Genomic DNA, 118,627 nt, shown 5'->3' on the forward strand with positions numbered 1-118,627 from the left:
TGATTTATTTTCACTCTAGTGTATTGGTATCTTGAATTACTGGTAAAAAGATATCTTGAAATCTTTGAGAATTTCTTGTTATCACAGAAATTATATCCCTGAAATATTTTTCTTTGAAAAAAGATAATTAAATAAGCCCCCAAAGGAATTCCATGACAAGAAAACACAGGGAGATCCATTACCCATTAGACAGAGTGATGTAAACACCAAGTTCTTGTAAGCATTCAGATCAGAGAACAAATAGGAAGGAAATATATAGTTTAATGGAAGATCTCTCTCTCTCTCTACGCTATTTTCTGTACATCAAAATATTACATGAGCATGCATGCCTCCGTTGAGATCCCAGGGAAAACGAAGAGCAGAGCAGAACAAGATCACACTTTGCTCTCGGAGCTCCTCTTCCTGGTGACCCGGATGTACGCGAAGACGGGCGCGAAGATGGCGGCGGCGAGCCCTCCAAGGATCACCCCGGCCCCCGCCACCGACTTGTCCGACGACCGGTGGCGATGCATCGAGTGGCGCGACGTGCTCTCGGGTGCCCCGGCCACGCCATAGCAAGGTGCGTCGGCCGGGCCACTGCTAGTGCTGCCACGAGATCAAGAAAGACCAGAGTGAGGGGGAGAAGGAAGCGTGTCATCGATAGAACAGTACGCATCGATCGTTCGGGGCTTTAAAGGAGGAAGCTTGGAGATACGAGGGTGGAGGTGTGTGTCGAGGCGGATCGTATCTTATATTAGATGCTCGGTAATGACTCAACCATTATTGTTTTGACTCTTTCGAGGCAGGTTGGCTCCATTGTTTACTGTGGAGAAGGTGAGGAAGACGCAGCTGCCTGCGTTAGCGACAGAGGAAGTACGACTGCGGTAAGTGTACTAATAGGTATGAAAGATTAAGCGAAATGACTTCTATGCCATCTAGTTATGTTTGTTATTTTAGTAAATATTATAAAATAATTAAAAAAAAAAAGAAGAACCAAATGGTTTTCAAGCTGAAACTTAAATTATGATTTTTTTGTGGATTAAATAGGTTATTTTTTAGTAAATTATTATATTCAAAAGAGAAAATTATAATGAAACATATCCCAAAAAAGGGGGCCAAGATCGTCATTTTACCACGGAGCGATTACTTGAGGATTATTTTTATTATTTTATTTTTTAAAAAAATTAAGATTTTGTAAAAAAATAAAATTGTTTTTTTTGAAAATTATCCTTTAAATAACTATATTTAAAAAAAAAATTGGCTCAAAAGGAAATAAATTCTTATGATTTACCAACGTGATATATTTCACAAAATAAATAAGATCAAAATGCTAATTATATATTATCTCTTATAATTAGTTATATTTAATATCTTATTTTTTATATTTTAAAAATTACATTAAAATATCTATGATTACGAAAGTAAAATATTGAGATTTGCATATAAAGTTAAAAAAAATATTTTAATAAAATTAAAAATTAAAATAGAGGATAGCTTCGTTGAAGCCACTATTTCACTTTCATAAATATAAAAAAATTAATATAATTTTTAAAAATATAACGATCTAAATATTAAAAATAAATAATTATAAAAATAATATGTATTTAGTCTAATATCACCTTAAGCGAGAAAGAAATACTAAGATGACGTCGTTGCGTCAACACGAAGCAATATCGTGGCTTCTTTATTCGATTCCTCGAATCCAGTCTGAGATCGCATCCTACCCGCTCGACTTACCCTCTTTTCGCTTTCTTCTCCCAACGCAAGCCTTTCTAGGTAGGCCCCACACATCCCGGTGGTGACACGAACAGAAGGAGCCATCGGCGGGTAGTCTGTCGGTAACGCCAAACATTACTCTCCGTTTTTTCCCGACAACTTTATAGGATCCCTCTTCGCTTTCGTGTCCCGTCGCGAATCGGATCGCAACCATTTCACCTTCTCGATGAGCGCCACGCCACTTGTCGTCCGCTAGGTCGTATGGTAAGTCGTTGCCTGATGCGCTCCTCTGCTCGGCTTTAACCTCTGGGGATCACGCGGGTGAGAGACGCAGAGCGGCTGAGTGAACGAGATGAGTGGAGGAGCCATGAAAACCGCCGCGAAAGCCGCGACCCTCTGCGGCTACCGATTGGTCAGCCCGCTCGCCGGCCGTGCGTCGGCAATCGCGCGGTGGCCTTTCAAACCGGTCAACGTGACCGTCTCCGCAGCGGCACCGGCCGCCGAGGGAGGGCCGTCGATCTCCGTCTCCACGTCCGATAACGGTCTCCAAGATGCGGTTCCTGTCTCGGCGGTCCAGAGGCCGCCGTTGGAGACCCATGACCGGGAGACCAAAGACGAGAACTTCGATGGGTGGGCAGAGTACGAGCAGGGGATCACCTTAGATCCGGTGCAACCCGCCTCAAGGCTCGTGTTCGGGTCCATTCCGACACTGGAGGAGGCCAAGGAGGCCACTTCCGATCTGATAGATGCCTTTGACAAGTAAGCTTCGTCTTTGAACTCTCCTTTTCTTAAACGTTTGATGGAGTTTCTCTCTTTATCTAATAATCGGGAATACTTCCCCCAAATTCCGTGTTCTATGAGCGGAAATTTTGTGAAGGGCACAAGTTTAGTAGGATTGACATTAGTGGCTCAAGCTATTCATTTCCGTCGTCTTTAGTTATATTGTACGCGATATAAGAAAGTTACTTTTGCCTGTGCATCCAAATGAGGATTTTCTGGGGAAAAAGGTAAACATATTTGAGTTCTTGATTTCATTTTGAAGATTTTATTGGTCAATTTTAGTGATCGGAATCTTTTAGGTAAGATCACTACAGTTAAATCTCCAATTTGTGATATCTTATGATTAATAAAAATACCAAGCAAGTTTGATCTCAGTATTGAAATCATTCACATACTGGACATGAACTTACTGTAAATGATTACAAGCTTTAATGTGTTGGCTAATGCAAGATTGGCTAGGATATTGGGGATAATGGTGTAACATACTGGCTTTGCAGTGTTGGTGTTCGAGAGGAATATAGACAACTTGTTTAGAGTTTCTCCAGTAACAAATTTAAGGGCCAAAGATAATTTTTTTATTTATAAAGAAATTGAATTATGGTTTTTCTCCTCATATCGATTATTTAAAAAAATGACAAGAGCAGAAGCCAAACATAGAGAGGGCCAATGGACATCATTAAGTCTGATGGTAACATCAAATCAAATATTTTTTTTCGAATAACACATGATACATCATAAATTTGGACTGAGAATTTCACATAATGTAGAGAAATCATAATAACCCCTTAAACTACTTAGGGTTTGCATAAGATAAGTTACCAACCATATTAGGTTACTTAATTATGAAAATATTTTCTAAATTTATCTATATCATGGTTATTTGGAGCTTAAACCTTGATCCTCGATCAGATTTCTATCTTTGATTGGGATATCTCTTTGAACTATTTTTCACTCCTTTAATTCAGATTTTGACCTCATTTTGAAGAATATCTTCTTGTGTGTCTTGATCACATTATTTATCATGTGAATTGAATATATTTATCTTTTTATTCCTGTAAACTAATGAAATGTTGAAAATACTTAATACCACAAGCAATTCTTTAGTACCATTTATCTTAAGAGGTAAGTAAACAAACATGGGTATACCCATGGGAGTAATCTTAATCGATGGATGGAGTACGACAAATACATTGATTCAAATAAATACTCCCTCTTAAAATAAGGAGTCCTCTATAGGGATAGCATCAACTGAGTGGACTGAGTGGAATATATCAAGATACATGTCTGGTCGATACCTGTTGTAATCAGATCTTGAGTTCATTTTGGACTCTTTAACTGAGGAGAGAAGGATGTTATGATAAACATAAATAACTATAACCAGCTAGATTTCTATAAGCAATGCCAATAAATAAATCCCTTGACAAACTCATTTAAGCTATAAATAGCAAATGTGATCAAAGCTGAAACATAATGTCCTTATCTCGGCTTCTAACCCAATTATGATGCCAAAATACATAAACAAAACAATAGAAGTCTAACAAATGTTTCTATTGAAATAATAGGAAAATAAAGTTTGACTAATTCTAGTACAACCAAGACAGTAAGCTAAATTAGTTTCAACTTTGCTCCAACATAGCATTAATTAACAAATATTGACAGGATTTAGTGCACAAGAAAATTTGATTTTGTTTTTAGATGTCATGAGGTGAAGGAAAAAAAACGAAAAGGACCTGGTTAGAAACAGTATGCAGGCATTTGATTACCCTTACCTATGTGTTTAAATTATGGGACATGGCCATGTACCTTGCCCTAATAGACTGTTAATAGGAGCTATGTTGCAGTGAATGTTTTTTATTTTTTTTATTTTTTTATTATAGGTTAATGTTCTATCAAGGTAGAATGACAAATAATGATTCTAGACAAGTGTTAGGTGTGAATAAGAGGTAGGATTCTTTGAAAGGAATCTAAGGAATTTAAAATCCAGCAAAGTCCTATGTTTTTTACCTTGGTGCATAAAACATCTCTTAGGATTCACATGTTCTCTTTCACTCTTTGAAATAATGTTGATGTCATAATCGGGAACATAGTTATACACAGAAGAGTAGGTTGAGCTGCATTCTAAATTTGTGTACATGTAATTACATGATGGATGAGATTCAAGGGCGCTGAACTGTTTCCTCCACCATTTGAGATTTATATAAGATATTGTATTGTACTTTCATCAAAGTTTTCTGATTCTTATGCAACAAAAAAAAGGAAAGAAAAAACACAAAGTTGACTTCATGGTACAAACTCATGCTTCATCTACGAAACAATTTCAACTTTTCTTTGTCGTCTGTGATGGTGGTCTGGGAGGGAGAGGCATAGTTTCTAATAGCACAACATGGTATTGAGTCTATTGACTAAAAGCAATTGTTAAGAGAAGCATACAAGTGGGTTGCCACTGCACATGTTGAAACTTAACACAGTGCACTAATTAGTGCCTTTGTTGCAGGGTGTATCCTCCAAGCCACAATGTTCCTGCCATAGAAGTTGCTCATAGGTCTGCCCACCATGAAGCTTCATCAATCATTCCATCAATGCCTAGGCATGTGGTTGAAACATTTTCACTGCTGCAACGAAGCCCTGAAGTTCAGGTTCAAAATAATACAGAAGTCTTGGGATCTCAAGATACACTTCTGCATGAATTTGGGCATGGATTTTGTTGTTCTTGAGCATACTTATGATTGCTAAAATTTTCTATTGCACATGATATTAGCGTTTCACACTAGCATAACCCTATGTCTCATATTCATGGTTAAGCATTTTTGTAGTGGTTTGTAATATTTTATACAAGATCTTGGTTGTGATGGACAATATACTGACTAGAAGGATTCAGGTGATGATTGCTAATCGTTCATTTTTTTTATTTTATGTACATATAGTTGCAGTTTTCCTTACAATTTTTATATTATTTTCTTCTTTCCTCTAATTACCAAATTATGTAGTTCACCTCCTCTTGTACATGATTGTCTTCCTGTCCAAACTTGCTATCGTATTTAAGGATCATTCAGAGTAATGCTTGTGTCTTGCCAGCAACTTATGTTTGTTAAGTTACTTTCGGCATTAACGGTCATCCACTTAAAATACTGCAGATTACATGGAAAGTCAAATGGTGGTACTGTTTGATGAGATCATGCTCTTCAGCATGAAATAACGGCACAAAGGACTCAATTATTGTCAGTAGCTATATGACTTGTCTAGTATCCACTTAGAATGTAATAATGACCCAAAGGACTCAACCACTGTCATTAGCAGAATTGTAACTTGTCTAGTATTTGCTTGTAGATCTGTAATATTGTTATACTGTTGAAAGTTCGTCATTGGTGAAATTTGGTGACTCATTTACATAAATATGACAGCAGCCAGAATTTCCGTCATCTGCTCAGATGATATTTCTTTAGTAGAGAATCACTAGGATTTGAACACATTGTGGTACTTGGCTGATTCTTGTTCTTTTGTTTTTTATATCTTGGTTTAAACATAAAACATCTATGTAGATTCCCTGGGAATTGCAGTCTATTTCTGTGATTCTATGTGCAGACTGTGGTTGCTTCAATCGCTTCGGATGAGAATGTCTGGAACTCTGTGATGAAGAACGAAAAAGTGATGGAATTCTACAAAACTCACCTGTCAGGTAAGCATCTATTCACCTCTACAAACATCTGAGTTGTTACGAATGAGACTGATCTCAGTTTCTTCTGCAGTTGTTCATCCTGAACCAAATGTCACCACAGAGGTGCCTGTTGCTGAAAACGATCATGGATCTTCTTGTGCCAAAGCAAATAAAAGCCCAGCATTCTCAGACTTTCTGCATAATGTGAAGAATAAAGTGGTAGAAATCGCATGCAACATATCCAGCCTCCTTCAAGAACATTTCGGGAATTCATCAGGGACTTCCAGCCCAAAGACTACTGATGGACCATTTGCCCAGTTTCCTATGGGAGCATCCTTAATGACTCTGGCAATTACCGTAATCATGGTTGTATTGTTCAAAAGAGTATAGATTGAGATGCTGTCAGGACTAAATGCTTGTACTTTTGTGTGTTGGGATGCACTGAAAACTCTTCTGTTATCCATGTATCCATGTATCCATGTATGACTATTAATCTTCTTTCTTCTGTTTGTGTAGTTATTTGCCAGTAATATGTACATGTAGAGATGTTTACTGTCATTATTTGGGCGTTCATGTCTTTTGGAGTCTGACCACTCTGCTCGGGCTGGTTTGATCAGCATGGAAAAGTATCTGGCTGATTTCATCCGGGGAAGTTTACGGGGTGATGTGGTCCACCTGCGTGGCATTTTCCTTTCGCAGGAGTTTGAACGGGGTTGGTTTTGTAAATTGCTCTCGCTATATGGAGGGAGGGGATTGCGACTCCTCCAACCACGAGCGATGGCGGCGGTGCGAATGGGAATCCGGCGCATCTTCTCCATCTCCGCCTCCTGCTGCGGCCCCTCCATCGGCGGAGCCCTCCACCAATCTCTTCGTCTCAGGCGAGCCCCTGGTTCTTCCTTTCCTCTCCGCTTTCTCCTCTTTTCTGTCTTCTCTTCTCCTCTCTTTCTTGTTGTGTGTGTCTAGGGCGTCGTCCGCGGTTGCTGATCATATTAACTGGAGAAAGGCACTACCTTTGATACCTATCGGTACTCAAGTTTCTTACAGTATTCAATGTCTTTCTTGTTGTGTGCTTGCTTGGTTATTCATTTGCTTTTCTTGAAAAAACCAGTCAAAGATTCTTCTTCACTTGTTTGCCGATTTTTCTGTGTGACGTTGATCTATGAAATATGCTTATCCCGAAGAGTCTGCTGATTCCAGGTGGAATTTATAACATGAAGGGTAGATTGTGGTTTCTTGATGTTATCCTTGTTGAGTCCGTTTGAAAGAACGAAATATTGTAGGACTGTTATGAAACCCTAAGTTTGCTTTAAGAAAATTGATAAAGTATGAGATTGTATAAGCCTAATCTTGCTTTTGAGAAAATAACAGTTAGCATTGATCCACATTCTTATGGTAATTCATCACGTATAGAAGATAATTATTGACTACATGAATGGTTGATGAGTTGCATAATGTCAATGTTATGCCCTGACATGACTTAACTCTAAATCGAAAAAAATGATATTGTGTAAACGTCACCTTAAAATTCCATAACTACAGAGTTAATTTTTTGTTTTCATGTTTCATTGTATTTTCTCAATCACTTATATACTCATGGGCGATTTTTCGGTAAAAGCTTTTAAGTTTTGGGTTTTTCTCGGATAGCATCCCCATTTCTATATTTCCCAATGAGATCTCATTCCCTTTCTAAAAACTAAAAAGATCAAAATACCCTTAAAATAATATTTTCCTATCAAAATCTAGTTTGAGCTAAACAGTAGTATTACAGTGTCGTTGAGAGCTGTCATGTTCTTGGTTGCTTTTGGTCTACAATATTTCTGAATAGAGTTATAATATTTTTATTTATAATGATTTTGATTTGAGTTATAGTTTTTTTTATTAATAACTCCACTGAAAAATAATATCTTATTGATTTTTATTATCATTTATTTATAATATATTATTATAAATACTATAAGGTTTTTTAAAATGTTTAGACTTAAATTTGAGACAAAGTGGAAAAGAATTAGAGCTTTTGGCATGACTTATTTTCAAATATGCCAAGACTTTCATAATTTTCACCCAAAATTATTTAAATTATTGTAATTATAATTCTAAAAATAAAAAGATCAAAATACCCTTAAAATAATATTTTCTTATCAAAATCTAGTTTGAGCTAAACAGATCTAGTATTACAGTGTCATGTAGAATTGTAATGTTTCTGGTTGCTTTTTGTCTACAATATTTCTGAATAGCGTTATTATATTTTTATTTATAATGATTTTGAATTGAGTTATAGTGTTTTTGATTAATAACTCCACTGAAAAATAATATCTCATTAATTTTTATTATCATTTCTTTATAATAAATTATTATAAATACTATAAGGTTTTTTAAAATGTTTAGACTTAAATTTAAGACAAAGTGGAAAAGAATTAGAGCTTTTGGCATGACTTATTTTCAAATATGCCAAGACTTTCATGATTTTCACCCAAAATTATTTAAATAATTATAATTATAATTTTATGATACCTCCAAACCTATTGTAAAGTTGATATTTAATGTTAGTGAAAATTTTAATTAATTGAAGCCAAGTTATAATGTTCTTTATTAGAGTTATAATGTCTTGATTCAGTGACAAAACCACTGTTTGTCTATTCAAAATACTCTAACTAAGATTTTTTTTTATTAACGTCTTTTTGATAAATAAAATGTTAAAATATTTTTTAAAAATTCATGTTATGTAACAAAAATAAAGATTTGCTATCTTTTATTTTGAAATATGTCAAAATATTCTTAATTTTTATTCAAACTTATTTAAGAATTCTCAAATAAAATATAAAATGAAATCATAATACGTATAATAAGGTTAATAATTAATGCTTATGGCAATTTGAATTAATTAAGACTTAGTTACAATATTTTTAAATAAGATTACAATGTTTTTAAGTCAATAACCAAAAAAACTGTGACCCAATACAAAAATACTATAACTAGATTGGCTAAACCAAAAAAACTGTAATCCTATTCAAAAACATTGTAATGGGTTTGGTTCAGCGTTGAACTAGTTTATTTGGCTCGTTTAACATCAAACTAAGTCTAACTAGTTTGGTTTAACATCGAACCTTTTTAACTGGTTCAGTTTAACATCGAACTAGTTTAACTGGTTAGGTCTACTTGGGTTTTAGCGAAAACAAAAATTAAAGTTGTAAGCTGAGGTCATCTTTGTCATTTTAAACAGTAGAAGCTCCTTAGGCATTTTTGAAATGAGGGGTGTTATACGAGAAAATCCCAAAACTTGTGGCTTTTCTGAGAAATTACCCTATACTCATTACAAAATAAATTAATTCATTCATTTATGAGTAAAACAAAAATTCCTTGAAACATATTAACTATTAGTGCAAGATCATCATTCCCAACTTGATAACCTGGTTTCCTTTGTCTGAAAAAAATAATAAAATATGTAGCATTCATGTTGAATAGGGGTGTGATCCTCTTTATTATTTTCCTAATTTGAAAAGTTAAATGTGACATACATCTCATCCTTCATTTATTTATTTCTTAATATTTTATACCTTGATATATATCTCATCAATTATTATTTATTTTTATTTCACCTTATTATAACCTATATTTTTGGCCAATTAGAACTCGACATAGAGCTCGTCACGTTAGCATGAGTCAGAGGGGAAATATTCTTCAAAATATTATTGTTTCTAGGAATACTTTCTTTAACACTCTATAAATGTCTCTCACGTATTGTTCGGATTTAGAACTCCTTGCTTGACTCTTAGCTGAGACTTCTCATTGACCTAAGCATTGGAGTGATCGGAATCCCCCTTGGCTCTTCCTACATGAGCAACTCACCTTGAGGAATTCTATCTTGCATAATTGATTGAACCCGTGGATATTTGGTTCTTGTGACACTAACCTTCTGGAATTGGGCCAAGTCAATTTAGTTTCATAACGTGGATCGGTGACTAATTTTGACATTAACTGTTTGGCACAATCACATAAAATCTAGAATTAAGAAACCCTTTAAGAACTCGCAGGTGAGGAAACTCCTCATCCGGCCTTATGGACGATGATTAACCCTGGATCGGGCTCAATTCCTCGGGCCATGGGGACACTAGGACTGACTCTTGCTCCACCTTATTATCACCAAATCTTTAGTGATCCCTCAGTACCCTCGGCCTTAAGAAATCCAACTCAAGTCATCGTACCTGCTAAGCCCTTCTTCGAATTCACCTTGTAAGTCTAGGCCCTTACGAGAGAGATGTGGATAGTCATTCCATTCCTTCTGTAGTTAGCACAATTGGTGATTACACAAAACCTTATGCCTCATCAACCACAATCTAGGATTCCTTTGTGGCTCACATGCCCACCAAGACACTAAGGCTCAATCAACCAATATGGGTTATGTTGTCCAGGCTTAATTGTAAGAAATACTTCGCTCAAAGACTTGAGGTGCGAAATCCTATATGGAGAGGAAGTGGCATCAATTGACTATTATGGTATCCAATTTTTCGATGCTATACTTGGAGATATTCGACAAAAGCACCTACAACAACATTTAAGGTGGCCATGACCGTATATGCGCCTTGCACTAATATGTGGGTGGGTTGTTGCCCATCACCCTATAGGAAATACGAGAAAATAGTAATCATTGTAAAAAAGAAAAAGCATGATGGTCGTCCTCGTGATCCTCTGAGGGAAGGATGAGTTGTTGCCAAACTATATCTCAAGATTCAAAAGACAAATTAAGTAGTTGATGCTCACCCCTCAGTGCTTATCTATGCCCTTATATACATCCTATAATAATCTTTGGTCCACTTGTCGATGACCAAGAAATCCCCGAAAACATTCACTTAATTACTTCAAAAGGTGAATCAACACAGTTGTTGAATCTCTAGGGGAGAAGGATGACATCAGGAAATGGCCTAGAAGTGGATGACCTTCTTGACCTCAATGTCCATTATCCAATAAGCGAGAAGCCAAATCTGTCTTGCGGAGGTCATTGAATTATAAGCGAGTTGTGGCTCAACTCTAAGGTCCCAAAGTTTAAAGATTGGAGTTCTGGTTTTGTGGAAGGCTCAACTCTAAGGCTTCACTCGAGCTATGGCCAAGTTGTACCCATACTTGTATGAACTAACATTCATATGTTGAATCCTAATGACTCCTTGTAATGTGCAATCTCCTCGGCGAATCATGTCGGGTGAAGAACCATCTCGGCTTGAAGCTACTCGATCTGTCGTCAATGATCTTGCTCATCTCACCAACTTCACCCTGGAGGTCCTTAGCGTGACTCTTTAAGTCAACATTTTCACCGTGAAGCCTTTGATTCTCCACTCGAGTTTCATAGAGTTGTATGTGCAATTGATGTTTGGATTCCTTATGAGCTCTCTCCGTCTCGGGAATGGTTGCTTTGGCCTCTGTCAAATACTTCTCCATTTTTGCTAATTGGCCTTGAAGGTGAGTCAACTCTTTGGGCTCGATAGTGTGTCCTCTCCATATAACTTGTTTTTAAGATCGTCAATCTCCTTATTCATGTTAGTTATGAGGATCCCAGAGAACATGATCTATCAATGACATGACCGAATGGATGTGCTCTGTAATAGAGCAACAAGTTAAGATACATATTATCAACATTGAGACATTAATTAAGGATTACCTTCACCATGTCCTTTACAACATATGTGACCATTGCCTCAATGGGAGCGAAGTAAAGTTCCTTTGCCAACTCAGGATCAAGCTACCTCAAAGGTAATTAATCCCTTGATGGGCGTCCCTACAAGGTTGTGCATCTTTGGGTAGTACCCACCTAGCTTCAAGCTGATCGGAGGACTCAAGAGAGTTCATGATCCAATTCATTGCAAACCCAGTGCCATTATAATCGTAGGGTTCACTTAGGCGAGGCCCTTTTGATTGCCAAGGATGCTAGTTCTCGATCGCTTTGCCATTGGAGCCATGGTCTGTGGCTTGTGAGGAAGCCGAACACAAGAGAGGGGTGCCCTTGGAGCCCAATGCACCCCCAGTCATATGGGTCTTCTCAGTTTCAGCCCCTCGAGAGCGATCATTGTGGAAATGACTCAACACTTGAGTTGGATTAATTAAATCCTTCCTGGACTCAAACTCTCGTTCCTTGGCTCAATCGACAAGACTTCCCCAATGTGTCATGGAGATTGTTGAAATTCATGTTTGTGAAGAGGAAAATGTTATTAGAGACAATAGAAATTTAGAAACACAAAATCCTACAAGGTGATACTTGCCATGAGGAGCAAGACTAAGCATGATTTTGATAAGTCGGTTCACTTGTTTTCTCTCATCCATCCTGATGATGGCTAAAGACATGGGAAAGACACTCGCAAGTCGATTCACTTGCTTACTTTCGAATTATGCGAGATAATGCTGGGTTACCAATGCAATGTGCGGACCACTTGATGCTAGTGCATCCTTAACATTAAAACCCTCAATAGGTTGTGAGGGTAATGGTCAACATATCTCCTCGTAATCAACACGCTCGATATCTCCTCTATGGGGAAAGCCTCTCTCGCTCTCAACATGCATTGATCGGGCAAAGCATGCAATGGGACAAAGCATGTGAGATGCTCGATGTGGCTTTCCATCATCAATGTTCAACGCATGTGCCTTAAGCAAAAGTTCTAAAGGTACCTATAACTGATGTTTAATGCAGGATATTGGCATGTTCCTGAGGCATACATTGCACTTCGGCATGAGTAAGCATTCTAAAAGCTCAATGGGGGCAAATGATATGACCAATATTTCAGATTAACTAAAACTCGACATGTAAAGCCCAACTAGACAAACTCACCATGTATGGTCTGTGATCTGAAATAGGAGTCTCTTGGTGCTGAAAGGAATATTCCCTTCAACACTATAAATAGGAGTCTCTTGGGTATGGTTCGATATCTGAAATTGTCTCTTAACTCTCTCCTCAAACTTCTCATTGACTTGAACATGAGAGTGACCATGTCTAGAATACCCTTGGTGCTTGTTTGACATTTACGATGTGAAGGACTCACCTTAAAGGATTTGTCCCGAAGAATTGACTTAACCTCTTGGAAATAAATTCTCATGACATAATGACTTTCAGTAACTAGGTCAAGTCAACTTGGCTCTATGACAATCAATTCGATGATAACAATCCTAATAATAAATATTTTATTTAATTCTTATTTAAAGATAAAACTAATATGAAATAAATTTTCTCACAATAATGATACTCCCTCTTATCTCCTATATAAACTCGGGTAGACACCACTACTCTCCTATAAATCTATCTGAAGTCATGAATTTTCATGAATTGTTAATGAACTACAAGAAATAAAATTGAACAATAATTTTAATACTTGAAATAAAGATATGAAGAAATCTACTATCTCCTATGATGACCTTCGCCTACTCCCTCGTAGTCTAATCCTCCCAAACGAATGACAAGATGAAAATGGAGAGGGTGCTTGCTTGGGTTTATATAGAAAATGAGGGAGAATCTTAACTATTATATGAATTGAATAAATTTATTCTTTATTAATATATTTAAGTATAGGAAATAAATAATAATTGATGAGATGTGTTTCATATAACGGTATAAAAAATTTAAAAATAGATAATGATAGGTGAGATGTTTACCGTATCTGCCTTTTCCAATTAGGAAAATATAAAGAGGATTATAGTCAAGGTTGGCACTGATGACACCATGGCAACTTAAAATACTTACTGAATATACAATTGAGGGTGGGCATTGGTACAATGATAAGGTTGTTTCTTTGCAACCCGGGAGACCAGGGTTTGAGTCATAAAAATAGTCTCTTTAAATATTTAAAGGTAAGACTGCTTACATTGACCTCCTTAGATCCCATATTGGTAGGAACCTCGTGCATTGGATATGCCTTTTTTTATGTTTAAGTACCTTAAAAATGATGAACTGTAATACAAAAATAAGAAATGCTTCTTCGATTTAGACAAACAATAGAGTATAATTTTAACATTTTTGGGCGTGAATTTGCTACATAACATAACATTGTCGTTGGACACCTTTGATCAAAGAATTTGATAGTTACGAATACACACCATTTAGTTTGACATACAAAGATGTCATACAAACTATAATGCATGCATATAAACTAAATCTTGTTGCAAAATCAGATTTCACTTCAAAAAATTAGGATGCAATTGCTTGTGTTTGTTTTTAAATAAAGTGTGAGAGATCCTTTTTAAAATGAAAAAGGAAGACTTCGAGAAAATTTTTTAGCCTATATATTGAAACATATAGATAATGATAACATAATAATTTCAATGTATTTATTCACTTGCAAGTTCATACTCACCATTGCCAACGAGCTTTCCCACTCAATGTTCAATTTCAAGAGCAGGAAATCCCTCAGTGTTCAATGAGCTTGCCCATTCTTGCTTGACCATTCATGATCTCTCTTGTATCATTAATGGTAACACTTCTAGACCTTTCCACAGTTTTAGAGGAATTAGGGAAGGAGATCCTATCTCCCCTATATATTTGTCGTTGTCCAATAAACTTTCTCATGCTTGTTGATCTCCTATGTTTCTAGCTAGAAAATTACTCCCTTCGCACTAAAATCTCACATCTAATGTTTGAAGATGATGTCCTCATTGCCATCAGGGGTAAGGAAAAACTTAGATTCTTTCGGGAAACTTACCTGCAACAAGAAGAAAAAACTGCTCAACTGGGATACCATTACTTCTCCTAAGGATCGGGGTGGTTTAGGCATAAGAGACCTCTCCACTGTGTGGAAAAGAATTGGGCCTATATAATTCTTACATATGCATACCAAAACTCTTACTGCTAAATATGGCAACCCCCCAACCCTTGGCAACCTACAAACAGAAAAGGTCTCTAGACATGGGAATCAGTTGTGCAAAATGCTGCATGATTTCAGTTGTGCAACATGATCTTCCATGGTTGGTCTTCTATGGGGAATCAGATAGGAGTGCGGCTCCATCGTTTGCGTATGAGTCTGTAGGATGTTGATGTGGATGTCTAAGTTACAAGTTGTATAAAACTTAATAGTCATTAAGATAAGTAATATGATGATTTAGCAATGTGCAAAGTAGAAATCCAGATACATTCATGACAACCCAATGCAGATGCAATTGGAAAGAACTTCATGTAATGAGCTTGATACAGTGCATGAATTTTATAGAATGTTCATGGTTGACATAAATACGTACCAAGGGAAATATTATTGGGGTTAGTGCATATTTTTGCTAGTCTCCTTGGTGGTCAGGAAACCCAAATGTGGAAATACTTTATGTGAGGAAAGAAACATCATGTATGTATGAGGAAACCCAGAGAAGAATAATTAATGTATAGCGTCTACATGGTGCCTTGGTAGTCAAAGGAAACAGATGTAGCAATGCTAGAGAGCATGACATGTAAAGGTTTTAGATTGAATGTTCTGCATGGGGGTCAATAAGGAGTAGTGTTTTGCACGGAGTAGTTGTGATGGTGGTCATTGACTTCTTGTGGAAAATTGAGTTGAAGCCAGGACTCAGAGAGGGGTGAAATGTGGCTCTGCTGAAGAGAGCTATTTTCCCTCAAAAATATAACATATTTTTTTATTCCGTTTCATGTTATGATCCCTTGTGTAATCATCGAGAATTTTAAATATTTTTTCTTTTGAAATATAAAATTATATGATTAGAGTTCTACTTGGATATGTTATTTTGTTTTTTTTTTCAAGTTGAAATCTAATTCCTAATTCATATGGGTAAATTGGTAATAAAATAACATAAAATAAAATTAATTATTAAATCTAAAAATCAATTATTGCTTTCCTTAGTGGGAAACTCTCCCTCTTCTCCTATTTAATAACGGGTAGATAATGCAATTGTTGACGGTCAACAAGGGGGATCGTGAGGGAGGAAGATTTAAGGGGTAGCTTCTTCAACTATCATTTGTCAATTATTTACATTTTCAGGATTTTAATAAATAATGTTGCTTGTTATGATTTTAAAGATTAAAAGTATGATATTGATTAAAAATTCCAATATTAAAATCCAATGATCTTTGCGATTAATTTTTTGTTATTTATGCATATTTTTAATATTTCATCTAGGTTGTTCATGTTATTTTTTAGATATTCATTCTTTAAATTTCAGAATTATGATATTATAAAATTTGAATTTTATTCTATGTTTAAATAAATTAGTAGATAAGAATCTAATTATTGATAACATGATTTTTATATTAAAACTTGTATTATCTACTAAATTTTTAAATCAATTGGTTTTAATTTTTCTATTCAAAGAAAGATAGAATTGATATTGGCATTCGGGTCTAACCATGATCGAATTTGACCTAAGCCTAGACCCATCGATCGGATCAAATCAGCCCATCTAGTCGATCGAACCAATCGTTGATGGAATGGGCCACACCCTACGGCCCGGCGACCCTTGCATAGTGAAATTAACAGGGCTCACCTAGGCGGTCAAGCAAGGCAAGTTTCAAGCACCTCATGACAATCCAAGTGAGGAGCTGTGCTTGGGCGCTTAAGTGTGTGCTTAGGTTTAGACGTTGGGCGCTCTAGGCACTCGCTTGGTCAGCCCAAGCACATTAAATCAAATCCCCTTAGTTTGATCTAATTTAATTGAGTCATCTGGTTTGGCTTAGTCAATTGTTTAGAGATTAAAACCCCCTCACCCTCTCAATTTCATCTAATCTGACTGAGCCATATGGTTTGGCTCAATCAATTGATAAAATATTAAAATCTCTCCAACCTGCGGCCCTCCTCCATTGATCCCTGTCACACTCACCTGACAGCCTTTTCTTTGACACCCAACATTTGTGATAGCACCCTTCCCCAATGTTGTGATAGCATCTTCCTTTGCTCCTCTCTACCTTTGGACTACACTGCCTTTGGAGTCAATCGGATTCTATTACTCTTCTCTGCCACTGCACCTCTCCTCTTGTCTCCTTTGCACTTTGCCGGTATACCTCGCTCTTGATTTTGATCTTGCCATTAATTCTTGTAAATAATAGTTGGGTCTTATTGATAATATTTAACTCCTGTTAATAACATATTATGAATTGTTAATAAGACCTCACATTTTATTTTAATAATTGCTTTTAACCCTAATGATTGTTTTGGAACCTTGGCACCTTTTAGCATCTAGGTTCTTTGACAACGCTTATAGTGGCGGCAATTGGCATGGCTCGACGGGTTGTCTCAATGTGGTCTATGGCTCAGCACAGCATCACCCAGCACCTATGTGATTTGCATCCTGGTTTGAGCCTAGTAGAAAGCCTCTTTGCAGAGAGGCTTGATCCATGGCCCCTTGTGGCTCGGTCGTTGGCATTGCACATTGGTTGAATCGGATCGGTTTGTCGGTTCAAGCTGGTCCAGGTTGATTCTGTCTGAGTCGATTCTGATTGGTTCAAGCTTGTTTAGCCTAAACTGAACCAATTCGTATTCAATTATTGCGGTTTAGGGTGATCCAAGTCAGCTTTATGTGAATTTAAAGTTGATTCAAGTGGGTTCTAGCGAAAACTATTCAAGTCAATTGGACCAATTCATCTAGACTTCAAGTCAATTAAGGGTTTTACTGGGATTGACACTTCATGATTTCGATGTTTAATGAATTCAAAAGATATATATGATGCATTTGTTGTGGATTTCAATTGAATTACTAGAATTTGAATTTGAAATTAGACTAATGCACGCCATGAGATGATACATGAGGACTATGTTTCCCTAATAAATTACTAATAGGATGATTCCCTTCGGAGTTTAGTGGGATGCTGGAAGTGGCAGCTAGATGATTGTTTCATCCACTGTTGACAAGAATGTGCCTCCACTTTAGTGGGTGAGAGGCATTGCTCCATCCATTATTAGGAGTGCATTATGGGTTCTCTCAATCCACTCTGTATAAAGTAAGAACTCTTTATTCTCTATTGAGAGAGTGCACTATCAAGTGTCCAACCTATGCCACCATATGAGACGTGACTGGTGATGATCATGATATTGATATGCAACATGATTTGATTGACATTTGCTTTATGATTCAATTTATTTTGATATTTCTCATATGTCTAGAGAGGATGTTTATGAGGTTCCTTTCCAACGTGTTTGTTGATATATTGTGTTTTTATTTTTCAGTTTAACCTTGTAACAACATTATCTCTGATTCCTGCATAGAGAAGTCCTTCATTTACAGCTAGGTAACATTGCAATGAGTCTTAGCATTTTATGACTTTTAGCACAAGCTAATAGAGCTTGTTTTGCTACTTTTCAGAGAGCTGTTTATTTTGAAAAATAAAATTGAAATTTCTGTTTGAATAGATTAGTTTACTTTTATACTGCTTTGGAATGATGTATGTGGAAAGTTGATCAAGTTTTGCATTGTGAAAACCAAAAAGGGCATGATGTGACACCTTGTCTGATTATTCTTGTCATGCTTTTGTGCTTGCAATCTCAGTTTTATAGGCCAATTTTGTTTCAGTTTGATTTACACATAATTTGTGTTCTTCATGCAAGGGGGGAAAGGTTTGTTGTTTGGGTATGAATTGAAATTACACCATCCTTGCTCTTTCGTCAAAAGTGCAAACCTTTCTTCTTCTTTTTTATCTATGTCAATGTTGACTGGAGATAAAAAAAAGCAGGAGTTTTTCCCCCTCTATTGCATATAGAATGCTGATAGAAATAACTGACTTGAGATGACGCCAACTGTGGTTATTTTTCTGATCATCCACTTGACCTTAATAACTGGTGCTTCTTGTCTTAAATTACGTGATGTTGACCATGGAGCACTTGTGATTCGATCTAGATATCTCTGTGGCCACATTGATGTGCAAACATGTGGTTTTTCCCCAAGAAGTGCTTGTCTTAATTACTAGTGCTTCTTGGCCATATTGTCTTAAAACATTGTTCATTCATTCTGGGCAGACAAAGAGGAATTAGCTTGTGTTTTGCTCTTCTAATTGAATGGATTAGGATTAAACCAAGACTTTTGTTTCAGGATATTGCCTCAAGTGGATTGTGTCCAGCTGCTAGAACTGAAGGTGTATTGGCGAGATGAAAGGTGTTCTATCAGCGGAGCTGATTCTAGAGCTGACAATGGGGGTAGTGATTTGCATGCTTCTAGTTACAGGTGCTAAGCTCTGGATCTTGTCCCATAAGAAGCGCACTCAGGTAAGCCTCTCAAGGAGGGCATCAACTATTCCCATAAGTGCCAATGGTGTTGATGCTTTTTCCGTAGTCTCAGACTCTACCATGGAACAGGAGTCCCCCAGGCATTCTGATTCTGAAGCAGGTGGCCCCTTATGGATGAAAGGAACTAAGAGGAAAAAACTTCCAAAATACTCTTTCAAGTATGGGTGAAAACAAAAATCTGCTCAATTTTTAACTTAGTTAATGTACAAATATGCATGTTATCATCTTCTATACTTCATTAAGTATTTTCAATGATGAGTATGATATGGCACAAGAAATTGCACCACCACATAGTGGTTTGTTACTAAAGCCTCTTAAATTAAATTCCAATTACAGTTGTGGTCTCTACCTAAAGATTTTACAAAAATGGAATTCACTCATAAGCCAGAAAGCAATCTTTTTTATGCTTCTGTTTTCTAATTTCCTTGTGTTATTTTTAATATGGGAGCGCCCAGTATAACTTGGATCCATGTTTCTCTTTTGCCTGATAATGTAGCTTGTTATTCTTATTTACAGGGATCTGAAAAGGGCAACTCGTAATTTTGAAACATTGATTGGTCAGGGGGCATTTGGTCCTGTTTATAAATCTCAGATGCCCACTGGTGAGATAGTTGCTGTTAAAGTTCTTGCTACTAATTCTAAGCAAGGCAAGAAGGATTTTCAAACAGAGGTAACATCCATCGTTTTGATGCTATCTCCACTCACCCTTCACTTTTCAGTGGTATTTTAACTTAATCTGGTAGAGATTTTTGCTCTTTTCCTTTCTTTTCAGGTGGTACTTCTTGGGAGATTACACCATAGGAATATTGTTAATTTGGTTGGATATTGTGCTGAAGAAGGCCAGCATATGTTAATATATGATTACATGACCAATGGCAGCCTTGCGTCTCAATTGTACAGTATGTTTGGTCATTGCTCAATGCTTGTTACTTGTTTATATTATTTTCTCAAGTATGATGATGAGCAATGAATTATTATGGTCGTGTTCATGTATCTAATGCTATGCTTTTTTTATCAAACTATGTCTTTCATTTTTAATTTGCTCATTCTTAGAACTCTTGAAGGTTGGAACCAAGGTTTGTAATTTCGTACCGTACCGACGTTTCAAGCTCAACTCAGTATGATACGGTACGAGCGTATCGAGTGATACGCTTTGGTGTACCGTTCGGTATATATATATATATATATATATATATATATATAATAATAATAATAATAATAATAATAAAGTAAAAAAAATTAAAAAAAAGGTCGACGTTGTCGAGGCAACGTCACCTCGTTTCTTCTCCCTGTGCGAATGAGGAGAAGTCCCCGACGACGCCAATGCCTTGTTGCCGACGATGCCGAGGCCTCGTCGCCGACAGCGCCGAGGAGGCGACATCTCATATGCGGCGTCCGGTGACGGATCGGGATCGTCAAGGGAGAGCGGTGTCGGATCTCCAAGTTCTCCCTTTTTTGCTCCCTCTTCTTCCTTCTTCCTCAGATAATACCGCTTGGTAGCAGGTGGCGACAATCGAAATCGATCGTTACGGACTGATTTCGAGCAGTAACGGGGAGAAAACATCCCCAATTGACAATGCTGCCCGATAGCGGGTGGTCTGCTGTACCGATCTGCTAGCGAACCAGTATCTACCACTCGGTACGGGCGGTATCATTCGAAATTAAAATTCTTGGTTGGAACTTGGAACTATTACTTTATTCATGTTCAAGCTTATTTAACTGTATCAAGGTATTCATACACTCAAAATTTTGGAATTTTATAATCGTATGATAAATTTTCATTTTGTTTTGTCTCCTTATGAAGTGATAATGAATATTTTGAACTAGCCGTATTGTCACGACCTTAGCTGGAATTGCCTAAGGCGTGAGGCACCCTTGCGGCCAAAGACTCGAACTTAGCTTGCGTTGCCTAAGTCGTGAGTCACCCGTGTGGCAAAGACGCGAACTTAGCTTGCGTTGCCTAAGTTGCGCTTCGCCCTTGCGATCTTGCTCCGCAAGGATCAGCCACTTTGTAACCTCTCGCAGGTCCCGAAGGACCTGTAAAAGAGAAAGAAAGTTAGATCGAAAGAACGAGCAACGGACAAGTCCCGAAGTCTCGCGAAAAGGGAAGCTTTACAAGCAAATCGTCGAACACCTTGTGTGCACAAGAGAAAAGAGGGAGAGGGAGAAAAACAAGGCTTTCAAGGATGAACGAACAGTTGCAAGCCCACAAACAGCTGCTCACCTGGTCCCGGGCGCAAAACCAAGTTCCCGTAAAGGTCACGTGCGAACTTGCGAAAGAGTGTTCAACGCCCGGTATATAACCGAAGCCCCATCCAGCCATGTGCCACCCGGGGGGTTCCTGGGTGCTGAGATGGCTGACATTTTGGTGAGCGGAGGCAGCACTCCGCTCACCTCCCGCGGCACGCAAAAACGGAGCCGTTTTGGGCTGTTTTGGGGCTGTTTTGCTCGGTTCGGTGAGCGATCGCTTTGCAACGCTGCAGCTTGTTCGAACTTACATATTTACAGCAAAATGACCCAAAACAATGAGAAAACATGCTGTCAAGCAGCTGTACATGCGAGTGTGAGCGACGAACGGTTCGTTGAACGGAGTTGTTGCGGGTGCGCGACGATCGTTCGTGACATTCTCCCCCACTTAAACTGTCGACGCCCTCGTCGACGCTTGTTGGTAGTTGTTGATGACTTCTTCTTCATGTCACAGGGCGTCTTCAGGCTCCCAACTGGCTTCAGTTCGGGGAAGCTTTCGCCACTTCACCAAGTACTCTGTCTGTTCCGCTCCGCTGGGTAGCTTTATCTTACGATCCGCCAGAATGGTTTCCACTCGCTTCTCGTAGGAGGCTGTGATGGGAGGAAGCCGAGTTGGAACACTTCGAGAAGCATCTTGCGGATCCGAATGGTAGGCCTTCAGGTTGCTGGCGTGAAGAACGTTGTGAATTTTGAACCACGCCGGCAGCTGCAACTTGTAAGAAACATTGCCTACTCTGCTGATAATTTGGAAGGACCCTTCATACTTACGCACCAATCCTTTGTGAACTCTGTTCCTGAAGAATTGGAGTGATGCTGGTTGGAGCTTTACCAACACCAAATCGCCAACTTTGAACTCTTGTGGTCGCCTTCCCAAGTCTGCCCACTTCTTCATCCGTTTTGCCGCCTTCTCCAAGTAAGCTCGCGCAATATCGGCATTTCGATGCCACTCCTTTGCGAAATGATAGGCTGATGGACTACTCCCAGTATACCCAATTGCCATAGTGTGCGGAGTCGACGATTGTTGTCCTGTGATAATTTCGAAGGGGCTCTTGTTGGATGCAGAGCTCCGCTGCAAGTTGTAGGAGAATTGGGCGATGTCCAACAGCTTCACCCAATCTCGTTGATTGGCACTCACGTAGTGCCGGAGATACTGCTCCAAGAGCGAATTTATTCTTTCAGTCTAGCCATCCGTCTGGGGGTGGAGGCTTGTAGAGAAGTATAACTTTGACCCCAACAATTTGAATAGCTCGGTCCAGAATCGTCCCAGGAACCGAGCATCACGATCACTAATGATATTGTGTGGGACTCCCCAATACTTCACTACACCCTTCATCATCAGTCTGGCCGCCTCTTCAGCTGAACAATGTAGGGGAGCAGCAATGAAAGTTGCATACTTTGAAAATCGATCGACCACCACGAGTATCGATCCAAGTCCCCCTACAGGTGGCAAGCTTGATATGAAGTCTAAGGAAATGCTCTCTCATGGCCTTTCTAGTACGGGCAACGGCTCCAAAAGTCCCACCGGCGTCCGCTGCTCCGCCTTGTCTTGTTGGCAAGTAAGGCATGTTCGAACATACTCCTCCACATCAATCCCCATCTTTGGCCAGTAGAAGGCCCTCTCCACGAGAGCCAATGTTCTGTGAATGCCGGGGTGTCCAGCCCAAAGGGAATCGTGACACTCTTTTAAGAGTTCACGCCTTAAATTGTCCACTCGGGGAACATAAACCCTATTCCCTTTTGTGTAAACAAGTCCCTCCTGGACCCAAAATCGTCGTGCCTTGCCTTCTTTGATGAGCTGCATCAGGATAACTGCTTGGGGATCACTATACAGTCCATCTCTGATTCGGGAAAGGAAGTTGGAGTGTAACTGACTTGCTTGGCCTCTGCCCTCCAGTTGTGCAGCATTCACGCATTCCACTTTCCGACTCAGCGCATCGGCCACGACATTCGCCTTCCCGGGCTTGTATTCCATTGCCATATCAAATTCAGCCAGGAAGTCCTGCCACCGTGCTTGCTTTGGGGAGAGCTTCTTCTGAGTTTGGAAATAACTCAGGACAATGTTGTCTGTCCTCAGCACAAATCGCGACCCGAGAAGGTAGTGTCGCCAAACTCGTAGACAGTGAATCACTGCTGTCATCTCCTTCTCATGCACTGGATACCGCCTCTCGGTCTCGTTGAGTTTGCGGCTCTCGTAGGCCACCGGATGACCTTCCTGCATGAGTACTCCTCCAATAGCGAAGTCCGAAGCATCTGTGTGGACTTCAAAGGGCTCTCCATAGTTTGGCAATTTGAGCACTGGTTCTTCTAGGACAGCAGCTTTCAGGTCTTGGAATGCTATCTCACATTTGTCCGACCACTTCCAAGGCTGCTCCTTCTTCAGCAACTCCGTCAGTGGGGTTGCCCGCTTCGAATACCCGGCAATGAAGCGTCGATAGTAGTTGACGAAACCAAGGAAGGATCTCAACTCTGGCACCTTCTTTGGAGTTCGCCATTCCGCAACTACTTGCACCTTCGACTTGTCCATCCGAATGGAGCCATCACCGATTCGATGCCCCAAGAATAGGATCTCAGTTTGAGCAAAGTAGCATTTCTCCCTTTTTACGAACAACGTGTTCTCCCTGAGAACCTTGAAAATCGTCCGAAGGTGCTTGACATGCTCCTCGAGCGTTTGGCTGTAGACGACGATATCGTCCAAGTAGACGACCACGAACTTATCCAAATACTCCTTGAATAGCTTGTTCATGAGAGTACAGAATGTGGCCGGAGCGTTAGTTAAGCCAAAAGGCATCACCAAGAACTCAAACGCTCTATATCTGGTCACACAAGTAGTCTTTGCTTCGTCGCCTTCAGCAATGCGCACCTGCCAATATCCCGACCGAAGGTCGAGTTTTGAGAAATACTTCGCCTTGCCCAATTGATCGAACAAGTCCGCAATGAGCGGGATGGGATACTTGTTCTTCACTGTTACTTTGTTGAGGGCTCGGTAGTCGACGCATAATCGGAGGCTCCCATCTTGTTTCTTCTGGAAGAGAACTGGAGCTCCGAAAGGTGCTTTTGAGCTGCGGATGAGACCACCGCTTAGTAGTTCACCTAACTGCTTTCTGAGTTCTGCCAACTCTGGCGGGGGCATGCGGTAGGGTGGTCTCGCTGGAGGCTTCACTCCTGGCTCCAGCTCGATACTGTGATCCACGCCTCTGCGTGGTGGAAGAGTCTTCGGCAACTCGGGTGGCATAACGTCTTTGAACTCCTTCAGGACGTTCGCCACCACAACAGGTTCTTGAATGGCCTCTTCGTTGAGTGGCTCTAGCTTCATAGCAACCACGAATGTCAGTTCGCCCTTTCGCACCCCTTCCTTCAATTGTAATGCCGAAATATGTTGGGGCTCCTTGGTTCCTCTCCGAGAGACGGGAACCACGCAGGGGTCATCGCCTCCCATCATACATAGGGAGTTCAAGAACAGCATCGGCACCAACTTCGCCGCGTGCATAAACTCCATTCCAAGAATCACTTGGAAGTCGTCCAGTGGCACGGCCATCATGTTGGTGTTTCCGCTCAAAGTCCCGATTTTGATAGGAACACCCTTCGCCAACCCGGAGATTCGCCTGGCCTCCGAGTTCACCGCTTTCATTCGGCTTGGGCTCTTCTCCAAGGTCAACCCAAGTCGCTGTGCTTCGCGATCGGCTATGAAGTTGTGGGTAGCGCCCGTATCCACCATTGCACGGGTCGTTTGGCCATTTAGCTTAATGTCCACATACATCAGCTCGCTACTTCCTGCTTTTTGTGCCTTCGTCTTCATGTTCTCCCCCACTTGACCCCGCATAGCGTTCAGCAAACGCATTGCTCCCATTCGGGGTCCTTGCGACTCCTCATCGTCGCTGCTGGATTCAGAACTGCTTGAGCTAAGGGCGACAGCTTTGCCCTTGTCCGATCGGGGAGGGTGGATGGAAGTCGTCAATGCATTGAGTGCTTGTTTTTGTGGGCACTCCCTTACCATGTGCGGTCCTCCGCACAAGAAGCATCCTCCAGGTTTTGAGGCCTTGCCTTTCGGGTTCGGCCCTTTGTGGGAGCTCTTCTTCTTCTGTTCGCCCCCGAGCTCCTTCCCTCGAGAATGTTTTGGAGGGCGATTGCCTGAAGATTGTTTCCTTCTCGCTGGGTCTTCAGAGGAAACAAAGTCGGTAAGCCTTTCTGCAGCTGCAATTGCCCCGACTACATCGGTAACATTCCTTCGATTCAACTCCTGTTGAGCCCATGGTTTCAAACCATCAAGGAAGCTGAACAACTTGTCCTTCTCGGACATGTCTTGTATGTCCAGCATTAGTGCAGAAAACTGCTTCACATAGTCTCGGATGGTGGTACTTTGGCGGAGTTGTCTCAACTTCCTTCTTGCGACGAACTCTGTGTTCTCCGGTAGGAACTGAGTTCTCAACTCCCGCTTCAAGTCTTCCCATGTGTCGACTCGACACCGACCTTGTTGGATTTCCTCCCAACGAGTTCGCCACCAAAGTTTCGCATCTCCATTCAGATACATTGTTGCTATAGAAACTTTAGTATCTTCAGAATCGGGCCTCGTAGCTCAGAAGTATTGCTCCATGTCAAACAAAAAGTTCTCGAGCTCCTTGGCATCTCTGGCCCCTCCATATCCATGGGGCTCAGATGCCCTCAAATTTTGTGGCGGTGCAGCGCGGGTGTTGCCTCCTCCCGCATTTAGCGTTCTTGTAAGCATGGCCACCTTTGCGGTGAGTTCCGCCACAACATCTTGTAAGTGCTGCACGGAGTCCTTGGTGTTATCAGACAGTCGGTCGACTAGGGCCTCGACCTTGTCGATCCTGGACTCCGCTTCCTCTTGCGAGCTCTCTACCCCAACAAGTCTTTGTTGGCCATGGTAGAGTTCCTCCATGCTCGCTTCCAGAACATCCAGGCGGGTTTCCGCCGTCGTGAGTCTCTCCTTATGACTCTTTTTCCCAGTTAGCGCACCATATTGCGCTTCCTCCGCTCGCGGAGAGTTGCCAACTTCTCGCTCATCCTGTTCGCTGCCGCGATCCTCGTGAGCGCCTCCAACAGCATGAGAGCGAGTGTGCACATGCAGCCCACCTGCGGCTGCTTGGGGCAAGGTTCCGGCTTGCCCCGTCTTGCTTGATTCGCCACGATGCTTTGCCATGGCGAAGTTGCGAAGTTCGTTCGCTGTTCGATCGAAGAGCTTGCCCGCTCTGAGACCACAATGTCACGACCTTAGCTGGAATTGCCTAAGGCGTGAGGCACCCTTGCGGCCAAAGACTCGAACTTAGCTTGCGTTGCCTAAGTCGCGAGTCACCCGTGTGGCAAAGACGCGAACTTAGCTTGTGTTGCCTAAGTCGCGCTTTGCCCTTGCGATCTTGCTCCGCAAGGATCAGCCACTTTGTAACCTCTCGCAGGTCCCGAAGGACCTGTAAAAGAGAAAGAAAGTTAGATCGAAAGAACGAGCAACGGACAAGTCCCGAAGTCTCGCGAAAAGGGAAGCTTTACAAGCAAATCGTCGAACACCTTGTGTGCACAAGAGAAAAGAGGGAGAGGGAGAAAAACAAGGCTTTCAAGGATGAACGAACAGCTGCAAGCCCACAAACAGTCTCTCACCTGGTCCCGGGCGCAAAACCAAGTTCCCGTAAAGGTCACGTGCGAACTTGCGAAAGAGTGTTCAACGCCCGGTATATAACCGAAGCCCCATCCAGCCATGTGCCACCCGGGGGGTTCCTGGGTGCTGAGATGACTAACATTTTGGTGAGCGGAGGCAGCACTCCGCTCACCTCCCGCGGCACGCGAAAACGGAGCCGTTTTGGGCTGTTTTGGGCTGTTTTGCTCAGTTCGGTGAGCGATCGCTTTGCAACGCTGCAGCTTGTTCGAACTTACATATTTACAGCAAAAAAACCATGAGAAAACATGCTGTCAAGCAGCTGTACATGCGGGTGTGAGCGACGAACGGTTCGTTGAACGGAGTTGTTGCGGGTGCGCGACGACCGTTCCTGATAGTATGGTCTGTGATATTTCTTTATCATGAAGGGATGCAGAGTTTCAAAACTTGAGCATTAAATGTTTGTTGATTTAAGTTGATGGTTATGTTATTCAACAATGAAATGCTACTCAGGCATACACAAAAATAGTTAGGTCTTACGGTTGGCTGAACCTGATAGTTAGGTCTACTGAATGTCCTTTTATTAATGTTTGCACCTTTACCTTAGGGCTTTCAAGCTTTTCTTGGTTTACTATAGAGTGCTTTACATCGTTCGTGGACTGATATAAGAAGGCATTAATCTTTTAATTAACATAGGAATTTTTAACTGACAGACGATCACTATTGATACGATTGTTCAAGAATTTCTTTTACAATGTAACCTTATTTTGTTAATCCGAGAAATTAGAAATGATAGACTACATAATGTTGTTTCTAATAACTGCATGAAGGTCTGGCTAGCACCAGTTCTAATTTGACTTACTTTTCAACAGAAAAGCGTTCTGTGATCTTGTACAGAGTTCTTCAAATATGCAAAACACATGAACTCCATTAACTATCTTTGCTTATATTCAACACTATAATTTTGCATATAGCTTTCTGTTTTTCGCTTGTAGGATATTTATCAATATTTTTTATTAACTGCAGGTGAAAAGCATAATGTATTGAGTTGGGATTTGAGGGTTAATATAGCTCTAGATGTTGCGAGGGGCTTAGAGTATCTTCATGATGGTGTAAGATCACATACATTATTTTTGGCTGAGATGATGAACAGGTTCATGTATCTTTTTCTCTGTAAATTTAACAAGCACCTTGTGTCTTTTAATCTTGCAGGTTTTCCCACCTGTAGTGCATCATGACATCAAATCTTCAAACATATTGTTAGACAACTTCATGCGAGCTAGGGTATGCCAGAATATCACATGGACTTGAATGTTTGATAGGGGAAGAAAACAAAGAGAAGGGGGCTGTGTGTGTGTATCTGACTGCCCAGTATCATTCAATAAAATAATAGAAAACCAAGAATGAATAGTTAAACTTGTTGTTGTGTTTTGTTTCTTTCATCCAATAACTTGTGTGTGTGCATCTGACTGCCCAGTATCATCCAATAACTTGTTAGATTTGATCTAAGCTCTATGGGTTTTTCTAATCTTTTGTTTAATATAGTAAACTTGTTGTGTTTTGTTTCTATCAAGATTCTAAAAATTTTGCATACATTAATACTCCTACATCCCTGCCTTTGGGGAATCCTCATTAATTAGATCACCTTTTCTTTTACCAGGATCCTGGAATTTATATGTGACATAGAGACATTATCATATCTTGAATATTTTAGTTGCTTGTTTCTTATACGCTTGTCGGCAGAGGGTTACACTTGGATTTTTTATTTGTCAGAAATGACAAATTTCTTAAAGAAAAGAAATGATAAACTTCCATGTCATTACGTAATCATCAACACTAAGTCATCTAAGTGGTGATCATATTCTATGATTGACTAGTTCCTTTTATTTGTTTTTTAATGTTCCTCCAGTCTGTTTAAGGTTCTTCCTATTTATTAAGTTGAGCAGTACTTTTTTCTAGATTTAGCATACACCAGTTTTGCTTGTGACACACAATAATTTTAATTAATTGGTTAGAGAACTTTGATGATTGATAAGACAGAGTTGTCGATGAGTTGAAATTATGACAAGATGAGAGATTGTTGCACATGAAGACCTTACATTTTTTCATCATAGCAATCCTTTGCCATTAGCCAATTTATCAGAGAATGAAGTTGGATATACTTTTCCAATCAGTAGAGGACTTCTGTGTTGGAAGTTTCCATCCTGTTGCTATTCTCTTTCTTTACTACATAATTTGTGGAATTCAAGCACAAAATAAATAAAATGCTTTGTTGATCAGGTCGCTGACTTTGGGCTAGCGAGAGTAAAAATGGTTGGGTGCTGGACATCCAGTGTCAGAGGAACTTTTGGTTATCTTGATCCTGAGTACATATCTTCGAGGTCACTCACAAGGAAAAGTGATGTTTATAGCTTTGGGGTTCTGCTTTTCGAGTTGATCACAGGGCGGAATCCACAGCAGGGTCTTATGGAATATGTTAATTTTGTGAGTTCTCTATTCTTATTTCTTAAATAAAGCCTTGTAGTACATGCACACTCGATCTGAGTAGCTAAATTTCCAAGTAATTCATTGAAGTATAGCCAAGCCTGTCATTTACCACAAGAAAGGAAGAGTTGTCATATGAGTAAACTGTCACTTGATTTTTCTAGTAAACTGTCATATGAGTAAACTGTCACTTGTGAAATCAAGTATTCCATAATGGTGAGCAATTTTAGATCATATAAAAAAGGTCTAGATATGCAATTTGAGAAGGAAAAAAATGGTATATCTAATGCTCAAGGCAAGGAAATTTACTAATAATTCTAGTTGGCACTCGTTTTATCTGTGTCATGCCCTTGTACTACAGGTAGTTCATGTGACCTTCTGAGTTATAAAACATATCTATTCTGCATATATAGATGCTCACTATGTTTTTTTTTTTTCAGGCTACTTCAAATGCCACTGGAAGGTTTGGATGGGAGGAAATTTCAGATCCCCGGCTTGATGGGGCGTTCGACATAACAGAACTTAATGATGTAGCAGCTGTCGCATATAAATGCATCAATCAACTTTCTAGAAATCGGCCACCGATAAGAGATGTTGTCCAGACACTATACCACATTTCACAAGCCAGTTTCAGAAAGCATCATTGCTCGAGATCATCGCCCTTCACGGCAGAGGTAGAATCCTTGGACATAGGACCATCAAAATATCACAGGTCAATATCTGAACATCACAGAGTGGCATCGATCGGCACAGTGTTGGATCTGCCTGATGTTTGAAATTCTGTATAAGTGTATTTCATTATCTTTCTTCATTCATTTACTAATCCATTCACAATGATAGCTTTGTATAGTATGCATGTTAGATTAACAAACACCGAAAAGATGTTATAATTTTGACTGTCATGGATTAGGGCTTGGAAGTGTCGCATAGTCTCTAATTCCTCTGTAACATGGACCTTTGTGCATCAGTATTTGGTTGTCAACATAGCAAATAAAAATCTATATTGGCTTTCTTGATGTCTTTTGGAATATCTTGTGTCCCCTTTGCTTCAGTTGGAGATGTGAAACTTCTGATATACTTTGTACCATTTCTATCCTTGACAATTAAATTTCTATACTTTGTACTATATATATATATATATATATATATATATATATATATATATATAGCCTTTTTCTAAAAACATTTTTTATCAGAATTAGAACCTAATTCCCATGAACACTGAACATGTTTTTAAAGAACATTAACATGGAAACCATGTTAAGTTCTGGAATTCTTCAGTAAAAAAAAGAAACATATTAAAAGAAGGCACCACTAAGCTGATAGCCAATTAGTTTTTTGTTTTTGTTTTTGTTGTGCATGGAATTTTTAACTACTCGTGAATTTTCTTTCATTCCTCACATCCTATTTTTCTTCAAAAAATTATAATAAAAAGAAAAATAATAGAAAAGGCTATAATAAGGCATTGTGAGCCATGAACTGCTGTTTTGCCAGCAATGCAAAGTCTTTTTGGTATATAAATAATAATAATAATACGAAGAAAGTCCAAATCCGGGTTTTCCGTTTTCTTAATTAAGTTAACTCCATTGGAGACAACCATTCTCTAACGCAAACTGAGTTGCAGAAGACAGTTACAATCACCACAAAAGAATCGACAGCTGTAGCGTCTGCTCCACGACTTGCAGGACGTCACAACAGCAAACGTATTGTAAAGGTGACGGTTTGCAATATGCTTGCAGCGAATCCTCTTGGATCAACCACCTGTCAGGAATCCCTTCCGCACGTCTGTTATTGTGTCGTCGGTTTCCGCTTTCCAACGCCGGCAGCGAAATTTGAACTACGACGGGAAAAATCCCCAATTTTTTGGCCTCCTCCGCCTTCCCCCTCGTTGCCTCTCGAAGAAAAAACCCTAGATCCCCACCCCGGCATCCCCCCCAAGGCGGAGGCGGACCAAAGCTACGATCTTTTCTTCGAATTGTCCGGACATTGTCTCTGCGACCGACTATGATCGTTCAGGTTTCTTGCATTTGATTTGGCGGTTGAAGATACGATACCTTGGCTTGCCTGCGCGTTGGTTGATGTTGCGTCGCTCTTGATGGTGTTTTCTGGAGGGGACATTGTTTGTGTCGTGCTGCGAGCTGATTTGATGCGGAGGTTGAGCTGCAGATGCGATGAAAAGGGTAGATTGTGGGTGGAAGGTTGATCCAAGACACGATGGATACGAAAAGGATCGTGCTTTTCCTCTTTTGTCTGATTTTTTTCCCTGTTCTGGTGATGAAAGAATCAGCGGGGAGGCTGGGAGGGGAGGGATTGTCATTGGCTTTGGGAGATGCTAGGTTGATGAGTCCCCCCATGATGCACGAGGACACGGTATGAGATCTTTTTGTTGATTAGTTATTTTGTTTCTTTCACTTCTAATCAGCCATTCATCCTTTTTTTTATGTGGTTTTGCAATTCTTGTTATGAACTTGCGGACAAATTAGATTGCTCAAAGTTTCACCTGTGCTGACAATTTAGGGTCATGATACTTGGAAATCTAATTGTGGTAATGCGCCATGGAGAAGGACCTAAATTGTTATAGGAACAGGATGGATACCAAATTGAAAAGGATAGTTTATCATCAGCTAATGCAATATGGATTCTTCCATGCATATGAGATAAATTCCCTGGCAAACAATCTAGGGTTTATCAAGTTATTATGGAGGGAGTAGGTTCTTGTTTGGTGATTACTAGTGTTCTTCTGATTTTATCCAATACAGCACATAAACTAGAAGAAACACCCATGAGGTTTTTTCAGTAGCCATCGTTGCTTGTTTTGTTCTCTTTGACATAGGAAAGTTAATATCCCTAGAATGATCTTAGCAATTACAACCATATAGAGAAGGCAATGGCGGCTTGGTTGTGCTTTCGGGTGAAAGGTTTGATCTTCCATTCTTGGCTAGTCAAGAAAGGCTATAAGAAGATGGTCTTTTAATCAACCATATTGCAAATGGGTTTCTTCGAGTCCGCAATAGCCTTCTCTTCACTCGCCTTGCCCATTGACACCATGCTACCTTCTTCATCACTAATCCCTGACTCAAGTTGCTCCATCCGGAAACTTTTAGGACCATCAGGAATATCTCTTGACGTAGAGCATAATCCAAACTTACTAGATGGAAGACCACTGAAATCTCTAATTGGACTTCGTGCAAAAGGCACAACATCCATACGACGACCAAATTCAAGAATAGCTTATGCAAATCAGAAATAGCACTAAATTCCTCACAGAAACCAACAGGTCTTGACGCAAGATCCCGAGTTTCATGTTTATGAAAAGCATTCATTTCTTCATTTATGGTATTCTCCCGCACCTTAACACCTTTGGCTTCATTAAAACAAGTAGGTTCTATTGGGAAACCTGAGGCAGTATCACATGCGCAGTGAAAGAACAAAAAACAAAATCCTAGAATATCCCGCAGAAAAAGTTTTTCGTCGTCGTGCAAAGATTGGTGTACAAAAACCCGCAAAACCAAAAACTGCGCGTATATGAAAGATATGTTACCCAGAGAGATCGTATATCCTTGAAAATTTATAGATTTGTGAGAGAGGATGAAGGAGGTCAACTGTCCTCCTCTCTAATGATGATCCACATGGCAGATGCGACGAAGACATTACTGTGTAGTGACAATTTAGTTGGCCTACCATTGGACCATCTCCTGTGTGCTTGACTGCTCTTTATCATCTAGGATTCCTGCATTTTCAATGCTTCATCAAGTCTTTCCAAGCTCATCCAGATGACACTACTATGCCAATGTGGCTGTTGACAATAACTTCTGTCCTGTTTTGGCTTACACCTTGTCCATTTTAATGGTCTTGCAAATATCATGACAGTAGATATCAGGAAGTAGTAGTTGTCTGTAGGCTAAAATGACAAGCAAAATAATGGCAGATTTTGTTTCCCTCAGCAGAGTCTGTTTTCTCCAAGGGAGCTAGGTCATCCAAAACCATCATGATGCAGAAGATTCACTCCCCAGCATTTTAGGGCAAAAGCTTATGCAGTTGCCGTTTCATTGTGCAACAAGTATGAACTGCTTCCAACTATTGGGTTAAAATCGACCTCTGTCTAGTATTTTACCTTTTTTGTGTGCTCATGGACCAGTTTCGTTGTGCGTCAAGTGTGAAATGCTTCCAACTGTTGGGATAAAATTAACCTCCATCTGGTATTATACCTTTTTCCTGTGCTTGCGGGCACAATGCTCTCTTTATCATCATCTGTCAAATCCTTTATGGGGAATATGATCCTTTGTGCTATTCCTCACCCGAAATCATCACTACCTGTGCTTTAGCTGGACTACTGTGATCCTTTACAATAACGTGGGAGGCGATTAACTTTATTTAAATGCTTAATGGGGTCCCATGAGGTTGTTGCACATAAGAGAGTGGAACTTAGTTGTGACCTTTAAAAGTAAGTTGGAACTCATAACCCAGAAGGAATGTCAAATTGCAAATAATGTTGTTTTTCGAAAAATTTTCCTGTGTTTAGTAAAGTCAGTAAGATTTGTGCTGTCAAACTCAATGACTCTTCTTCATGTGGTCACCTTTAGCTTCTAAACTTTATCTTGGATCAACTAATGAATCAAGATATGTTGCCAAATCCTGGTTTGAAATCCACTTATCTGACTTAGGACTGTCATCATTTAGATCATTACAGATGATGAGTTTCTTTTAAATGATTAAACTATTTTTGACAGTTATAGTTAGTAGTTACTTTGCAGTCTGAAGTTGATAGACATACAATAAAATGTTTTTGGTCTGTGCAGGGTGTGATGCGTGTTTCTAAAGTCATAAGATCTCTCTCACCAGACATAAAGCATGCAGTTTTCAAATGCCTAATTAGGAAAGGATTCCACTTTGATGTTTTTGAAGATGAGCATAAACTGAAAAATCTGTATATGGAATGCTTGGACTTCATACTTACTCTTCGTCCTGTTCCAAGAAGACATTTAGCAGATCAACCTCCAACTGCTGCACCTGCCTTGTCTCCAGCTGCAGGACCATCTCCTCCTCCAGCTCCATCACCCGACGCTAGAGCTGAACCACAAACACCTAGTCCTACTCCATCACAAGATTCTGATCTAGCATCTGCAAGCTCTTCATTCCCTAATGAGTCCTTCTCAGATTTGCCAAGTGACATCCCTCCACCAAAAGGTCCAAAACCATCCAAAAAGAAACGACATGCTGCTCCACATGCACCCAAGGAAGAGGAAAACAACCAAACAAAATTAGTTATCATCGCTGTAGTGATATCTTCAGCTGTGACATCTCTTCTTCTTGCATGTGTATTCTGTTGTTATCGGAAATGTTGTAGGGAAAGCAATGACTCATTTAGTGGAAGGGATGAGAGGCCCCTCTTGCATCTAAGCTTAAGTGATTTGTCTGGTATGAAATTGTTTCGTTTTCTTATTAACATAATTAATGGGACAATTGTTTAATTTGATTTTTTTTCTTCTCCAATCTCAGGTACGTCAAGTAAGTCATTTGGACCAATTGGTTCGAATCATAGTGATAATTTTGGAGGGTTGCCACTTAAAAATGGACCACTCCAAAATGGTCATGTATTTTCCTCAGATCTCAACTCAGACAATACCTTACTACCTGACAGACTATCAGGATATTCCCATACCTCAAGTATTCCATCGTTTGGACATAAAGACACTTCTGAAACAAAAGCATCACTTCCTCCTCCGCCTGGTAGGCCTACTCTTTCAACTGTTGTTCCACCTCCACCAGCTGCTATCCCTCCTCCACCTGCTGCTATCCCTCCTCCACCTGCTGCCATCCCTCCTTCACCTGCTGCCGTCCCTCCTCCACCTGCTGCTCCTCCTCCTCCTCCACCTGCTATGCCTCCTAGTAAGGCGGCTCCTCCACCTCCTGCTCCACGACCACCATTGTCTAACCAAAAGCCCGGTGCTGGGCTTCCACCACCACCACCGAAAGCTGCACTTCCTCCTCGTCAATCTCAAGGAAGTTCAAGAACCATACGACCACCAATTGCACCCAATCCAGGAAGCCTTGGTGCAGCTGGTAATGGCAATAGTTCTAAAACAAAGCTGAAGCCATTCTTTTGGGATAAAGTTCTTGCAAACCCAGATCAGTCCAATGTCTGGAATCAGATTAGATCAGGATCTTTCCAGTAAGTTATTTATTCAATTACTTTTAACTATTATTATCAGTGTATAACTTGGCTTTGATGATGATCTAGTGAAATTTTGCAGGTTCGATGAAGAGATGATAGAAACACTATTTGGCTACAATGCTGCTGGTAAAACCAGAGTTGAAATAAAGAAGCAATCAACCACTGGTGATCCTCCTATACAGTACATTCAGCTTCTTGACCCCAAGAAATCACAGAATTTGGCAATATCATTAAAGGCTCTGAGTGTCAAAAAACAAGAAGTCCATGAAGCACTCATGGAAGGTAAGTCTATCTTGTGTTTGGTAGACATGGAGATTAGGTGATGCGGTATTTTCTGTATTTGATTCAGTTGTCAGGATAGCAATAAAGTATATCATAGTTTTTCCCAGCCAGTCAGCCACAAGTTTACCGTTTCTTCTCCTTGTGTTTGATTTTTCATTTACCAATACTCGATAATCAGTGTAGCTGCTTTATCCATTCATGTAGATAATTCCAGATTTGATTTTCCATCCTGCGCAAGCATAAAACCTGATCTTTTTCCAGTTTATATTTGTAACACACCTTATGCTTAACTTTCATGCATCTCAAAAAAATTTTCAACAACAATTATGGACAAACAATTTTTATGTGCATGAATGAAAATTTTTCAATATGAATCATTTTTAATGTACTGCATCTATTTTGTTTATCTTCTTCAAAACAGGAAATGAGCTTCCTAGTGCTCTTCTGCAAACATTGTTGAGAATGCAACCAACCACCGACGAAGAGTTGAAACTTCGGCTGTATAATGGTGATTTGTCCCTACTGGGGCCAGCAGAACAATTCCTAAGGGACTTGGTTGATATTCCTTTTGCCTATAAAAGGATGGATGTCTTGCTATTTATGTCTTCTCTACATGAAGATGTCTCAAGCATAAAGGATTCATTTGTGACTCTTGAGGCAAGTCTTGAAATCTCAGACAACTCAAATGCTATCTTTGCTTTTTCTGTGTCCTATTCAATAATTAGATACCAGATTTTTGGTGAGTTTTCTCCATGTTGCCACTCGGTAGGTAGTTGATGTCAGCTTGAGAATAATTAGCCAAAATCCTTTTTTAAGTTATAATAGAACTCTGCTCATGTTTTTCTTGTTAGATGGAAATATGTATATCCATTTAGGCATATTAATAAATCTTTGAATTTGTATTCTTCTGTTTGCAAATTACTGCACTTATTCATATAGGCTCATGTTTTCACTTTTTCCATTTGTGTGCCTACTGTAGATCTTGCTTATTATCAGTATCTTGATGAGTCACAGAGGTTGGCTATTCACGATGGCATTCCACACCTCTGCCGAGTTTACAAATAGCACAAAAGCCATATCATAGATGTAAAATATAAATGTTTTTAAACCTTAAACCAAATTATCAGAAACTTTTGTTGCAATGCAAGACATATTTTTACTGTTCATTCTTTTAAGGGGATGGAATGTAAACCAGTGCATGGTTTAATCTAATTACTGACAGCACATTATGATATAGAGTCAAGTTGCATAATAATCAGGAAAAACCACCATAAAGTCCCTAGTTTGTCTCAAACTGACCAACAATCTCCATTGTATTTAAAAGTTTTCATATATGTGAATCCATTTAGCAAATATCTCCAATATACTAATCTTGAAGATTGGCACCACCATATTCCACGCTCCACTGAGCCTAGGCCTCTTGGATTTGTTATAATTATTCGATACTTGCATGGTATTAAACAATTCTTGCATTTTACATACCTCGGGGAACCTTGGTGTCCTGTTGATATTATGTTTTATGTGTACTCCAGAGGCCTAGATGTTTTACGTCAACCACACATTAATTTCCATCATCCAACACATCCAAATCTTCCAGAACAAATAATATACTCTGCAAATAAGTTTGGAACATAAAAATTATCATTTGTACTTTTGCATTTCAATCAACCCAATAAGAGATCCTGAAATCAATCACAAACCCAGTTACTAGCATATGCATGAGTATGACAAAAGTAACTACATTATTAGCATAAAAATTTGAACCCTTCTTTTTTCTGCACAAAGAACTGAAAAGTTAGGATCCTTTTCTTAATAATCATATTCTGGGTTTGTTCATTTATCAGACTGGTAAGCTGTTTGGACCAACCTCAAACCCTAGAATGGCAGTGTTTAATATGCATGATTAATTTAGAAAACAGGAGCACTGTTTTGTGCTCATGAGTAATGAATGTTAAATGGTTGCAACAAGAATGTTAACCATACTAACCAGCACTATCATCAACTGACAAATACCCCGCATGTGCAAAATATGGTCATTTCAGTAAAATAAAAATGTCGTCTCCATCAAGAGTGTAACAGTTTAAGATTCATGGGAAACATTAACTATGGAAAAGACACAATGAGGTATTGTTAATTATGATCATGCAATTTGGAAATAAGTAAGTTGTACTACATGAATCTAATAGCTAACCCACAATTTAAATAACTCAACAATCTAAATCTGTCTATACTCTTGTCTGAATCACCTCCACAGATGCATCTACAAACTTGGTCTTCAATATCAATTGTCCAAACCCAAACCTAATTCATTTAAAAATGCAGCTTCCGGTGAAGGGATGGATTAAGCCTGAACCAACATAAAATGCAATTCTCTCATTAGTACATTCATATAGATGTTGTAAATAATTTAGTAATACACAGAGAAAAAAGGAAGCAATTTTCAATCACAATGCAACACAAAGAACTCTTCCTCTCACAACATTCAAGAACATTTTTCCATAAAATAGTGAACACAAGAGTGATCTACAGTTGGCCAAGTCCTTCCCAATTTCTTAATCAAATTTTATCATATCACAGGCACAAATCAAAATTTCAATTTTCGACTCTTAGTGTACAACCTCTGTGTGCAGTTTCCTTTTCTACCTCATACCCATGATTTTGTTCAAATAGCAAAAGTTACTAATATTAGTCAATTTACACGAGATATGGTGCAGATTCAAATTGCATAGAGCCAAGATCTACCAGTGCCCACAATCTTTAGAGTCCCCTGCTCAATGCCTCTACAAATACTCCCATGTTGTCACCAGTCTAAGCCACCTTCAACTTTCTCGGGCTTTTCATGACCTTTCCATACATGATAAGAATTTCTGATAAGTAGGCTTCACCTGTTCTTACTAGTTTTTCAACTTATATGCAGTGCATCTACAAACACAACTTCCATGTGATATGATAGTCTCAAACTGTGTACCATCTGCATGTTATGTAGCAGCAAAATTCCATTTGGAACTGAAGGGCCCCATTGCATTCCCTCGAGCGAACCAACAAATGGATTCTCAAGAACTTCTGAATTTATCATGGATAAGAATGTTAAAACACACAAGGTTTATAAGCTAAATTAAAATGCACAAGGTTTACAAGCTAAACATTCTGGAGCTAATGTCTTTTGTCTGATAAAAACAACCTATGACCAAGTTCAGCCTTTAATGTAGTCCAATTATTGATGGTGAAATTCTTTATATTGAAGAGAAGTTTTCTAATTGCTTTCATGAGATTTCTCCCAAAGATTCTTAAGATTCATTCAGTATTTGTCTGGAATTATGAATTGATTGAATAAACAATACTTCAATTTCTATGTATTTGATGTTTCTTTCATGTATTTCTTATGATGGCCTTTGAATATTTTGACTGCTACTACATTCTTTGTCAAAACATAGTAATATCCGGATCATTTAATCAGAATCACTCAACTAAACATGCCAAGTTACATGTCTCCATGCCAATTAGACAGCAACCAGAATGTATCTCTAGCACATAATCCACAAAAAGCTAATCCCATATGTAAGTACAACTCTGCTTCAACCAGGGCAATCTCTGAAATATTTGTTCTTGTTTTGATTTTAGTTTCTCATATGAATAAGCAACTTGAATTATTTACTATGGTCAAATTGTTGCTACTTATTAATGTTAAATATGTCAGTCTCAGTATTCCAAACAGGAGTGGGATAGCTTGCCTCACTGATATTTGTTATATATGCTTTTGGTTGATACTCTCTGCTAGCTGAACATGTATCTTGTTATCTTTGTACTTGGATCATGTCATGGGTAGTGGAGACTAAAGCTATAAATAAATATTTTGTTTCTAACATTTAATATTCTGGTGAAAATAAGCTACGAGTAATATTTTGTAATAGGTAGCTTGCACAGAACTCAGAAGCAATCGTCTGTTCTTAAAGCTATTAGAAGCTGTTCTTAAAACTGGCAACCGCATGAATGATGGCACCTACCGTGGAGGTGCTCAGGCATTTAAGCTTGACACGCTCTTGAAGTTGTCAGATGTTAAGGGTGCTGATGGGAAGACCACTCTGTTGCATTTTGTTGTCAAAGAGATGATTCGCTATGAAGGTATACGTGCTGCACGTGTGGCAAGACAAAGTGGTAGCATGTCCAGCCTGACAAATTACAGCTTTTTCACTGATGATGTATCTGAAGATTCGCTTAAAGAATCTGGAGACGAATTGCGTAATCTTGGCCTTAAGGTTGTTTGTGGTCTTAGCGGTGAGCTTGAGAATGTCAAGAAGGCAGCTGGATTGGATGCTGATGCCATAACAGGTACAGTGGCAAGCTTTGGTCGCAGGTTGATAGAGATCAAGCAGTTTCTGAACACAGACATGAGAAATCTGGAAGAGGTTAGTGGGTTTCACGATACCCTCAAGTATTTCGTAGAGCATGCTGAGGCTGCCATAACTTTCTTGTTGGAAGAAGAAAGGAGAATAAGATCCTTGGTGCAGAGCACCACAGATTATTTTCATGGGAGTGCAGCAAAAGATGAAGGTTTACGGCTATTTGTTATCGTGCGAGATTTTCTTGGCATGATAGATAAGACATGCAAAGAAGTAAGGGAATCATCTAAGAAAGTTTCAAAGGCACCAAAAGCTAAGGACAGTGCAACTGCAAATCCTACTCCTGATCCCCGACAGCGACTATTTCCTGCAATTACGGATCGGCGGGTAGACAGTTCCAGTTCAGATGAAGAGGGGCCCTAAAATTTGGTCAGAAAAAGGTAACAACTGATCTCATATTGTTGGAAATAGCCTTCTATTCAGTACTGATGGGTAATCATGAACAGAAATTTAGTGTTCTTCTTTCTTCCATACGTAATGATCTGGCAGGGATCTTCTTCTGCTCCTATGAACAACCAGAGAAATTTTTTGTTGATAGTGTGATGGTCATGAAACACCCGCATGGTACTAGTTTCCAATTACATATTCTGATTAATATTATGGTCACGAGGAACACTAGGAACTTGCTGGTTGAACCAGTTAAGTCAAACAACAAGGCACGGCTTCATTTGCTGCAGTTAAGTCAATATCAGAAAAAGAGGTGTGCCATTTAAAATGCCAATAGACAAGTAATTGTCAGCGACCAAGCCTTCCCCCAATTCTTCTGATTTTAAATCCTACCTTATGTTGCATTCCTGTTAAGCTGGTGATTTCACAAATGTTTTTGATACGATGTAGATTGCTAGTACATCTTCTTTACTGCTCTGATCTTTCACTAGAGCTCAAAATTTGGATTTTTCATCATGTCACCATGGTGGTTCTGTGTCTCCCCTGTCCTCTAGCTGGTGTGGTCCTACAAGGTCCTCCCATTACTTATCATTTCTTTTCTATAATACATTACATGTTGCTGCTTGTTCACTGTTATATGTTAACCTCACACCCATCCCATCATTTAGTTACCCCACATTAATCTTAGTTTTTAGCCTCCAGACCTTGGACATGCTCTTCATCTGTATCTTTCCTACAGGATAAGCCACTAAATTACCTATGCTCTCAGTATAGCTTTGTTATTTATTGTGTAAGAACCGATAAGACAGTTGCATATGAGCTTTAAAATGTTGTTAATACATTGAGCTTAATCTGTTGCTATTCATCATTGAAATTTTGCTTCTTTGGATCCCTCTCTTAAGACCATAATTTGGTAAAACCAATGCTAACTTTAGTTCATTTTTATTCAGGTGGAATCTGAAGCTTATCATGTTATCAGCTACCTGGGATATTCTGGCCATAAGCTTCTGTCTGGATTATGCAAGACCAAACAAACTATGACTTGTTGAACCTGATCCCTCTGCCAGTTCCAGCACATAGATCACAGGAAGAATCAAGAAAGGTTCGAACAAGAACGATATGGTATTCGACCCGAGGGGGGTGGGGAGCGCTCAAAGCACCATGATATGAAGGATATGTAGAACCCTCAGCTGTTACCAAAATTTCTGGTCTAACCAGCTAATCCATGGGAGCACATGTATTCTATTTTTGTAAGTAATGATAGGAATATAAAGAAAACAATTAGGTTGTTTTTTAGCCCTGGTTTTGGACATAGCTTCAACTCATATAGAATCTTCATTAGGTGCTCTTTCTTTTCTTGTACAACAGTGCTAAAATTTCTGGGTGTAATATATGATTTTTTTTCCAAACAAAAAAGATAATATATTACTTCAAAATCAATACCTCCCTTCTCATCCAGGTAGATCAGCTTACAAGAAAAGAGGATGTCAGTCCTCCGTCCGAATCTGCTCAGATTTGGACCTTTTGGCAAATAATAAGAGGAGTCAAATGAGCACACCGATTGTTCTCTCTAAAGGTATGAATCATTTTTCACTCGACAAATAAGTTGAGTAGAGCAAAGAGAGTTAAGGAAGAACTAAGGAGGAGGGGGTTCCTCCTTGCTCAAAACATTTACGATCCATTCCGCATCAAATTCAATCAGCAATTTAGCAATTCTCAGTTGGATTGCAACAAGATTACCCTCCTTTGCAGTCAAAAATTTATTGGACCACGGGCTAATTCACCGTTGATGAATTTGCAACGCAGTGAGCATCACTGTTCCGTAAAAGAAAACCTATATCATTGTAATTTAACCAATAGAAGTCTCAGATCCTTAAAGAGAATGGACAATTAAAGAAAGTATATTATTGGTTATCAAGTCCAGCATTAGCATAAGAAGCAATCATGAGGATTACAAATATTGAATCTGGCCAATCTCTCTGTGTTTTGTAGTTTTTTTTTTTTTAGAACTTTTCAACATGAGAGTAGGGTTCGGGGTAAGACTAAGATTTTTCATTAAGCGCTCTAGAGGATAAGAAGATTAAAATTAAGACCGAAAAAGAATTAGATTAACCTATGCATCAACTTAGTTAATGATTGCCCTATAAATCAATTTAATATGTGATTGGTGACCGATCTCATTGATTCATTATGCGACATTGAGTCGAATCCGAAAGTGAAGGACGATCATATGAGAGTAGGTTACGATTATGGAGGGAGGGACTAGTAGCGCTCGCTCAAGGTCTTGCGAGCTGAGTCAGAGGGCGACTCGATGGCGGGTTTGTGAGAACTAACTCGATCATCGCCAAGGGCGATGCCTACTACATCATGAACATCAATATTATCGAAGAATTCGAGATCGCAAGGCCGATCATTAACTATATGATACTCCTCTACATCCTTCTGATTGTGTTCGTCGATAATCGAGACTTGCTTAAGCATATCATGAAGCTACACCGGAGTCATCGAAGGCACGAGCATGCACGTGCCATTATGAAAGCAAAGGATATATATGCGAGCAAAATGAGTTGGGGAAAATTGGTAATAACACACGAGCTACAAAAGTATTTTTTAACCCTGTTTTAAAATCATTTTTTGACGCAACAATACCTCTGATATTTTCATAATAAAATTAAAGATAAAAATTAAATATTTTACTTTAATAAGTATAAATAAGTATAAGAATCCAATATAGCTTTTGAAAATGTAAAAATCCTAAACATAACTCGAAGATGAAAATTAAATATTTTACTTTTGTATAGGAATCCAATATAGCTTTTGAAAATATAAAAAACCTAAACATAACTCACAGATAATCTATAATTAGCTCAAACTAATGATATCGATTAAAAAAAACCTAAACATAACTCACAGATAATCTATAATTAGCTCAAACTAATGATATCAAACACCCATGGACCAAAGCCTATTGCCCAACCATATAATCTTTCAACTTTGTTGCAACACACACACATGGAAATCAAAACTTTACATGTTGAACCATCAAACTGTTAAGATCAGATGTCCTTGTGGAATTATACCAGCTAACATTATAATCAGAATAACACAAAACCAAGGACAAGTGATTCAGCAACATATCTTACAACACAGATTGGCATCGATCCGACTTACCTTATTGCTTCAGCTTAGCAATTCCAAGTAAGACAAAAGCTGAAGCTAGAAATCATACCAGCATTCATACAAGTTATCATTGTAATTAGCATAACACAGCCAAGGGCAAGTGATTCAGCAACATATACAACAACACAGAGAATAATCCCACTCTCTCGTTACTTGAGCTTAGCAATTCCAAGTGACACAAAGCTGAAGCTAGAAATTATACCAGCATTCCTACAAGCTATCTCTGTAGCGAGCATAACAAAGCCAAGGACAAGGATATCAGCAACATATACTACAACACATTAGCATTAATCCCACTTTCTCATTACTTAGATCCCAAGTGAGACAAAGGTGAAGCTAGAAACTTAAAGAGAGAGGGGGAAAAAATCAACCGTGCACCTAAAAAGTTTACAGTCCATACTAATCTGCCAAGAGGGGAAGAGAAAATATCTCATCTTTCAGTCGTCATCTCCAGGGGCCGCCTTGGAGGAGCCAGATCCGGCTTTCTTGGGGAGAAGGAGGTTGTGGATGTTGGGCATCACTCCGCCGCTGGCAATGGTGACCTCTCCCAACAGCTTGGAGAGCTCCTCGTCGTTCCTCACTGCAAGCTGAATGTGCCTGGGGACAATCCTGGTCTTCTTGTTGTCCCTCGCTGCGTTCCCAGCAAGCTCCAAGACCTGTCCACAAAGAAAGCAACGGAGTGAGCCATTTGGAGATCCGAAGGAAGTATATCACAAGAAAGCCAATGGGGCAAATCCCAGCAATTTATGACGAATCGACGGAAATGCAATCAAAACCACAAACATATGGCAAGCCACAAGAACACAAGATCGATTATTGATACAACCAGGAGGCCAGAAACCACACAGATAGAACGGCTAAAACTCTAGATTTAGCAATAAAATATTGGAAAACAAAGGATTCGCTCACGAATCAAGAAAAAGACCCCAAATTGGCGGAGAGCCAGTACCATCAGGGTAAATAATAAAGCAGAGAGAGGGCAGAAACGCACCTCGGCGGCGAGGTACTCGAGGACAGCGGCGAGGTACACGGGGGCGCCAGCACCGACGCGCTCGGCGTACTTGCCGGCCTTGAGGAAACGGGCGATCCTGCCGACGGGGAACTGGAGACCGGCCTTGCTGCTCCTCGACATGGACTTTTTCGCTGCTGCGGAGCCGATCGCCTTCCCTCTTCCAGCCATGGCGGCGACAGACGACTTAGGGTTTGGGTATCGAAGGCGAAGAAGAAAGACACGGGGTTTTGGTCTTTGGGGTCGAAGGCTTTCTCGCGGCGATTTTGATGGAGATGCTTTCCTTCTAATTTATAGCATCGAAGAGACAAGGGAATCAACCAATGCGATGGGAGCACGCGGATTGATATTACTGACCGTCAGATGGACTTGTCGTGATTTCCCATCCGACGGCTAATTCTCGTTCGCATAATTGGTACATATCAGATATGTTGTCCTCCAAAACGTAACGGATCAATGTAACACTTGCCGTTATAAAAACCGTTATGTGTATAGATTTTAGCTTCTTAATTTTAACCATAATATAACATTAATGAAAAGGAATATTTATATGAGGTTAACTTAATGCCTTCACAAAATAAAAAAATTATTGCCTAATTTTTTTATCCTAATGAAAATAAATAAAATACCGATCAAATCGATATCTATTTTTTTAAGTTTGCCTATCATGCTTAAGAATTAGGTCATAAATAAAAATTAAATTATGGTGAACATTCAACCTAAAATAAATAAATAAGTCTATCGTAAAATATCACATCACCGATCAGTGAATCATCATATTAAAATGTTATAGTAGGACAATGAGTTTAATAAAAGTATATTATTTCTATACAAGGTGATAGGGATAAAAACAGATTTGATGTAACACACCGGATTTGATGTAATTCACCACGACGTCAGCAACCCCTGGACGGCACACTGCCTCAGTGGGCGAGCATTAACACCAGCATAATGTGCACCCTCACTCGTCGTACCCAGACGACCTCATCATCTAACCCCGCACGATCGGCCGAGGCAAGGGAAGGCGTTGACTAAGGCTCACCATACCCTGTGGCAGCTCGGCCTTCCACGCAACGCCCACGACGACGATAGGCGCCACCGGAGGTACGGCCCTGTCCCGACAGGATGGCACATCAGGTAACATCAAACTCACCTATAAATACTCCCGGACTCCAAACGAATGGGGCAAGCACACAGAAGCACGACTTCACCCAAAAACTCATCTCTCAATCACTGACTTGATCGTCGGAAGGGTCGGGCCGAACCGCCGACCCGACCTGTGTGCAGGTACTCGACCGAAGCCGACCCAACCCGACGTCGCAAAGCATTCCAGTCGGGCCCCCCGTAATCGACCGGCACAAGATCCCGAGAGGAGTCACGCCTGATCCCAACCGTTCGGACCCCTGAACCAACCGCGTCGACCTCAAGGTCACGACTAAAAAGTTACTTACCATAACACAAGGAGTCTTTGGTTCACATATTATGTATGCTAAAGTAAGCTTAAACTTTTGGATAAATGGTAACAAAACTAACAATATAGTCACCATAATAACATATCCTTCATCCTTGACAAGATAAGGAAAACAAACAGTAAGTCATAGATTGCAAGACTAGACAACATTGTTGCATTAGAATCATTATTATTTGCAGACAACGAAAAGTTTTTAGGGATTATCCGGCATCAGCGGCAACATCCCCCATCGCCTTCCTTGCAACTTCCGATGATGTGACGGGCGTAGAACACACCATGAATGAGGTGCAAGATTCCCCCGATGGATTGCAAATACTTCAACTTCCGACAATGTGGCAGTCACAGTGACAGTATGCAGCACAGAACACACCATGGTTGAAGCGCAAGATTCCCCCGAAAGACAACAAATCTTTCAGCTTCCAACAATGTGGACAGAGTATGCAGCACAGAACACACCATGAATGAAGCACAAGATACCCTGATGGACAACAAATCTTTCAGCAGCTTCCAACAACATGGCAATCACAGCAACAGAGCATGCAGCACAGAACACACCATGAATGAAGCACAAGATTCCTTCCATGAATATATGGTAGTGAGAAAAGCCCGCAAGAGGCATTTTGACTTGGAATTAGCCATCGCTCCGGTGATCAGCATTATGAATCCAGCAGCTAGAATTGCCCTAATCAATTCAACGAATCTTTCTAAATTAGTGAGAGATGTTAGTCATGCCAACAGATCTACATAGAAAGTTTAGAAACTACCATGTAGGTTTCTTCAAGAATTTTATCAAGTAAAAGGAGTTAGAAAGCTATACTAACCATTAAGCAAAGTGACCATCTGCATCAGCTACAAACAGTTGCACGAAACCATCAGGAAGCTCACAGATTTCCTGAAGAACTCTTAACAGCCAGTGCACTTAGTAAAATTGGGCATAAAATTGGATCATTAATGTCCTGAAAGATATGTACAACTTGATAGTCATCAAAGCATTTCAAATTCTCGAAAACAGAACCAGTGATGTTTACCTGTTCCAAACAATCCTACGTATCCACTTCAGAATTTGAGTAAGCACCAAAGAATTGGCCTTTAAGGAATAAGCTCCGTCCAATCACATGAATGTATACAGAAATATTGCAATTGAGGCAGAAGGTGAAGAATAAAAAGATTTAAGACTGACTTTTCACAACAAGTAACCTCACTATAAGGAGGGAAAAGACCAAACTGTACGTGCACATCAACTGGTTTGACATGCAAACTATAAAATATCAATACCGAAGGCCCATCCATGAGTAATGGTACTCTCATCAGAACCAGAAAAATAAACACGTTAATGCAGTCAAGGTTAATATAACTAAGATACACTGGAATTTATTAGATGGGAAATTTGAGATTCTTCGATTGGTCAATGTACAACATTATTTAGGCTGTGGTTCAAAAAATATGAATGGCAAATCATGTGAAGCACAAGGAGAACTACTGTCTTCAGCCCTAATCGGCAGAACATAAATAAGATGTCTACATCCCTCGCATCGTACCTGTTTTCTAAGACAGAATAAGTACAGTTACCAATAATCCCCACATGAACAACTCCCACATCTGAAATGGTGAAATCGGCTTGCATCTCTCACAATAATTTCCCTTTTTGTAATCAATGTCAGAAACTTAATGACGGTATGGCAATCACTGCAGATCCTATGGCCTTGGACGACTTGGAGGGGTGTAAAATCTGGTGTACTGATGATCCCAAAAGCAATCGCCAACTTCTCACTGTGGTATGTTAGCATCTTTTGTTCATGGTCTGCAACATCAGGAAGCAGAGATTTCCAATCAGGAACATAACCACGTTCTACAATCTCACTCATCAGGGAATCTAGTTTCTCATAAATTTTGAGGCTTTGTGGGTGAGATTTATCTCCAAAAAGGAACTTGTGTGGCTGTTTTTTAATCTCAATCCAACTGCAAGCTGGAAGAAGTCTAATGCCCCTTCTTTTTAAGGCTTCCACAACCTTGGCAGCTTCATCCACCCTCCCAGAACTATTGTAAATATTGAGAAGAACAATGTAATTACTTAATTTTTCAGGTCCCAAGCCAAAAAGTTGTTCTGCTGCAAATTTTCCAAGCTCCAAGTTCTTGTGGATCCTACAAGCCGTCAGCAAAGCCGCCCACATGTTCTTCGTGGGCCTGAAAGGAGCATTCTTTATCAAAGCATAAGCTTCATCCAATAGTCCTTCTCGACCAAACAATTCGATCATACAAGCATAGTGCATTGCTCGTGGTTTTGTGCTTGGATTTCGACTCATCATCTCAAAAATCTCCCTCCCCTTGTCTAACAAGCCAGAATAATTACATGCACCTAAGACGGCAAGAAAGGTTACATGGTCTGGGACCATCCCTTCCTCCCGCATCTTCTCATACATCTTGACAGCCTCAATTCCCATGCCATGGTTGCCATATCCACCTATCAGAGCATTCCAAGATAGAAGATTCCTGCGAGGCATCTTCTCAAAAACATTCCTGGCATCTTCCATTCTGCCCCATTTACAGTACAAGTCAACGAGAGCAGTGTTTGCTACTATATCCAACCCGAACCCATTGCGGACTAGACCTGCATGTGCTTGCTTTGCATGTTCCAGAGACCCTAATCTAGCACATATTCTGAAAAAAATGGAGTAAGTAAAATGGTCCATCTGAACATTAGCACTGCACATCTCATAGTACATATCCAAAGCTTTCTCACTGTACCCATGAAGAGCATACCCTGCTATGATAGTGTTCCATCCTACAACCGTCTTCTCAGGCATCTCATCAAAGACCCACTGAGCTTCTTCAATGCATCCACATTTACTATACATATCAATGAGAGCACAAGAAATGAAGATATTTTTATAAAATCCCATCTTAATAACACATGAATGGAACTGCCTACCAGCAAGAATGAAGCCTAAACCAGCAGTTGCCCGGATAATAGTTGCAAACATGCGTGGACTGGCATCCGATACCTCTTCCCACATAAAAAAAAACAGATTAAATGCCTCTTCATAGGAACCCACCTCTACCAGCCCTGATATCATAATACTCCATGACACGATGTTCCTTTCAGGCATATCGTCAAACAGGTGCCTTGCATCCACCATCATACCGCATTTCAAATGCATCCCGAGGACTCGATTCCTCATATACTGATCAAACTTAAACCCAGTCTCAATCATATGCTGAAATACCGTCTTCACCTCCCTTACCGAGCCGACACCGATGCACGCACTGACGAGAGAATCGTAGGTGCTAGCCCGGACGGCGACGAGGTTTCCCCCCGACCGCAAAATTTCAAACAATTCAAGAGCCTCCTCATACCTCTTGAAGAAGACCAACTTCTCTATGTGGTCGAAGAAGGCAGAAGAATCTGGGCTCGCAGAGTAGGTGTCGTCCAAATTCGAGCCACGGTCGACGTGCTCAACAATCGGCTTCGGTTTTGGCCGCGGTTTCGGCCTCAGACAATTCTCCTGAGAGGACGAACACCTGACGACGACACAAGATCGGACGTTTCTCGTGGCGAACAGATCAAGACAGCAAAAAGATTCGATCTTTATGCGTTTTCCGGTCTTGGCACCGATCGAGGAGCAGGAAAAACCTGGCCAATTGCTCTTCCGAATTCTGTGATTTGAGGTCAGGTTGCAGAAGAGAGCAACGTTGATTTCCATTGCCGATAGGGGATCTGGAGAGAAGACGTTGTTAACAATGGAAATGGCGTATGCTCCCTACTCATTTGAGGTTTTCTTCTTCCGAGTACCGAGAGATTCCGGAGTCTTCCGAGAACATAGAGATGTCCGTCGTTTGCTGTCGAGGATCTGAGGGTTACAACTGCGTTTTAAACGTTACATTCGAAGTAACTGCCGTTACAATCATTTATCGGAGTCCAATCCGATAAATCGAACCTAACTCGACCTGATTCCCAACTCGAGTCTCCACATCCGAGTCAACCCGACCGCAAATATTTGAACTCGGAATCAGAGTCTAAATGTGAGATAGATATAGTAACAACTTCGATTTTTTTCTGTTTTTGGATATTCGGATCTAATCAAACTACCTAAACTAGATTTGGGTACATTTTAACCAGGTTTTGAACAGGTAATCCAGTACGGAAATAGGTACTTGAGAATCTGATTCCTCCGAGTTGAAATATGTCGAATAGCTAAGTTCCACGTGGATGTGAAGGTGATTGTTTGGTAACTACAACACCTAGGAATATTACGTATAAAAATAATGATGTAAGGGATAGTTTTATTTTTTATTAAAAATTCATCAAAATAAGAAAAAAAAATCGACATAAAATTTAATATGACTCGATAACTTTATATTAAAAAAATTAAATTCTTCAATATATAATATTAATTATAAGACTCTTATCCCGCTAAGGTATAATCTCATTTGTACATATCTTATGTAAAAATAGAAAGTATAAATCATAAAGATTACTCTCAAGAGTGTCTTATCTTTCATTTTCACCAAAATTTTGAAATTTAAGATGTATTTATATGAATAAATCTTAATTAACTGATGAGTTTTAATTTAATGATGACTCAACCAACTAATTTAAATATAAATATTATCTTATAAAAATATTTATCAATCATAATAATCGTCATGTTGGTGAGTATTTTTTCATTGTATATCTCATATAAAAATTAAATTATTTATTTATAAAATTCACTATAATTAAACTAATTGAATTAGTTCATGGCTCAACACATAATTCTAATAAGCCCATCGATAAATCCTTTATAATTGAAACATTTTGTATAGTAGTTTAAACCAATCTTTCTAGTCATTGAAAATAACTTTTAGAACTCTATCTCTAATATAATTCTATAAATTTAAAAAACTCAAAGAAATTAGATTGTTTCGTATTTTTATAACATAAGTCACATCCTAAAAAAATATGGATTGCTCGATCAACTATTTTGATATTCATTTCACCAACACCCGAGTTTCATTTTTAAGTTATTTTTCAGACTCAACTTACTAGTCAACTTATTATTCAATGAATTAAAATAATTCTTTTAAGAATAAGTATGAATAATATAAGTAAAATCTAAAAGTTAACTATTTTTGGAATAATGCATCGTCACATTTGAAAATTGTGAAGATATCTTTATACACTTTATATTTATAGCACCAAACATTATCTAAGGGCTTGACTTTTATCTTGACCTATCATATTAGAAATCCCTCTTGTAAAAAAATTATCCCTGTCAACCTTTACCTTGACCTATCATATTCCTGGATTTATTATTTGTTTTGATAGCATAAGAGTTACTATAGCTTCTTTAACCTATCCCAAAGTTATTGTATTATTCCCACTTAATACATATCCATAAAGTTGACATAAGAGGTGACGAGCAATTTAAAAAGCGTCAATATTTTATTTTTTTATTAATCTTCTTTAATTGATATAATATTCCTTTAAATATATTCAAATGCTCTTTTCATCTTCCTCCAATATTAACATATAGATAGATAAAAACTTTTCTAATTTATCTCAAATAACTATAACAAAATCGTCGTAAAAACAATATTGATAGTATTATCAATAATATAAAAATGAATAATACTCGTGTATTTTACCTCAAGCTCTTTCTATTGGGTATCTTTTTAACTTTACTTGTTCATCTTTAATGTTCTTGTTATAACTTGTTGAATAAAAAAATTCTTCATCCTCCTCGAGGATAAACATGTTTCTTCTATAAAATTTTTTTACGATAAAATCAACATGAACACGTTATTAAATCTTATCATTGAATATCACTTATCGGGGAGGGAAAGAAAATTTAAAAATCAAAAGATCAACGATCAAAAGAATATACCAAAAATCCATATGTATCCATAGATAAAACTAAATTATTCAATATACGAGATCAATTACAAGATTGTTATCACTAGTATCACTTCTCTTGTACACCTCTCGTATAAACTTTGAATAATTTTTCTCCTAACCCTCTCTAGAAATACTAAAGACCATCATCAACAACAACCAAAGTTTCTTACTTCTTCCTCTCACTAAAATATTGAGATTTAATATGTATTTATTACATAAGAACAAACTGTAATTCACTAAAGAGTTTCATATGTCTCTAATTTGAATATAATTAATATTAATAAAAATATTTACCAACCATTAAAAAAAAGTCATTGATCTTAACATCATCATTAGCTAATATGATTTTATTATTAAAAAAAGAGAGAATGCTTTTATATGAACATTAATACAAAAAACTATATGGAATTACATAAGCATGAAAATAAAATATAAATTTAAACATCATAATACTACTACTAATAATAATACCAGACTGACTTCATGTTCTTAGAGTGTTACAAAGGAAGTTAAGAATCTAAAGTTTTATTACATCCCTAGGAAATAGCTCATAAGGTTGCTAGTTTGGAATAATAAAGCATATTTTCTGATAGGATTGTTAGTGTTGGGACAGCCCACCATTGAATTTTAGCTAATGTAAATTTGATTTATTTCAAAATATATAGATTAAAAAAAGAAGATAATTGGCATATGAACATTAAATACAAAAAATACACAATCATATAAAATAACAATAATAATAATAATAATAATAATAATAATAATAATAATAATAATAATAACATGACTGCAAGGGTATACTTTGGAAAAAGAAAAATGAAGATATATTTTTGCAATATGTCATTATGCTTTGTGGCATCTCATCTGCTTAACAACGAATAATATAAACTCTTTAGAAGGGCGTATGTGAAAAAAAGCAATTTGAGATCGAAGGGTAAAATTGAAATTGTGTCCACGAAAATTTTCGTGCTAAGCCCGCCCCCAAACCATTTCAAATTTCTCCAAACTCTCTCTCCCTCCCCCCATTTTGACATCGACCGAGTTGGAGAAGGAAGAAAGGGAGCAAACCCGACCCTTCCCCACTCTCCCGGCCGGCTTGGAACCCTCAACCCCTCTCTAATTCATGTCGTCCCGAGTCCCCTGCAAGCCCCCTCTCCCGCCTCGGAGCCCCACGCGTGCCAAGGTCGTCTCTGCTCCGGCTCCCGCCTGGATGTAGGGTTCCTGAATGATTCCCCTTCTTTGGTTCTTGCAGAGAAAGGAGAATGTGGATGAGGCGTCCCTCGACAAGCGGCGTCGGGTCGTGGCGGGCAAGACGGGGGCGTCCCCTAACGACCGCGGGCGGCAGGTGCTCTCCGCCGTCAACGCCGGCCCTGATCCTGTCGGGAACCGTGATCAAGTCGCCCCTGCTGAAGGGTCCGACGGCGGTAACGTCGCCGCGATTGAGTTCGAGTCGAGGGAGGATGTGGAGAGGCTGCTGGGTGAGAAGATGAAGGGGAAGAACAAGAATGATTATAAGGTGAACGACCTAGTCTTGACTCACTGGGGACCAATTTTATGTTCTCAATTACATGGAGCTTTTGTGCTTATTGTTTGGGACGTGTTTCATTGATTTGCAGGGGAAAAGTGAGCAGATGATGGAGTACATTAAAAAGCTTAGGGTTTGCATTAGATGGTACATGGATCTTGAAGATAAGTACTTGGCTGAGCAGGAAAATCTCAGAAATTTGATGGCAGCTGAAGAGAACAGACACAGTGATATTGGTAATTTCTTTGTTTTGCTGTTTACATGGGTAAAAAAGAACTGACATCATTGATGTAACCGAGAATTATGGTCATTAGGATCAAACATGTATGGGCTTTGTCTTTAGATTGACTGAAAAATTTGCTTCTCGGTTGAAATGTTTGAGCGATTACGCTGTTTCCAGCTCAAGAATTGGGACTATCTTGTCTGCAGAGAACCAGATGAGGGCAAAAGTAACTGAGCTGGAGGCAACAATCGAGGAGTTAAAGAGAGAGTGTGAATCATTGCAGGAGAGATTTAAAAAGGAAGCAGCAGATAAACTGGTGGGAGCTTTTGGAAGTATAATCCTAATATTTGATTATTGCCCGTTTGCCTGATTGGATCTTCTGAAACAATGCAGGCTGCCATTAAAACTTATGAGGATGAAAGCGATGCGCGAATTGCTATTGAAAGTTCACGTGCAGCTCTGTCTCAAGACCTTGAAAGAGTCAGCCAAGAGACTGGTCGGCTTAATGATCAGGTAGTTAATCACTCAAGTTGGACCTGCAATACTTTTTCATGAAGATCCGTTTTAACAATTATTGTTTCCATGCCAGTTAAAAATTGTCCAAGACAACAATAAGAGATTGCAGGAATACAATGCCAGTTTGCAGCTGTACAACAGCAATCTTCAAGCTGATGCTTTGCAAAATGGTGAGACCATCTCAAGGTTGCAGAATGAGAAGAGTGCTATAATGGAAAACTTATCTGGTCTAAGGGATCACATAAATTCACTCAAAAGTCAGTTGGATTCTTCTAGGGTGAGTCTTATTATTGTTTTCTTGTTTTGTCATGCATTTGATGTGGAATTTTATATTTGTGGTTCAATTGAATTTAGGTGTTTGTTTGCTTGGTTGTATCATACTGTTGGCTGCTACCTCATGCTTGCATGCATGTGTGCATGTGTGTGTGTCCTTTGGAATACGTATGGGTTCTCTTTCAAGTCAATTCTCAATCTAGTCGTTTTATGGGCGAAGCATGATGCACCATATTTGATTAAAAATTTCATTTTAATGTTTTACTTCAACACATACTCATCATGTAGGCATGTTGTTATGGCAGAAGGGATTATTTATTTTTTCTTCAATTGCAAATCCTTTGCAGTGGACCAGCCTTAAAGATCAAAGATTATACAGAATATATGAAAGTAGCTATTTGTTTTTTAGTATGTGCCTTCATGTGTATCAGCCTTTATACGGTTGACATGCATTATATAGTCCTATTAATTTCACTAGTAGTTGGGTTGCTTTGTTATTATTATTTTTTTCTGAAATGAAGCCAAAAAAATAATCTTAGTTTTGTTTTTTTGGTTTACAAGTTTTTATGTTGTTTATTTAGTCAATTTTTAATAAAATAAAGTTACTTTTGGTTTTTGTCTCCCATTTATTTGCTATTTCATCGAGCTTTCTTATGCAATGTAATATGAATGATCCAACTTAATGAGAACTGTTTCATTAACATTTTAGGCCTAGGATCATGTGGTCCAAAATGCTTAATTTAATTGGCTTATAAGTTTAAATGGCTTGATAGGTCTAGTGTCATCGAGTATTATCTAAATCGAGGTGTTATATTTCTCCAATTAAGACTTGATGTCTTGGTCTGAATCAAACACTAGTCTGGTGCACTTCATGCTGTGATATATCATGTCATATCCACATGTATGCCTTTCTCACTAATATCTCTCACCATGCTCAATAGTCTATTATTGATATCACTTGTCATGATCCATGATGATTGGATAACTGATATCTAAACTTGATAAGCAAGAACCACATGACTTAAATGTTTAAGTCCAAATTAATTATTGTAGACCCACACCAATCCTATAAACAAATGAATCAGTCTCTCATATCTGATCTGAGACTAAACTGGGGTATCACCGCAATACTTGTGCTTTATTATAATATTAATCGATTCCAATTTCTTCAATTTGAATGATCTATTGTAACTTAATGTCTTACCCACATATCAAACTCATCATTTTTAACATTAAATTTTCATTAGCCGCAGGATCCTAATATGATCTTTGCTACATCTTAGAGAGGCCTACTAGAGTGCTATGCTAACATTTTTTTTCCTTAATTCCATGAGGTGAACACACACTAGATGTCTTAAATACTTGAAATTGAGATACACAATGCCACCTCTTTGGTAGAGACGCTGACCCGTGGGACACTATGGGTTTGATCTGCCTTGGTTGCAATTTATCCATTTTGCTGGATAAACATCCAGCTGTTCTTGGGTCTAGGGTTTTTCTCGTGAGAAAATAGTATTAATTAGAATTTAGAAACTTGATTACATAGATTTTTTTCACCCAACTTATTTGACAAGCTTGAGTATTTTGCATATTTTTCTCTTAGTGCCATCTCTCCTTACATGACACAGTTACTTGGTTGTTGTGCCAGTCTTCTCAACAAGTGGCAGTTAAACAGAAAGAGGATTTAATGAAAGAAATAAGTTGCCTGAGAAGTGAATTGCAGCAAGTAAGGGATGATCGTGAGCATTCACTAGAACAAGTCCAGAGTTTGACTCAAGAAGTTGCTAAGTTTAAAGAAATTACTGGGAAGTCCTCGAAAGATTTGGATATGATAACTACAAAAACAATTGCACTAGAGGTTTGTTTGCACCTTAGCCATAATAAATCTTTTGTTACTTGTGTACAACACTTATTTTGTTCATAACGATATGTAGGAGACCTGTGCTTCCCAAAGGGATCAAATACGGCTATTGCAGCACCAGCTTGCTGCTTCAAATGAGAAATTGAAGGTTGGTAGTAGTCACTCATTCAGTCATCTGGCTTATGCCTTTCTTTGACATTGTTTTAGTGCATTTCTGTTTGAAAAAGGGAGTAGTTCTTTTCTACACAAAATTTGTTTCTCTTCACTCTGTAATGCTGCAAATATCCAGTCTTGACTTTTTTTTAATTATTTTTTTGTAGCAAGCTGATATGACAGCCACTGAAACAATGTCTGAATATGAAGAACAAAAGAAAACTGTAAATGACTTGCAAAATCGTCTTGTGGAAGCTGAGTTTCAAATTCTGGAAGCCGAGAAATTGCGAAAAAAACTGCATAATACTATACTGGTACTTTTAGTTTTCTTATATCGAATTTGCTAAGTGTTTTGGATGCTAAGACTATATGCTGTTGCAGGAACTTAAGGGAAATATTCGAGTCTTCTGTAGAGTTCGCCCAGTTTTACCTGACAATGATTCTAGTGGCACAGATGGAGCCGTGGTTTCTTATCCAACCTCAATGGAAACTGCAGGCCGGGGCATCGACTTGATGCATAGTAGTATGGATATGTTTCTGTATCAGTCTTTTAAGATACTATATTTAGATTATGCCTGTTGTTTTATAGCTATTTCTAGTGTCATGAGACACTGACCATGTCAATTATCTTGTTAGCAGCTCAGAAATACTCTTTCACTTTTGATAAAGTATTCAATCATGAAGCTTCACAAGAAGATGTGTTTTTTGAAATCTCACAGCTGGTGCAGAGTGCACTCGATGGGTACAAGGTGGTTTAACGAATCATTTGATCTTGTTTTTTTTATGTTCATAACTGAAAATGACACCTTTTCTTGCTGCATCACCCCCAATTCAGTGTTGTCAAGAGTAATCTTTTGCTCTCTATTAATTGTCTGTTGACATACTGTTTAACTAAACTTTCTTTGTATTCTGTTTCAATTATTTGGCTAGCTAATGCTTGTAAGAATTAAATCACCTAACTCTTGTGAGTTTATTGTATGTTTGGGACAGGTATTATTAGATCTTGCCATTTTTTTGGGTTGTTCGTTTATCTAAAAATACTTACTATCACAAATGGCAGGTTTGCATTTTTGCTTATGGGCAAACTGGTTCTGGTAAAACATTCACTATGATGGGGAACCCAGAAATTCAAGAACAGAAAGGGCTTATACCCCGTTCTTTGGAGCAGGTGTTTGAAACTAGCCAATCATTACAATGTCAAGGTTGGAAGTACAAAATGCAGGTAAACTTCTGTTCTTAATAGTTTGCCTTATCATATAACATTCGGTTTGCTTATTCCCCATCCATTTTTGCAGGCTTCCATGCTGGAGATTTACAATGAGGCAATTCGTGACTTGTTATCACCAGGTCGGCCAAGCAGCCTAGAGGCAAATGCTGCTGTTAACAAACAATATTCAATCAAACATGATTCTGGTGGAAATACAATTGTATCTGACCTTACCATCGTAGATGTATGCAGTATCAAGGAGGTGTCTTTTCTCCTACAACAGGCTGCACAGAGCAGGTAACCATTAGTCATTTTTCTGTCCAGTTTTTTTTTTCAGCAGTGATTTAATGGACTCGATAGCTTAGACTTTTTTCAATATTATTTGGTGAATATCTGCACAGAACTATTTACTGTTCGTATTAGGCTTGATCTTTTCACACAAGATATACTTGTCCGGAGTAGCTAGATCGAAGTACTTTGTATCAGTCATGAAAAGAAACTTTCTTAGCTTTGGAAGTAGCGGTGAATCTCATATTGTCTAGCAAATCTGAGGATAACTAACTTTGAACATTGGAGGTTAACCAATCTCTATGTGGTGTTAGTTTTTGGTTTATAATTAAATGCAAACGTATTTTAAGCTACAAAATAAAGACTGCTGCATCAAACTTTATCAACCATATCAGAACTATCAAAGAAAAGTGATACTGGAAGCATGGGATTAGCAGTCTTCCTTATTGGCTTGTGTTCACTTACATCAATATGGATCTATATCTGTTTTGTCTTATCTATTTCAATGAAATAATTTTCCGGCATACTAATAGACTGTTGAATTCCTTGGCCAGATCTGTGGGTAGGACACACATGAACGAACAGTCCTCGAGAAGTCATTTTGTCTTCACCTTGCGTATATTTGGTGTCAATGAGGTGATCAACCGATTGATCTTAATATTGTTGAATCTGTTTTGCCATCCGACATAAATTCTTGTGATTTCATTCCAGAGCACAGAACAACAGGTTCAAGGTGTCCTAAACTTAATAGATCTCGCTGGAAGCGAGCGCCTAGCAAGAAGTGGTGCCACCGGAGATCGCCTAAAAGAAACACAGGTAGTATTACTCCAATTAAACAATGGTGTGTGATTTGTGAAACTGTTCATTGAATTGCTTTTCCCCACTTTTAACGTAGGCAATCAATAAAAGTTTATCTGCCTTGAGTGATGTAATCGCTGCGATCGCGAAGAAAGAAGACCATGTGCCATTTAGGAACTCCAAGCTAACGTATCTTCTGCAGGTATGCAATGTTCCTCCGGGTCTGCATGTCCTTATTACAAACCTTTCCATCTTTTATGCCTGTTAACTATCAAATTGCTTTCTGTGTAATATAGCCTTGTCTTGGTGGAGACTCGAAGACACTAATGTTCGTCAATATCTCGCCGGAATCATCCTCAGCCGGGGAGTCCATCTGCTCACTTCGTTTCGCCGCCAGGGTTAACTCATGCGAAATTGGCATTCCCCGACGACAGACCCAGTCGCGGCCTCTTTTGGATTCTCGATTGAGCTACGGCTGAGGCCTGTGATCGTCTTCGATAACCCCTCATTATCGTGATTATTTAATGATCAATACGGATCTGACATTGTCACTGTAAGTCTGTACACTAAGGGATTGCAATTGATCATCTGGTGTGGGTTGGGTTTGTAGCATGTGAAGTTGAGGTTGTACGCAGATTGGAGTGTCTACGTGTGTTTGCTAACAACGACTATTAACTCGAGATATTGTTTTCAACCATGTTTTGGTCTACAAGATTGACTATTATTGTTCTGTTGAAGTCATCTTATATGGCCCAAAAGTAGAAAGAATTGTTATAGGATGTCAGCAATTGTTCCCACATTTGATGGTCGTTTGGTTTATAACTCTACATGATGGAATCGTAGATGGCAATTATTGCTGTATTCTTTGTAATCATGATGTCATTCATTCTGTCAACGTCATCTTTTTGCCCAAAAGTAGAAAGATTTGTCATAAAGCAAGTGAATGGCAAAAGATTTTCAGATCAATTTTTTGATTTTTTTAGAATTATTTTTCAAAAGCTGTTCGTAGTATTTTTTTTGGGTCCAAATCCAAAAGATTTTCCTGTTATTATATAAAATTTTCTGTCCAAATCCAAAAAAAGCTGTATATATATTTTTTAAATTCTATATAATATTTTTGTTTCAAAAATACTGTGACATCAAAAACATTATATAATTTTAAAAAATATATTGTTGCATTATATTTTTGAAAAAAATATTATATAGTGTTTTTAGAATACTATACAATGTTTTGTGGATAAAAACCAATCCACAAATACTATTAAAGTTAATGGAAAAAAAATTAGATTTAGGAAAAAATGGCAACATTTTTAATAAGTATTTTAGAATATTAAAAATAGGATATAATGATTTAAATATTTTAAAAAGCTGTATCATCCCGAAAAATTAAAAAAAATTATTTTTCTGCACAATCTACAATTATTATCTCATTTGGTAATATTTATTTGCCACCACGAAAAAAAAGTCGATTCCATTTGGTTGATTATTCCAAGGCATGTGGTGGGCGGTGGGCCCAGAAATCCTATTGGATAGGGTTCCGCGCAACTCCGTCGGCCACGTAATCCCCCACCCAATCCTCGCTCTAAACGAGCCCTAAATAAAGAAAACAGCCTGTTTTTTACGTTCTTCTCAGACCACAAGACGACGACGAAGTAAAGGGGCCGCGAATAATTGGCCCGACGGCGGATCGATATCGAAATTCTCCCACGGCTCCCGGCCGGAGAAGTTTAGGTTGCCGGCGACGGTTTGGAGAATGGGCTCCACCGAAAACCCTAATTGGTTCTTGGATTGCTCCTTGATCGATGACATCCCCGATGCCGGGGCCGATTTCGGTTGGAACCCTCAGGGCTTCGACCCAGCCTCCAGTGTCAGGTAATTTGAAGCGGATTCTAGGGATTCTTTTTGTCCACCCGTTGCTCGATCTCTTCGCGTGTTGGGTCCCCTCCTTTTTAGCTTCGAAAAATCTGAAATTTCTTTTTCTTGTTTGGTCGAATGGGGATTTCTTTAATTTAGTGCTTGATGCTGCTGCTGAGGCGTCCTGACTCTACTTCGAATGGTCATTCTTGATCCTTTATAGTAGTTTGTCTCTGTTAGTTGCATGTTTTCGGATTATAGACTCACTCGTGCATAAATTGTGAATAATTTGGACATATGTATTATGAGAACCATTTAGGTTTTGTGGGGAAATCATTTGTAGTTGCTTGCTAGAATTTATTGTGGTCTGAAAGGAGACTAATCAATTTACCAAACGATCATGCATGGTCTGAGCTGCTTCATCATTCAGATCGATCTTTCACTGTGTTTTTACTTGATTGCAAACAAATTTGTTGGTATGGTACTGGTCAGAACCTAGGTTTCTTACTGTGGTCTAGGATAATACGCTGTTCTAGAACCTTTTTGTTTGTCCTTGTCATCTAAATATGCTGGTGCTAAGCAAGATGTGTTTTGGTAGTAATGATATCAATTTGCAGTGTACTTGTTATTATGTAAGGCGTAGTGGACTGACCATAATATTTGATCTTTAATGGTGTAGGATGAGGTAATTTATCCATTGAAAATTCTTTCTTGGTGCTTTTCATGAGTTCCAAATTTATGTTAGTATGGTTAGAGAAAAGATTTCCTATTTGTGATTATGTGCTGCGATTTTTCTCACTATAATTCTTTTCCTCCATTTTATGTTCCTAACTAGGATCAAGGGAGTGACCATGGTATGTCTAAACGAATATGATTGTCCTAGTATATACTATAGCACACTGAAGAGGAGTTTTGGACATGATTAAAAATCTCAAATGTAATTTCAATCCAACTGATAACTTCCCTCTGATGATGATGATGAAAATAAAATTTTTGTATGAACGGAAAGTCCTTGCATGAAAACTCATATTGGAACTCCAAAGCACATATTTAGTCAGAATAATTATATATTCATCTGGAGAAAAGAATAAACATGGCATTTAATCAAACAGAGATGAGTGTTGGTTTTACATCTTTAATTGTCGATCCAATTGGAATCCAACCCACACGGTTAAGGCTCAGTATCTGGTGACATCGAGCAAAGATATACTCTCAATCTTTTGAAGCTGTGATCCATGCCAAACCTGGCTTGGATTCTATTTTCTGTTTAATAGACAGCGGCTAGGTGTTGGAGAGTGTCAAGCTTAACTATGTGAAAACTTTATATGATTCTATGGTAACATAGCTTAATTATCAAAAACAAAGTCTTTAATTGGATGACAATCTTATTCCTTGGGGCAAATATTTTTTGCAAAACTAAAAATAGAATAATATTGTTAATAATCTTAAATAACAAATGGTCAAATTTGTTTATTTTTTGTTTCACCTTTCATCTCAGACTAAATTGTACCAAGATTTTTTGTTTCTGTTGGTACATAATTATCTAAAGCTCAAGATCTGATAGCAGGAGACATATTGGAAAGAAGCAGTTCATGTTCTAAGGTTAAGTTTGCCGAGTGGTCTTCCATTGGTTGTTTGAAACACATTTATCTTTGCATATCCTTACTGAGGCATTGTTGGTGAATTTCTTCTTCTTAATTATTTTGACATCCTGCTTTGATCTCTTTTCTTAGACATATTTGTAGCAGTTAACTATGTTCTTGGCATGGAGTTCCTTGAGGCTTCAATTGGGTGCTCCATTCATGAATCTTGAAATATCAAAACCCTTTTAGGGATCTGCAATCTGTATAGTATGTCATTTCTCAGCATTGGAATGTTATTGAAAAACTTAGTTTACATCACTTGCAACAAAAGAAATAAGGTATACTTTTAATCTTTGGAAGCTCTGACCTATGCCAAAGCTTACTCGTATCTCTGTTTCTGATTAATAGAAAGCGACTAAGTGTTGGAGAGCGACAAGCTTAACTATGTGAAATCTTTATATGAGTTTATGGTGACATAGCACAGCCTTCAAGAAGGAAGTTTTCAATTGGATGGTTATCTTATTCCTTGGGGCAAATATTCTTGCAGAATTATCTACAATGAGTTATGTTGATGCATCGGCTAAAGTGTGGACAAAATGGTCTATCTTGCCTCGTAGTAATGTTAATTTTCTTAAATAAACAAAAGGTCAAAATTTTTTGTTTTCCCTTCAGCTTTCATCCCAGACTAAACTGTACCACTTTTTGGGTTTTATTCAGACATAGTTATCTAAAGCTCAAGATATGGCAGTAGGTGACATATTGGAAATAATCAGTTCATGTTCTAAGGTTAAGTTTATCAAGTGGTCTTCTAGTGGTTATTTGAAACACCTTTTATGTTTGCGTATCCCTACTGAAATATTGTTGGAGAACTCTTTTTTCTTTAATATTTTGACTTCTTGTTTTGATATCTTTTCTTTTTCATATTTGTTGTGATTAACTACATTCTTGGCATGGAGATCCTTGTGGCTTCAATTGGGTGCAAAATGCATTTAGACAACTGTCTAAATACATTTATATCACGATGAGTGAATGGGGAGGATGACCAATATTTTGGGATGAAACTAATGTCAAAATTTCCATTGTTCTATTCAAGAAAAAGAAAACCTCTCTGATGTTGAGAAAGAACCATCAAAATCTCTGATTTTCCCACACCATATGAACAGCTCATCTCTTCCATATTTTTGTGACCTTTTTCCACTTTTCCTGGTCCCTGTAATGTGATCCTACATCCATTATGCAATAAATGAATTCTTTCATCTTAAAGGCCAATCCATCTAGCATCTGATTCAGCATTCAGGCATGATGATTCTTTTTTGATGTTTGGATATTATTTGCTTTTTATTAGGATAACTGACTTGTTGGTGTGGTTCTTTTATCAGTGATTTATATGATGATTCCTTAGGTTCATACTTTTTATTAATGCATTGATCAAGGGCAAAAATCTGCTAAATCATTTAATCATGGCTTTGATTTTATGACCGAAGATTAATTTGGTCACTTCTTCTAAATCATTTAATTTGATCCAAACATTATTTAGGACATTTAAAAGTTTTGCAATATGATAACCTTCTCATTCTTTATGCTAAAACCCATATGACAAACATTTGCGTTTGCTATTACATGCCTATGATGTGTGTTAATATGTACCAGCTATTATCTCGGACTGAAATTTGCATTTGTACTGATTTTCATTGTTTTGCCTAGCTTCGTTAGATATATTTTTCTTTTAATTATGTTGTATCTTCTTCTTTATGTTATCCTTTTTTTTTTCACAGCTTCTTACATGAATCTTTCTTTTGCCAGTGTGGAAATTGATAGCTCCTTTGTAAATTCTGATGGTCTGAAAGAACCAGGCTCTGCAAAGCGGTTTGAGTCCTTGTGCTTAAAGATCAAGATTTAGGATCCTTATAGTATTACTTTATATACAGAATTGTGTGTCACTTTTGTAAGTTTGAATCATTCATGGGTTGCAGTTCCAGAGCAGAATCCTGCAGTAAACCAGCCTCCAAAGCCTGTAGGGAGAAGATGAGAAGGGAAAGGTTAAATGATAGGTAAATTTTCCTTATTTGTACATGCTTAGTACTTATATTATGTTTTATCCTCCTTCATAGTTTCAATCTTTTGTAATGAAAGGTTCTTGGAACTGAACTCTCTTCTTGATCCTGGGAACCCACCAAAGATGGACAAGGCAGCTATTTTAAGTGATGCTGCTCGTTTGGTGACTCAACTGCGCAATGAAGCACAGAAGCTAAAAGAATCAAATGAAAGTCTCCAGGAGAAAATAAAAGAATTGAAGGTATGTCTTTCTTTCATTTTACACTTAGCTCTATGCTTGTGTGTGCTGTCAATACTAAGATATCTGTACCTGTAGATTGTGAAATCTAATTAGTATTCAACTATAGTTTGTTAGTTGCCTCTTTCTTTTCTTTTCACTTAAATTCCTTAATTTCAACAAGGTTGAGATGAGTGTATATCCAAATTCTTTGGATGATATGCTGTTGATATTTACGAATGGGATCTAGTGTATGAAGTTCCCACCAACCCACCAATGTGGACAAGAAAGAATAAAATGCTCAAGAAAGAAGAAAGACCATAGCTGTTTTTAATAACATACGCGGTTTCAATGGTAAAGAAAAAGTGAAGAAAAGAAGTTTTCGACTTCCAACGTGTAACATGGTATGGTCTTCTTAAGATTAACATATTAGTGGATTCACTACAAAATCTTAATAAAAAAAGGAGTCTTGCATGAAATTACCCGTCACAATTTTCTCCAGTAGAAATATTCTTTCTAAAATGTGTTTTCTTAGAACAAAAGGCTACATCTTCTAGTTAACTCCATTGCCATCTCATTAATGGGAGTGTGCTGCTCTGCAGGCTGAGAAGAATGAGCTTCGTGATGAGAAGCAGAAGCTAAAGGCCGAGAGGGGGAGTCTGGAGCAGCAAGTAAAGCTCTTGAATGCCAGATCAAGCTATGTGCCTCAGCCACCTTTAGTACCAACCCCTTATGGAGCCCAAGGGCAAGCTGCCGGACACAAGCTCATGGTCCCGATCATCGGCTTCCCCGGGTTCCCGATGTGGCAATATATGCCGCCTTCTGATGTCGATACATCACAGGATGCAGATAAATGTTCACCTGTTGCTTAAGCAACCGGGAGATCAAGCTGAGTGGCTTATTGTAGCTGATGCTATATGAGTTATATTTGGTTTCATGTTGAATCATTGATGTGGAGGCTTATCTGATTTGGAGACTTTTTTTTGCCAGAACACAATTCTATTTGTCATTGATGTGCTACCTATATCTTGTCTTGATTCCCCATTCTAATGTGGAAAAAAGATTGTGAAACTTCCTTGATGCATTTTGGGATTATACTTAAGCTGCTGATGTTTTTGTTTGATCTGTGATTGTTTTGTATGCATCTACACAAGTCAAACTGCTGAGTTCTTTTTTCATTGTCTACTTTGAAGTCATTACAATGAATCATGTTCTTCACTTTAATGAATGCTATTTGATCTTTTCATTATTTTTGACAAAAAATAATGACAAATAACTCTTTAGATTACTCTTGATTTTTCTATCAAATAAATATTAGAAGAGTACGAAGCTCATCATGCAATGATGTGCGCTTGTTTTGATGCGTCAACATATATATATGCGAAGAACGTGCCATGAACATGCAACCCTACATCGAGGATATGAGTTGGGCAATTCATATCCATGTGATGAGCATATTTATATTTCAATCCACGAGGTGTTATCATGCTTGTAGTAATATGCTGACACTAAGCTTTGAGTTGACTTAAGAGTTGGTCAGCTCATGGGAAGAAAGCTAACTCTACAAGTCTGATTCCAATTCAAAGAAAAGAGAAGCCAACCTGTAATCTGTGAATACGTTTCATCCCGAGATCAGAACAAATGTAGAAAGTAATCAAATGAATCCAAAACCAGTATAATGGCGTCTATTTCTCTCTCTCCATCTTTCTCCACAGAGCTCAAAGCGCCGCCGCCACCACCACCATCGCCATCATCATCGAGATCCCGATCCCGAGATCTGCAGCAACCTTGGCATGCACGCAGGCCCCGCCCGCCGCTCCCATCGGAGCCGGCGGCGAAAGAGACAAGGGCGGAAACGGCAGCGACGGCGGATCGGCGGGTCCGTCGGGCGGGAAGTCCGGTAGCGGGGAGGGCGGCGGCGAGCCCGACGAAGCTACGCGGACGACCATCTTCATCCCGCTCCTGCAGTGCCCCGCCGTCCCGCAGATGAAGTACCGCGTCCCTGCGGCCTTCAGCGCGACGGTGGTGTTCCCGCTTTTGTCCGACGATATCGGATTGCTTGGCGTCCCGCACGAGCCGTAGGCGACGCTCGTCACCTCCAACACGTCGTGGCTCGATCCATACAGGAAGGCTGCATGCCAAGAAGAAGAACACAGGCGAAGTTATTGCAGTTGCAATGCACGTACTGCATTTACTTATACGTGATATCTTTCTTCATATATATATGAATATAATGAATGTAACGCATGGTGAACTGACACCTTACAAAGAAGAGGAGATGGAGAACAAGAAAAGATGAAGAGAAAGGGAAACAGAAGAGGACTTACTCAATGTATCACCAGGGTAGAATGTCTTGGTTGAAGCCCAAAGAGTGTAGTTAGTGCGTAGATCCCATCCACCTGTTAGACCTCCTACAACATAGTTCCTCCCCCTTGCAAATCCAGCCATTGCTGCCATTATGGCAACAGCCATTAGAGCCCTCAGCATGGCTCCCCAGAGAGAGAGAGAGAGAGAGAGAGAATGTGTTGGTGTGTGGAAGATGGGAAAGCATGTAGATCTTATACACACGGATGGAGGTAGGAATGATTCCTGACAGATTGGCAATGCCCCCAAAATAAAACACAGTAGCGAAGACTTTTGAGTTCTCACTCCACGAAACAAAATATTAAGTACTTGATTGAGATCAGTTGTGAGATTCACAGAGATGCTGTATAACCTTCTTGTTCATGGAAGTCACATCCTCAAGGATAAGCACAATGATACATTGACTGGGAATCAACATATTTGTATTCATGTTATCCTATTTGATCGGATTGTGATAAATGATATTAGATTTTTTAAAAATTAAAAATAAATAGTTAAATCTGCAAATAAAATTTTATTAGGCAATCAACTAATTATTATTATTGTTGCTAAAAAATGGTATATGACTTATAATTTATCAAAGAAAATTCATTATTTTTAGGATTCTACAATAATTATTTCCTTCAATTAATAACAATAATAATATATATTACTATTATATACGAAGATAAATAAAAATAATTGTAATAAAACGGTTTATTCCTCCTCGCTGCATGAAACTTCGTGATCGTTTTCTTGATGCGATCACGGCCGTGAATTCCACTCTGCTTCACCGCACCTCGTCTCTTGATGCGATCACAGCCGTTGGTTCCGCCCAACTTCCCCCTCCCCACCCTTTCACCGCCCTCCTTCCCTCCTTGAATCCCTCCGCGATCGTGGAGGGGCCCCTCCGTTCCGACTACTCCCCCCATCTCGTTTTCTTGATGCGATCGTGGCCGTGGGATCAAGAACCCGTTGTTCAATGTACGGACCTCTCGCACCGCTCTGCTTCGCCGAATAACCACCGGTCTCCTCATCGATTCCTTCTCTCTCTCTCTCTCTCCAATCTTTTCGAGCCCTCTCGATATGGTGTCGCCGTAATCCTCTCCGCCGCTGCCGCCGCGTAACAAGGCGCACGAGGTACACCAACTTATTCTCCAATCTATCTTGGTTTCTGCTTCCGCTTCTACGGTGCGATCGATCCAACTCGAATCCGAGGTATCCAGGTTGAGATTTAAGCTTCTACGACCAAAAATATGTGCGTGTTCTGCCGCCAAGAATTGTAGGCTTATATTGGCTGCAAGAATTTGGATTTGTGCTTCTCTGGATGTTGGGTTAGCTAAAAACAGCAAGCCTATACAATAAATTCTTCCGACGCACATTACGTTCTTAGGGTTTGCCATCTTGTTTCTCGTCACGTAGTACCTCGGACATTCAGTGCTTTCCTTGTACTGTTGAGGAGTCATACCTGATCTTTTTCTGATGCGGAATGTGCATCTAGATTCTGTTTCTGATAAATGTAGGATAACGAACAGAACAAGAGTGTTTTCTTTTTGAGGGAAAGCTTTTTTCCCTATTAATTATGAGAAATAAGATCTGAAGGTGATCGCTGTTACTTTTCATTGACATAGGAAACCTTTATAGTAGTATTTATGAGGTATTATGCGGTGGGTTTTGGAAGAGGAAAGAATATCTAGTAGTTATATTGATATGATAACACATTTGCTTGATAGAGTTGTTACTAGCTTGAATAGTGGGTGGCTTTTCACTATCTAAGAGTTCCTGACAATGGATGAACTTGATCGAGATTTCCAGGATAAACTTCCATTGTTTGCTAATAGTATTAATTGATTGAAAATAATGTGGTCAATTTTGAACTAAACTTGAGTTAGGAAGACAAATATTAAAGTAATGACCGGACTAAGTAGGAATAAAACCATGTTCAAGTTCCAAAGCAAATGGAAAGAGAAAATTGAGAGGAAAGATAAAATAAATGGACAAGATGTTTCAGAAATTAAAAGATTTAGAAATCTTGGATTTACCATTCGTAATGAGGGAAGATTGTTGAAGACATTATATATGGAGATACATCGGGATAGTTAAAGTACAGCATCAAGAGTATTGTTTAATTGCCATGTGCCTTTTGGATTAAAAAGAAAATTCAGTTGCAAGTACAGTTACATTTCACGAACTAAGCTTATTAGTATTTTACTAGGTATGGAAACAATACTTAAAGTTAGTGTTGCTAAGGTAAGGAGGCTGATATGGATGACTTGGTTATGAGAAAAAAGTTAATAAAGAAATAGTTCCATTCATTACCAATTAAAGGTATTGTAATTGTCTAAAATGAGCAAGAACTGTTTAAGCTGGTATGCAATTGCTTAAAGCAGGTCTGTGTATGCACTGGTTAGGCGAATCAAATATTTAAGATCAATAGTGTAAGGAGAAGCAGAGGAACATCTTGGAAATATTGAAAGAGATCTGTTGGTTTGCATTTTGACATTTGATATTATTTCAACATAAACTATTGGTAAGAGAAGATCCATGTTATCAAATCCAAATAGTTTGAACCTTACATCATATTGTTATTGTTTTCGTTGTCACTGATGTTTTTAGGTCGTCGTGATTTTGATAACATCTTGGTCTTGATGGTCATGCTTAAATTTATCTGATATAGTTTCTTCTCCCTAATGCTGTTTTGCTTCCATTCATGCCACATAATGGCCCTCATTTTCCTACTACATTGCTTCAGTTTTCATTATGAATTTTGTTATCTATACTTTATTTCAAGTGCTTCAAAGACATTGTGAAATAAATTATGCGCATAACCTTTGCCCTGACCAAATGACTGCATGCTGCTTGCACTTTTTAATTACTGGCTTCTTTGTCAACCATGTAACATGGAACTGCATCTGCAAATGGATAGAATAGTGAGTGCTTTCCATATTTTTTCTAGTTTTGATTAGATGCTTGAAGTCCTATGGCTTTTCAATTCATATTAAGCTAATATCTCCGTGTGGTGCCAAGGATTGTTGATTCTGTGAAGAAAACAAAAACTGTGAATTTTGTAATTTGGGATTCAATCATAATCTTTTGGATGGTTACAAACTCACAGTTTCTGATATCAGTGTCATAATGTTTGCAGGTTTTTCGATGTCTTTACTCTTAAGGTAGGCCATCTCTTGAAAATCTGTTATGAACAGGAATGTTAAGTTGTTGTTTAGTTGGATGCACTGAGCATCTGTATTCAACTTGACTTGTATGCATACATGAATGCCTAATCCCCATAAATACTGGGTTCACTTGCCCCATCTCAGTGACCTCTAGTGCAAGGTTTGCAATACTGCCTAGTATGGTACGATACAAGCAGTATTTACTGCTGATTCCATAGGTTACCGGTACATGGACCAGTGTAAACCAGGTGGTACACCTGGACCTGTACGGGGTGGTACAAGCCCTGTGCCGCTTGGTACAGGGTTGGTACCACCTGGTACAGGGTGGTATGGGCTCTGAACCAAGAAGTTTCTGTTTTCTTTTTTCAGACTTTTTTAGGCTTTTTTTGAGACTTGGAATGTTTCGGTTCGAGTCCTAGTTGGTATGTACTTTGCTCTAGTGTCTTAAAATTTCAGTGGATAGATTAGTTTAATTTGAGGTCCAAATACTACCTGCTACTGAACTGCATTGTGTTACCCTAATCTTGGATCTTCATTTATTGCACTTTAAAATCTGTGTTATTCCAATATCTTTCTTTCTTATCTTTTGGGGGGTATTCTCATTATATTATTGGATCTCCATCACATTCTTTCTCAATAAAGTAATGTAGTTATTGATGTTATTTTTTTCCTTTTGCTTGTCAGTGCACTTTTTTATTGATCAATAAAATGCACGGGCCTAGTGCATGCGGCTCCCACCAAAGTTAAGTTTGATGAGGCTCAATTTATGTAGTCTTATCCCTACCAATAGAATGGTAGTTTCCTTGACTCAAAGGCTGGTCATTCAGATTGTAAGGAGCAGTTTTACTATTGTACTAAGGCAAAGTACATCTTTCGAAAACAAGTAATACATTGTTTGCAATTGTTGCTATCTCGGATTTTTTTTGGAAATGACATTTAGTTAGAGATTGTTTATTGGTTATTATGCTGTTGTTGATGTGACTGCAGAGAGAGGCTTCTGAAATATTTTCTATATGTTGTTTTTAATTTTGGTTTCTTTATTGTGTTGATGAGGCAGACAATTGCTTCTCTTTTATTGATTATGCAAAACAACTTTTTGACCAGGTACTTCATCAACCTGATTTCTGCAGTTTTGGGTATGATAATACATAGAAGATCATGGCAAACATGCAGAGAGAGAACACCATGAACATACTTCAACGAAATCATTCAGGCAGGGTTCGACATCGTAGGCATTCAACAGAGGTTTGTTACTTAAAGTACTAACAACCAGTCGGTGTCAGTTTGTCATTACCAGCTCAGTATTTCAGAAATGCAAAACTTTTTTAGTTTACTGGAGTGGTTGATTCTCTAATTGTCACTTGACATTTCAGGAATCAGCACTGTGAGTCATCTTTATAATACAATTTTAGCATATACAATAAATGAGTTAATCTAAACTTTAATTTGCAAAAGCTACTGGCTCAATATCTTTGGTTTGAAAACTTTGTTCTTCAAATCATTTTTCTATCGTCTTGCCTTGGGGAGAAGGTAATAGGCAGTGTTCTAGTATTCTTGGGTGAAACTTAGAGATCTATTCTTTTAAACTCTTTTCTACGAAAATGAACCAGTCACAGTGCTCGGTCTTAATGCAAGTATGCAACTGTTAAGTGTTTCTATCTGCTTCGTACCTTTCTTTTCATATTAGGATAATGATGCTTCTGTGATTTGACATCCTCTTTCACCAGGAGATCTGGTCAGTATTATTTCTTTTTCTTTTTGTTTTACAGGCTACTCCTGATATCAATGGTCCTGGTGGTGCTAATTTACTTGTCAATGATCAAAACAAGTATAAATCAATGTTTGTTCGGGCACGTTCATCTTTGTGGATGCTGCTTGGGTTTTCGTTGGTTGTCTATATGGGACATCTTTATATTTGTGGTTTAATTGTGGGAATCCAAATTTTCATGGCACGGGAATTGTTCAACTTACGGAAACAAGTTAATGAAGATAGACAACTGCCGGGGTTCAGACTTTTGAATTGGTATGTGCCTAATATTTTGTGAGAGATAATGTTGGAACTTGTGGTCAAAGTTTGAATTTCAAACCTGTACTGGTTTCGATAATCTATGAGACCAATACATTATCAGTATATCAGGTGGTATACTGATCTGTAACAACTGAAAAGCAACAAAAAACAAAAACCCTGACTGGTGCTAGACCATATGGTCTGATATAGGTCCTTTATCGGACTGATTAACACCGATCTGTATGTGCTGTACCAACCAGGTATTCAAAATATTTCTTAAGATGGCATGTTTTCTTGTCATCATCAAGAATTGTTTCATATATTTCCTTTTGGCTTATGAGTCAACCTTATTCATGGATGTATGGGTGCAGGTATTTTTTCTTCACTGCAATGTTGTTTGCTTATGGACGTTTTGTTAGCCAACAGCTTGTGAACACAGTAGCTTCAGATAAACCGTTATATCAGGTCGTCAATGGGCTTATCAAATATCAGATGTTTATATGCTACTTCCTATATATAGCAGGTTGGTTAATTTTGTATATCATATGTTCAAATTATGTATGGGAGAGTGACCTTTTAATTTAATAGACAGAAAAATTGCATTTTCTCTTTAAAAACCCTATGTTGCTATCATTCTTGTATGGTAAATTTAGAATAGTTGTTTTCCTAAAGTTTATCATTTATATGTGATTATCTGAGAGTCAATAACATTATGTTAAGTTTGAACTCACGTAGTGTTTTTATATTTTTCTTAGGTTTTATGTGGTTCATTCTTACATTAAAGAAGAGGAGATACAAGTATCAATTTGGCCAATATGCATGGACTCACATGATACTTCTTCTAGTGTTTGCACAATCCTCCTTCACAGTTGCAAATATTTTTGAAGGAATTTTCTGGTAACATGCACAATTAATAATCGCATTTTTTTTACTGTGTTTGAATTTTAATTACTTAAGTTGTTTTTGTATATTTGAAGTATATCAATACTTGGTACTAATAACTTTCACAATGACACTCTTTTATTTATTATCTAAGTGAAATTTCCAATAACAATGGCTTCAACGTTATGTTGGATGCACTAATGATACTGTTAAGTTTGGATGCATTAATGATACTGTTAGTTTACTTTGGATTAACGTGCACCTAATTTTATTGTTCTTAAGATTATTGCATTAAAATCTGTTAGCTTTCTCCTGGGAGAAAGAAAAGGTATTTCTATTGTACTTAAGGTTGTATAAATCTATGCTCATTTGTCAGGTCCACATAATTTTTCTTTTTTTTTATTCAGTGATAAGTCACAACCAGTTGTTCATTTTTATGTGATAATTGGCAATGTCTGATGATGCAGGATACACTTGGAGAATTTGGTGATAAGGCTCAGAAAGCAAATATAAGAAGTAGCAGATAGCATCTAGAAATTTTTACGCTAACTCATTTTTTAATTTCATTGAAATTCATGAAGTGACGTATAACTCCATAATTAGTTTCATCACTTAAAGTCAGTGTTGAAATTATCATGCAGCTGTTGTGTAGTAGTATAGGGCTTTCATGCTGGGTACCAGATCACAAGCATGAGACATAGAGATGATATATGACAATATGTCCTCAACTTCCATGATTGTACACAGTAGATCAATTATTTTATGATGGTATAACTATAATAAACTACATGCACTCTTCAATATTAAATAAATCATGGGCTTCTCGTTTTGTTAGCCATTAAGATTAATAACTTGATCTACCAAATGAAATTTGAGCTAACATTTGTATCGGTGCTTACAACTATTGGACTGATAGGACATCTTTAATGCCTGGTACATGCATATTATTATTGAAATTGCGTGGCACTTTGACTCTAAATTTTAAGAAAAGATTGATCATCTCTTGTTGGATCTATATAAGTTTTAACCAGACAGCTCAAGTTATTTTCAGGCTTACAGTTACATATGTTTACTACATGAGAACTACTTATTGTAGACTAATACAAAATATTGACTTATTTTGATACTTATCCATGAAGAAATGAAAGTTTCATATACCCATGAATTTGAGATAACATTTCGAAGATGCTTACAATTATTGGATTGATAGAACATCTTTAAAGCATAGACGGACAAACTCAATACACCAGGGTTTCACTAATTCAGGCTCTAGAGAGGATTAATGTACACAGCCTTAACCTCTAGAAAATGAGGGAGAGTTTGTGTAACTCGAGTTCTTGTCTTACAGGTCGTGAAGAGCCCTTTCTGTATACGAAGGCTCGTCATCTAACATCTCCAAAGTATGACCAATTCATATTATTTACAAAGTTGTGTATTAGCATTTCTTGTGTCTCTAAATTTTAAGGAATTTATTCAAGTTCTATCATGGCTTTGAATTATATATGTTTACAACTTGTAAATGACTTACTATAGTCACTAAGCACAATTTTAAACATCAAGAACTCTTTTGTCAGATCAAATAGGAGGGTGAGCAGTTGTCTTATGGACCAAGTCATTTAAGCCCACTGTTGAAACCATTAATTTAACCACTTGTGGAAGGATTCTGGATAATTTATGCTTGAAAGAGCAAATTGTACTTGTTGTTTGCATAAGGTTATACTAAGGAACAAACTTTGTGATTAATCAGTCGAAAGTCATCATTGGAACTTGGTCTATATATTAAGTGACAATCGATGGCATCTACTGCATGAGCATGAATAGCAGCTTAGCATGTGCCCTTTTTATTTGTTTCTTTTTTTTTTCGGTTTAGGGAGCACAAGAATTTTCTTTGATTTTTTTTCTCCTTCTTGTTTAAGTAATTTAGTTGGTTGATTTCCATTTTGTGGCTGATTTTGGACGAATACAGGTTTCTGTTGCCTGCTTCTCTTATTGTTGTCAATGATGTTGCTGCATACTTCTTTGGTTTCTTTTTTGGGAGAACACCATTGATCAAACTGTCTCCAAAGAAAACATGGGAAGGTTTCATTGGTGCATCTTTTGCAACTATACTTTCTGCATTTATGGTAAGTCTGCTTCTTAAACTTTTCTTGAGATAGATTCAGTTTCTCATTTGGGTAAGCTTTTTTATTATGGAATATGGAGTTGGTTATCCTGTTTATGCTGCTGGTATATAGCAGAAATATAAAATATATATTCATTTATTTCTGGGCTGGTCATATTACAATGAAGAATTTAGTTTCATAGTGAACTTAGCTTTGGAGCTGTGGAAATATTTACTGATTCATGTCTCTCACTTGCTGAAAATATCTCTTTTGCATTTGTTACTACAGATGTAAGATAATTTGTGCTTCGTCAATAGCTCCCATTATCACTTAATAAATCCATTTTTGTTTGTAACAGAAAGTGCACTTTATTTTTTGAATTTATCTGGATTAGGTAAAATTTTCTCTTCATGGATTAGAATATGGATGGAAATTGCAAATGGATGATATGGTCTTTGCTGAAATATCAGCTTTATCAAGTGGTCTCTTGTTATTAGATGCTGAATTTGCTTTGAAACACTTCATCTCCTTTCACATTAATGGATCATCTTGCTCCTTGATTTTATGAACTATGTTTGATGCAATTTTACTAAAGTGAAGTTGGTATTAGTTTCTAGAGACAATTGAGAGGAATGAAATGCGTAGCTTGATATGGGTGAATCGTTATGAGATTCTAAACATTGATCGATATCTTTTGTCATAGGATTAAAACTTCTGCATAATTAGAAGAATAACTAGTTCAGCTGCCAATTATTTTTGAATTCATCATCAATTATATTAGATTTTGCATGTGAATGTTTCAATTTATTAACCAGTTTCCCTAGTGTGATGCTTTATTTGTTTATACTCCAAGAATAATGTCGTGGAGGTATGGACTTAAATAAAAAGCAAATAGTTGTCATATACACTTCAATGAAGTTCTGAGGTCCTCAAAGCATTTTTCATGTTAATTGTCAACCATTTATAATTGCCCAAGCATACCTGAAATCCCTTTTGGGAGTGTTGTAACCTCTCTTATGATACTATATTACAGTTATATATATTTATCTATTTTTTATTTTATGCCATTGTTAGAACCTTTTTATTTGTGATAAACTAGTATACACTTGATGTCCCACAAGTTTAAAAGAACATTTTTTTTAATCTTTAGACAACACTCTTGATGTTCTTGCCTCTTAGCATCCATGCTGTCAGTTATTCACAATGCTTTTGTGGTGGCAATTTCTTCCACAGGACAAAAGGAAAACCATATTGATATAACGAGTTAAATGCTTACACTTCTACATGAGCAGCCTATATATTGTAGAATGTGTATTTATAGATGAAATTGTTCATTCATTATCAAGTTATTGCTTATTATTATTTTTTGTGTATTCTGATGGTGTTCTGAATTACTCATTATTAATTTTGGCTTCATTACATGGATATAGCCTTCAGTCAAAATGGATGAGCTATGATCCCATAATTTTTTTTGTTAATTATCATAAATGAGAATTAAGACATTTTTGTCTAGCTATATTATTCTGTCATGATTTATATATTTGATGGATTTACTTTATATTTCTTTTTTGATTTAGTTAGCAAATATCTTGGGGAGTTTCCAGTGGCTAACATGTCCAAGAAAGGTATTATAGTTTAATTTAACACATCTAAAAAAATAATACAGTTCAGTAATTCAAATATATGCTTTTGAAGGATCTCAATTGTGTATATATTTCTTCGGTTATTTGAACTATGTATTCGCTTATAGGATCTGTCTACCGGATGGCTTCACTGTGATCCCGGTCCACTGTTCAAGCCAAAAAGTTACCCTTTACCTGGATGGGTATGCACTAATTAGACAAATAAGTTTATTTTTTTGCGTTCAACCATCTGCTGGAGGAATAATAGTTAATTGAAATGGTGTCTGTAGCACAATTTTCATTTTATTAGTAAAAAAGGTCATGCCAAAGCATGTTACCTCATGATTAAGAACTATTTGGTCACAGCTGAAACCTTAATCAGTCAATGGCCATTCCTACATAACTTGTCTTTCTCACTATGTTGCTTTATTTGAAAATATCTGATTCACAGGATGCAAATTGTAAAAAGCTTATGAAGTAGTTGACAACAGATAATGCATTTTCTTCTTTTCATTTTCTCCAGTTCTCATGGAAAGAATTTTCAGTTATGCCTGTTCAGTGGCATGCTTTAGCGCTTGGACTATTTGCATCAATCATAGCACCTTTTGGGGGTTTTTTCGCAAGTGGTCTGAAACGAGCTTTCAAGATTAAGGTTCTTCCTCACTGTATATGCTTATTACTTGGATAAGTAGTATAGCACAACATAATTACATTTCTATTCTTTACGTAGGATTTTGGTGACACTATTCCTGGACATGGTGGGTTTACTGATAGAATGGATTGCCAGGTATGTTGCCAAGCACACTAGTATTAAATATGCATGTTCTTATTTTGTGATGCATATGAACTTTACCGATCAGAGATTTTGACAGTAAAGACTATGTCGTAGTATTTCTTATACAATGAAACAATCTGTTTGTCTGTAATTCATGGATGATCTTGCTTACCAGATATAACAGTGATTTTTTAAGATAGGTGACTGCATCATTTCCAGTTTGCCCTCATGATAAAAATTATGAATCAGGCAATGCTATCTGGAAAGTTGAAGGTGCAATCAAGTAATTAAAATATCTAAAATTTAAAATCTGTTGTGCCTGAAAATAAAAGTGCAATGTAGTTGCCCTTGGATAACTGAACCTGAAATAGTTCTTTTCAACTTTGATACCATTTAGAGATTAGGAGTTGTAGTTTTCCGTAATGAGTTTAAGAAAATTAGTTTTCCTTGGAACATAGATATCACACTTTGTTAACAAGGAGAGAAGACACCAACATTAGCTTCATCGATATAATATGGATGATTTTTGTTTCATGAACTAACAAAGCCTTCCATAAGCCACAATTTTTAGATACTCTAGTTAATTAGTATCTTCTCTCCTGTTATGAGTGTTTTGCACTTAAAACATTTTTGGAGGAAACATAGATAGATATCGTACCAGTGACAATGTCACATCACGATTGTCAGATGCACTAATTTGAATCTTATAACAAAAAAATGAGTATCTTTCTGCAATCATTGTTACCTACTACTTTGATGCTTGAAAGATCCTGTTTTCTTTTGTATCAGATGATGATGGCTGTGTTTGCATACATCTACCATCAATCGTTTGTGGTGTCTCAGGGTTTTCCAGTAGAGATGATTCTTGACCAGGTATTGCTTCTTCTCTCTATACCCTTAGGTGGTTGTGTTCATCTCATGGATGACAAACTTATGCACTTTGAATCAGATATTAAACCACCTGACTGATGAAGAGCAGCATGATCTACACTTTCTGCTAGGGAGGATTCTCCATGAGAGGCAATTAGAACAACAGTGAAATCAGGCTTAATCGCGGTTTGTCTGGTCGAGAGTCTGTACTTTCCCGGTTCGCTTTCAAAACATGGAATTGAGATATGGCCTGTTCTTTTCTAAACCATAAATATGTGGAATGGAGGGGCTTTTTCTGTTTTATTTTGAGTTTCTGTTTTGTTATATTTCCTCGTTTCAATATTGAGATATCCCTTTGTAGTTAGTTGTCCTATGATGGATGGATGGATGGATGGTGTGGGAAAATCTCGGAGAGCTTTTCCAGTAAATGATGACTTCCTTTGTAGTTGTCTTGTATGGTTTTTCTTCCTCTTAATCGTATTGAAAGTTCTAATCCGATTTACAATTAAGTGTCTTAATGGTATTTTACACAGCACTCCTTTGCTAATAAGAAGGTACACTACTTGTTTTCCTACTTCGACGAGCAGAGCAACAGAAAGAGTAGTCGGTCTAATAAGGTGGTGGTGAGTAACAAAAACACTCCCATCACACGCAGGATGAGACGTAGCACAACGGATAGACCCACTAGATGATGAAGGCAGGTAACAAACGACGGCATATAGGCAGAGTTCACTGCCCGCCACGGAGGCGGAGCACTTAGTAAAATTGCATCAAACATAGTTCATAAAATCAAGGATTCAAAAATCTAATATAATTGATGATGAATTCAAAAATAATTGGCAGCTGAACTAGTTATTCTTCTAATTATGCACAAGTTTTAATCCTATGACAAAAGATATCGATCAATGTTTTGAATCTCATAACGATTCACCCATATCAAGCTACGCATTCCATGCCTTTTTTGGTTTCTTTTTTGGGAGAACACCATTGATCATAAAATCAAGGAGCAAGATGATCCATTAATGTGAAAGGAGATGAAGTGTTTCAAAGCAGAAAGTTTAAGAAGCTTATTAGACCGAAAGTGTTTCAAATCTGAAAGTGTTTCAAATCAAGGAGAAACTGAATCTATCTCAAGAAAAGTTTAAGAAGCAGACTTACCATAAATGCAGAAAGTATAGTTGCAAAAGATGCACCAATGAAACCTTCCCATGTTTTCTTTGGAGACAGTTTGATCAATGGTGTTCTCCTAAAAAAGAAACCAAAAAAGGAATGAAATGCGTAGCTTGATATGGGTGAATCGTTATGAGATTCAAAACATTGATCGATATCTTTTGTCATAGGATTAAAACTTGTGCATAATTAGAAGAATAACTAGTTCAGCTGCCAATTATTTTTGAATTCATCATCAATTATATTAGATTTTTGAATCCTTGATTTTATGAACTATGTTTGATGCAATTTTACTAAAGTGCTCCGCCTCCGTGGCGGGCAGTGAACTCTGCCTATATGCCGTCGTTTGTTACCTGCCTTCATCATCCAGTGGGTCTATCCGTTGTGCTACGTCTCATCCTGCGTGTGATGGGAGTGTTTTTGTTACTCACCACCACCTTATTAGACCGACTACTCTTTCTGTTGCTCTGCTCGTCGAAGTAGGAAAACACGAACTCGTTCATCGACAAGCGCGACGACGGCAACACCGTCTTCACCTTGAACCGGTCGGGTCCCTTCTACTTCATCAGCGGTGTGGAAGCCAACTGCAAGAGGAACGAGTCGGTGGTGATCGTTGTCATGGCGGATCGGACCAATCGGAGCTCCTCCTCCTCGAGCCCGCCGCCTTCTCCTTCGGCAGCCTCTTCGCCGCCGCCTCCTCCTCCCGAATCAGCTGAGGCAACACGGCACCGGCACCAGCTCCGGCCGAGGAGAAGCCCGACTCTTCTCCACCTCCTCCAAACGCGGCTTCTTCGAGGGTGGTGGGCTTCATGGGCTCGGTGGGGTGCTTCATTGGATCGATCATCCTCGTTTTGTGAAGTGTGGCTTCAAGGCATCTCTTTGCTGTGCGTTTTTGGTTCTATTGCCCTCATCCGAGTGCGAATTGCTGGGAATAAGCTGTTTCAGTGCAGCAGCTATTGGATTGATACAAATTAACTATATATACATATGTAATCTCTTTCTTATTTGTCATATGCTCACTGATGCATTGTAAATTTATATTCCATCCAAAGATTGACACAAGAAAATGGTATAAATTACGTGAATCTTTGCTTGTTTCGTATTTAGATTCATGTTTCAAGCTCATTAATCCTTCATTTATCTTACACATGATGAGATGTTCTGTTCTGATGGAATTCGGCATGATCGAGCCTACAATTGATAGTGAGTCAATTCAGAGGATGGATCATTAAGCACACCTACAGATGAGCATCACATGGAAGGTGAAACAGCTGCCTCATATGAATCTTCAAATCAAATGATGTTAAGCTTCTTCTATTCTTTTTGGTGTCATAGGCTTTTAGTCTTCTTATCATCATCACACACAACTGCTGTTTATTGGCAGAACAAATAACAATTTCCTGGATTCAATAGATTATTGTGAGACGAGATTCTGATGTTTCCTTGCAATTGTGCTTCTGTTCTTTCTGCTAACAAGGAATGGCAGTGGGACTGCGCATCGGTTTACATCCTCCGAGTGTGATGCTCTGCTAACCTGTCTTCCATGGACTTCATGGATTGTTTAAGCATCAAAGAATAGAATGCGAGGCTGTGTGTATTAATCAAGCAACGCCATTAAAGAAAAGAACGATGGATGGATGCAGAAGAAACAGACCAATATGTTGATGTTCTTGTCCTAAGCAGACCCAACTTGTGGGTGGATTTCTTTGGAATGTCAATTACAAACAGCACAGAGTCTTCCTCCATATTGCAAGTTGCTTAAAATTAATGGTGATGACCGGTGAATTTAGCATCAACCTACCATTTTAAATAGATATGCAAGATTCATCAAAGCTGATATACAACTTGTTTTTGGTAGGCTGGTGTTATTTTCTGCAAGTAGTAGCTTTGGTGAGCTCACCATTGTTCCTCCTCTGTGATTGGCTTTGCTCTCATATTAAACTGTGTATTAGCTAAGCAAAAATATGATCTATTACCTACCAGATAACATATACCAGAGAGAGAGAGAGAGAGAGAGAGTCTTTAATGCTGAAATGGGAATTTTCTTTTGGTGAGCTAACTTAATTTGCAAGCTACACATCACTCACATTATGGAGTCTCTGAGAGAGAGAGAGAGAGAGAGAGAGAGATTAATGCTGAAATGGGATTTTCCTTTTGGTGAGCTAACTTTGTGTACAAGCTACTCGAGATAGTGCATCACCATGGACAAAGGGACCAAGCAGAGGCCCTTCTTCCTCAGATCTGTACGCCCACATGAACTCCTAGCCGAGTTCACGTCATCAGCGTCCTTGCTCAGTTCTTCAGACCTCACAAAGCCGACATCATCTACCTGCAGAACGAACAGGAAGAAGAGGGTGCCCTCATCATGCAGAACCAAACAATCTAACAGTCACAGGGAACAGAGAAGCCACCCACCTCGGTCTGCTTCCTCTTCCCTGGCTTCATGTGCGACTGATCGGAGACACCGACCTACCAACAAGCAAACAGCTTCAGTCTCCAATTTAAGCGAAGAAGAAAGAAAACCGCAAACATTGGTATCGTGCGTACTCTACGAGTTTTGACAGGAGACGTTGCAGTGTCCTCCAAGGGGTCGTCGTCGTCCTCCGCGGCTGTCTTCCTCCTCTTAGTGCTAAGCTTCTTGGAAGCCCGCATGGATTCTTCCGCCTGCTGCGTTGCGACGAAGTCGGCGATGTAAGAGGCCCAACTGCTCTCTTCCGTGGTAGCCGTCGACGAGTTACTTGGCTTCTCCATCGGAGCTGGCCTTGTCCTGCGGAGAGCTCTCGTCATATCCCACAGCTATAAATACATGAATTGCATATAGAAGATTGAAAAGGTAGGAGGAGAGGGAGCAATGGGTGTGGATTAGGTGGCACTTGACATCTCAACTATTTGGAAACCTTCTATAGAGTTTGATTGGTATTCACAACTCCCCCCCTCCCTCCTTTTTTTTTTTTTTCTCTCTTTCTATTCTATTGACAACCCTTTATTTTATATAATTATTTTACAAATCATAAAATATAAAATTATTAAATATAACTCATTAATTATCAATCCTACCATTATTTCTCACAACTTTTTAATTATTACTAGTAGTGTTTAAAGATTGTCGAATTGAATCGAACTAAATGAGAAAAAAAAAAAAGATTCGATTCGTCGAGATACTCATTTATGATCTTTAAAACTAAATCAATTTAATTTGAATATTTCTATCAATTATCATTATTTTATATAATTGATTTCATCTATCGATCAATCATCTTTATGAATATTAAGAAGAAGAAGGAAAAGAAGAACACAAATTATAAAAGAGACTGCGAATACAAATCTCAACTGTAGCCAAAGGAAATGTGTTGGTAGACTGTTTTAGAACAAGTAATACTTTGATCTCCATTCATATCTCTACTTGAAGAACAATGAGAGCAAAGTACACACCTTATGGGCTTAAGGAAATCTAAGCAAAGCTGATGAAGGCGAGAGTTGGATGACAACGACAGATGACTGAACACCTCCACCAAACTTGGATTCGTCAAGACATAAATTAAGCAGTGTAATAGAAGCAACAACGAGAGGTTGACGCAGCCACAGCACAAACAGCAGCGGATAATTTATAGGGGTTCTGCACAAAGCGTACATCATTGATCTCAGGTATGGAGTCATCCGCATGACGTAGACGCAGTCTGATGGCTTTGGTGCTGTCAGATATAATTGGATCTGCAGCAAGAACATGAAAAGCCAGAATTATTAACCCAAAAAAGACAGCAAGGCAGAAAGAGAGAGAGAGAGAGAGAGAGAGAGAGAGAGAGAGAGAGAAATTCCAACCATATGATGGTTCAGAAGAGACAACGTTGCTATTATCTCCACAACACTATGTAATGAACCAAACAAAATTTTGATTGAGAAGGAAAAGAAAAGAAAAGGTATTGCATAAGGGGCCATCTTGCTCTTTGTGGCCTCTCAATTCCAATATCAGAGGAGCTTGCCAAACTTTCATGCACCGTATGAGCAAATAATTGTTCATTGAGCAAATAACAAGATTATTGATATTGGAAATATGCGATAGATACAGATGGATTTTTTATACCAAAAATCAAAATCGAACTGGATTAATAGTTCGGTGGTTTCGAATTTGATAAGAGACCATTTGATGAGGAAGCCAAAGACTCGTAACGGCTCTAGAGCGAGTTTGCTCGGTTGAAGTGCAGGCCTCGAGTTCGACTTCTAACGTTAATTTTTTAGAGTACGTGAGCTTAAAAAAAAAAATTTAAATATAAAGAAGACATGACAGACTTATGAATCCTTGGTTCCCATACTCCTTAATCAAAATATAGGATTAAATGACTTTATCAAAATCAAATCGGAGTCGAAGGCCATATGATTTTTTATTTCTTAGAAATTAAAATGGAAATCGGTTAATAAAAAAAACATAAATAAGTCTGCTAAATTCTTTAAGTTTTGGATCAGATGCCATTCATTACAGAAAATTGGTTAACCAAAGATTTGACATTAAAGAATTCCATTCTGCATCAAAAACCCAAAGAACTTATGTTACTAAAAGATGCCTCTCCTTTTCCAACAAGCAGAGGAACCACTAACTATTAAGCAATGGTCATTCCTTGTTGGAAAGGCCAAGAAAATTCTCTATCATTCAAAAAAAAAAAAAAAAAAAATTTGATTCTCCTGAAGCCATTATATATCCTTTTGCCTTTATTTGAGAAAGAGGTATGATGGCATCACAAGAGATTTCACCAAACCAGATTAGCATAAGATGTACATTTAGTCGACAAAAGTTAAGTCCTATCTATTAGCATAAGATTTCCATACTCTAATTGCTGCCCAAATCTACAGTGGGTTCCATCAAATGAATGTGCAGGACATAGGAACATGTTATAGTCAATTTATGTCCTATAATGAATTGAAGATTTGAAGCAAGATTGAACATATAAAACAATGTTCCATAAATCACTTAATGTACTTTAGATCAAAGACATACTACATTACAAAGAACATCCACCTAAACAATTCAGGATTTTGATATCAACAACAGAGTGAACAAGAAAGTTGTTCCTTAATAAAAGATAAAATACTTTTGATTTTTTTTATAGAAAAAGTAGATAGATAATTAGCTTCGTAGCGAAATTTAGACTTAAAATCACTTCTAGGAACTCTTTTTTCTTTAATGATTATTGGTATGACCTCTTTGAGTCATAAAAATAAATGGTGGGCACTTTGCAGATAATTCCACAATGGCATTTGTGAGGACTACAGCCTGTGTTCTAGTCTTATATTTAGGCATCAAGTTAACCTTTTCATTGATTCCTCGTGTAGCACATTCTCCAAACACTGCTATGTTAGCCTAACATACCATCAAGAATCCAAGGAAGGATGTTGAGAGACATGATTGCACAGCTTAGTACTGAAACTTAAAGCTTGTCTTTGATCCATGGAAACCCTGCTGCTTTGCATGTGGCAGTCCAACTGCTTCAGAGCTGCAGTGGCCCAATGTGAGAGACGCTGATCACACCAGTACTGCAACTCTCTTCAGCAGGTGGTGATGCTGCTTGAGCTGTTACCTGCTTGATTCATGAGTGTTGCATGGACCTACACAGATTGAATCAACAGTGGTAGGTCTGAGTGGGGCAGCAACTCAATCAATACAGCCGGCCACAGGAGAAGTTATTGGCAGTCTCAGGCTTGATGTGCCCACAGAATCTGCACTGTGTTGTGATTAGCTAATCACCAGAACCTTCACTAAATGTAGAATACATGTATTCCAATCATCTGCAGATTGTATGGAATCCTGGAACGTGTTGCTTCCTGTGGTGGTGGAGTCTACTTGTTCATGTCTTTCCTCAACTCAATTTGCATCTGCTGCATTGCTTATTTTGTCTGCCCAAAGAGAGAGGCTATTGAATTTGATTAAGTTCATTATTTTGGATCGTCGAGACTCAGTCCAATCAATCTTCATAGGACATATCATATTAGCTTCAAGGTTAGTACGGCACCACCGAAAAGAAATATTCGCTCGTTAAATCGATGATCACATAAATTAGTATTATATAAAGTAAGTTTTTCGGATATATTTTTAACCTATAATCAGAAAACCAAAACTGATTTTATTGTCTGAATAGATCATGTCGAACATATCTTCGGCATAGTCTTTCATAAAAAAAAATTGAAGAAAATCGAGTGATGAGATTTTCGATCCACGAACACAATATATATCAATACCGAGTGTTTTTCATTAAAGTAGAATGAATATAGGATATATGATATCAATATTTTTTATTATTAAATAAAATTCTCTCTCAATCGGACTTCTTTCTTTTATTTCAAATATGATAATATTCGAAAAACACATCATATCTAATCAATTTTATCATGTTAGATTAATGATAAAAAATGACTAGATCATAAATGTATATATAGTCTTACAAACACCACATAATATTTAGGTCCCAAAAGAACAATTATACCAAGAACAATTATAAATGACTTGGACCCTCAAGTAGTTTCTTCTCGGACGACTCGGATCCATTGGATTCTGATCGAGTGTCTTCCTCAGAAGGGGAAGCTGTCCTGATCAACCACTGTAACATGAGGGTGTTGGCCTGAGTACTGGCTGTAGGTGGAGGTACTCAGAAAACCTTTAAATGCTGCTGTTTTGCAACAGCTGGAAGCTAGCAGCAGCTGCTGGCCCAATTCATTTGCCTACCTACTTCACTACCAGCTGGAACTCGTCTTACAGAAGTCCTGATACTGAGAACAATTTGGAGTCTGGCTTTTGCTGGTCTGCAGCTAGCAATGGTGTGAGTGGGTCAGGTGTGAATGGCAATAGCTTCTGATGTAACACAGTATCATCCATTGAAGCAGAACATCCACTGACTAATTCTCTATCGACTCATCATTGTCCTAAGAAGGCAACAGCAGCTTTGATCCATCAAACAACATAGATTTAACAGAACTATAATATATATATATATATATATATATATATATATATATATATATATATATATATATATATATATATATATAATCAAGTTATTTGTTTCTCTTTTGATACTTCATTGTAGTTCTTTCAACATGTCGAGGTGCTAAATCATGCTTCTTATTTCATAAATGGATTTGCCAGAGATCAAAGAAGTATAATTGCTAGGAACACTGGAAAAAGGTAGCCTCTCATACTCATATCTGATGCCAAAAGCTGTTTGTTGTCATTTAAACTTTCCTCTTCTCTTTCAGAGACAAGAAATAGAGATCCAACTCTTAATAAATGCTTGCTAAAACAATTTGCAAGTGTAGCAAGAAGACCATCTATTTACTTATCACTGTCTTATATGTTGCATAGAAGATCTGATCTCCCTAATATCAAGTTATTTCCTGATCCTTTTGAGGATAATTTGATTTTTCTTTTGATAGTTGCTTGTGATTGTTGCCTGGAATACTGGAAATAATGGTCTCACATACTCACATCTGATATCAAAAGCTGTTTGTTGGCATTTAAATTATCCTGTCCTGTTTGAAAGACAATAAAAAACAGGGATCTATGTTCGATCCTAAGGAATAGAGATCCAAGCTTTAATAAATGGCATCTAATGCATCTAATCAAACCATAGGAGGCTGATGCCTACATCATATATAGAAGATCCTCCATTACTCTGGCAGCAAAAGGAGAAACTATAAAAGGCCCTGTCAACAATTAAATTCATTTCAAAGCGGATGAGGTGAAGCACAAGTTTAATTTAGTGAAGCATGAGTCATGGAGAAAGGGGTTTGGTGTGAGAGGCAAAATAAGGAGGAGCAAGGCATGGGCAGCTTCCTATTACTCAACCTCTTATTTCTCTAGGTAATAATTGCAGGTGGCATTAATGTTCAGGTCCAAGTTTTCCTCAAGGAGAGGATGTGTTGCAGAAATGGAGGGAGGGTTTCCCCATCAGTGAGTATAATGATGCAAAACATGTAGCTCTTCAATTTTCAGCTTCCTTGTCAGTATCAAACTGCCATTGTTGATACCCCCTAATGCTTTTTTTTTTGTTTTTTATTATGGATCACTTTGTGCATCTTCTGCAATCAAGTAGCTTATTTGAGATGAACAGTAGATATTTGATTATCATGTATGTACGATAATATTTGATGGTTGAAACGATCCATTACATACATTCGAATAACGCCTAATGTTTCGATAAAACTATTTACAATAAGATAACTATCTACTAAACGTAAATGATTATATACTCTGAATATAATATATCTTTAAGATACGTCTAACTTAGTCTCTCGAGTGAAATACTCAATATATTTTTTAATTGAGACGATCCATTACATACATTCGAATAACATCTAATGTTTCGATAAAATAATTCACGATAAGATAACTATCGACTAAATGCAAATGATTATATACTTTGAATATAATGTTTTTAAGATACGTCTAACTTAGTCTCTCGAGTGAAATACTCAATATACTTTTTAATTTACCTAAGCATAGTATATCTTTAAGATACGTTTATTTAGTCTCTCTACTTAATATACTTTTTAATTTTGGATACCTATAGCATATCTTTAAGGTACGTCAAATATAAGTAATTATCGTAATACGGCTTTGACCTAAGTTTTATAGATCAACAAGTGACCGCTCACTCATTCTCGATGCCTCTCTTAGTTAGGAAGATTGGCTCTATCCACATCAGCCAAAGTGGCAGACGACCAAATCACACGTTAACAATGCTAACGAATCATCATCATCTTCTTCCATTCTTGATGGGTTAGGTTTGGGTCGTGCTTTGGTCCTTAAATGTTTAGTGCAGGCCAATGAAGAAGACAAGAATCTGCACTCGGAAAGCTCCATCAATCTCAAAGCTGGCTCATGCAAGGTTAGATGGCTTGCGGAAGGGTTGCACTGCGACGTGTAGAGGCTGAAAGAGGCAGCATTTGGGTGATCCATATTTCACAGGAAGCACATGGCGAAAGCACTGCCAACCCAACATGCTATTTCTTAACGAGTGCATTGATTATCCTTTTATCAAAGGAAAGGGATGTGTGTGTTAGAGCTAATCCCAGAAACTTTACCACAAAGTAATTTTTATAACATAATAAATATAATAAAGTGAAAAATAAAAGCGACAAGAACACCAGATTTACGTGATTCGGTCAATTAACTTTGACCTACATTCACGGACGAAAGAAAAGCAAATCACTACTATGAAAAGGGACAATTACAAATGCTTAGGTCATAAAACACCCGAAAATACTAAACAAGAAAAACCCAAAGTATAAGTCCAAACTATTTAACTGAGTATGGATTTAAACCAAAACAAATACTTAGGTTTTCTTGTGATGCCACTTATGGTACCTCTTGTGGTGTATCTGACTTCAAAGCTCAAGCCCTTATTTATAGTTCCAAGACGAGATAACAAGTCTGATTTTCCCGATGTGGGACTATGGGACTTGCCAAACTCATATCTTTTGGTATCTTGCTAAATGGTCAACAGAACGTGAGACAAAATTATATGAACAAGTCAAGTGTTTTTTTTATTTGTTGGTGTTTTTCATTAAAAAAACACCAAAAACTAAGCTTTATTTAGAATATATAATTGTTTGGTTTAATACTTATTAATGTGAAATTATTCTAAATCTATCTCTATAGTCTTCACCTCACACATATGTGATCTTAATGTAAGAGTCAATTAGGATTAATATGCATCATACCAATTCAATTGTGAAGTTATGTCATCTGATTCTTTCAATAATTTTTTATGATCGTTTCTTTTTCGGTCTTTACTTTCACATGAATATTCTATCTCGATACGACGAAGTCAATTTGTGGAGAAAATTTTAAGTTTAGAAACATGTTTAGGAGATGAAATTTATTTCAAATAACATTTGTATTTGGCAACAATAGAATCAAAAAGGGCCATTCTTTACATCGAAATATATATATTTATATATCTAAGCACATCAGCATCATATGGTTGAAAGTTGAAGGGTGCTTTGCACCTTCTCTTTAATGAGATTTGGCATGTGTGGCCTACTTGTGATGTAGCCACAGATTCATGATGGCTTGGCACTAATTGTCTTAGGTATAGCTGATGAGCATTAACTATACCTTACTTGTGGATTGAGTGGGAAAGAGGTATACTGTGGAGACCAAGAATCAAAGATGAAATCAGCTTAAACTAAGTTTGTCCCAGCTTTTAATTTCCATCAGACACAGTTGACCAAGTAAATAAATAAGAAAAATCATGTTCTAGATTTTGTGGATCTTGTCCATGCAGTCTTAAATGGATCATATTGTCACAGTGGTTGACAAAATCAATCAGCCTCAAACCAAAAGAAATGAATTTGTTATCAACCTAAATAAGTTAGGAACTTTAGATCAGATGGAGGGTACAATTAAGCAAACAAGTATCAAAATGATTAATAAGAAAGAGAGAGAGAGAGAGAGAGAGAGTGAGAGAGAGAGAGAGAGAGAGAGAATTATTTTAATAAGAAGTGTCATAAATTTGGTATAATTGTTATGGAACTTAATAATAAGCCTAAATGATTTCCAATAAAAGGGATAAAGCTTTTATTCACCAGATGCTCTCTCTATCACAATTGATGTACTAGTATCAACTTGTGCCTCGTTGATATATTTTTATTTTTAATAATAAGAGAAGTATTCATCTTCAATAATAAAAAAAATTCTATTATATGAAATAATTCCTATAATTGTAAGTGGCCAGGGAACTATCTATGAAAAAGGTAAAATTGGATATGGTAATTGATTTCTATTATCTCTCTCCTTGTTACTTAAGTTACATCAATCTAACTTGTCATCGTAAGGATCACTCATATCAGGAGTCCACTTCCGACATTGGTCTTTATAAGCGAGCAAATCAAGATTATATCATCTCAAAAGCTTCGAACTTTGGACGTGATCAAGAAAATTATATAATAAATTGAAAATCTTATATGACTATATATATATATATATATATATATATATATATATATATATATATATATATATATATATATATGACTATATATATATAGACTGAAATGAAAACTCTCACAGCAAAACAGTATATGTACTAAAAAAAATCCTAAAAGAAACAATAATTGCTGGTGTAACCAAACCCGAAAACGGATATTTTTTTAAGAAAAATAACATAATAATTGTAATATTATAGAAAATTATACTTTTAGAATGACGTTGACAATTATGTCGCTCGTATTCTCTTACTTCGGTTATCCGGTCTTTCTTATGCATAGTGAATATAATCCAAAAATGATGAACAATTCCTTCTCATATAATTGATATTTGAAATTAAAATAAAAATAAAACTTGACAATTTCTTTAGATAGCATCTCAATAAAAAAATTCAATATTTTTTTTAATTAAAATGATCATTGTACCCCTGTTGACCACCATCCTCCACCCAGCTTCTAGTTGTGCCTCCGCCACATCGACTACCCCATATGTTGGATCCCTCGATGACAGAAACCCAATGACCCTCGTTGGGTCCTATTGGACCAACGACAAAGGTGCAACCTCCACGACCAGTGACAAAGGCTATGAGCAAAGGCGAGTCGAGCCCGAGGGGAGGGAGGAGAGAGAGGGGGCTCACTATGAGCAACAACGAGGGTGCACCCCGCCCTTCTTCATCGACGATCGATGATGAGAAGGCTACATGACTCCTTCACGGCTAATGACAGAAGTTGCGGGCAAGGGTGAGCTACCCCCTCCTTCCTTGACTAATATGGAGGTTATGGATCTGATGGGATCGATGAAGGGACTTGCTAAAAAATAAGGATGATCGACGACGGTGTCGATCCAACAAAGTCAACGGTGAGTTTGATAGAGGCAAGGGTAAAATGATCTTTTTTACTTGACTAGGGAGTGCTCTGCAAATTTTTTTCAAAGTTGTGATGATCTATGATAAATTCTCAAACTTAAAAGTTTTTTTTCAAAAATTCATCCATTAAAATAATCTAATAAAAAATATTTTTAAGAATAAAATAAAAATTAAAAAAATTAACTTCAAAAAAAACTTTAAATAAAAAATATGCATAAAATATAAAATATAAAGCAAAAAAAAAAGATGGCTTTAAGTAAAAAAATTTATAAATATTAAAAAAAAACAAAAGGTAAAAAATAAATTTAAACATAAAATTAGATTAAGCCATAATGTGGGATTCTATTATACGACCTCGCTATTAGATATTTCTATGAAATGATCAACATATTGTTATCAAACGTATATTGTGCAAGAAATTCTCATATTTAGTAGATTTACTTTTTTTTTTCTAAGATTCTATAGGAACTTCTAAATTGTCCACTTGTAATATATTTAAGGCCACCACATTCGTACATAAATCAAGTGCGTTATCATAATTTATTATATTTTCTCTCAGCTCCATGATTCCATTAGATTTGCACCAAATCAGAAACAAGCCAATGGCTCGAAATAGAGAAAGATTAAGGTAATGCCGCCTTTTGACTCTTCCCACGTAGTTTTCAACGCATTCTCCAAGACATGCAAACGACGCACAGCGCGAAGCGAAGTGCCCGTAAGGTTGACCGTCGAACCTCGAAGTTTCACCTCCAATCACATTCGCGAAAAGCTGGGCTCCACTGAGTGTGGGTCCTACTCGTTCTCTGTGCCCCGAGTGTTGGGTGTCACGGCGAGTCCGGTTTCACTGGTCTCTCTCCCCGTTGCGTACTCGTACAGGTACGTAATGTATACGTGCATGCATGTGTATGCGAGCATGGCGTGAACGCAGTTAATGACGAGGAGTCCGCTTCGTCTCTCTCTCTCAGAGCATTGCACACCACCGCAGCGGCTCAGAGCCATTAAATGTGGGGAAGTTGAAGGGAAGAGGGAGAGGGAGAGGAAGAGGGAGGGAGGGCTCTCTTCACAGGAATGCGGGCACGGGCTCATTTAATTGGGGGAGTTGGGGGTCTCTCAACAGGAGAACAGGAATCCCAGGCAAACCCCACGCCACCTCTCTCCACCACCACCACCATCATCATCATGAGAGTTGGAAGTCTTTTAGGGTTTGTTGCCGTGCTCAGAAGAACTAGGGCAACCGACTGGTGAAGAAGCTCTAGCTTTAGAAGCTTAGTACAAACATCAAAGCCACCATCTGTAGATGCTAAAAGATAAAAATCCTGTATTATTCTCAGAATGAGAATGAAATATTAGCAATCTGTTGATCTCCCTATCAGTTCTTACACTATAACATCACATGATTTGCTAGATGTATGTAAATATGGACTCATACAACATTCTCATTTGACTTTGTTCCATAAATTAATGTGTCTCACATTTGCTGTGAAGCTCATAGACAATAAGTCTTGACACAACAACAAGACTTGGTAACATTTGTTGTAGCTCGATCACATAAATGATCTCTTTATCTGTATGCACTCAAACAATCAGAGACATTGAGTTGGATATTTCTAGTTCATTGGATCAAGACATTACTATAAATCACTTGAGACTGTGTTCTCTATCTTCAACATTGTTTCTCTGATAGATGTGATGTAATAAACCTGTATCTCTTACGTAGTGCCTGGTTCATGTTCTTAATCTTCAAGAAATGGTAATGAATGAGCAGCTGAGTTTGATTCAGATGTCGTTGTTCTTATCACTGCATGTGTATATCTTCCAACAAGAACACTATAAATTCCTTTAGCAGCACATGATGCAGTAATTCTAGTTTCTTCAACTTAGTAATCTCTAGAGTTTTGTGTATGGCCAATCGTCCCTTTCATCTTATGCCCATCTTGTGGAAGAATTCAAAGCACATAGCTGCTCTCTCTCTCTCTCTCTCTCTCTCTCTCTCTCTCTTTCTCTCTCTCTCTCTTCTACCCTAATAACACCACCCTCTCAATAAATGCAGTTGCACCCTCTCAATACGCTCTGCAATAACTCCTCCTCGCCACTTCCTCTCCACCTGTTCCCTTTCCTCCTTTCTCCCTTTCCCTTCCGCTCCTTCCGTCCCTCTAATGGCCTCTCCCATGGTGCCTTCTTCCCTGAACCCACCTCAACCTCTTTCTTGCATGCACTGAGCCCTAATCTCTTTCAGTTGCTCTCCGCCTGTTGGAGAACGAGGAGAGGAGGAGAGAGAAATGTATATGTGCGTGTGTGCATGTCCCAGGAGTAGATCTTAGTCATATGAGCCTCTAAGCTTCGTTCTTTGCTTAGATATCAAGTTACATGGCGTTAATCGCCGTGTATCTCGTCTTTCTCTCTCCTCTGCGTCTATAAAACTTGCAGGTAGTTCAGAAACCCAACCATAGTCCAATCTGCAGTCCTCTGGCTAAGAGGAATCGACACCGAGAGAGAGAGAGAGAGAGAGAGAGAGAGAGAGAGAGAGAGGAGGGGGAAGGATCAGGGTTTGGTCAAGAGAAATATGCCTGTGGGGATCATGATACCAGCAAGACAAGCACCGTCCATGATCGGGAGGAACGCCGGCACCAGTTATGGATCCTCATCAGTGCTGTCGCTCAGCCAGGTCAACAGAAACTCCATCCATGCCTCTCTTCTCTATCATCCTTTTGCTCTAACACTCTTCGTAAGTTGTATTCACGATCTTGTCCATGATACGGTGAGAAGTGAAAGATCTGAGGACTCCTGTACTGCACAGGTTTTCCGTCTTTATGTTCTTTTTCGGCTCCTAATCTCCTTGCTCCCTTGGATTCTCTCCGTGTCGCCTCTAGCCTTATCTTTCCTTGACAGATCTACAGATTACAGAAGAAGAAGAGGATTAAATGACTCCTTTTGTTACGTTGCTTTGCAGCCGAACTTGTTGGAGGGGCAGCAAATCCCACTTCAGTACCAGCATCACAACCAGCTGATGGAGCTCGCACCGACGACCACAGGAGAGAGCGAGATGCCGAGGGCACGAGAGGAGGACTTCGAGAGCAAGTCGGGAAGCGAGAACATCGAGGTTGCGTCCGGCGATGACCAGGACCAGAGCCAGCGGCCACGGAAGAAGCGCTACCACCGCCACACACAGCACCAGATCCAAGAAATGGAAGCGTAATGCCCTCTTTTGCTACTGCTGCTGCAGCAGCTGCCTTTTTATGCACTAAGAACACCACCACCAAGAAACTAGAATTGGTTCCAGTCCTTTCTACGAGTTTTCTAGGGTTTGATCCTCTAAAACCAATTCTTTCTTTACATATGATATCCAAGGGGAAGAAAAGAAATTGCTAGTGATTGTTCTTGTTCATGGAATGACACAGTGGACCTTTTGTTCCCCATTGTTCTTAATACCTCCCTTTTCTTGATTTGCTTATATTACCTTTTCTAAGAAAATATGCTATTTAGTTGTCTTATATATATATATATATATATATATATATATATTACATCATCCATTTCCCCCCTCATTTTTCAAATGTCTTTTTAACAATTTCTTGATTATATTATACTGAAAATTAAACTCATATACATATATGAATAGTTTTTTATAAACCATTTTTCATAGTTTTTAATGCTTTTATAACAAGTCCTTGACATATCCCACTAATAGTTAACCTCTCTCTCTCTCTCTCTCTCTCTCTCTCTCTCTCTCTCTCACACACACACACACACACACACACATTGATATATGATATCCAGGAACAAATATAAATAAATAAATCCTAGGTGTTCTTTTTCATGGAATAACACAAAAGACCTTTTTGTTTCTTTTGTTGAATTGTTTATATTATTTTTTCTTAAAAAAAAACTATATTATTGATCCTATGATATATGTATATAAACCAATTCTTGACATATTACACTGATTTATGAATACATATATAGGTAGCTTTCTTCTTAGATCTATTAATGGATAACAGATCATATTACATGCTGCCATGTTGCTTTCAGTTTCTTCAAGGAATGCCCTCACCCTGATGACAAGCAGAGGAAGGAGCTCAGCAGAGAGCTCGGCCTCGAACCTCTCCAAGTCAAGTTCTGGTTCCAGAACAAACGCACCCAGATGAAGGTACACCTCCATGTCTCCAAGAACTGCCACCGTGATACCTTTGACCTTCTCATCGACAACCCCATCATGATCCACTAATCTCTGGTTTCCGAGTTGTTTCATGGGTGCAGAACCAGCACGAGCGGCAAGAGAACAACCAGCTGCGAGCCGATAACGAGAGACTCCGTGCTGAGAACTTACGGTATAAGGAGGCCCTCAGCAACGCCTCGTGCCCCAACTGCGGCGGGCCTGCCTCCCTCGGCGAGATGTCCTTCGACGAACACCACCTCAGGATCGAGAACGCTCGGCTTAGAGAAGAAGTAATCTTCCTTCATTTTCACCACAAGGCTTCGATTGGCGGCTGACAGGGCTAATTGCACCCTTCCTTCCTTGACAGATCGATAGGATATCAGGGATCGCCGCCAAGTACGTCGGCAAGCCGATGGCGTCGTACCCGCTGCTCTCGCCTTCCGTCCCTTCCCGCCCGCCGTTGGATCTCGGCGTCGGAGGCTTCGGCGGCCAGCAGGGCGTCGGCGGGGAGATGTTCGGGCCGGGAGAGCTGATGAGGAGCGTGTCGGGTGCGGCCGAGACGGACAAACCGATGGTCGTCGAGCTTGCGGTGGCCGCCATGGAGGAGCTCATCCGGATGGCGCAGCTGAACGAGCCGCTGTGGATACCCGCCGGGCTTGACAACGCCACCGAGGCCCTCAACGAGGAGGAGTACGTCAGGACGTTCCCGAGAGGGATCGGTCCACGGCCGTTCGGGCTCAAGTCGGAGGCATCGCGGGAGACGGCGGTGGTGATCATGAACCAGATGAACGTGGTGGAGATCCTCATGGATGTGGTACGTAAAGTCGCAGTCTTAGCAGGTGTTTCAGGGAAGAAGGCTCGATCGGATCATACATGCACCTAATTCTCGTCTTCCACAGAATCAGTGGTCGAATGTGTTCTCGGGCATCGTGTCGAGGGCCATGACGCTCGAAGTGCTCTCAACTGGAGTGGCAGGCAACTACAATGGGGCTCTGCAAGTGGTATGGATTCTTCCCTGCCCTGGAAAAACTGCATCTCCATGAAGGGGGGATTGTTATTATTTACTTCATGGAATCCTCAGATGACAGCAGAGTTCCAAGTGCCATCTCCACTCGTCCCAACTCGAGAGAGCTTGTTCGTGAGGTACTGCAAGCAGCACGCTGATGGAACCTGGGCAGTGGTTGACGTTTCCCTCGACAGCTTGCGCCCCAGCCCAGTCCTGAGATGTCGAAGAAGGCCATCCGGTTGCCTGATCCAAGAGATGCCTAATGGTTACTCGAAGGTGAAGAATCTAGTCCACTAAAAGTGGATTCCACCTCAGAATGCATCTGTCTGTAACATGTTCAACTTGCTTCTTCTATCGTGCCGCAGGTTACTTGGGTGGAGCACGTCGAAGTGGATGACAGGTCTGTTCACAGCATCTACAAGCCATTGGTCAACTCGGGCCTGGCGTTCGGTGCAAGGAGGTGGGTCAGCACCTTGGACAGGCAATGCGAGCGGCTCGCGAGTGTGATGGCCAGCAACATACCCTCAGGAGACGTCGGTGGTAAGCCAGCCATCTGTTGACATGATCATCGACAAGCTTGAGGTAGATTGAACTCTCTGTTCTTTGCGCAGTGATAACTACACCGGAGGGCAGGAAGAGCATGTTGAAGCTGGCTGAGAGGATGGTGATGAGCTTCTGCGGCGGTGTCAGTGCTTCGACCACACATCAATGGACTACTTTGTCTGGAAGTGGTGCGGAGGACGTGAGGGTTATGACGAGAAAGAGCGTGGATGATCCCGGTAGGCCTCCTGGTATCGTCCTCAACGCCGCCACCTCCTTCTGGCTTCCGGTCCCGCCGAAGAGGGTCTTCGATTTCCTTCGTGATGAGAGCTCGCGCAGTGAGGTACTCGAACTTCAGCGTGGTTCTCTTGGAATTGCTGCAGTTGCAGTGAGTTCGTCACTCACATGGTGTTGTTGGTGCAATTGCAGTGGGATATCCTGTCGAATGGGGGTGGCGTTCAAGAGATGGCTCACATCGCCAATGGCCAGGATCATGGGAACTGTGTCTCCTTGCTGCGCGTCAACGTAAGGATCATCTGCATCTTTTGCCGGCCTCTGATCACTGTGGTTGACTCGATGGTGGTTTGCAGAGCACGAACTCGAACCAAAGCAACATGCTGATACTGCAGGAGAGCTGCACCGACGCGACGGGCTCGTACGTGATCTACGCGCCGGTGGACGTCATCGCCATGAACGTGGTGCTCAACGGCGGCGACCCCGACTACGTCGCCCTCCTGCCGTCAGGGTTCGCCATTCTTCCCGACGGGCCATGCGGCGGCGGAGGAAGGGTGGAGGAAGTAGGCTCCGGTGGCTCCCTGTTGACTGTGGCGTTCCAGATCCTGGTCGACTCCGTCCCCACTGCCAAGCTCTCCCTCGGATCGGTCGCGACGGTGAACAGCCTCATTGCTTGCACCGTCGAACGGATCAAGGCTTCAGTTGCAGGCGAAGTGGCTCGCTGAGAATAGCAAGCACGCGGCATGGATAGGTAAGAAAGAACCCAAGCTTACTCATCTACCTCCTCGTCGACCTACTTGGTAATCTGCGACTCGCTACCATGAGCAGGAGGAGAGGAAGTTGGGGGAGGGTGGAGATTAGGACATCATCTGTGGGAAGTCAAGAACGCACCTCACACTAACCTTGGCTCTCGGCCACCGCCGCCGCCATGCAAGGAGGGCTGGTTCGGGTATTGACTTCCCCCCATTTCATGACTACAACCACAGTTCTCTCGCTCTGTCTCTCTCTCTCTCTCTCCTATCGATCCTTTTGTGTTGCTGGCCTTGAAGTGTTCGTTGAAGTGTTCGTTTTGAGCTTTGGTGTTCCTTGCTTTCAGAATCTTGTTTGCTTTGGAACCTGCATTGGTGTGAAGGATAGTATTGAAGACATGCTTTGGAACCTGCTACATCTTAGTCCTACTTGAAGCCATGAGTGTTTTACTCTTTATGATGCAGGATACCATTATACAAAATAGATAAAGCCAGTAGGATTTTTAGTCCAGTATAAAAATATACAAAATTTAAATACCAATCAGTAAAAATATTCCACCATAATTTTTGGCTAAAAGCATGTCATCAACCCTAATGTATTCTTTAGCAAGGACATCACTTGAAAGAATGTAACTTACTGGATACTGTAGCTGCTTTTGACTCCAAGTTAATGAGATGGAAGTCCAAATCATGAGTTCCTACAGTACCGATTGCATTAGGTCAGCAAAGAGAGAGCCCACCAGTAATGCAACAATAAAGTTCCATGCAGCAGTAAAGTTTCGGCCAGAAAATAAATTGGAATGGAGAATATATAGAGGTGCTTCTACGGTTCTACCCTTGCAATTTGTGTTGGAAGAATACATTACATTACATTGCAATTTGTATCACTTCTCACAAATACATTTGCTGGAACATGTATCATTTGTACGCAGCTACAGACTGCACCATCTCTAACCCGAGTGATGGGGCAACTATAGCTTCAATCATTTGTATGCAGCATCAGACTGCACCAGCTTTTAACTCGAGTGATGGGGGCAACTGTAGCTTGGATGGTGCTCCCTCTAAAAAACACTCGCACACATGCCTTTCCGATTAAAATCCTGCAAATATGATCTCTGAAACAACAGCAATATTAGTTTATTCTGCAGAAACACAATTAAAGAAATAATGATGCATTTGACATTTCTAAAATGGCCATACAAAGGCAGAAGGATGTCTCTTAAGGAAAAATATACATTGAATCACTATTCACAGAATGTGCAAGTATTGTACTGTTATTTGTTATCCTGAAAAAAAGCTTGGGGTCATAGAAACTCAATATTTGCTTGGGCATACCTTCTGTGTACAGCATCTCTCATTTTTCTGGGATGATATCAGAGAAAGAAAAATCATGAAATGGTGGACCTGCAACAAATAACTTCCAAATTGTCAGTGTCATGGGTAGAGAAGGTTGATTTTATTAACCTCATCTAGCAAAAATAGATGAAATTACAGACAGCTCTACTTGTAATGCAGAACTGTGGATAATTCAGTGTTCTCTTTGAGAAAAATACAAGCATGACATTTGCTAGAGTTGTGCCAGAATTCTCTGAGACCACTGTATGTATATTTCACTAAACACTTCATGCATAACCAATGGAACCGATAATGAGACATGATAAAGTGCTGGGTAATCATCGATCTAGCAGGAGACAAAAAAAGCCTCAACAGTGTTATTTGCTCTCGAGGAGTAGAAAAGTAGCATCTGACAATATCAACTGAGTCGGGGCCAAGACCTGTTGGGTTCAATGAATGATGATATCCGCATAATAAAAATTCTTTTAAAAATATCCGACATCCAAAATTCCAGGAGAACACCACATGCTGCCTGGTGGTTGGCACATTTCAACATGCCGCAGGCCAACATAGATGCACTGGTGGCCAATGGAAAAGTGAGGAGAAAATATAAAAGGGGGAGAGGAAAAATAGAAGGGAATCGGGCAGATTCTTCTACTCTGTGGTCTACTGTGGACGCCAATGCCCTAATGCAGCTGCCAATTCCAAATCTTGAAGGCTAATTTGTTTAATTTAAATATTATCAGGTCAACTCAATGACTCAAACAGGTTCTGCGGCAGAAGATGCAATTAATTGCAGATGGTTCTTACTTAGTATGATAAATTAATTGGTACTAGTAACAGATCTGTAGCAGAAACACTTGAATCAACAAAAAAGAAGCACCACTTGAAAGATCCAGAATAACTTTAAAGTTTAAACCACAGGTTGCTGATATCTGCTGTCAAAAACTTTAATCGTTGTTACATATGCATGAGAGACCTTTGACAGGCTCAGAAATGATAGGTAAGATATCATCATATGAACAATAGATCCCACAATTTTTCTCAAGATTAAAGAGGGCTCACAGGCTCTCATATAGCAACTATTTAACAAAAAGAAATGTATGGATACAAAAAAAAGCATGATTGTTAAAGTGGAGAAGCACCTAAAATGTTTTTCTGATTTCACCCTTATATTAAGTAGGTTAACCTGCATTACAGGTTCACATATAGGGAAACAAAATGCCAGATGTTAGGATAGATAACTGCTTTTGATAGGACAGTATTAAATGGTTGCTTCGGTATATTGGAAAAGGAATGTCATTTGAGATGCTTCAGACATTACAAAACTAACGGGAGGAGGCAGTTAAAAGATGAGTGCCGAATATAAAAGACCAAAGAAGACTATGGCTTTCTGTTAATGCAGAATGTGGCACTTGATAGAGCTAAATGACAAAAATGGTGATAATAATGTAACCAACTCCCTAATAGTATGAAGTTAATCAACAGAAGCTTGCCCGTATCATTGTTAAAGCATGTCAATTCGGAACTACTATTCACATTAACAACTGCAGATTACTCATATTGATAATCACAATCAGTTAGAAGCCTGCATGGTCTGAATACACTGAAATTGACCTTCTGGAAGGGTTTATAGGTATAGTTATCCAGGTGCTGGACAGCTTGTTAAATAATTTTTTTGTTTATAAACTCTGACTATGTTGCTATGTTCTAATTTGGCCCACACAACCCTGGAACCTTTTTTTATTACCTTAAATTTAACAATCCAACAACACCCTTGGGACAAAGGCCAAGCCAACTCATTAGACAGGCTGCATCCTTTTTTGTGAGTTGAATAAACTTATCTCCCTCATCCTACAAATTTGGCATTCGTACATGCTTCACAAATCCAGAGTTGTCAAAGTTGAACTCTACATAAGAGCTTGAACAGAGATTTAGTCAAAGCCAACAAAAGATACATATATGTGTAAGAAAATTCTGTATGCACAAGAAACCACATCTAGAAGCAGAATAAACTGCAGATGTAAGTACATGAAAGCTCAAATCACTAACCCTCTTGTTCGCTAAGAATGTAAAATGGAACATGAGCAATCATCTTGGATCCTCCCTCACTCCAATTGATAATGCCAGGAACTTTGGGCTTCTCTGTTGAAGGGCCCAAGATAGACAAACATATTGCTGGTTCACTCATCAACCCCAGATAGTCACAAGCACGTCTCCAAACCCTCCTGTCTATATTTCGAGAGCGTGCTACCTAACAAGTAATAGAAACAAAAGTTTGTTAGCAATCTGACCATATAGTGGAGTAAACAAAAAATCTTATAAGCATTCTGCAGTTTTATAAAAAGTCCAGCTTATTATTACATACAAACCTTAGCTAAAGATACTCGAGCCCTTGGAAGTAACTCATTATGGCACGTTGCTAACTTTGCAATGGCTGTCACCACAAAGCAGAGAAGCCTAGCTTGAGAAGATTTTCTAAAAGCCACATTGTTTGGCTCTATATCTGATTCCTGGCTCAAGCCCAAACGACTGCCCCAGAGAAGAAAGAAATGCATCAAAATTTACTCTTTACATTGCAGTGTTTTAGAAAGATTACTTTTGGCTATGTCAAGACAGACCTAGATAAAAGATTCTCATATAAAAGCAATTCTAAGTTTTCAAAAAGTTCTCGAGCCACATCTTTGTAAGCTACTCCTCCAGCTCCGTGCTCCCCGATAGCCCAACATAAATGCAATGCCAACTCTGTCTGATTGAACCAATCAAAAAAATTAAGAAGTGCTTGGTTTATTTAAATAACTTCAACCTGAAAGGTGTTGATAGATTAAACGAAGAAAGCAATAGGATAATCACTTATCATAAGGTCGAAGTATCTCTAAAGTAATGGAACTATATTTGACATTCTATGAAGTATGTTCTTGCCTTCGCAGGATTGTCATAAGCTTCTCCTAGTCTGTCAGTGATAGGCTTCTGCAAGTGCATTAGAAGTGGACCATAAAAAGTAGTTGCATAATTAGTTCACATGAATGAAAAATGTCAATAATTAGTTCTAATGAATGACAAATGTCAAGTAACAAATAAAATGAAATTCAGTAACTTCTGGTATGCATACTAAGTATGTTATTGCCAGTTGGCATATCTTTATGCCTCGAGGTTGCAGAAACTGCCGCAGCAATGTAAATACAATTTTCAAAAGGATAGACAACTTTAATATCATAGAGATCTTAATAAGATTCTTCCTTCTCAGAGTGTTACAACTTCCAAGTAATTACATGCTACAGAATTATGGGCCCTCAATAGGAACAAAAACCTAAAGCATACAGAACATATGCCATATGTAAGGAGCTATGCTAGAATTGCACAAGTAAACAAATATATGAAAGCAAGCTTCGACTTGTCAATGAAGATGGGCTGCAGTTGTACCTTCAGAAGTGCAATAAATTTAGGACATTGTTGAAATGCAGCTAGCATGAAATCTGAGAGCCTCTTCTGAACCTACAAAAAGAAAAGGCACTGCTGATTGAGGAAAAAAAAAAGACGAAAGCTATTTCATTCTGTTTTAAAACATATTTTCTAACCATGAAAACTAACTGGAAACAAAGGAATGACTTACCATTGCTGATTCAGCAAATGATATGCATCAAATTAACTATGAAATCCATGTTAGCTAATTTATTTAATTAGCAGAATCAAATGATGTATTAGGACTACCAAGACAAACTTCAAGTGGGGAATCATATTTGTATATGATAGTTGCAGCTAGAACAAAAAGCAAATCATTAGTATAATGACCATATCCCACTGAAGAAGGTAAACATATAAAAGAACATAAAACTAAATTTACAGACATTAAACTAAATAGAGAAATCTGTGAATTCTTGATTATTTAGTTTCACATTATTCGGCTAATGCTTTTAATATAGTAAAGGATGGCTTAGTGCATGTTGTGGGGGAGTTACAATTTTGATTCTAAGACTATTTCTATCAGTAGTGAGATAATAAAACATTTCAATTCAATTCATTGCTATTCACCTACCTCATGAGAGAAAACCTTGTCAGGGAATGTTGTAGCATACCTCGACATAACCAGTGGAATTAATGCACACAGCAATGCTGCAACATGATATGCAAAAACAAATGTCATGTCCACTAAAGAAAAAGCAACATAAAAAAGAAAAGACTACATGCAGATATATGATTCAGCCAAGGTGAAAAGCATACAATCATTAACATCACGCAAAGCGATTGAAAAATACAGAGCTAAGAACTGAGGTGTCATATGAAGCACTTGTTTTAGCCTTTCAGATTGTGTATTATTTATAGCAGCCTGTAACATTGCTGTCATAGCAGGAGATGTCCAGGGGCGTTCCTGAAATGCAAAATGTGATTACGTGTAAGGTTTGATCAAACATTTATACAAAATAGGCAAATCAACACGAGATCATGGAGAAAAGGGATAACTCAAGAAATATCCAAGCACCTTGTCATGAAAGATCTTTATAGATGATCAGAAAATGATGAAAAAAACTGAGCACGTTGTCACTAAAAGATCTAATAGCAGCTAATGTAAAACAGAATATTGTCACTTATGGTTGGGTAGATCCAGCATGATTATATTCTCAATTTATGCACAACTACATCAATGCTCATCAAATCATGAGGACTCCTTAGAAGTTGGCAGTCCATAGCTCATAATACCGAGGCCTGAAACAGCAAAACATGTTCGGCTAACCAGTTCATAGATCTAATCAAAGAAGAACAATGTTCCATAATATTGAGGCCTGTCTATTCATAAGAAAACATGAAAATGATCCTTCTGCTACTTATTTCTGAAGGCGGCACATTACATGCAAGAAACCATTTGGTAACATTTGTGGATTAGACAATAAACATAATACAATGTAACTAATGATATCATATAACTAACTGATGATTCTAGTTCCTCTCTGCAAGTTACAAGGCCATGGATCTACCAGCCCAAATCGTGAGAATTGGTACCGAAGCACTAGGTTCAGCCGATGGGTATTAGAGGAACGATGGGTATTTATGAAACTGGTTAGAGCTGGAAATGCAACATCAGGATTACCTTGCACATATCAAGATGCTTCAGACCTATGATAATCTTAAAGGGGGAATATCAGGCCTTGGTGAGTATATCAGGCCTTCGAGTGAGAGAGATTGTGATGCCACATAAGTCCATATTGCAGATAAACGGTGGATTCTAGTATATAAAGCTAGATTGCTACTACTTGTAAATCGAAATTGCATTTCCAGCTCTAACCAGTTTCATAAATAAGTAAACCTGTCAAGCCGAATCATAATAGTTTATATGATAAGTAAAAAATATTGAACAAATAAATCAAGATGGCAGAACTTTATTGAATATGGCTTAAACTAAAGTAATCATAAGCTGCAACCTTAAAATAATCATAAACTGCTCAGATTCTAATAATCTGATAGAATAGCTATCTGAAGAACCTAAAATAAGCATATAGCCACTACCCATTTTTTTAAGATTGAAAAGAAACCATGTATGATAACTTAAAGAGATTCCATGTTAAATTTTCTATTGCAAGTTAGATGAAAACTTACAGTGATCCCATCATTTTCATCCTTAAGAATGTCAAGGAACACCGGATCAGAAACATCAATGTCGTTATTATCATCAGATCCAGAGTCCCCACCTCGATCTTCTATGGCAGATCCAGTATAAGCTTCATCCATCAGTGCAAGTAGCATCTGCCATACAATTCAAGAAACGGAAATCATAACCATCCTCATCGCCCAGATAAGTATTTTATTCTCTGAAGCACAAGGTTGTAAGTTAACAAGTTGAAAATATATAAATATGACCTCAGGTGCTGCACTCTTCTGTATTGAAGCTATGCTGCTGCCTATCAGAGACCCAGAACTCTTTTCCACTTTTTCCAAAGATGCCACTAGTACTGATTAAAAGAAACATAAAAGCATAGAACATTTCAGAGTTCTCAACCTTCCACTGGATGCTACATGGGAGATGCAAATCTCTGCCACAAATCATAGAACAATGAAACTGTGCTTTCCAAGCAAAAATATGGAGGCAAAGATATTACAACTCATAGTTGAACATGGTCTAACTCTAACTACAGGATTCAATTTTGGCACTGATGGTGAAAGAAGGAAGAAGAAGAAGAAGGAATAAGGAAGAAAGGAGAAGAAGAAAGAAGAAAGGAGGAGATGAAGGAGGAAGAGACGATGTACCATTTGGGCAGTTTCCAATTCCTAAGTCATAATTACCGTATACAGCCAACTTGTAAGGTATGAACAACAAAAGAAAAATTGAACTCTTTCATCATAAACATTGATTGAAATTGCTTCCCCAAAGAATTGTATGAGCATAAGCTTGAGCTTATTGTAAGGGTTGGATTCCAAGAAAGTACAAAATCATAAGCTTGACATTTAACACCTACAACTTCACATCTAAATAAAAATATAGCTGCAATTCTTGTGAGCCGAATAAATTGTTCGGTAGATATTCTCATGTATCAAGAAATTTACTTAAAAGCGAATATGCATTTTACAACGAATTTGAAGAGTAAAATATGGACATATATTAAGCCCTTAGGGTATGAACCCAGCATATTATCATAAACTGTTAATTAGCACTTCATAAACTCACATTTCATAAGAAGATCTCATGTGGCTTGCAAGGTAAAACAAGAAATTTCTAGCTAAAACAGAATTCAGACCTACACTTACGGTATATGGGCACACACTCCTTTGATAAAAGAGCAATCATCCAGCAAACGGTCACATCTTTTGAGAAGCTACATTTCAAAGCTGAAAGTTTTCTGACTTGTATAAAGTTTTAAATTGTAACAAGGTGATTTGACCCTAACAACCATGCTACACTTTACCTTCATAACATCGATCAAAACCCATGTGTTAAAATTTCCACTTCCAGTGTGTACTTTGTGCTTCTTGTAAAAGGAGTTTTGATATGAACGTTATAATGCTGGCCAAGGTCCACAACAACACGTCATCATCAAAATATTTCTTGTTATACGTGGGAAACCTCCCTTTCTTCTTCACCATCACCACCTTTTCCGACAACCATCCTTCATCCTCCTTTCCATCTCAACCAAGATTGTTGTTGCCCCTTAACTATCCACCACTCTCTAGCTGTCCCATACCCCACCAGTTAATTTAGTTTTGCTTGCCTGCCTATCTCATACTGCCCCAGCCCTCATCCGACTAACTAACCACTCTGCATCTCTCCCATCATCCTACCAGTAAGTATCAATACTCCATTGCCAACCACCACCAGATTCTCACATCCAAGCAGCAGCCTACAAACTGTAGGTGAACTAGTTAAAATGCAAATTGTTCCTTAAGAAGCATTCCTTAAACTTCTTCTACACATGCATGGACCATCTTAAGAAATCTTTCCTAAACTATCTTCTGTTACCGAATAATTTACCATGATAGCAATAATTTCTTACCAACTTTCTTTGGCATATAATTTAACTAATCTCAAAGTCCTTTTCATCCATGCTAACCTTTTTGGTTCCCATTTTTTATTATAAAACAACATAGAAATTCACAAACTATGCTGGCTCTGTAGATGTCTAATAAAATTTAATTTCAACCAAATGGATTTTCCACTAGTGTATAACACAGAATATACACCTCCTTCCATTCCAATTCTGTTAGCAACTACGAAGCAATATGCATCTCCCAAATTCTCTATTCCAATCTGATTCTATCAGCTACTATGAAACAGTGATACGTGAAACTGCTTGCCAGATCCATAACAGATACCAACACCAAAAGTATGTTTGAATTAGAAATATTGAATACTTTATCATATTTGAGAGATACTTCATATATAGTTCATGACTTAATTTATTTTCCTTGAATGTTCATCATTTGACTATGACTTTCTTAAATGTTGATTGACTATGACAAGATGGATATATAAATACTAACATATTAAAATATTTGCTTTGTTTTGAGATTGCAATTAATGGAATAAAAAACAATTTTACTTTATTGTCACAAGTTCATGGTAAATTCTTTAATTTCTTAAAGTTACATGTTACTAGCGACAATTTCTTTCATGATAATAAGTAACAGGTAATAGTGAATTACTTATCATTTTATCATGATCTATAAGTGTATAATCTAACAATTTAAATGTCAAAATTTGTCACGTAGAATATTATATATTTTGAAAGATTTGTGTTGTACCTATGCAGTTCGTGTCCTGTTCCCCATGGTTCGAATCATGTCCTGTTTCTTATAATTCGATGCTTCAGTGTACCCTTAGCATGTCAAATTGATATTTTCACATGTCAAATTGTCAACTATCCTTTTGGTTCCAGTTTCATTTTAGTAAAGTTGCCTCACTACTATTTTTCTTATTCCTTAATAATCTTCATTAAGTTTATTAGATCTAATGGATACCTTTTCCATCAAATCTAATGGATACCTCTTCCTTCAACCACAAAGTTAAACATGTAGAGACATATGTGTTTTTTAGATCAACAAAAATCATGAACAAGTCTCTTCTTTTTTAGAACTCCATCGAACTGGCTCTTAGTAAACATGTTTCATATATAAGTCTTTCTACAATCAATCCCTCCTAAGTTCGTGATAGCCTCATAGCAAAGTTCCTTTCCTCCACTGATCTAACATTCATAGGTTCAGTATCATCTCTGTATATATATTGCATATCTTTTTCTTGACCAGTTCCAAGGGATTTTGCTAAAAAACAACAAACAAACATTCCTAAAAGGGAACAGATATTGCACATCAGAGAATCAACTCATAGAGGGTTGCAACGGTAGCTAATAGCTGACATAAAGCATTGTTAGGAAAAAGATAAACATAAGGAATAACTAGAAAGAAGCACAATTTAGTATGCAAACAGTAATTAAAAACAAATCATTAAGAAAACACATATTAATTATTATCACCCTTCACCCCCTTGAAATATACAGTTATAGGTTCACTGCAATAAGCTTTGGAAAGGTTCTCTGTCTAAACTTATAAATGAATCACACTACTCAACAAAGAACAATGAAGAAAAGCTAAACTCACTTGGCAAATCCATAAGTGAATGGAAAAGTGGAAGAAACGATCCAATTGACATCATTGCTGGAAAAAGCATCATAAATAATTTTTCCAATCTGAAAAATAAACACAGATACATGTCAGCTATCCATCACAAGGGAACTTTATGCAAACATGACGTGTTACTAGCAATGTCTCAAATATGTCATGTTATAGAGACTACTTGCATAGTTGCATGTGGACTGGACAATTTTGCATGGTCCGCTTCAAAAATGGGATGTAACCTACACACATACAAACTGGGTGATAAGCTTACCACCTTATTTTTGGAACACCACTCAAATTTAAACCAGTCCAATCAATTTCCCCACCCTTTTTCAGATTTTCTCCCAGATTCACTTCCCAAACTCACAATCTGCTTCAAGTCTTAGCATATTGAGGATCAAACTCAAGAAAGGAAGGGTATTTATCTTAAAATCAAGGTAAATCTGAAACTAAAGCTAGCGTTTTTTTATCATTTTTTCTCGATTAAAGCTTTGTCCTTGGGATAGTTATTTTAAGATCATAGTTTTTGCACCTCATTCCAAGCTGGATCTATGCAAATGTTGTAGATCTAGATCAATGCTGGAGAAGCTTGAATCTGACCAAGATCCCTTCGGATCTGGCCGAGATCCTTGCAGATCTAGCCTAATTTTGGTACATATGGCCTTCATTTGCAAGATTTAGCCTTATCTTTGTGAATCTAAGTTAGATTCATATGAATCTAGCCTAGATCTACATATATCTTTCATAAATTTACGTGGATCCGGCCTAGATTTGTGTGAATCAAACTTAAATATGCACATATCTGCCTAAATCTAAGCATCTAGATTCAATCCATGCAGATCTGACTTTAATTTTTAACATTAAACGTAATTTTATAATTATGCCTCTAAATGAGATTGATATTTTTGTAGAAAATGAAACCAAAGCAACAAAGTATCTATATGGTTTGGCAGCACCTCCATTCCCCTTACATAAATGCCAAATCTACTGTGATTAAGTTAGAGTGAATTTTCTGGTATGCTCATCCACAACAGTACCACAAGTGATAAGATGAACTTTCATGACAAAGTTGGAAGTCCAAAAAACATAATACAGAAAAAAAAGTAGAATGGAAGGACATGGATAAGCTAACATCTGAGATAAGTAGTAAGGCCATGAGAACGCTGTCCACGATGAATGATTCCAAGCTTGCAACTGAGATTTGTGCATTCTTGGAGTATTAGCACATGCATGAGCATGCTATGAGACATTTACCCATGAATTTCAAGTATAAGTATGGCAACCACAGTGATAATGGGTGGTGTCAGACAGTTCAGCCTCTCTTCCACTATGATGCAGTTGATGACAGCAACACACAGGGTTAGGGAGGAGTGCTTCAGTAAGCTAGCTTAGCAGTGCACATGAGCTAAGCAGGACAACCAGAATGAGACAATCCCGATCAAATGGCATACAGGATTTCCTTAGTTCATGCAGCATGAGACCAGCTCCTCATATTGTCATCCTAGATTTCATGACTTTCCAACCATGGATTACAAAGCAAAACAATAAAAAGGATGCCTATCCTAAAGAGAAGAAAAGGATATAAGAAAAACAATTGCAAACTGGTTCAGTTTTAAGATTGTAACTACATCCATATTAAGACACCTCAAGGCCATTATTACTAATCCATGATGTCCACCATTTAGAAGCATGGTCCTGGAGTTAGCCTCCAACTCCATACAAGATTACCATTAGATACCTTGATGAGGTGGTCGTGGAGATTGGAGACTGGATTAAAGTATTTAAGTAACAAGGTCTGTACAGTATGACACACGTATGATTGCTAGTTTGGCCCTACCAAGATGAGTATCAATTAAGTTATGTTGACTGTTGAGAGCCTCAAGACACCTCCCATGGACTTATTAGCAAATCAGACGAACTGTCGTCAACTGATACAAGGTGTATTGACACATGCTAGGTTCAAATATACTGATACCAAATGATCCACCCAAAGATTCTGATACCAATACCAGATTGAAACTTAAAACCTTGATTTTTACCAGGACATATGCAAAGTGTATATTTTCATGGTTTTTTAAATGGTTGACACTGTATATGCTATTTTTATTCATAGTGCAACAACTTAAAAATTACAAAAGAAATAGTAACTATTAAGATTTACAAATCAAACCATTATAATAAGCAAACAACAATCTATACCTCTCACCATTCCATGCAATCAACTTTAACAATAAAGGAAAGAACTGCAAACAAAAACAAAATAGAAAAGTCAATGTCATGTAGCCATATAAAAATTATCATATGAAGATTATGTGCAGTAAGTATTTAGAGTCTTAGACAGTTATCGTACTCATTATTCAAGGTGTTGTGGAGTAAAAAAATAATCAAGCACCATGGACAAGCTGATAGTTCAAACCTTTAACATCATGAACTAGTCTTTGACCCATATTGAACAGGACAAGAAGTGCTAAGTCCTATTTGGTCTCTGAGAGGACCAAATGCCCACCTCAATTCCACATAAAATGTTGGAACTCTCCAATGACCCAGTACAGCCAGTTGAACAGCAACAGCAAGAGAAAATTGTAGCATATTTTATGGGCTTCTTAGTGCAACTCTATTTTAGCTTAATATCTTTGTAAGGACAATACTAAACTCCAAATAAGACTTGTTCAGGACTTAGATTATTGCTTTGTTTTGTCCCTCTAGAATATCCAGCAATTAATATCCTTTATATTTTTCTTTCAATCCTCTCTTGCAGGCTTCTTCTCTTAATCAAATAAAAAAAGAACCAGTTAGGGGTTGCAATCCTTCACAAGGTCACTATGATTTTACTTCCACTTACATAGCATTCTACAAGAATTATATAAAATCTGCCAATGAGAGGAATTGTAAACATTTAGAATTATACTTGGAATTGTTTAAAAGATCAAACTACAAGCATATTTTTCCAATTTCAATAACTCAATCATTGTCCAAGAAAATTAAATCAACGTAACACTTAAGTGTGATTGTGTGGCACTTATTAGCTTCAATTAAATGATGATACCTGCGGAAGTAGGGTTGGAAAAGAACTCAGGAGCTTTGCTTTGTTCAGATTGAGAAAATCCAGGGTAGCTTTTGCAATGACAGGATCAGCAAACTCCCTAAAAACAACAGTGACAGTAAATAAAGTTTCCATGAATATATTATTTAGCTACTTTCTACAGGAAAAACCTTCAATAAAACCTAACAGCAAATTCATGGCTCTCACAATATTAATGATATCTCTAGATGGCACAAATTGGTTCATTAGGACAGCTTTGTTCTTTTCTCATGCATGGCAATGTAAAGGGAAATCACCAATTTCAGGAACTATGTGCTAGTTCAAGGAATCAAACTCAAATCTGAAAAAGCACCAAACAACCTTATATCTACAATTGAATTGATTTTTCCACTCATAAATGTCAATCCTTTTAGTTAAGAGACCTTGATTTATGAAAGTGCAATTAGCAAACTCATTATCATTAGCATCACATCCCTAATTTGTCTTAGTATAAACTCAATTTTTGTAGCACAACTAATATCTCATGAAAAAATGACAGTTACAAAATGCAACAGCAAGGACTAAAAAGGAGATATATAACACAGACTCACAGAGTATATCATGTTAGATAATTACAACACGGATTTAGTAGGTAAAGACCATGTTCAATAAAGCCCAATTGCAGGATGAGCGATGTAGCAAAAGGCCAAACAAATAGGATTAACGGTGTTTCTCTCACTGACGGTTTGACTTTAGATTTCAATATTCTCAAAGATGCATTATAAAACACAGCAACATGAGAAGTCTGAAACCTATTTGGCCCAAGCCCTTAATCTATAGCCAATGACCCGAACTATAATCTGGGGCCCTAGCCGCACCCAATCCGAGGCCATCAGATTGGTGTATTCACCATACCTTCTCCCATGTTAAGGAGCTGATGATCATACATTTAGCAAAACCAAAAGCACAGAAAAGAAGATAGATGCAATCATTGAAGAAGAAATATACACTTTTTGGATTCTCTCACCTGACATGATGTGGTGCTCAAGAAGTCAACTGATAACTATATAAGAAATTAACAAAGAAAATTTGAAAGAGAATTTTGTAAAGGCTGGTGGAATTAAATGGCACATTGCATATATATTTGAGATGACCACGAGAGATTGGCAGCTCTATGGGAGTTCCCTTGAGAGATGAGAGAAACTGAAATGAAAGGGAAACCTTCCACAAGGTGAAGGGAAAATGCTGACGCAAAGGCAACAAATCTGACAAAAGCTAACTAAAATAAAGATGTGGATCACTAAAAAACATGAAGAGGAGGTTGCCAATAATTTTGAATTAGAGTAGAGAAAGAGGACAAATGCATTGAGAAAAAATATAAAAATTATATAAAGCTATGTAAAAAGGATTATGATTTATGCACGGAGTGATCTCCTTGAGGTTCGATTAAGGTTAGACCGAAACGTGACTGAGATGGTATGAGAACCAACCTAGTGTCAAACATGATGAGATTTCCAAGGATGAAAGGACTACTATTGGGACTATAGGGCACATCACAGCGTGGAGCCACCAACCACTATTGGGTTACGCTGCACATGCACGGTTTGATTCTATGGTGTCCTTGATGCCTAGCCCTTTAGTCGCAGAGGTTATAATACCTTGATTTATACTCTCATCTCAAGTGAGAGAAAATTTGAATGGAATTATAGGTTAAATAGATCAACTACTAACAACTTGGGCTTCATCATCTTGGACTAGTGATTTAGATTCATCTTTCAATAAGTTAATGAATCAATTATCCTACCAAGCTGGGTCTTAACATGAACGATGGCTAGTTAGAGCTCAACTTGAAGCCATTCGACATGCACAAATACCATATGAACCATGTTAGGCTAGGTGAAATTGCCCGACACCTTAAGCTAGGTGATTCAAATAAGTCATTAACCTAATCTCCGCCTAAATCTCATTCAAATAAGTCATTAAATCCAAGAGAAGCCCACGATTGTAAATACACAAACCAAGCTTGGCCATAATTGACTTGTGTCTTGTTTCACGTTGGGTCAGCCTGTCCAAGTTGCAACCCTAGTATAGAACCCAAAGGCGTCACCTCCTCTCATCACATTTAAAATTTATAAAAACAAGGGTGAGTGCATGGCTAGCTAAAACTCATATGTTCCATAGGGATGACATGAGACTTTAGATACTCATGATTGAGAAAGGTTCATCAAATATTCACTAGAGAAAATCATCAACTTGACAACAATCATTTTAATTTGGCAACAAGTTTTCATCTAAGGCAAACCTGGCATAAGTGAGGTTGCTCGAAAAACTAATGTGGAACAAAATAATTTAGCTCTTTGGCATATATTCATTGAGATATGGAACTGTTCAACTTTAACAAGAATATTTCAAGTACCAAACAAACCCGGAAGGATAGAATGATATTGTCTCAAAGAATCGAGGAAAGAAAAATGTTCAATTAGGTTAGCTATCATAGAAATAAATTTTAAATCCCTAACATAAACCTAGATATTTTAAAAGATATATTTTCTCATAACGGCTTTTAACATGACATTTATTTGTGTTCATTTTTTCTACAGAGACTATCCAAAATGCTGACACCAAAATAGCCAAAATTCATGACAACTGAAGATGATAAATATGAATGTAGATGAACCAAGCTAGTTCTAGCCGATGTAAAATTGATATCAGGAGTCCAGGACAGCAATGGCTTTAGACAAACAAGTACTAAAAGGATGTTATTATAGAGGGGCAATCCCTTGATTTAAAGAAAAATGACAAAAACATTTGTGGTGTCCTTACTGCAGCTAAGTACTTGCCTGCAAGAAAAATGAAGATTTTTAGCACCTAGTTGTCAAAACTATTCCCATATGCAAAATATGTCCCTTTCATAAATCAGGACATGATTCCATCACAAGGATAACCGATCCAACCAGAGGCAACAGAACGTGGCAATTCAAACTGAACTCTGAAACGATTGATGTTCTCCTCCAAGATAACCATGCCAACAATAGGCTGTAACGTGCATACCACATAAATAAAGCCAGTCTTTGAGCAAGAAGTACAAACTCATGCATCTACATAGTAAGAACGGAAGGCTACTTGCATGGAAAAAGCCAAGACAGAAATATGTAAGATTGATTTAGAATACAACAACTCTTATGCACAAATTTGAAGCTAGGAGCCAAATCAGAAATGTGACTTAGAATCAAATGACAATCAACATTATGCAAATATTGACTACATAAGGTATATACAATGGCATTGCAAGATAACAGACATTTATCAAGTTCTGATCACAATCAAATATGCATGCAAGACAGCAGATATATGGAAAGAGAAGTTTTACCTACCAAAGCATGAAGAAAACTGTTACCTACTTAAGCATGAGCGGAAGAAGGCCTTTAGACTAGGATCAGCATCATGTAAAACCACTTCTCCAAAATCAAGAAAAAATTGAAGAATGGTCTGCCTTGGCAAAAATACAAGAAATATATATCATGTCATCATTCCAAACCAGATGCAAAAAATAAGAAAAGTTTGCAACATTGCAAAGTAAGCAGTCTAGTTTAAAAACCATGAAATTGTTTGATGATCAAAAGATCTTCCATAATCAGAATCCTAAACAATATCCTAAGAAACAAGGACACTAAACTTGAAGGTGCTGGCTAGCTTCGCCGGTAAAGACGTAGTTGATCACCACAAGTACAAGAAGTACAAGGCAACTTGATAAGGAATAAGACCCTAGGCAACTGAAACTTGTCTGGCATGGGTAGGCTATGCAAGTATAAAAAACAAACAATCTATTCAAACCTACGATCGAACTATCAATGCAAAAAACAAATTATTTTGTGACACTGATGTCAACAAGAACAAACATATCCAAAGGTCAACTTTTGTAAAAAAGGAAAAAAATTTCACCGCAATCTTGGAGGAAAAAAGGACTTCAAGAAACCCATCTTCAACCAAAAACTGATGAATTTGTTCATCGATATCTAAAAACCTAGTATGTCGAAGAAAGGACATGCAATTTACCGAATCTTGGACAGAAAAAAACTTCAAGAAACCCATCTACAACCAAGAACAGACGAATTTGTTCATCGTCATCTAAACACCTAGTGTCTAACTTTCGAAAGAAACTTTAACACCGAAATCCACCAAGAACCTAAAAACATCAAATAACCAGCGTTTCAGATGTCCCCAAAATAGAACTAAGACAGCCAAGCCAACACCCACCAGCAAAAGAACCCCATTGGATGTCTGTGACTGCGGCAGAGCCGAAACGCATCGTTGGAAGAGCTTGTTGATTTGTGGGTACGCCCGCGCCACCAGCTCCTCGGATCCCCCTTCTCTGGCGATATCGTAGATCTTCTTGACCTGCAAGAAACCAAAAGAAAATAATATAACGAATAAAGAAGCACAATGATTCCACAGGAAAGTCTTGAGGAGGCCGAATCAAAAGGGAGAAGGAAGGGGGCATGGAGACAGACGGATTGGAGGATGTAGGGGTCGGACGCCGGGTCGCTGGCGGAGGATGAATCTCTGGCGTTGGAGGAGAGCGATCGGAGATGGAAGTCCCAGTCCTTTTCACGATCGACCCTCGAGGAATCGGCAGTCGTCGTCGTCGCCATCGCTCGCTCGCTCTCTCTCTCTCTCTCTCTCTCTCTCCTCGTAGTTTCGGAAACGAGTCGTTATATACGGCTTAACATCATATATACCGTAATAATAATTGTATTTAATTAATGGTGAGATGAACATCATATTTCCGATTTTCCTAAAAAAATCTTTTTTTGTCATTTTTTCTAAATATATCTTTGGTTTTTAATTTTTAATTTGATGTCTTTTTTTTTCTTCTAGTATCTTAAATAGATGATGTAATTCGAACGATGAACATCACAATGGGATGGAGACAATACGATAAGATAAAAATAATAGATCACAAGGAGGCATATTTAAGGTTGTAAAGTTTTAATAAAAGCTAATAAAAAATATGAGCTTTTTTTTTTTGGAAAAATCGCTCTTAATTCTTTAATTATGAGGGGGCAAAATACAGTTATACTGTTGATTCAATATGCATTGGTAAAGCACTACTGGCAAATTGAAATTTTAGATTCCTAAAGGTTTGATCTATTCTATCTAAATATGTTTTGTACCGATTTAACCTATTTATCCCATTAATCATAAATAAAAATTAACATAAATCAAATATAGTATTGCATTGATGTTTGGATGTTGGCTCGATACGGTATGGTACGATACCGATATACCGAATAGTACATTAAGACGTATCGAACGGTACATCAGGATTCATCGAGTGATTTTCTTTTACTGTAGCACTGTAGCATTGCTACAATGTAGCACTACAGCATTGTAGTATAGTTCATCCCATAACGGACGATCCACATATCGATATACTATCGAATCGATACATACCGTTCGTACCGGACGATACTATTCGAAATTACATATCATGACATAAATACCATCTACAAGAAAAAAAAAAAAGAAAAAAAGAAAGAGACTATTTGAATTTTCTCAGCTTTATTGTAAGATGGAATTGGTTTTATTTGGTTCTATTTCAGTCCGATTATCAATTAGGTTCGTTATTTCGGTTAAAAATTTCAACAATACCAACAATACATATTTAGATTTTGATAAAGAAATTAATAAAATATAAAATGGCGAAACATATAAGGATAAAACATCTTAAGAACTTAGAGGCACATAATCATCGCAATAGGGTGAAATATAGTCCTGATTGATCAAGATTTTTATTCCAATACTTAATTGGTATTATTCCTCCTACTTATGAAACCAATTATTTCAATTTCAAGATTGCAAATTCTAGGTTTTTTAAATTAGAAACAAAAAATGAACCGACAAGGTTTATTTTGTTTATTTAAAAAAAATAATAAATATAAAACATTTTTATAATTTATTTTATAAAATAATTTAAATTTAATTTCAAACCACGAGATTAATGGTTCAAATCTAAACTGGAACCAACGATTTTAGTTATTAAACTATCAATTCTGGAATCGATAGTTTTAGTTTATTCGATTCGATATGAAACCGACAAACCATTGGGTCAATTCGATTATGATTCATATTGAATCGTCTACGTCAAGTAATTTAACTATCTTTTTGAATGATCAAATAGTAAAATTAAATTAAATAATAATATATAAATGAAAGAAATGAATTATATTAATTTCATATTAAAAAAATCATCAACAATTCAAAATCCTAATTGGGATTTGTCTCTTTCACTTTATTTCATAATTTGTATTTTCTTCGTAAACACATAATTGGCATACCCTATATTACTTGAATATTTTAGTAATTCTAATATCTACCATTGCAATGGAGTATAGTATGCCTTTATTTATTTAATATTAATTCTTAATTAATATTCCTTATATAATAAACTAAATATTTAATAGTAGATTCGAAACGATATATATATTTTGAAGAGGATAAAGACGATCATGAATAAATTAATATATATTTTAGTTTTAATAATATTATTTATTTTTAAAATTTAATTGTCAGATACTTTATACGTTTTTTTTATTTATGTAGGATTCACAAGTAAAGAAATCGAAAAAATGATATTAATAAAAATTATTAATTTATATATTTATTTGGATATATTTATATTTATTTAGTTATAATTATGTTTGGATATACTATAATTA

The 118,627-nt window shown here is 38.1% G+C and overlaps 12 protein-coding genes across 22 annotated transcripts; 7 read left to right on the top strand and 5 right to left on the bottom strand.

Annotated features, from left to right (window-relative positions):
* Positions 1–2,000: 2,000 nt before the first annotated feature.
* On the top strand, positions 2,001–6,635 carry LOC135633273 (uncharacterized). The gene is made up of 4 exons (XM_065142570.1): positions 2,001–2,454; positions 4,970–5,111; positions 6,058–6,151; positions 6,222–6,635. Exons 1-4 carry the CDS (start codon positions 2,048–2,050, stop codon positions 6,518–6,520), a joined length of 942 nt encoding a protein of 313 aa, XP_064998642.1. The 5' UTR covers positions 2,001–2,047; the 3' UTR covers positions 6,521–6,635.
* A 135-nt stretch (positions 6,636–6,770) lies between these two features.
* Positions 6,771–30,666, top strand: LOC135633272 (calcium/calmodulin-regulated receptor-like kinase 1). Of its 3 annotated transcripts, none has more exons than XM_065142566.1 (9): positions 6,771–7,155; positions 18,262–18,323; positions 19,121–19,472; positions 19,831–19,984; positions 20,087–20,213; positions 28,193–28,278; positions 28,379–28,450; positions 29,447–29,650; positions 30,091–30,666. In XM_065142566.1, the coding sequence occupies exons 3-9, from the start codon at positions 19,177–19,179 to the stop codon at positions 30,424–30,426; spliced, it is 1,275 nt and encodes a 424-aa protein (XP_064998638.1). In that variant the 5' UTR covers positions 6,771–7,155; positions 18,262–18,323; positions 19,121–19,176; the 3' UTR covers positions 30,427–30,666. The 3 variants fall into 3 exon arrangements, with proteins under 3 accessions (XP_064998638.1, XP_064998639.1, XP_064998637.1); XM_065142567.1 differs by lacking the exon at positions 18,262–18,323 and having other exon boundaries at positions 19,121–19,293; positions 19,384–19,472; XM_065142565.1 differs by lacking the exon at positions 18,262–18,323.
* A 621-nt stretch (positions 30,667–31,287) lies between these two features.
* Positions 31,288–42,292, top strand: LOC135632359 (formin-like protein 3). Its single transcript, XM_065140869.1, has 7 exons — positions 31,288–32,020; positions 34,450–35,068; positions 35,150–35,822; positions 35,905–36,107; positions 36,529–36,768; positions 40,023–40,887; positions 41,845–42,292. The coding sequence occupies exons 1-6, from the start codon at positions 31,865–31,867 to the stop codon at positions 40,868–40,870; spliced, it is 2,739 nt and encodes a 912-aa protein (XP_064996941.1). The 5' UTR covers positions 31,288–31,864; the 3' UTR covers positions 40,871–40,887; positions 41,845–42,292.
* Positions 42,293–44,202: 1,910 nt separating this feature from the next.
* LOC135632360 (probable histone H2A.2) lies at positions 44,203–45,342 on the bottom strand. The gene is made up of 2 exons (XM_065140870.1): positions 45,066–45,342; positions 44,203–44,730 (listed from the first exon to the last, which is right to left on the bottom strand). The coding sequence occupies exons 1-2, from the start codon at positions 45,252–45,254 to the stop codon at positions 44,512–44,514; spliced, it is 408 nt and encodes a 135-aa protein (XP_064996942.1). The 5' UTR covers positions 45,255–45,342; the 3' UTR covers positions 44,203–44,511.
* A 2,546-nt stretch (positions 45,343–47,888) lies between these two features.
* On the bottom strand, positions 47,889–50,395 carry LOC103979049 (pentatricopeptide repeat-containing protein At5g50390, chloroplastic). The gene has a single exon (XM_009395066.3). The coding sequence runs from the start codon at positions 50,253–50,255 to the stop codon at positions 48,120–48,122; it is 2,136 nt and encodes a 711-aa protein (XP_009393341.2). The 5' UTR covers positions 50,256–50,395; the 3' UTR covers positions 47,889–48,119.
* Positions 50,396–53,467: 3,072 nt separating this feature from the next.
* Positions 53,468–59,994, top strand: LOC135633452 (kinesin-like protein KIN-14N). 3 transcript variants are annotated; one of them, XM_065142907.1, is made up of 17 exons: positions 53,468–53,612; positions 53,682–53,945; positions 54,046–54,190; positions 54,384–54,493; positions 54,571–54,690; positions 54,767–54,970; positions 56,615–56,824; positions 56,901–56,975; positions 57,148–57,294; positions 57,362–57,503; positions 57,617–57,729; positions 58,041–58,202; positions 58,276–58,484; positions 59,030–59,111; positions 59,187–59,291; positions 59,371–59,475; positions 59,570–59,994. In XM_065142907.1, exons 1-17 carry the CDS (start codon positions 53,553–53,555, stop codon positions 59,750–59,752), a joined length of 2,436 nt encoding a protein of 811 aa, XP_064998979.1. In that variant the 5' UTR covers positions 53,468–53,552; the 3' UTR covers positions 59,753–59,994. The 3 variants fall into 3 exon arrangements, with proteins under 3 accessions (XP_064998979.1, XP_064998977.1, XP_064998978.1); XM_065142905.1 differs by having other exon boundaries at positions 53,477–53,615; XM_065142906.1 differs by having other exon boundaries at positions 53,478–53,615; positions 57,620–57,729.
* An 899-nt stretch (positions 59,995–60,893) lies between these two features.
* On the top strand, positions 60,894–66,066 carry LOC135634272 (transcription factor ILR3-like). Its single transcript, XM_065144631.1, has 5 exons — positions 60,894–61,145; positions 64,514–64,576; positions 64,684–64,761; positions 64,844–65,006; positions 65,585–66,066. Exons 1-5 carry the CDS (start codon positions 61,027–61,029, stop codon positions 65,852–65,854), a joined length of 693 nt encoding a protein of 230 aa, XP_065000703.1. The 5' UTR covers positions 60,894–61,026; the 3' UTR covers positions 65,855–66,066.
* A 311-nt stretch (positions 66,067–66,377) lies between these two features.
* On the bottom strand, positions 66,378–67,498 carry LOC103979565 (mavicyanin-like). Its single transcript, XM_065141745.1, has 2 exons — positions 67,310–67,498; positions 66,378–67,113 (listed from the first exon to the last, which is right to left on the bottom strand). The coding sequence occupies exons 1-2, from the start codon at positions 67,467–67,469 to the stop codon at positions 66,701–66,703; spliced, it is 573 nt and encodes a 190-aa protein (XP_064997817.1). The 5' UTR covers positions 67,470–67,498; the 3' UTR covers positions 66,378–66,700.
* Positions 67,499–68,312: 814 nt separating this feature from the next.
* On the top strand, positions 68,313–79,213 carry LOC135633445 (phosphatidate cytidylyltransferase 1-like). 2 transcript variants are annotated; one of them, XM_065142898.1, is made up of 12 exons: positions 68,313–68,465; positions 71,629–71,743; positions 72,268–72,521; positions 72,878–73,029; positions 73,262–73,403; positions 75,355–75,511; positions 77,068–77,115; positions 77,241–77,315; positions 77,636–77,764; positions 77,843–77,899; positions 78,677–78,760; positions 78,837–79,213. In XM_065142898.1, exons 2-12 carry the CDS (start codon positions 71,657–71,659, stop codon positions 78,924–78,926), a joined length of 1,275 nt encoding a protein of 424 aa, XP_064998970.1. In that variant the 5' UTR covers positions 68,313–68,465; positions 71,629–71,656; the 3' UTR covers positions 78,927–79,213. The 2 variants fall into 2 exon arrangements, with proteins under 2 accessions (XP_064998970.1, XP_064998969.1); XM_065142897.1 differs by having other exon boundaries at positions 68,314–68,465; positions 71,603–71,743.
* Positions 79,214–81,860: 2,647 nt separating this feature from the next.
* Positions 81,861–82,815, bottom strand: LOC135633446 (uncharacterized). Its single transcript, XM_065142899.1, has 3 exons — positions 82,475–82,815; positions 82,343–82,396; positions 81,861–82,256 (listed from the first exon to the last, which is right to left on the bottom strand). Exons 1-3 carry the CDS (start codon positions 82,712–82,714, stop codon positions 82,107–82,109), a joined length of 444 nt encoding a protein of 147 aa, XP_064998971.1. The 5' UTR covers positions 82,715–82,815; the 3' UTR covers positions 81,861–82,106.
* Positions 82,816–93,838: 11,023 nt separating this feature from the next.
* On the top strand, positions 93,839–98,868 carry LOC103979046 (homeobox-leucine zipper protein ROC2-like). The gene is made up of 12 exons (XM_065142293.1): positions 93,839–94,432; positions 94,718–94,959; positions 95,797–95,914; positions 96,025–96,213; positions 96,291–96,737; positions 96,823–96,924; positions 97,005–97,205; positions 97,295–97,469; positions 97,541–97,812; positions 97,899–97,994; positions 98,060–98,454; positions 98,532–98,868. The coding sequence occupies exons 1-11, from the start codon at positions 94,331–94,333 to the stop codon at positions 98,426–98,428; spliced, it is 2,313 nt and encodes a 770-aa protein (XP_064998365.1). The 5' UTR covers positions 93,839–94,330; the 3' UTR covers positions 98,429–98,454; positions 98,532–98,868.
* A 375-nt stretch (positions 98,869–99,243) lies between these two features.
* Positions 99,244–116,607, bottom strand: LOC135633156 (uncharacterized). 6 transcript variants are annotated; one of them, XM_065142295.1, is made up of 17 exons: positions 116,420–116,604; positions 116,166–116,306; positions 115,306–115,397; positions 111,933–112,029; positions 111,086–111,129; positions 108,869–108,957; positions 105,641–105,732; positions 105,380–105,526; positions 104,009–104,156; positions 103,824–103,900; positions 103,211–103,282; positions 102,710–102,757; positions 102,409–102,536; positions 102,160–102,319; positions 101,840–102,041; positions 99,788–99,856; positions 99,244–99,567 (listed from the first exon to the last, which is right to left on the bottom strand). In XM_065142295.1, exons 1-16 carry the CDS (start codon positions 116,558–116,560, stop codon positions 99,807–99,809), a joined length of 1,728 nt encoding a protein of 575 aa, XP_064998367.1. In that variant the 5' UTR covers positions 116,561–116,604; the 3' UTR covers positions 99,244–99,567; positions 99,788–99,806. The 6 variants fall into 6 exon arrangements, 5 of the variants coding, with proteins under 5 accessions (XP_064998367.1, XP_064998368.1, XP_064998369.1 ...); XM_065142296.1 differs by lacking the exons at positions 99,244–99,567; positions 99,788–99,856 and adding an exon at positions 99,897–101,697 and having other exon boundaries at positions 115,306–115,401; positions 116,420–116,551; XM_065142294.1 differs by lacking the exons at positions 99,244–99,567; positions 99,788–99,856 and adding an exon at positions 99,899–101,697 and having other exon boundaries at positions 116,420–116,605.
* Positions 116,608–118,627: the final 2,020 nt, after the last annotated feature.

The sequence above is a fragment of the Musa acuminata genome, chromosome BXJ3-3 (genome assembly GCF_036884655.1).
Source record: "Musa acuminata AAA Group cultivar baxijiao chromosome BXJ3-3, Cavendish_Baxijiao_AAA, whole genome shotgun sequence".
Classification (NCBI taxonomy): domain Eukaryota; kingdom Viridiplantae; phylum Streptophyta; class Magnoliopsida; order Zingiberales; family Musaceae; genus Musa; species Musa acuminata.

Coding starts and splice junctions, on each gene's coding strand:
- LOC103979565 (XM_065141745.1), bottom strand. CDS start 67,469: ATGCTGAGGGCTCTAATGGCTGTTGCCATAATGGCAGCAATGGCTGGA. Junction 67,114..67,309: donor CTACCCTGGTGATACATTGA/GTAAGTCCTCTT, acceptor CTTGGCATGCAG/CCTTCCTGTATGGATCGAGC.
- LOC135632360 (XM_065140870.1), bottom strand. CDS start 45,254: ATGGCTGGAAGAGGGAAGGCGATCGGCTCCGCAGCAGCGAAAAAGTCC. Junction 44,731..45,065: donor TCGAGTACCTCGCCGCCGAG/GTGCGTTTCTGC, acceptor CTTTGTGGACAG/GTCTTGGAGCTTGCTGGGAA.
- LOC135633273 (XM_065142570.1), top strand. CDS start 2,048: ATGAGTGGAGGAGCCATGAAAACCGCCGCGAAAGCCGCGACCCTCTGC. Junction 5,112..6,057: donor AACGAAGCCCTGAAGTTCAG/GTTCAAAATAAT, acceptor TTCTATGTGCAG/ACTGTGGTTGCTTCAATCGC. Junction 6,152..6,221: donor CTACAAAACTCACCTGTCAG/GTAAGCATCTAT, acceptor TTTCTTCTGCAG/TTGTTCATCCTGAACCAAAT.
- LOC103979046 (XM_065142293.1), top strand. CDS start 94,331: ATGCCTGTGGGGATCATGATACCAGCAAGACAAGCACCGTCCATGATC. Junction 96,214..96,290: donor ACGCTCGGCTTAGAGAAGAA/GTAATCTTCCTT, acceptor CTTCCTTGACAG/ATCGATAGGATATCAGGGAT. Junction 97,206..97,294: donor TGCCTAATGGTTACTCGAAG/GTGAAGAATCTA, acceptor ATCGTGCCGCAG/GTTACTTGGGTGGAGCACGT.
- LOC103979049 (XM_009395066.3), bottom strand. CDS start 50,255: ATGGAAATCAACGTTGCTCTCTTCTGCAACCTGACCTCAAATCACAGA.
- LOC135633452 (XM_065142905.1), top strand. CDS start 53,553: ATGTCGTCCCGAGTCCCCTGCAAGCCCCCTCTCCCGCCTCGGAGCCCC. Junction 57,295..57,361: donor AACTGCATAATACTATACTG/GTACTTTTAGTT, acceptor ATGCTGTTGCAG/GAACTTAAGGGAAATATTCG. Junction 57,504..57,616: donor CATCGACTTGATGCATAGTA/GTATGGATATGT, acceptor TTATCTTGTTAG/CAGCTCAGAAATACTCTTTC.
- LOC135633446 (XM_065142899.1), bottom strand. CDS start 82,714: ATGACGAGAGCTCTCCGCAGGACAAGGCCAGCTCCGATGGAGAAGCCA. Junction 82,397..82,474: donor CTCCTGTCAAAACTCGTAGA/GTACGCACGATA, acceptor GCTTGTTGGTAG/GTCGGTGTCTCCGATCAGTC. Junction 82,257..82,342: donor GGAAGAGGAAGCAGACCGAG/GTGGGTGGCTTC, acceptor TTCGTTCTGCAG/GTAGATGATGTCGGCTTTGT.
- LOC135633272 (XM_065142566.1), top strand. CDS start 19,177: ATGAAAGGTGTTCTATCAGCGGAGCTGATTCTAGAGCTGACAATGGGG. Junction 19,985..20,086: donor AGAAGGATTTTCAAACAGAG/GTAACATCCATC, acceptor CTTTCTTTTCAG/GTGGTACTTCTTGGGAGATT. Junction 28,279..28,378: donor TAGAGTATCTTCATGATGGT/GTAAGATCACAT, acceptor TTAATCTTGCAG/GTTTTCCCACCTGTAGTGCA.
- LOC135634272 (XM_065144631.1), top strand. CDS start 61,027: ATGGGCTCCACCGAAAACCCTAATTGGTTCTTGGATTGCTCCTTGATC. Junction 61,146..64,513: donor GACCCAGCCTCCAGTGTCAG/GTAATTTGAAGC, acceptor TTCTTTTGCCAG/TGTGGAAATTGATAGCTCCT. Junction 65,007..65,584: donor AGAAAATAAAAGAATTGAAG/GTATGTCTTTCT, acceptor GCTGCTCTGCAG/GCTGAGAAGAATGAGCTTCG.
- LOC135632359 (XM_065140869.1), top strand. CDS start 31,865: ATGGATACGAAAAGGATCGTGCTTTTCCTCTTTTGTCTGATTTTTTTC. Junction 35,069..35,149: donor AAGCTTAAGTGATTTGTCTG/GTATGAAATTGT, acceptor CTCCAATCTCAG/GTACGTCAAGTAAGTCATTT. Junction 36,769..40,022: donor ATTTGTGACTCTTGAGGCAA/GTCTTGAAATCT, acceptor TGTAATAGGTAG/CTTGCACAGAACTCAGAAGC.
- LOC135633156 (XM_065142294.1), bottom strand. CDS start 116,560: ATGGCGACGACGACGACTGCCGATTCCTCGAGGGTCGATCGTGAAAAG. Junction 115,398..116,165: donor CCAATGGGGTTCTTTTGCTG/GTGGGTGTTGGC, acceptor TTGCCAAGGCAG/ACCATTCTTCAATTTTTTCT. Junction 104,157..105,379: donor ATGAAAATGATGGGATCACT/GTAAGTTTTCAT, acceptor TTTGCATTTCAG/GAACGCCCCTGGACATCTCC.
- LOC135633445 (XM_065142898.1), top strand. CDS start 71,657: ATGGCAAACATGCAGAGAGAGAACACCATGAACATACTTCAACGAAAT. Junction 73,404..75,354: donor ATTTTTGAAGGAATTTTCTG/GTAACATGCACA, acceptor GGACGAATACAG/GTTTCTGTTGCCTGCTTCTC. Junction 77,900..78,676: donor CTGATAGAATGGATTGCCAG/GTATGTTGCCAA, acceptor CTTTTGTATCAG/ATGATGATGGCTGTGTTTGC.